Source organism: Microtus oregoni, unplaced genomic scaffold, assembly GCF_018167655.1.
Source record: "Microtus oregoni isolate MIOR12 unplaced genomic scaffold, Mior012 000028F_ref0000031, whole genome shotgun sequence".
Lineage (NCBI taxonomy): Eukaryota > Metazoa > Chordata > Mammalia > Rodentia > Cricetidae > Microtus > Microtus oregoni.
This window is the reverse complement of record NW_024543087.1, coordinates 5,032,827-5,143,077: the sequence shown is the minus strand read 5'-3', so window position 1 is coordinate 5,143,077 and position 110,251 is coordinate 5,032,827. Positions and strand designations below refer to the sequence as shown.

Here is a 110,251-nt window from a genome sequence, read left to right as displayed (position 1 = left end):
GTTAAAAATTGTGCAGCCAGCCAGGCAGTGGTGGCACTCAGGAGGCAGAGGCAGAGGATCTCTGTGAGTTCAAGGTCAGACTGGTCTACAAAGAGAGTTCCAGGAAAGCCAGGGATGCTACACAGAGAAATACAGTCTCAAATAAATAAACACATGCATACATAAAAATTTAAGTTAAAAAGAAGTGGGGGAGCTGACAGCGACAGGGAACGGCCATTTGGAAAACACTGAAGTAACATCCGGTAGGCAAGAGTCAACCAGGAATGCCAGACAAAGTATAAAAGTATTTATAGTCACAAGCTTTATACCCCCACAAAATATTAACTACAAAAAGAAAAGCAGTAACTTTATAGTAGAGAACCATAACAGAACTTCTGAAGCAAGGGATCAGTCAACATAATCAGCAGAGACGTGCTTACATTATGTTCCCCAGGGCTTCACAGTAAGAAGAGCTTGATATCAGCTCTAGGTTTTCTTCGCCTGAAAGTGTACAACCGAGACTTCATCCTGAAAAAATACAGAAAAGCTCAAGTTGAGAGACATTGTGCAAAATAGCTACCCATTACTTTGGTATAAGTGTTAAAGCCAAAGGAAACAAAGATCAAGTTGTACCAGGTCAGAGATCAAGGAAATGTGATAGCTGAAGACAATACGGGATTGTGGACTGAGTCCAGAAAGGCACAATACTGGAGGGAAAGAAGTTTCCTCTCGGTCATAGATTAGTCAACTGCATACTATCAAGGCTAATTCCTGGCTTTGATAATGTGTATAATTATGTGAGATATTTCCATTTAGAGAAGCCATAGGCAGATACAGGCAAACTTTCAGTACTGTTTATTTGCAATATGTCTATAATTCTGAGCTTACTTCAAAATAATACCTGAATAGCCATGTCTCTAGAACACACAGAAAGCTAGCTGGCATATAAGAAGATGTTCAACAGCACATTTATTAGGAACTGCAAATTAAGGTAAGGACTACTGTATACCTAACAGAATAGCCACATTCATGCCAAGAGGGTAGAGCAACAGGAATGTAAAAACAGGCCAGTTATTTTGAACAACAGTTGAGCAATTTACTTCAAAATTAAACATACTCTTAAGACCCAGCAATTATGCTCATTGGCCTTTTGTCAAATGGGCTGAAAGCTCACATCCACACAGAACCCTGAGCAAAGATGATTTCAGCAGCTTGTTCTTAACTGTCCAAACTTGGAAGCACAAATGATGTCCTTCAGTAAGTGGGTGGTAAGCTGTGGTAGACACTAAATTAAGCGTAAAAAAAATTAATTATAAAAGAAATGAAAGAACTTTAGATGATGTAACTAAAGCAAAAGAAGTCGATCTGAACACACTACGTGCTGTGTCATGCTAACTATACAAAGACCAATGGGTCATGCGGGGATGCAAATCAGTGGAAGACTGTCCAGCATGCATGAAGTGCTAGGTTCAACCCCTTCATTAGTAGCAGGAAAGGAACAAAAAACAATCCATCAGCAACAAAAACATTTGTTCCCAAGGGTCAGTGGGGAAAGAGATGAACAGGCTAGGCAGAACGTTTAGGGCCAGAAGACTATTCTATATAAAATTGGTTCTATCACTATACATTTGTCAAAACCACAGACCACACAACACCAAGAATAAATCTTACTGTAAATATGGGTTAAGGGTGATAACGCACATATGTAGTTTATTAACTGTATCAAAAGCATTATGCCAATGTGGAATGTAAGAGGCAGAGAAAGACTGTTCAGGTGTGTAGGAAACACACTCTACTTGATTTTGCTGTGAAACTCTAACCACTCTAAAACCGAAAAATTGAAGACTACTTTAAAACCCAGCATGGGACAGATGACCTGACCCAAAGGACAAAGCAGAACTAAATGTCCAAGCTGGGACACTCGCATCTGTTAGGACAGGTAAGCAGAAGTTCACCTTAGCCTGGTCCTGACATAAGCCCTTGCACGAACATGGTTGTATTTGAGAACCTGGCCCATACTCCATGTACAACACTCACAGTTCACTTCTTTACGTTGCTGATCTCTTAAGTAAGCCTTCCTCAGCATCAAGCTCCACAGCTCTCTCACAGAAATGCCCGGACCTACAGCAGTCCTGTTACAGATTTCGGCGACTTCCATGGGGAAGGATAACGATCAGATAAGCATGCAAAGAACAGGTGGATGACAAGACATTGAGGGGCCTGGAACCTTCCACAAAGCCACACCATTTCAGTAGCTAAGCACCATAGGGACAAGCTCTGCACAGCTATACACGTTCTGAAAGGAACCCTAATGGCTAGAATCTGGTGTCCTTCCCTGTCTAAAATCAAAGATTCAGGAAAAAAAAAAATCAAGACATAAAAGAGATCGTTAAAAACCCATCATGTCCAGTTCCTTGGGCACTCTTCATTCTTTCCATTTGGGGAATATGTTTCCCCAACTTCAGCACAACAGTTTTAAGCTGCTCTACTTTTTAAAAAAAAAAATTGTATGTTAGTATGCTCACCTTACTGTCTATATGCATCCTGGCTCCACGCCACTCCCATAAAAATGAAAAGCAGTGATTTCATGCCCTTGATCCCCAGAGCTCATTGCCAGCAACCATTTAAAAAATAAAAAGCATTCACACATAAGTAGGGACAATTTATTCTTTTATCTTTATTGATTAAAAATGAAGGAAACATGCAGTAAAATACAAAGTCAAGAGAAGAGGGGGAGGTAATATTTTACACCTTCCATCATGTAGCATATGTCATAAGGAGGAACTTACATTTACTGGTACATCATTATTCTATCCTCCAAATTATTTAACAGTCTCAACTGGCTCTAAGATTTGGTTCGCAAAAAGAAAAAAAAAAGCAAAGAACAACAACAACAAAAAAAAAAGATTCCTTTAATCATTTAGAAAGACCATACATTTCACAAACAGCATTGGCACATACTACCTTGTGCTATAGTTAGTCCCTGCTCCAGGGACAAGGGTATCTTGAGGACCTAGTGACAGAGGTCCCCTGAAGCACTGCTCCTGGGAAGGAGAGAGACGGCTCCCCAGTTCCACGCTGTCCCACCTCGGCAGTTTCCATTGACTGGTATCTCACATCACTGTAAGCCAGCAGAGGGATTCACCACACATCATGCAGAAGTAACACTGTCCTGGGTCTTGGTGCCTACTTCCTAATTTCCAGAAAAGCCAAGAATGAACTGAAAGAGAAAGCCCAGGCCACTTTTACTGTCATGCCTGCCTCCCACAACAGGGCAATGGTGAAGATGGTCTGGAGAGCGTCAACAGGAGAGGGCAGTTGCTTACTTCCAGTATGACACTGGATGGCCTCCAAGTCAAAAGCTACACAGAGTGAAGTTACACCTTCCTTCTTGAGCTCTTAAGTGAATTAAGACAGGTTGCTGAAACCAAAACAGGTTCTACAGAAAGCCATTAGTCTTGTACCAAAGATGACATTGTCTGTTTCCTATACCTAAACCCCATCTCCCTGTCCCTGCTTCCTCATAAACCTACCTCTATTAAGGACTGGGGGGGAGGGAGAGAGGGAGAGAGAGGGGGAAGAGGGAGAGGAGGAGGGAGAGAGAGGGGGAAGGAGGAGAGAGAGGAAGAAAAAAGGGGGGGGGTCGAAGGGACAGAGGGAGAGAGAACAGGATTTTTCCAGCTAGCTGGTCATTCTTTGTTCCTACCTCCTGAATCAGCAGGTTCCTCCTTTTACCAATCACTCTGCTGGGACCTTGGACTCTGGCATCTCATCTGTTCTCCTAACTCCCTTCTCAAACCCTTCTTCTCTTCCTCTCCAACATCCCTTTCCCAACATGCCTCTGCATTCATTAACAGGTGAAAAAGGTCCATGACTGAAACACAAGGCGACAAGAGTCAGACACGGGGAAACCTTTCAGCTGTGCTCCAAGGGAAAAACTTAGTAAGAGCTGCTTGCATGAGCGATGCTATGGTCTGACCCTCAGAACTAAGTGGGGCTGGGTGGGAACACATTAGGTACCTAATCTTGTTGATCAGAACAACAATGGCAGGTGCAAGGAATTCCACAAAAAGCAACTAACTACTCCCTTTCTAGGGCTCAAGGCCCATCTTCGTGTGTCTCTTTAAGGCCAGGCTGTCTATCCCATTCTTATACAAAATTTGGTTAGCTTGGTAGGCTTATTAGCAATTAGACAAATGCTATTAAACAGTAGGAAAAAAAGAAAAACTAACCCCATTGATTATTCACATATTGCATTGAGTGTATTTTTTTAAACTAAAGAATAATTTACATAATTTCTGTAGAAAATCAAATTAACACTGTGTACTCATAAAACCTAAAGGTCACGGCACGTGTGGTTTCATGTTCCATCTTGGGAATGAAGACCCCCTCCAAGGAGTCAGTGCAGGAGAGGAGCAGAAGGCAGGCCTCTAACCCAGGCTGAGTCTCCTTTATTGCTGTGAAAATCTCAGCTGTGTACACCCATTTCCTCATGACACAGAGGCCAAACAAATATTTCTTCACAGGAGGATCAAGGATCAGTTTTTCTTCAGTTTAATTTTTTAAAAATTGAAAACACTTTCCCAACGCTATGACTTATGAGTTCCTTTTCTTGTTCAAAAACTGCCTCTGGCAAGATAAGAGTTATAAGTCATTGCTTGATGTTTTCTGCAAAAACAACCCACAGCTCCACTTTGAAGGAGCAGATGGTGGAAGTCTGGCTGCTGTCGGATGTTTTGCACCAGCTGAAGTTAAGGCTAGCAACCCTTTCTGGAGGGAGCAATGAAGGGGTGCCTGAGAACAGCTTCAGCAAAACACGCAGAGAGACACCATGAACACAACAGACAAGAGTTTAGGCTGCCTCCATCTGAGGCTGTGCTTTTTCCTAACAAAGGTTGCTAGGATTCTCATCAGGTACAAAGAAAAAACACTAATTAAATTCTCTGGGCTCCAGCTGGAACAATCAACTTTTAATTGTTACTTCAGTGTTAAAGAGATATCCCAAGATGCTCAAATCCCGGCAGGTGTGGGAGAACAGGCAAGATGAGGATGCCCAATGCAGCTCCACTATCCACTTGGGCCATCGCTGTAGTAAGGCAAGAATGAACTGAGATTTCCATCCTGGGCCCTGAGGCACGCTGGCTGCTTCTCAGATGGAGGAAGAAAGGGGACATGAGCATCGCGTATCTACTAACGGAACTCTCTGAGGAGATGCTGGCCACTGGTAATCCAACTTTTCTTTTCTTAAGGGAAAGGGGGTGGGGAGGATGGCAAGAAGAACATAAATAAAAAACTCTAAAGCTCCAAGCCAGGAAGTTTGTTGCTGGGTTCTTTGGCAGTTGTAGGTCCAGGCCAACAGAAGCAACAGATATGCATGTGTGGCACCTCCTTAGGCCGACTCTTCCAGGACTGTAGTTTAGCTGATGCTGAGCTGGGCAAATCCTATTAGTTTGCCATCATCAGGAATATCTGAACCTTCAACACCGGATGCCTGAGAATCAAACAAAATGACAAGGTATGGCAATTTATAAATAAAATTTCAGGTAGCAATAAAAATTGATAAGGATTGCAGAAAGGAAGATAGTAGGTAAAAGGTCTCTGGGACATAGAGAATTACTTTCTTCAAGAAATGATAGGGGCTGTTGGGACAATTAGAGTCAAACAGCTTTATAATTTTCCTGGGAGAAGTTAAGAGGTCTGGGTTGTAGGCTTCTGAGAGGGAGAAAGTGAGGCCATTGAAATTCAGCCAGGGGTCTCGGAAAGAGTAAAAGAGAGATCAGCATTTTCTAAGTCCTGGCATTCAGGGACTAGAAGGGCTAGTCTGCAGAGGGGTAAGGGGGGTGAGTACCAGTTTGAAAGTGACAGATCGATTTGACTGAGGTTCTTCCACAATTTTCTGCAAATTAGCTGCCACTGTAATCATACAAACAAAGAAAATGAATGAGCAACTACATAAATACATTTTAAATAATATTTTAAAATCTTAAAATGGTGGTTAAGAATCTTCGATGTGCAATCAAAATGGAAGAAAAAGGCCAGTCATTATCCAAAACAAAGCTATTATTGAACTCCAGACTGAATAAATAAATTCTGAATCATTGTTAAATTAACTGTCTTTAACATGTATTAGCTACCCTTTTTCAGACAGTTTATTAAAAGGTATGCCTTATGTTAACAGACCAGAAAGTTTATGACTAGGAATCAACCAAGTATAGCCTGCGACCTGTTTTTGTTCTATCTATAAATCAGAATAATTTTCAAATGACAGACTGTAAAACCCAACTGGGAGACGTACAACTGTCTGTCACTCTAGCACTGTGTTCCATGTCTGCTCAGGTTACAGAGCAAGACCCTGTACCCTGGACAATGAAAAACCACACAGCTATACAAGGTTCACAAAGCCTAAACTACCCATTAGTTTGTGTTTCATAGCAAAATGCTGGCAGCCCGACTATCCTAGCAACTGTGGCCTGTCTTCACTTTGTATTTCTAGGATTCAATCTCTATCCTCCTCACTTCTGTGTCCTACAAAGATTAGTTATGCCAACATATCAGAAATGAAGAACCATTAACTTACAAACTTGTGAGTTTCCTGTCATTTCTACAAGTGTCCCAGAGACATCTACTGCTCTCGGAGGTCTGACATAGGACAGGTTTTTGCTTTTTTGCTCTGGTATGGAACTGTTCTTGATACTGTAATTTTAGTGAAGCCAAGACTATCTCAAGAAGCATCAGAGCTGCTCACTGGAAGCTGGGTTTCTAGGTACCATGTATACAAGATGACATGAGGGCTAAGGGCGGAAAATAATATGCTTACCTATTACTAAGTCCCTTCCATCGACGAGGCCAGCAGAAATGAGCTCCTGAGAGACACCTTCTGCTGTATCTGCAAGGACAAGGAACATGTGCTGTACTTCTCATGTATACGTCACTGTAACTTTCTTTTCCTTTCTTTTGTTTTGTTTTGGTTTTGGTTTTTTGAGACAGGGTTTCTCTGTAACTTTGACTCTGTCCTGGAACTAGCTCTTATAGACCAGGCTGGCCTCAAACTCACAGAGATCCTCCTGTCTCTACCTTCCAAGTGCTAGGATTAAAGGCATGTGCCACCAGTGCCCAGCGTCACTGTAACTCTCACGGGTCAGCACTAGCAGAATAAAAAAGGCAGGTGGGGGCTGTCCTTGACTCTCAAGTGAGAATTTACATAGGTTTGGCTAGGAAGCAGAATCCATATGAACTACACTACATGGCAAATATCAACTCAAGGAAGAGATGAATTTCTAAACTGTATAATGTAGAGCTCACACCCATATCAGAAAAGCACCTACAGTGATGACCAAACATCCTATGCTGAATATAACTCTGGACTTGAGCTTCAGAGTTTTCAGACATAAAATTCGGTGCCAGCAATATGGAAATTTATTCTCAAAACTTAAGAAAATACTTTAGAATCTTTTCTGATAATCATAAAAGTTTATTAAAATTATTATCAGTATTCTGGCCATTTGTTTTCTTACCTACTCATGCAAGGCAATACAATATAAGTGATAGGTATAACCAGAAACCAAGTAGATAAAAGCAAAGTATCTCAATGTAATTTCATCTTTAGGCTGGGCATGCTGGCGTGAACCTTTCATCACATCGCCCTGGAGGCAGAGGGAGGCAGATCTCTATGAATTCAAGGATACACTACACAATGAGGCCCTGTCTTAAATACGCAAACAAACCAACCAAATTCATCTTTAACTGATGAGATATTAAAATCTCGCTGAGGAACAAGAGAACCAATGCAGAATCAGTGCACAAATTTATACAATGACTAACAATTAAAATTCCTAGAACTATCCCTAAAACGTTAACACACACCCTCTATGTATTTGCACTCATTCTCCTTAAAGGAGGAACATTAACTGTGGAATCTAGCAATAGACATTTGCTGTCTGCTCCTCAACTCAGAAGCCTGAGTTAACAAGTCAAGAAAACAGAAGGCATGTTGCAGAGTGGAGTTCAGTTAGAAACATTATTGTGACAAGGTTCAGTTTCTGCATGGGGAAAGAGCCTGGAGCATGTCTCTTGTTCACTATCAGAGAGAAGAAGCATCAACAATGATAAGAAGAAGGACTCTGGACTCTCAAAGAAATTAAACTAAATGAACCTCCACGCCTCTTTCTAGCGATGAACAAGTTATTCTGCCTTCTTTTAACCCTGGAGTTCATCCTCTGTTAAATGGGAATCATTTTTCCTTAGGTGGCCGTCTTAAGAACTGAATGAAATAATGTTAAGGCCATGCATGACCAACAGTGATATTAACTAGTGGGTTTACATTCATTACTACACATCTTATTACAGTTAGTTTTCATGTGAAAGAACTAGTAAACCCATGGAGTTTTTCTTCATGCATATTTCCCAAAACCTAAACCAGAAAAATTTACCATCATTTAAAAGCAAATATAAATGACAAAAACTTTAGACCTAACTAGGTAGCAAATTATTAGTCATTGTAGTTCTTGACCATTTTTATTTAATAATACTCACCTCTCCCAGGAGTGAATTCAAATCGAATATCATTTAGTTCTTTTTTGGAATTTCTATGAAAGAAAACAGAATAAAGAAAATAAGAATTTCTGGATTTAGGCAGAATTTATTATAGTCTGCCAATATATATGTGTGTGTGTATACATGTATGCGTATATATGTATGTACTGTGAGAGCCAAAGTTACATTTTAAGTTTTAATTAATATGCCTAAGCGATCCATGAAACAAAAATGCCTCTGATCTGTAGGCCTTTTCCCAAGGACCAATAGTTCCTGAAATGCTGGAGGTATGTGGACAGAAACTATGTCAGGATATACCCTTGCCCCTGATTGGATATAAGTGAGAGGTATGAAGGCAGGAAGTATGTTAGAATGTATGCTTGCATGTGATTGGAACTCACCTCATGGGAAATGCAGTGAATTAAGGGTTCTGTCTTTTTAAGCCCCTGCAAAATGTGACTTGGGGCCATTTTCTGGGAAATCAGAGATGGACCGGGCCAGAGAGTCCCTCAACCTGGTCAGTATTTAATTAAAGCTTGTTTCAAATTTGACTCTAAATGCAGTAGTGGTCTTATTCTCAACCAGAGGGATTAATGGTATCTGTCTTTATATGCAAGCATGTATATATATGGATATATATATAGTATGTATTTATATGTGAATGAATATGTATATACAGAAAGATTATTCTGTTCCCATAGATCATACACCTTGTCCTGATTAGCTCTGAGCTAACACTTAGCAGTATCATCAAATTACCTTCTATACCTTTGAGTTTATTACCAACCTACTGATGAATAGAAGAATCTCTTATCTGAGGATACTCATGCCCATTCCGGCCCTTATTCCCCACTAAGATAATGCTATGGTCTGAATTAGACCCATAAAGATATTGTGTTGAAACATTAATCCCTAATGCAGTATTGAGAGGCTATGGGCTAATTTAAGGATAGATAGTTAGGTTTTTGTTTGTTTGGTTTGGTTTTTTCAAGACAGGGTTTCTTTGTATAGCTTTGGAACCTTTCCAGGAACTCCCACTCTGTAGACCAGGTTGGTCCCGAACTCACAGAGATCTGCCTGCCTCTGCCTCCTGAGTGCTGGGATTAAAGGCGTGCGCATTTGCTCGGCTCAGAGATAGTTTTTAAATAGGACCTGAGATGGTCAGGATTTGAACAGGCAGAGAGGGCAGGGGAAGGAATCGGGGCCATCCTGTAAGCAGTTAATATGACTCAGAAACTCATGTGACTGGTGAAACACAGATGTTAACATTCAATGTGCTGAGAACCGAAACTATCCAGGCTCCCTAGAAATCCTAGTTAAGGTAGAGAAATCAACACAATGTCTAACGGTACACATGACACATCTCTGCAATCCTATGCAGTTACTCTTAGTCCCAACTATTACAGCATCTACAGAGTACTCAGAAAGCAGCAAGTGCCTACTGACCTTAATCTCAGCACAAGACTGATAGGGACCTTGGTCTCCTGGGAGCGGTCTCCTGAAGACTGAGCCTGAAATGCATTGACAAAATAAAGTTACTGACAGGAATGTAAGCAAAGGGTCATCTATGACAGACACTAACTTTCTCTCTAGCCCAAATCCTTCTAGTCCCTAAGACATCCCCTGCTGTGGGAGGGCATCAACTCCAAAGGAGCAATAAAAGGCAACTGTCAGCCATGTCAAACACAATCAGAAAGTTATTCCCAAGGAAAAGCCTAAACTAGCTGCCCCCCAAGACTCAATTTAACCCAAGTCCCAGGGGTTTTGTGAATAAAGAAAATCTTTCTGAAAACCTTATACTACCCTTTGCTTGCTGGAGGACATACACTCTGTGTATGAAATTAACCCAATCTTTCTGTCAGTTTTCCTAAGACACCCGTATTTTCCCCACATGACAGACAAAGGAAGGGCAGTTCTCAGAGCAGTGGTCTCCAGAGACTGCCCATGAGATGGTGATATACTCAAACACAAAAGGGAACATCAGAACTCCCATGTCTTTTCTCACCTAGCATGGGGGGGGGGCAATTCTAATAATTAATAAAGGAACTGACACTGAAACTCTTACTTCAGCCAAGTGGCAATAAGACTCCATGATACAGAGTATCAGAAGTTTCCAGAGAGGAGCCATAGTTACACAGCATACAGGGATTCCCAGTGAAGCTGCTATCACCCAAACACTTCTGCTATACTGCAATTTAAGAACAACTCTGTGTACTTAATTAAATTTTTACCAATTTTAACAAAATCAACTCACAAAATAGACAAATACCTTAAATAGAATAATTCTGAAAACAGAGTCTGAAAAAGAAGTATTAATGAGTGTAAGTGAACAAAAAGGAAAGATGGCTAACTCTCAAAGATCATCAATGAAGAACGGACAATATTAGCCAAATTTTTATACTTTGTATGTTTTCATGATTAACTAACTTATTTTGCTGCTTAAAAACCTGTGTAATTCTTATAGAATTCTTCTATCTGTACCTGTAAAACTATTAAGACAGAATTCTCCCTTGTTCTAAACCAAAATAACAACCTCAGAGTTCACAGGCAGCACTGATTCTTTTTTTTTTCATTTGCCCACAAAGTGACAGACCATGAACGTACACCCCAGTATACCTGTGCTGTTTTTGCTGGCTCTGCAGGGGGCAGGAGAGAGACTTGATCAGGCTGTGTAGGCATCTGGCTAGCTGGCTGAGGTAGATGAGCAGAAATCTGTTCTGGAACTTGGAGTAAAGTACCCATGGGATCAGCTGCTGAGAAGAGCTGTGGCAAACACAGGCAGGACTGTTAAGTAGCAGAAAGTGGTCTACAACATCTGGTTGGGCTCATAGACCCACACCACACAGAGTCCTGTCTTCACACTGACTTATTACCATGTCTTTGCACCTTGTACTACATACAAGTCAGTATTGCTAAGCATTCTAAAATCTTTTTGGTTTGGGGTTTTTAGAAGAGGGTGTTTTATTGCTTTATTAAACAGGCTGGTCTGGAATTTGCTAAGGTCAAGGCTTCCCAACGCTGGAATTATAGATGTGTGCCATCACAGCTGGTCTAGCAATGGTCTGAAATATAACAGTAAAGCCTTTAGAAGATGAACCCTGTGGGAAGGGAGTGGGCTGTCTTAACGACAGTCTAGACTCTCTAGCTTCATCTCTTCTGCACGTTTCCACGTCTTGCAACCTGTCATGTCATGGTATAGTCTGAGCCTCACAAGAGGCCAAGCAGAGGCAGCCACCACAACTATAAAATTGTGATCCTAGCAAAGAAAAGAAAAAATGAGAGAAAAGACAACATCTTCCAGAAACGGTGCTGGGAAAGCTGGATCCCCATGTGCAGAAGAATGAAATGTGACCTGTATCTATCTCCCTGCACAAAAATTAGATGCAAGTGGATCAAAGACCTCGATTAAAAACCTGAAACATGGTTGGGCAGTAGTGGCGCACACCTTTAATCCCAGCACTCATGAGGCAGAGACAGGTGGATCTCAGTGAGTTCGAGGCCAGCCTGGTCTACAAGAGCTAGTTCTAGGACAGGCTCCAAAGCTACAGAGAAACCCTGTCCTGAAAAACCAAAAAGAAAAAAAAACAAAAAAAAAAACCACCAAACCGAACAAAGAAACAAACAAACAAAAAACCTGAAACACTAAAATTTCAAGAAGAAAATACAAGCCATACGCTATAAGAACTTTATGAGCAAGACTCCATTTGCCCAGGAAGCAAAGCCAACAGCTGACAACTAAGAACTATAACTTTTGTACAGCTGAGGACACAATCAACCATGTGAAGAAGTCCACAGAATGGGACTCTTTGACAGCTATATAACTGACAGAGGATTAATAACCACAATATACAACTCAAAAGACAAAGAATCAAGGAAACAAACGACCCAATTAAAAAAAGTAGTCTAAGGATCTAAATTGAGAACTTTCAACAAAAGAAATAAAAATGGCCTAAAAACACCTCAAAATGTGTTCACCATCCTAAGCAATTAGAGAAGCACAAATTAAAACACCCCAGCCAGAATGGCTTAGATCAACCAAACAACTGATAGGAAACATTGGCAAGGTCATGGAAAATGGTTGGTAGGAAACTAAAAGTAAATAAATCATGATTCAGCCATGCCACGCCTGAGATATGTCTGAAGGACTTGATAACCTACCCCACAGACACACAGAATGAAATGTGACCTGTATCTATCTCCCTGCAGAAAAATTAGATGCAAGTGGATCAAAGACCTTGATTAAAAACCTGAAACACGGCTGGGCGGTGGTGGCACATGTCTTTAATCCCAGCACTCATGAGGGAAAGGCAGTGTTCATGGCTGCTCTATTCACAATAGCCAGGAAATGAAAACAACTTACATGCACTGCAACAGATGAAAGGACAATAAAAATATGGATCATATACACCACAGGGAATTTATTCAGTTGTAAAGAAAATGAAATCATGAACTTCGGAGGTAAAAGGAGAGACCTAAAAAAGATTATACTGAGGAAAGCCAGACCCAGAAAAACAAATGCTTCATGTTCTCTCATCTGAGGATCCTAGCTCCAAATCCTCAGATAAGTATACAACACTGAATAACCACAGAAGCAAAGAGAGGACCACAGATGTGGGCAGGGGAGAGGAACAGCAGGAAACAGGTGCTAGGAGGTAGGAAAGGTACTAGCAGGGAGGGGTTCCCACTGAGAAAGGAAAAGAGTAATAAAGAAGAAGGAAGGACAAAAGAGAAAAACACCAGGGCTGTTTGACAAGGCCTCAAGGAATATTACTTTATATTTACCTAATATTATACACACACATATCAAAGGAAGGAGGTCAAGGCAATACAGGCTACACAATGAGATCTTGTCTGAGGGGCAGAGGAGGACAGAAAGCTTTGTAACTAACAGATTTGCTTCAATCTGTATGCTTCACATATTTAATACATTTTAAGTAGGTAATCTGGAGGGGAAACAGATCTTGACTATCAAGTAAGCTAAACATTTTAAATTAGCAACTGGGAAAAATATAAATGTAGCAGACAATTTTAATACTGAAAGAAAAGTCAACAGACAATGATAGAGGCCTACTTTTGACAGAAAATAATTGATAAATAGGTAGGCAAACAGACAGACACATACACACACATTCTCTCTCTCTCTCTCTCTCTCTCTCTCTCTAACATTGCATGTAAGTAAAATCAAGGAAATGGGCTGGAGAGATGACCCAGTGTTTGATAAGAAGGCTTGGTCCTCTTATAGAGGACCAGAGTTCTCAGTACCCACATCAGACAGGTAACACCTGCCTGTAATGTCAGCCCAAGGGATCTGATGCCATTCCCTGCCTTCAGTGAGCACCCACACACATGTGCCCCTACACACACAAAGATAGATAGATAGATAGATAGATAGATACATACATACATACATACATACATACAAAAATTAAAATTAAAGAACAAAACAAAACAAGGAGACCAGAAATGAAACTTTTATGCTCATTAATTGAATGGTAAAAAGCTGGCATTGGTTTTAGATTTTGACAGAAAATTGGTGTGGGAGGTCCTTCTATATTTGTGTTGCTTTCTTTGGTTGAATAAAGAAACTGCCTTGGCCTTGATAGGGCAGAACTCAGGTAGGCGGGGAAGACAGAACAGACAGAACAGAATTCTGGGAAGAAGAGCAGAGTCAGGCAAAGGCCTTGGCTCTCCTGCCCGAGACGGACATAGGTTAGAATCTTGCCAGTAAACCACAATCACGTGGTGATACACAGATTTAATAGAAATGGGTTAATTAAGATGTGAGAGTTAGCCAATAAGAGGCTAGAGATAATGGGCCAGGCAGTAATTAATACAATTTCTGTGTGATTATTTTGGGGGTTAAGCTAGCTGGGCAGGACGGATCAAGGAGCACCCGCTTCTTACAACAGAAAATAGAGCTTAAATTTTAGTTCCGAATAAGTTCATGTAACTATTAGTAGAATTTCAAAGTCAGCTTCCACATTATATGCAGATATGACTATTTAACTATAAAGACCAAAAGGACAGAGAAAAACAAAGAAGTAAAATAGGAAGAAATAGGTCTGCAGCCCAACCTCGTATGCACAGAGCCCTAGGTTTGAATACTAATAATACATAAAACCAAACACGGTGGAACAAGCCTATAATGCTCTCCCTGAAGAGGTCAGCCATGGCTTCTTAGTGAGTTAGAAGCCACACTGGGCTATATGAGATCCTGTCACCAAAACAAAGCAGGAATCATTAAGGTAATATGAAAAAAAACTGAAATCTCATTACACTGTTGGTAGTAATCTTTTAAAAAATGGCGGCACTACAGAAAAGAATACAGCTATTTATCACAAACCTAAACAGCACAGTGTCACAGACTTGTAATCCTAGTGCTTAGGATGCTGAGGCAGTAGGACTGTGAGTTTGAAGCAGGCCTGAACTACAAGGTAATACCTTGCCTCAAACCAAACAAGTTGAAAATATAAACAGAATTACCAAAATTCAGCAATTCCACTTTTAGCTGTATGGTTCAGAGAACTGAGAACAGCTATTACACACTCACGTTCGTTGCAGCATTTTCTCCAATTGCCAAAAGACAGCAGCACTTCAACTGTAGTTTGGCAGATAAACAAAGAAAATATACTACAACTACATATCATGTATGTAGGCTTAAAAATCAGGAAGACATTCTGAGATGCTACAACATGGACAAACCTTAAAGATACTGTGCGAGAAAAGAACAAATATTATGACTCTACTAACAGGAAATATGTAGAACAATCAAGTTCATAGAGAAAAAAAAATATAAAAGACATTGTCAGGAGCTAGAGGTGAGAGAAAATTTAATGAATAGAGTTTTAGCATGAAAAGGTGAAAAGTTCTTAGGACAGATGTGGCAAAGGTTGCAATGAAGAAAGAATGTACTCAATGTCACCAAACTGAAAATGACTGTAACTAAATTAAAAAAAAAAATGTAAACAGCATGAAAACATGGGTATAGAAGAACTCACATGGAGATGCTTTTAAGGAAAGAAAATGAGAAGGCTAAACAGAAAAACTCGGGATAATCTGTAAAATATATTCTCATTTAATTTTTGAGAAGCTAATCAATGCAAGTTAAATCAGAAGCAACAGCTCCAAACTTTCAGTAGCTGAAAGCAATTAAAGGTGTTTCTTCTATCCAGTTCAAATCTACCTGAGCAGCACAAGCTATTAAGCGTGGTATCACTGTTACACAGAAATAGTTAATAGTGGCAGGGGTTAAAAATAAGGACCTACAGAGTGACCCCTCCTTCTGCTTTGTAAGAGGGTAGGTGCAGGACAGGTCTCATGTGTTCCAGGCTAGCTGTGGACACATAATGTGGCCAAGAATAACCTCGAACTTTTTTGTTGTTGTGTTCAAGACAGGATTTCTCTGTGTAACAGTCCATATGTCCTGGAACATTCTCTATAGACCAGGTTGGCCTTGAACTCACAGAGATCCACCTACTTCTGCCTCCTGAGTGCTGGGGTTAAAGGCATATGCTACCACCACCTGGTTGATCTTGAATTTCTCACTCTCCTACCTGCTAAGAACTGGGATCCACACCAAGTTTTATGTTGCACCTTGATGGACCCCAAGGCTTCAGGTATGCTAGGGAAGCAATCTACCAACAAAGCCGTAACCTCAGAGCCCTGCTAACTTTCCACTGGCCAAAAGAACTAACAGGGGCGCACATAATCTCAGGTCTGGGACGAAGAGCAATGAGGAATAGGAACAGGCAGCAGATACTTGTCTGCTGGTAATTAAGATACACACTATAGTTCTGTAAACTTAAGTCATGTACTCAGTAGTGCATGGAATCTGTATACTGTGCACACAAATTAAGAGCAAATGTATGTTTTTAAATCACATACCGTACCCAAAATTGAAGGCGCTTCCAGAAGGAAAAGTATATACAACAGAACAGACCCATGAAATTACTTCTTTCAGATAGTAAGATAGAAAAGTCCACTTTACAGAACGCTGTTGGACTGAATTTCCTATCACACTGGTACAATTAGTACAAAAAGCAAAAAACAAAACAAAAAACCCCAGGGTTTACTTGCTTTAAAAAAAAAATCAAATGCAAGGACAACAATATGACAAGTTCCTAGACATATCGAAGCAAAACAACTGCCTTCCACTTCAAACAGTTCAAGCCTAAAAAAACAGTTCAGCAAGCAAGAAACAGTCTGAGCTTTAAGCAACATCAGATCTGGCTGCTATAATACCTCATTAACAATTAATTAAGCACAAAGCAATACACAGAGACAAAGACAGATGGAACGAACTTAACATTAAAACCAAAATAAAAAATCTGTTTTAACAAGGCTGTGACACCCCATGACTTACCTCAGAGTTTGACAGTGAGTCCTTCACCCGAGGAGACTGAAAGACAAGGGAGAAGACTTGTTAGCAAGTTCCAAGCTGAGTTATCTGCAGGCAGGTTCAAGAAACTGCAAATAACACCTATTATCGGTCGGCCATTCCATCCTGACCCACAAATTGACTCAAGGCCAAATTTTTTGAAAGAAAGAAAGCTGTTTGATATTAGTTTTTGTTCAAGCAGCCCATAATGAACACATCAATATACCTGCTGTATTACAAGTTAACAGTTTATGGAAGGCATGGGAGGGCTCATGCATATAATCCCAGCACTCAGGAGGCAGAGGCAGGATCTCTGTGAGTTCCAAGCCAACCAGGGATCCACAGTTGAGACATACACCCCATTACACACCCACTACAGCACTGGTCTCAAGCAAAATGGATGGAATACAACTGAGCCAAACAAAAAGAAAATTTAACAAGAACAGTTTTATAAGCAAACATCCATTCAGTGTATGTTCTCAGGTAGTAAAGATCATACTCAAAAGCAAGTTTCTTTCCATTAATCATAAATATATGACTAATGTCTATGTTAATGACTACATTAACAAACATAATCATAAACATACTATATACCTACGATCATAGGCCAAATCTAACAATCCTTTAGGCTAGTTATTTGACATATTTTCAAAGTCCTATTACAAATTTTCTTGTACATCTATATTCATAGCTATTATCCAGCTACATGTTTATTAACAGAAAACTGGTTAAAATAAATGTGGTAAATATACAATGGAATTTTATTCAGTCACAAAAAATACAAAAGCATGACATCTGTAGAAAAATGAGTGAAACTGGGAATCATTATGTAAGCAGACAAAGACAAATACATCATATGTGGTGCCTGGATTTAAACTTTCCTTTGTGTCTGCATGCTCAGTTAGTCTGCAAAGAGAGCTGCGAGAGCTGAAGATCTCATACAGGGCGTGGGGAGAAAACAATGAATGCACCTACAGGAGAACTGAACAGGGAGGTGAGAAGGGAGGAAAGAAATCAGCAAGACAGGAGCTGGAAACAGGAAGGGGAATGGAGGGAGGACAAGAGTATTATCAAAACAATAAGAACAAAGCTGGGTGTGGTGGCACACACGCCTGTTAATCCCAGCATTCGGGACCAGCCTTGTCTACAGAGTGAGTTCCAGGACAGGCTCCAAAGCTACAGAGAAACCCTGTCTCGAAAAACAAAAGAAACAGAAAGAAAAATAAGAACAAATAAACAGGAATGCCACAAAGAAACTCATTACTTCATATACTAATTTTTAAATTACTTTTTAAAAATTCTCTAAATAAATAAACATAAAAACAAAAAACTAAAACTAGAACTATCAATAGCCCAGACCTACCACACCTGTGCACGTGCATGATGGAATTTAAGCCAGACACACAGATACATGTATGCTTCCAGAGTTAAAGCTGTGGTACTTAAAATAGCCAAGACACAGAATGTTGGGGACTGCAGACCACCAGACCCTGAATTTCTTATAAACAACTTATTTTCCTCCGCTCTGAGCAGCCTGCAGCTGCTCGGAACAGGAGACCCTGATGGCAGGGGAGTGGGTTCTGATGAGTCTGCAGCTGAAAGATCCTGAGAGCTGCGGCGTGGCCAGAGCCCTATATAAGCTGCCCCTGAGCACAAAAGAACCACTTCATTTTCAGGAAATGGATGAAACTGCAGATACTGTTAATAAGCAAGACTCAGACAAATACATGACATTTATATGCTTTCTGTTATATGAAGACAAATACATATGACATGTATATGATCACACTTTCTGTTACATGAAGAATCCAGGTTGGAAGGGAGGAGATGGGGGGAGAAAACTAGAAGAGGGACACACATTACAGAGCCCAAGGAAGCAGATCAAGAGAAGTGGACCACATGTGACATGAACACAGGAGAAACTTCTGGAAGAAGATGATGGAGGACGACAGCAAGGAAGATAAGAACAAAATTTACTGGTAGATACATAGAAAGCACCACTAGAAACCTATTACAAGTTCACTCAAGTTTTCTAACTACAAAATCACAAAATGACTGCTGAGCAATAAGTAAAATTCACCTTGACTAGCACCTAATGAACGAGACAGGAAAGCCCTCTTAATGCCAGTGTGAACAGACAATGAAGCAGCCAGAACCAGTATGGACAGTAGACTTACCAAAGAGACATTACAAATGGTGTCTTGTGCCTATATTAATTACACTGTAAAACTAAGCAGCAACATAAAAAAATAACTAAGAAACAACATATAAATGCCTGATATTAAACACAGACAGTTATGGGCAGACATGAAAAACAAAGTAATAAACTACACCACTGTGATGCTTGACCTGAGACAGACTGCACAGAAAGACAGGATGTGCGGCAGATTTGAGAGAAATGGTTTCTATTGCTGTGAAGAGACACCATGGCAACTCTTATAAAGGAAAACATTCCACTGGGGCTGCTTGCTGGGGCTGGAACATGGCTCCTTCATTCAGTTACATCTTCATTAGCTTTCTGTTTTCCACCTTTACTACCTAAGCTTAGCTGTTCTGAAACAGGTCTGCAGACCAGGCTAGCCTCAAACTCAGAGATGTGCTAGTCTCTGCCCTCTGAGTGCTTGTATTAAAGGCATGCACCACCATACTCAGCTCTAAGTTTTTCTTTAATTCCTTCTCACAAATCAGAATTAAGTTGGTGAGATCTTGCCCTGAGGTAACAATTCCCATTAGTTCATTTCTTAATCTGTTTATCTCCTTGAACATAGGATTTAGCTCCATTCCACTTCCCGAAGTTCTTTTTATCCTCAAATTGTACACTGTATTATTACTTGCTTGGCTTGCTCCTTTTCATTATAAATCCTCATTAGAGTTTACACTAATAACTACATGACAGAGTTTATTATAGGTTGTTTTAAGATTTCCTCTGCCAATGGAATTAATCCAAATCTCTTCACCTTAACCTCTGTCAGACTCTTTGGACAAGGGCAAAAAGCAGTCACATTCTTCACCAATTAGCAAAAGAATCTCTAGGCTCCATACCAAAAATTTTCTCCTCCATTTGTGTCAGGCCCCCATAGTTCAAAATCACCCCCAGCAGCATTTAAAGCATCCCAATAATACCCTGCTCCCGGCACTAATTTCTTAGAACTTCTATTGCTATGAAGAGACACCATGACCATAGAAACTTTTATAAAAGAAAATATTAAATTAAACCGGGATTCCCTTACAGTTCCAAAGGTTTAGTCCATTATCTTCATAGCAGCATGCAGGCAGGCATGATACTGAGAGAAGGAGCTGAGAGCTCTACATCTTGATCCACAGGAAGCAAAAGCAACTGTCTCACTGGGCATGGCTTTTGCATATGAGAGACCTCAAAGCCTGCCTCCATAGTGACACACTTCCTCCAACAAGGCCACCAAGTAGCACTTCCAACAGTGCTACTCTCTATAGTGAAGCATTCAAACACCTGAGTGTATGGGGGCCATACTTATTCAAACCACCACAGTAATCTTGAAGGACAGCACAGAAACTATCCAAAATTAAGAGAAATAAATGTTTACCATTTGTATTTTTTGTAGGACTTCTCTAAGCTTGATGTTTAATAAATAATTGCCAATTTTCATTGGAAAGACCTTAAAAAACTTAGCTATACAAAAAAATATACTTAAAAATCTATCAGGTAAGTAAAAACTCAATGATGATAAATTAAGAGTCCTACTGATACTGGGCATGGTGCTGTAGAACTCTAAAAAACTCTAAAGCCATTTCTGACAACTCTGAGGTCAATTTTGGGGCCTCTCAGCAGTAGTGCTCCCCTCCCCCTCCCGCCTGGCCCGGGAACCAAGGACCTAACAGCTATACATGCACGTACTGAGATGTTGGAAACTTTCCATCTCCTGAACAGGGGCAAGATAACCCCTCTTGATTCAGTTACTGATGTTTTGACTAAGGCCCTGGAAAGGGGGCAAAGTGACCCTCAGATGTTCCGCCTTACCTCATCTGATCTGGCAACCACACTCCAACCAATTATTGGTAATAGCCCTTTTGAATAAGTCAATCATAATAGTTAAAGAACAACCCCCAGACACCCCCCCCCCTTGCTTCTGTGGCTTTTTCCTTTAAAAGTAGCCTATACCAGCCAGTCGGGGTCTTTCTGACTTTTCGAATACTGAAAGATCCTGTCATGAGAGAATTAATAAAATCCTCATGCTTTTATATCAGCTGTGGCGTGAGAGATGGTCTCTTGGGGCGACTCCTCCTCGGTGATTGTACTCTAGGGTCCAACAGTGGCACACATCTTTAATCCCAGCATTCGGGAGGCAGAGGCAGGAGGATCTCTGTAAGTTCAAGGCCTGCTCTTTATAGAGAGTGCCAAAACAGCCAGATCTCATCTCAAAATAAAATCAACAACTATAAAAATAGCCCTAAGAACTCCTATGAGAGTAGATCCCACTAGGCAAAGATATAAACAAGCCCATTATAACGCTCCCCCCCCTCAAAAAAAAGGTACTCAGCAGGTAAGGATATAGAGCCCTTAAATACTTGGCATTAATCGAGTCATGTGTCTTTGCATAATTTGGGGTTAAGAATGAAGAAGCAAAGGAAAAGGAAGGCCCTAAGACACACATACAAACACAGCAGCAAACAAGGGAAGAGATCCAGTGCACACCAACTAGAGCAGTGCACTGCTCCTCTCTACAGAAAGGGAACAGGCTTCAGGGACTTGGTCTGATGCTGCAAGGTCTTCTAGTTCACAGTTTTTCTGCAGTGTCTAGCCATGAGTACCATCCAGGGACTTCCCATAGCAAGACAGTTTTCACCTCTAGACATGGCCATTTTTATATATCCTACATGTCTTCACATTGAGAGATGCCTGTCAATTTGCTACACAGAATACCTGGAAAACTCGTCAGTAGCACTTTTCTTCTTTGCATTAGCTCATCGAGCTGTAACAAGAAGCACAGACAACTCCAGCAAAAGGGTCTATCCAGTCCAATAGAACTCACCCTGAGTTGGGAAATTGCTGCTCTTCCTTCCTCACTTTCCTCATCAAATTCGTCATCACTCCACTCCCAGCCTCCATCCTCTGTCTTATGCAGACGGCCGCTGGAGCCAGGTACTCTCCGAACCTGAGCAAAAGAAAGGCATGGGAATTATGGTACTGTTTTGGATAAATTGAACAGAAACCTCCATTCTATTTCCCATCCCTTCTATCACATAAATAGATCATTTAATAATGATCATTATTATCCTGGTAAGTCAGCCCATAGGAAGCCACACCCTCTAATCCTCAATCTGCTCTCTCCAGTACTTTAAATGCAACCGTCTTAACCAGTCTGTCTCAGTGATGCTAAAATGACTCTGCTCTCTGGAAGACACACTGGCTTGGAACACCATGTGGCTCAAGGTGGCCTCCATCACTTTCCTCTTCAGCTGGTGGGTGTGAGAGTCATGGTGTTTATCACTACAGCAGGCTTCCCCAATCTTTTTGCCTTGGTTATCCTGGGCTCCACAGTAATGTGCAGTAATCTATGAGCGGGGTACTCTGGCTCCTTCCATCTAGAAGCTTCTGACCATCACTTGAGGACACTTTATCTGAATTACTTCAGGGATGCTCTCTCCTGGGATTCTCCATTTCTGAAACCCGTCAGTGGGGACCTTTCCGAGCAGTCCTCTGCTTTCATTCACCTTTCTTATGTCTTTCTAGTTGACCCTCCTTCCTGAAACACTTTCCTACCTTTATCCTACAAAGTTTGTGCCCATTTTTTAAAATTACTGTGCTTTCAACTTACCCCAATGGATAATCTCTTTTTAAAATAACTTCACTGAGATAATTCACACACCATACAATCTATCCAATGAGAAAAGCTCTACTGACTGGTTTTTGGTTTATTTAGAATTTAAGTTTTACTACATTCAAATTGAGAACATTTTGATTGCCATTCTACATACACATCATAGCCACCAAACGTCACTACCCATTTCTCTCTACCTTCCCCCAGTCCTGGGAAATTAGCCTACTTCATGTCTCTGTGCACTCTTCAACAGTTCACATAAAATCATATACTACGTACTATTGAGGAACTAATTTCTTTAACTTACATGTCTTAAAGGTTTATTTTATGTTACAGCATGCTCCTCAACTTCCAACTGGGATTCATACTCTCTCTATATGTGTGTGTGTGTGTGTGTGTGTGTGTGTGGTGTGTATTCATACTATATATATATATATTAATTGACACACACACAGGCATGCGTGCATATGTGTGAAGTTGAAAATACATTTAATCCACCTACCCTAGCAAGCAGCACAGCTTACCAATGGTAAGCTCCAAGTAACGTAGCTGCCAGCCTCTCTAGGGAGCATGGACTGCATATTGCTGGCCCAGGAAATGTTTGTAGGGTGGTGATTGTTCATCTCCTTCCCTCCCTATTCTACTCTTCTTTGCTTCTAGTTTTTTAGATGAGGTATCACTACATTGTCTAGTCTAGTCTCAAACCTCTGGAGCTCAAGTGGTCACACTACCTCAAGCTTCAGGTTAGAAGCATGCTACTAACCCTGGCACCAAAGCAAGGCTGCTAGCAAATGCCTGCTGTTTTCTCACAAAATCATGAGCTGACCCACTAGCAGTAGAGCAGCATCTGTACTTCAGTCTTTATTAGCAAATAATGTTTCATTGCTATGGACACATTGGCTCATGAACATTTTGTACTTTGGGATTATTATGAATGCTGCACGTTTCTTGAACACGCTTCCAACATCCCCGAGTGTGCACAGGAGGTCACAGGGTGCCCTGTTCAGCCACTTCAGGAAGTGACAAGCAGTTTTCAAAGCAGCTGCATCATTTACATTCTAATCAGCAAGGTCAAAGGCTACAATTTCTACAGATCCTTACCAACAATTACCGTCTTGTTTATGGTGGACATATTACTGGGTATGAAAGATTAACTCCTTGTTACTTTAATTTCTTTGGCTACAAATGAGAGTGGGCATCTTTTTTGCAAACTTACTGGTCATTTGTGCATATTCTTTGGAACATTTTATAGTCCACCTTTTACTCATAATAAAAATTGGGTTTGTTTGTTACTTACTGAGTTGTAGGAATTCTCAATCTTTTTATTAGCATTTATTTAGAGAAAGAGTGTGTATGTTCACAGAGGTCAGTTCCCTCTTTCTTCTGGAAGAATTGGTTTCTCTCCTACAATGTGGTTTCTGGAAGTCTTCTTTACCTGCTGAGCCATCTTACCAGACCTGTCCTTTGGTTAGATAGCATTTTTGCTCTTTCTGCAAAATAAACTTCTCATCTTCCAGCATACAACATGGAATAAAAGGTAAATAGAATCTAATTTTCAACTAACCCTCCTGCTTTTAGACCAAATTTTATGGGTTTTGTTTTTTAAGTACTGTGGATTGAATTCAAGGCCTCAGACTTACTAGAAAAGTATTCTGCCATCAAATTATAGCTGTGACAGTGTATGTGTACATGCTTATGGAAGGTACATGTGAAATTATGAATATATGTATGTGTTCGTGAGCATGTAAGAACCCAAGATCATCATAAGGGGTTATCTTTCTTCAATTGTCCTTCCATTTACATTTTTAAGTTTATTTATTCTACTTTATGTATGTTTTTCTTGGATGTATGTGCACCATGTGCATACTATGGTGCCCATGGAGACCAAAAGAGAGCCTCAAAGTCCCCTAGGAATGGAACTGCAGATGGTTGTGAGTCACCATGTGAGTGCTGAGAATAGGATCCAAGACCTCTGCAAGAGCAACAAGTGCTCTTACCCAGGGTCCTCTCTCCAGCACCTCCCCTTTACTTTATAAGATAGGGTCCCTGAAAGAAGTTTGTCAATTTGCCCAGGCTGCTGAGTAACCAGTGAGCTTCAGGGATCCATCCATTTGTCTCCATGCTCTCACTCCCCAGGCAGAGTTACAGGCTGCTCTCTCTCCCATGTCTGGCTTTTTCTGCACGGTCTGGAGATGTGAACTCATGCTTTCATGCATATGCAGCAGGTACTTTACCCAGTGAGCCATTCCCCCATTCCCAACACTGCCCAGGCTAGCCTCATACTTACAATCCTTTTGTTTCAGCCTCCAAAATACTACAAGTGTTTTGTTACAGGGATATGCTATGAAACCTGTCCTGTGCGGTTCTTTGAGGCCCACTGATCTTAAAGAAATTGCACCACAGACACTGAACAATTTCAATTAGGATTTACTGCAATTACAAGCACAGAGATTTTAAACTGCATTCAAATTATTATTTCCGAATGTTACAGTGTACAAAGAACTAACCTAGGCCTACTAAAACAAAGCAGTGAACATAAGCTTTTGTTCTAGTAGTGTAGAAAGGCTGTCATCACATGTTAGATGGTGATGAGTTCTTCAAAGTAAAGCAGAACAGGAAGGAACAGAAAACTATGGGGTGGCCGGGAAGTATAGTTGAGGAAGTGCTACACTAATGCCTAAAGTGATCAGGACAATGAACAGTGCTCCCCCATGTGGTCAGCCATGCAAAGAACCTTCCCACTTCCCAGACATTCGACTTCAGTCATCTGTGATTAACTGTGCTCTAAAACCTCTGTGATTCTGATAAGTGACAGCAGTTGATAAATAAAGGGGGAAAAAATAAACCAGGAAAATGAATAGCAAGTGAAAATAGAAGGGAACCTTCCTAGAAGGGAAACGGTGTGATTTTAATATTGGAGAAGAAAAGGCTAGCTTCTTAGGAACAAAGTGTTCCAAGAAGAAAATGGAGACCTTTAGGCTAGTTTCCCTGCCTGCACTCCACTCACCTACCCCCTACCCCTAAACCCCGCCACACACACACACACACACACACAGGGCTTTCTCTGTGTAGCCCTGGCTGACCTGGAACTCAGAGAGATCCACCTGCCTCTGCCGCCTGAGTGCTTGGATTAAAGGCATGCACCACCACCGCCTGGCATATAACCTTTTTCCTTTAAAGCAAAACCTTCTGAATAATGGCAGACATCTCAAGTAGTAAACTGTAAGTTTCTATCAGAATGGTCCTAACCTCCCAGACAGGCCTCCTACTACCCCATCTACCAGAATGACCCTCATTTCCAGACAGGCCTTCTACTACCCCATCTACCAGAACGACCCTCATCTCCAGAGAGGCCTTCTACTATTCCACATGGAATAGATGACCCTATTCTTCTCCCTTTAGCCCATCATCAACCAAAATCCATGGGACAGCATTTCTTCACATGTGTTAAGTTTCTTTTTAAGGGGAGAGGAGTAAGAAAATGGGGGATTTTTTTCGTGGTGAGATGGCAAACATCAATTTTGCCCAAACTGGGACTTTAATAAGTTCTTAGAAACAACACACAGACGCGCGCGCGCGCGCACACACACACACACACACACACACACACACAGTGCTTTGCTATAACATGTCTAAAGCTAGGAGATAATATGACTTATACCCCAAGCTTGAAGTGCTATGCAAAGTCCCCACCTCACTCTGGACAGCTGGATACAGTCATCAACAGGGGTTAGAAATGACTCACAACTGCCATCCAGCCCCTTGTTTTCTAAGAGACAGTGAAGTAACACCTAAGCATGTAGCTGACAGGTATGTACTGACTGAGCACATAAAATGCTTTTAAAGGGCTAAAAATGAAGACTCCTCATTCCTATGAACAGAACAGCACCCACGCTAAAAATGCAAAACAAACAACAAAAAAGCCCTGTAAATCTATTCTAAGCAACCTAAGAAAACTGAATTAAACCCCCACACACCCACTCACCTTTTTAGATCTTTCAGAAATGGTAGGTGCTCTCTGTAGTATTTTTTCTTGAAGAAACTCTTTATTCTGGAAAATAAAAGTCAGTCTCAGAAACTCAATTATCAGAACTTTTTACTGAACCACACACTGACACAGAAATGTCAATCACAATATATGATAAAGAACTGTTCAGCTGGGCGATGGTGGCGCACGCCTTTAATCCCAGCACTCAGGAGGAAGAGGCAGCGGATCTCTGTGAGTTCGAGACCAGCCTGGTCTACAGAGCTAGTTCCAGGACAGACTCCAAAGCCACAGAGAAACCCTGTCTCGAAAAACAAAAAAAACAAAAAAACAAACAAAAAAAAAATAGAGAGAGAGAGAGAACTGTTCAGTGAAGAGATGAGGAGGCTCTCGTCTTTTCACTCTGAGAGCTTTTATACCCAATGTCCTTTGTTGACCCTGCATTTCCAAACACACTAATGCATTATGGTTGGGATATGGGGCATTTATCAGTTTAGGAACTAAGCCTTAAAAGGAGAGTTCAATTGTTCACAGATTGTTTTTATACAACAGGAAAGAAAACTGTTCATGTGTATGCAGATATACATGTGTGTGTATTATGCCCAGTATCCACCTTGTTTAGTGGTACACACCTTTAATTCCAGTACTTGGGAGGCAGAGGCAGGATGATCTCTGTGAGTTCAAGGCCAGCCTGGTGTGCAGAGCTAGTTCCAGAATAGTCAGAGATGCTACACAGAGAAATCCTGTCTTGAAAACCAAAAAAGGAAAGATAGGATCTCTCATTGAGACTTGAGGCTTACCAATTAGCCTAGTCTTACTTGCTAAAGAGCTCTAGAGATCTGCCTGTTGTTGTGGCATGAATTCTATACTATGAATATGCATTACTCTCCCTGGTTACTAAAATGCCTACTGGGCAGAAAGTTAGGCAGGAAAGCCAAACTGAGAATGACAAGAAGAAAGTAGGCAGAGTAAGGAGACACCAGTGTATAGCTGAGCAAGCAGGAGGTGTAGAAAAATGAGCCAGAATGCAGATTATTAGAAATGGATTGATTTAAATGTAAGAGCTAATAAGTAATAAGCCTGAGCTATCAACTAAACACAAGTGATATAAGCTTTTGTATGGTAATTTGAGACAAGACAACTCTGTCTACACACTGTCTCCACTTCCCCAATTCTAGAGGAATTATAAGCCAAGTCTCTACAAGTAGTTTCTGTTATGGGTCTGGGGATCAAGGATGCTTCTTCATGCGTATATGGAAAGCATTTCATTCCAGCTTCCCAAAGCAAGTTATCTTACTTACCAAAGACTGTATACATGATACCTTTAGTCATTATTTTGTCTATTTTACCTAATCTACTTATCTGTTATTTCTTCAAACGTAATCATCTTTAAAAAACGCAACTTATAAACAGTGGATAGACGATTATCATATGAATGCATATCCTCAAAAGCTGGACTGCCTACCTTTGCTTTCTGGAAAAACTTGTGCCTCAAAAGTTCTGCCGCTGTTGGCCTAAAGGAGAAAGGAGAGCTTTTAGTTTTCAAGCACAGTGTGAATTTCTATCTTCAAAAATGAGAACCTTTTTCCTGAGCAGCAACCTAAAAGTTCCTTAGTAGAGTTCACTTTCCTCACCTGCTGAAAAACAGAAAGTAGGATAACCCTGGTGCAGGACACTGAGTAGAACAAAGACTCAAACAGAAATGTGCTGATGACAACTGCAGAATCTCTGGAAAGTCGTCAGTAAAAACTGTTTCTAGAAAATAATTCTTAGGAACGTCCAATGTTTCCTACTTAACAAAATCATTTTCGGGGAGTTAGACAATAACTACAAGTTTTAGCAAAGCATAAAAATACATTTAAAGGGCTGGAGAGATGGCTCAGAGGTTAAGAGCACTGGCTGCACTTCCAAAGGTCCTGAGTTCAATTCCCAGCAACCACATGGTGGCTCACAACCATCCAAAATGAGATCTGGTGCCCTCTTCCAGCCTGTAGGACACAGAATGCTGTATACATAATAAATAAAACCTAAAAAAATGCATTTAAACTGGAAAAAGAAAAAACAAACATTTTTGTTCTTACTACATAGCAGCCCAACAGGTTTCAATTTAAGGCAACAATAGATTTTTTGACATTGCTCAATTTCCCTTTTAAAAAAAATAGGAAAAGTATTAAGTATATTTTTAAAATTTAACCCAAATTCAGTTGAGTTCAGTTATAGATAATCTTGCTTGGAATAAATTCTTCATTATCAACTTTACAAGCTTTTAAAAGAAGATCACTAAGAATAAAGAATTTGCTTTTCAAAGACCACACCTAACGTTACCACATACTTACCATGTAATGCTATACAATGCTTTTTTTTTAGAGATATCTATCCAAATGCTAAGAGCAGCTTTTGTTCTGTCTTATTTTACCCCACTGCTGAGGATGGAAGCTTGGACAAGATGTTGTACAACTCTGGCAAGCATTTACCTCTGAATACCTCAGGCTTACACACTGCTAGGTACCAGAACATTGGTGAGATGTTTTCAAATCCCCACACCAGGCTTTCTCTCACCATATAAAGCATATTTGGGAGCAAGACCAAGGTAGGGGTAGTTCTTAAACCTTCCTAGGTAGTTCCAAAGTAAATTTTAATCTTGAGAACCAAAGCCTCAGATTAATACAGACTGAGAACAAATGACAGATGCTATGTAAACTGAAATCACAGTGCCACTCTTCATCTGGGAAAGATTTCAATGTTTCAATGCCTTCTTTGCCAAGGACGGCATCTTAGTATTCATTTCTTTCTTGTAGGTCCATTTCCTTTTTCCTAAAGGACAACTTGTGGAAGAGTAAAATCAAAGGATGTGACTACAAGCCTCAATTATTACAAAAAAAAAACGAAATAAAAAACCCTTAATTTCATGCTCAGTCTTGAATAAGAGAACCTGACTAGCTGGGGAGCAGGTAGCTGTTCTCCCTTGATATTACTTCTCTGTTTTGGCCACATTCACATGACTGGAGGAGGGAGCCTGCAGTTCCTCAGTAGGGGATTACTGATATTGCATACATGGATACACAGTGGGGAGAAGACACACTGTTTGGAATTTGGAGCAAGTGGTTCTTTAGTATGAGTATTCAAGGCTTCAGAACTGGAAAGTCTGCAGTCTTGTCTTTCCATTGTTTTTTTAAGTCTCATGTAACCAAGGCTGTCCTCAAACTTGGCTGAATAGCCACAGATGACCGCTATATAACTTCTGCTCCTCCTCGTCCTACCCAAGTGCTAGGATGGTAAGTCTGTGCTAACACAGGCTTATTTCAGTTGTTATTTAAATATCACTTCTCCTCCATTCTCACCAGTGTCTCCTTGATAAGTCCACAAAGTGCATGCAAGTATTTGTGTAAATACAGACTGAACATCCCATTTATTACAGGTATGACTTTGCACAAAGCTAGTCAACCTCTGATTTTTGTTTCTTCATTTGTAAAATAGAGAAACAAAAAGTGCTGTTCTGGTAAGATTAATGTGAGAATCAAATGAGATGGAACTGGTGCTTTAAATGTTTATGACAGTGCCTGGTACTTAATCAATCAGTAGCTGTTTATTGTTTTCTTTCATTTCTTATGTTTAATGAGTTTATAAAGGGTTACGTTTTATGTTATTTGATCTTAAACAACATTTAATTCTAGTTTTCAAACTGGAATGCATTTTCTATACTTCCCAGAGATTTTTTTAGATAGACAGATAAATAGATAGACAGACAGACAGTTTTGACATAGCACACTATTCCTTCATATCCTTCACTAGCTCCTTAACCAAATCATTAACACTAGTACAATCTTTCTAACTAGAAGCTACAGATTTTATTTGGATTTCTTCAGTTTCCTATGGGGCCCTTTTGTGTCAAAGCACCTGTGGCATAGCCTGTCACATCTATTCTCCGTGTCTAATCAATGTGTTCAATTCAGTCATGTTTTTCAGTTTCTTCTTTGCTTAATACTTCTGACAAATAAGGTCAGAGAATCTATGGCATATTTCTCATTTTAAATGGCAATTATGAACTGGGTGAAGAAAGCGTCACAGGCAGCGCGCCTTTCTCAATGGGTCACTTCTGGAGGTTCGTTATGCTGTTACCTTGATTGCTTGGTGGATCTTTCTTCACACTTTATTCGGTTAGGAGCATATTACAGTCCAGCCCATACAAGAGGAATCTACTGTTTTATATTTTTAATTGAATCTTTCCATGCTGAAGTTCTAAAGAGTCATAGGCTTTTCCTATGATTTTGATTTATGATTTTAATAAATTTAAAGATTTATAATCTTTTCAGCTACCACTGCATGATCCAAACTTCCTGAAGAACTAATGCTACCGTGTCTGCCATGGTATAGTGTCACCATGTGTGCTTCGTTTGAATTCCATTGAGGGGAATGTTGCTCCCAGGAGTCATGAGATCCAGATTTGCAGGTTTTCTCTGAGTGCACTTCTAAGACCCCTGCAGCCACAAATGAAGCTGCCTGACAATGCTTAAGCCCTACGAGGTGTGGAGTATGCATTCAATGTGGAGAGGACAAATTTAGACTCTCAACCTGCAGAAAGAAAAGTCAAACAATGAGGAGAGATGCTGCTGCCTCTTGGTAATGACAAACAGTTTTCATTCTGTTTTTCATCTCATTAAAAAGGGAAGGAGGCTTCTTGTGTGTATATGGTGTACATACATAGAGGCAAGCACACGCATACGTGTGCACACACACATACAAATTAAAAATAATTTATAAAAAAGAAGGAGGAAAATGTTTTCTGATGGTACTGTCTCTAAATAGGAACTCAGCTGAAGATCTCCATCAGGTGGAATCAAAGTCCCAATTCCGAAAGCCAGCACCAAATTAAGAAATCCAACCTAGTAGGATCCTAGATTGAATAGTGTTCCACTGGTGGTGGCCACAAGATTAGTTCAGGATTCTTTGTAGTTTATGGATTCTTCACTATTTCTCGCATCTAAGAATCTTTATGTATGATGGATTTTTTTTTCTTTTTTTTTGGTTTTTCGAAACAGGGTTTCTCTGTAGCTTTGGTGCCCGTCCCGGAACTAGCTCTTGTAGACCAGGCTGGCCTTGAACTCCCAGAGATCCACCTGCCTCTGCCTCCCGAGTGCTGGGATTAAAGGCGTGCGCCACCACCGCCCGACTGTTTGATGGATTTTTATCTGTTGCTTCTATGTATTTGTAACAAAGGAATTTGTCCTTTTTGTCAGATAACTTGGTGGAAACAAAGGTATTCCCTATCAATTTTAGCCATTGCTGAGAAACAGAAACTTTGCTGCCTATTTTTCTTACCCTTTCCAATATTTCCAACAGTAAATTCTGAACCCCCATTACATATACTAGACACACTATCAAGGATGACAAAGACCTTTGTCAACCTTTAGAGAAAACGAAATTAAACAACTTTTAGTACTAAGAAACACAGTGGAATATACAGTAGTCTTGGGTATCCAAGGAGAACTGGTTCCAGAAAATTGTTTCCCTTTGCCAAAACTCTGATGCTCAATCCCTTGTATTTCAATGGAAGAGTATCTGCGTAGAACCCATGAAATCCTGGCACACTTTATGCCACCTCTAGCTCAACTACAGCAGCTGCTATCATGCCAATTCTGCTGCTCAGGGAATGAGGGCCAAGGAAAGGTTGATGGTGCTGAGTACTGATGTAATCTGATCAGAGTACTTGGATCCATGGGAGGATGTGGGAAGCTGATGTATACACACAAAACAGAAACCAAGACACAGTGGAGATGCAGCCCCAAATTACAAATGATGAGCTCAGATTCAAGTTCTACCTCTAAGATTAGAGGTCTGAGTGACCCTAAAAATAGAAGGTTCCACTCAGTGATCTCGCCTACAAACGCTGTTCAAGAGCAACATACACACTAAATACTGTTATTTAAGAACCTGCTGCTTACCACTGAATATGTCTACAGCTGACAAGGAAACTATTTGAAATTTTGTTTACCAATAAAGTCTTTCCAACATGGAATGTACAATTATTGAACTATAAATAAAATATAAATGTCATGAAATATAAATGTGTTCCGTTATAGTTCTTTTGTTATCAATTATAAAATGGCAGTTATATTATAAGTGCAAGCTGAGAAAAGAGAAGAGACCTGGGCAGTCGCACTCATCAACTAAGACCATGCAGCCCAATACAGACATGCCTATGCATGCTTCAGCAATGCCCGGGCATAAATTCCATTTACTTTCAATTTTTTTTTGAAAAAAAAAAAAAAAAACTTTTCCATTAACATGGCATTTTACTAATACAGAATTCATAATATATAATTTCATAGTTTTAAGATATATCTGGACAACTTGGATATACCATATAATTAAAAGAACACAGAAATCAACTTAGGCCCTTCCAATTTTGTAAATGGCCTTTATAAGTGTTTCCAAAGTTTGTATTTCATTCATTTTAAGAATACACATATAATCCCATATATACGCATATAAAATTTAGGACTTCCCACAGTGTTTATGTATCAAACAGACACATCACATTTATCTAATATTTTACCTTTTTTCTGGATCCTTTTGAAGGCACAGTGAAATCATTTTTCTAAATGATTTTCCGTATTTTTTCAGCATTTCTTTATCTTGAACGCCAGTTTCCAAAGAGGGAGGATCATTCTGGAGTGTCAGCATCAAAACCTAAAAGTTTTCAATACAGTAAAAACGTCTAAGGAGTTTTCAATATGGATAAAATTTCCCAACAGACAAGCATATTTTACTTTCCAGAAGTTGACATCTAGGGGCTGGAGATGGTTCAGCTGGTAGAGCGCTTACTGTTCATAAGAACATAAGCTCAACCCTGCAGTGTTCACATAAAAAAGCTGGGTGCTTTTCACGCCTACAGTCCCAGTTAGGGAGGGGAGGTCCCCTGGGGCTTGCTGGCCAGTCCAGCCATCCTGCCAAGATCCAGGTCCAGGGAGGAACAGAATACAAGGTAAAGAGTGGCTGAGGAGCAAACCTGTACTCTCAGAGTACGCACAAGGGTACACACACATACAGAAATTAACATCTAGGAGGGATTTTAAGGGTTAAGGACATAGCTCGAGGGATTATATGAATTATATATGTATTATATGTACTTGCTGACCAAGTGTGAGACCCTGAGCTCAACACCAAGTAGAACAAGAAATAGACTGGCTGTTTAGAACCCAAGGTTTTCAAGTGTACTGGACATTAGTTAAGAGCTCTAGATGATGGAATCCCAGCCAACCTGCCTGCCCACAAGTACCCACTATCAACATTGCCATTATATCCTTTAGTTAAAATCCTTTATTTCTTCATGTCTCCAGTCCTAATTCTTCTGCCAACCTACTGTAAAATAAAAACATAACAGCAAATACATGTGTGGTCTTATTAGCGCATCCACTACTTGGCCTGCTCTTCCTTGACTTTCCTAGTGTGGCCCCTTTTCTTCAAGAAACTTCTATTACAGAAATCACCAACTGTTCTTCAGTAACAAAGCTACAGACAATTAGTTCACATTCTTCCTGCCTCCCCTGCAGTCACTGACAGTCTTAGTTATTCTGTACCAGAGACTACGAAAGGCAGATGGGCAGAGAGATCAACAGACACGAAAATGCAGTTCTTGTGTTCACAGTACAGCAAGACGATTGTAATTCACCAGCTCCGTATATATTTTATGAAGAACGAAATAAAAAGAGTTCAAAGGCTCTGAACTCAAAGACAAAGGAGTTTGGAGAGGGAGAAGGCAACACATCATGAACATGTCTGTAACTTAACTGCATATCCAAAAAGGTTTATGCTGGATTTGATCCCTACACAACACAGAGTAAAAATGGCTATGTTGGTATTTTATTGGAAAGATTATATTTTGCTACAACACACATACAAAAATCTATGAAAATAAATAACTATGGGTATGACTGGCAAACATAAAAGGCTCAGAAAAAGGGTTTGGAGAGACAGCTAGCTCAGCAGTCAGGAGCGCTGACTGCTCTTTCAGAGGGCCAGGGTTCAATTCCCAGAACTGACATGGTGCCTCTAACTGTCTGTAACTTCAGTTCTAGGGAACCCAATGCCTTCACACAGAAACACATGCAGGCAAAACACCAAAGCACATTTAACAGGGGAAAAAAAGGCTCTGAAAAACGTTGGTGTACAAAAGAGTCCACACTAGCCCAGAATGGAGTATAGCAAAGGTTTATTTATCTAGGGGTAAACACACAGAAATAATAGCTATCCGCAGTCCTCTGTGTGCACTGGGAACTGGAACTGAATCCAGCAGCCAAGAGCCCCAACCCCACGCTTTATGTCTGCATTTATAATACATGAGACCATGTCCAAAGTGGGCCAGTATCTTAAAGGCTATTGGCTGAAGGAGTTCCCACAGCATCTCCCCATTTTGTCTAAATAAGAGAGATCTAAGACTAATACAAAACTATACACAATAAGAAAAAAATATCAAGTATTGTCCAGGGAAAAGAAGAGGCAAAAACATATATAAAAATTAGAATTACAACCAGCATGAACAACATCAAGCTAAAAACATATGCTAAATGTTTTAATAGTTATCCTACCCTAAGGAGTCTTATATGAAAAATGGCTTGGTAAGTCATGAGAGGAAAAGTAACTATGGAAGTAACTATAGTCTTCAGAAAAATAATTGAAACTTGAGCCTCACCTTCATTGGTGGATATTTATGATAAGGAGCTGCCCCTGTGGCAAGTTCAATCGCTGTGATTCCAAAACTCCAGATATCAGCTTTAAAATCATAGCCTCGAACCTGAAAGGGGGTGGGGAGGGCAGAGAGAGAGAGAAATATGTACTAATACTTTAACCAGACTAAAACACTTTCCCAAAGTTTCTAGTATGCCATGAAAAATTAAAGTGTTTATACACTTTGAAACTTTTTTTTTTTTGGGGGGGGGGTTGAGAGGTCTCCCTGTGCAGCCCAGGCTAGCCTTGATTTCCGACTCTCCTGCCTCAGCCTGAGTCCCGGGACTGTAGAGGTGCACTACCACAGCATGCCCATAGACTTGAAACCACAAAACATTAACTACAGTAATCACTTAAAAGGGTGTTATAGTTAATTATGAGCAGATACGAAAAATATTCATGGTAAAACACAAAAATATGAAACTAACATTAAGTATGATATAATCAGAAGGCATACTTGATTTATAAAACAAACAAAAACTAAACAAACAAAAAAGACAAAATTGGAACCAAAATTTTACACAATCCTGTCTTTTATTTTCCAAGTGTTCTATAATATTATTTTATCTTCTTTTCCCCTCCTTGCCTTTCATTCCCTTTCTTTCCTATCTCTCTCCTAATGGGGTTTTTCTTTTGTTTTGTTTTAAGACAAGATCTCATTAGTCAGGCCATCAATCTCCAGAGTGATGGGGTTAGAGTAATGTGCTACAATGCCCAGGTATTTTATCATTATTACTGCAATAAAAAAAGAAAAAATATTGTAAGGAGATTGTGGATTTTTTTTTTATGTCATTAGTATGAACAGGCTGCCAAACTTCTCATTTATATTGCCACCATCAAAACTTAAATTCAGTGGTCAATATGTGTGCGGTCTAATGATGCAAAGAAAGGCAAGCTCTCTCCATGGACAATATTCCCTATTTCAACATGCTTCTCTACCAAACAGATCAAGGGAAGCCCCTGCTTAACTGAGAAGAAGGTTTAGCCCCTGCCATATCCTCCTCCTGTCCCCAGTCTTTCTCCACAGCCTGTGTTTGTTCATTCTGTTCCTGCATACAATCTCTTACAACCCTGTGTGCCTGCAGTGCCCTTCTACTGGCTGGGTAGTAATACATCTATGACATTCATGAAAAGCTTCCATACAGCGTTAAAGTTACCTGTAGCTTTAAGAAGGCTGGTTTGCATATAATTTAGGAATCTTTTATAGGTGCTAGTACTGGTAAGAACATCAAGTGAATGAATGCACACACTCAAGAAGAGAAGAACCCAGAAAATGACCCTAGCAAACAATGCCATATTTTCTTTCAGACGTGTCCAGGAATAAAGCCCAGACTGGCCACAGCCTCATGATCCTCCAGTTTTAGCCTGCACTTGGATAACATGTGTACTCTAGATCCTACTGGGAGACTCAGGAGGACAGAGAGCCAGGCATGGCGGTGAATGCCTTTAGAGGCAGGAGGATCTCTGAGTTTGAGGTCAGCCTGATCCACAAAGCAAGTTCCAGGCCAGCCAGACTACACAGAGAAACCCTGACTTATACAAACAAAGGAGTAGATGGCCTAGAGGCCAGAGGAGCAGACTGACAAGCAGAAGAAAAATGAAGAAGTAAATAGTTACAGCAGAAAGAAAAGAGGCGTACTGAGAAATGAGCACTGGGTTTAGAGAGTCTGCTGTAATAAGCTGAGACAGATGACAAGAGACTGCGGTGGGCTGTCTGATGTACAAACGGGAAATGGAGAAGAGCCCTAGCAAGGAAACTATAAGCTAAACAACTAGCTCATTTGGTCTATACTATTATACATTTTTAAAAATTATTTTATTCCTTTATTACCTGAATTATCTTTGGTATTATCTTGAGTTTCTTGTGTCCTATGTAAAAATCTTTATTTTTTGCTTTGTACTGAGATACTACTATCTTTCCTTAGAGCTAGTTCTTAACCAATCAACAGAAACACACATTTCATGTAGCCAACCTTGTATATTGAATAAATATAAACACTATTGAGGCTTCCTAACCTGAACCATTTCAAAAAGACAGAACTCACAGTACCTGCTCCATAACTTCAGGTGCCATCCAGCAAGGGGTGCCAACAAATGTTTTCCTCACTTTATTTCTGGTAATATCACCACCAGTAGCTAAAAAAGCACTCACACCAAAATCTGGAACAGAACAGAAAGCATTTGTTATGGTTTAAAGAGGAAGTAGTTCCCACAGGTTCAGGAATTTAGGCTAGTTGTCAACTGATGGGCTTTGAGAAGTGGTAACTCCGAGAATTCTGTATAATCAATGGGTTGACTCCTGCAAAGTCAGAATATGACATTACTTGGAGAGATGGTGTGGACGATCCCTGAAGAGTCAGAACCCGACAACACTTGGGGAGGGGGTGTAGGGCTGGGCCTACTGGGATGGGGCCCTGCTCCAGAGAGATGACTGTGGCAGGACCCTTCTTGCTGCTCTGGCTTCCTGATAGTCAAAAACAGCTTCCTCCTCCCACATCCTCTCACCATGCTGCTCTTATGCCTTGCCTCAGGGTTAGGGTTAGGAATTCAATCAGCCCTGGACTGAAACTCAGGAAACCACCAAATTCAAATAAAACTCACAGATTCAAAGAAAATATTTGAAACCAAAACTGCAAAAGTATTACCATCCAGAAAACACAAAGAATACCTACATCTCAGAACTAAGGAGGCAGAAGCCAATACAGGCTACAGTGAGATTTACAAAAATTGTATTAAAAAAAAAAAAAACAGGCAAAGACTTCACCTAAGAAAAGCAAATGGACAATATGAACATGAAGAGACAATCAACATAGCTGACAACAGGCAAGTATAATCAAAACCAGGAGACAGACATTAGATGGTTAATAGAAAAATTAAAAAAACAAAACAAAACAAAAAAACCTAGGCATGGTTTTAATCCCATCAGGGAAAGCTGATCTCTGTGGTAGAAGAGTTCTGGGAGTTCCAGACTAGCCAGGGCTAGCTACATAGTAAAAATACCTTGTCAACAAAAATAAAAATAGAATATTAGTATTGTTATGGATATCAAGAAACTGAAATCTATATGGAATGGAGACAGGAATTAAAAAAGAGGACAATTATTATGTAAAACAGCCCGTTTAGCTGGGGGCTTCACCCCAGCCCCCTGACATCCATATATACAAGGGGTCTAAAATGTTTGGTGGAAGGTCAAGACCACTCCACAGGCTAATTACACTGCCCTCCCCACCCCAAGAATGAATACGTGATCTCCCCTTGATGGAGGAAGGTTATGGGTTAATTAATAAAGAAACTGCTTGGCCCTGATAGGTTAGAACATAGGTGGGTGGAGTGAAGAGAACAGAATGCTGGGAGGAAGAGGAAGTGAGCTCAGACGCCATGCTCCCCTCTCCCAGGCAGACGCAATGAAGCTCTGACGCAGGATGGACATAGGCTAGAATCTTCCCAGTAAGCGCACCTCGGTGCTACACACATTAATAGAAATGAGCCAGGCAGTGTTTAAATGAATACAGTTTGTGTTGTTATTTCGGGGTATAAGCTAGCCAGGCAGCCAGGAGCTGGGTTGTGGAATGCAGCCCGAAGCTCCTTCAACATCCCCTTTTTCCTTTTCGTGTTTTCCTGGGGGCTGCCCGGGGGCACTGGCATTCATTAAACCTGGACATCTTTTAATTTGGTCTGATCGGGATTATTGCATCAGCAGAGAGGTTTGTCAGTAGGAAAATACTTAACACCACCAATTCTACTTATGGACATATACCCAAAAGAAATAGGCCAGACATGTGCAGCACAGAATCAGGGAATCAGGAGTTCAAGCTAGACTGAGCTACATAAAACAAAAAGGGGCAGGGGGAATGTAAACAGGAGTTGAGATATTTATATACAGTTTATAGCAACATTATTCAAAATAGGCAATAAGACACAATTTGAATGTTCACTGACAAACCAATGCAAAAGCAAAATGTGATATATATGAATCTGTGGGCTATATTTTTGGGTACAAAACATTTCTTACAGCCACAGAACTGTACACTTAAGAATGGTTAGTAATGGTAAATTTTCTATTTCACAAAACAATAAAAAACTAAAACAAAGCTGTTTTAAGTTAGCTAGGGATACATTGTTAGTAAAGTTTGGAGACAAGATGGTATGGGAAAGGGTAGAAGGCAGCAGAACTCTTCTCAGTGGACAATCAGGCAAAGGCACTCATGTGCAGCCTATCACACCATTTTATAATTTCGTGCTTCTTAATGAAGTAGGTGGCCATGGTTGAATCAACTTTCACCATGCTGGTGTATAAATCACCCACAATTTATTTATACCATCTGCTAGTGAAGGGCATCAAGAACACCTAAAACTTGTAATGACTAAGATCACCATCACCCATGAAAGGACCAGTTTCTCTCATCTACACAACAGAAGCTATTGCTTAAAGTCTGCCTACACATCCTCCACTGTACTAAAATCACCATCCCAGTTCACACTCCTCCCACCACAGTGTAAGGGTTTCTGTTCCTGTTTCACACCCAACAACTGGTTTTGTCAGATGTTTTGGCCAAGTCAAACACTTGGAACTTAATAACCAATTTATGTTTGGATGCTCATTATGACTTTGCTATGCATTCTTCCATATTCACGTATTTTATGTGTTTGTGTGTGTGCGCACGCATGGTTGTATAGAGAAAGGAGACAAATGTTAGGTATAGTCCTCAACTGCTATCTTAATTGTGTGTGTGTGTGTGTCCATCTTAATTTTTGAGACAATCTCTCGCTGAGCCTAAAGCTCATGGTTTAGAATAGATGAACTAGGCAGTGAGCCCTGAAAGTATCTCAGATTCCAGACACATGCCACTTCAGTATACATTCTAAGATTATTCATGCTGCAATTATCCTACTCTATGTCTTGTCTTTAGTGAAAAGGTTCTTGTTACTCTTTTGTCAAAAAGAAAGTTAACATTAAAAGAATCAACTGTATGTTGGAGTTTTACTTGGCTTGGTTAAAACAGTCCCTTATTTAGGATATAAAGTTACTCGCCTAGATTATCTTTTAAAAACTGAAGATAATGTCTTGATTCATTTGACTATCACAGCAGTGTGAGACCGAACAAAAGAAAACTACTTGATCAGGACAGCCAACTCTGGGAGGAAATGAACTCCAACTTTATCCGCCTGCTCTAAAACTGCCTAACGATGCTCCCACTTCATGCATACTGCTCCCTAAAAGGCAGTGACTAAATGTCACTAAATGTTAGTCCCTTCCTATTGCTGTGATTTGAAAGAAAAAAACGTCACTTAAGAGGAAAGGGTTAATCGGCTTACAATTCGAGGTGGCAGGCAATGAAGCAGCTATCACACTACATCAGTCAAGACCAGAAAGACCTCATTTACAGAGGCACGCTGATGCTCAGCTGGCTCCCCCTCCATTCGGCCCAGCAGCTAGCACATGGGCCCATCCACCCACGTTCAGAATGAGTCACACTACTCCAATTAATCTAGTTAAGACAATCCCTCACACACATTCATAGACCAATCTAATATACACAATTACTCACTGAAACCTCTTCCCAAGCTCTAGGTTGAGTCAAGTTGACAATTCAAACCAACCACCACAACCCTGGATAAAGGCAGCTTTCTATCTCCTCTCAACAGAGGAGTTGTTCCTGAACACAGACCATTTCTAACTGCTTCTCTTTTTCAATGAAAGCAAAGAATGCTGTGAGAATCCCAATCCCTGTCAGAAGACCCTAATGAAGGTGAGGAGTGGGAAAACCAAAAGGAAAATATCTGAGTAGTGGACGCCACCTTGAGAGGGTACTTTAAGAAAGATGTCCTTGGAACAGAATGAAACAACAAGAAAACATAGAAGACAACCAAGGTGGTTCTGCTGGCTGTTACTTGAAATTAAAAAGAAATTCTGTGATCTGAAAGGTGGTGCATTGGGTAAAATCTTCTGCACACAAGCATGAAGACCTGAGTCTGGACCCCCAGCACCCACACAAATGCTAGGCAGGCATGGTAAACACTTATAGGAGTACTCAGGATGCAGGGGCAAAGGTCTCTGAGGCAAAGTAGCAACCAACGGGAAAACACACACATGCGCGCATGCTTGGCACACACACTGCACAAAAGGACAGCGAGTCTGGTGAGGTTTACCTGCGATCTGCACCGAGCCGTCCTCTCCTAGAAGAATGTTTCCAGCTTTCACATCTCTTCAAGGAAAGAGACACCATCAGACATTCACTTTTTAAATAGCACAATTTAAGCAACTGCTTATTTTATTCACAAAATATTAGCAATATTCAAATATTTTGTTTTATATTAAAGATTATTAAAGCCAAAAGTGATTTTTTTAAGTTTTAGCCATTTATACTTTAACCCAAACATTAAAAAGAAAACTATAATAAAGAACATAACTTTTTATAGTATCTAGAAAACCTTAGCTCGTTAGATATTCTTGAAAGTGGCCCTCATCTACGCTCACCCAATTCTTACTGCTGAAATGTAACTTCTATCTATACCGACTGCATGCTAAAGAACAGCAGCTCCTTCTCGTCCTCAGCCTCCATTCTCACTTCTGCCTCATCACATAATGAGTACATGGCTGGAAACAGACACTACTGTACACTTACACAACACAACACAACTACTCAAAACTGGGTCTACTCTCACTATTACCTACACTAACAACTCTAGTAAATCAGGAACACATGCTCATTATCTAAAAAACTAAACAATGCCAAGTGTATATAGTAGGACACAGCTTGAATTCCAGCACTTCAGACCCAGAGGCAGGTGGATTTGAGACTAGCCTGGTCTACATAGAGCATTCCAGACCAGCTAGACCCCATCTCAAAGAAAAACCAAAGCAAAATATTGATGTCGCAAAAAGGAACAGGCAGAGAAAGCAACTCAGCAAGGCAATTCTTTTTGTAAAAAGCAGTGCACCAAAACCCAAAACAGGCTAGCAAGTACATTCAGTCAAGATGCCTTCCATCTTTTATCCCTGACATAAGCGATGTGTATGGAGTTTTGTCTAAATGTATGCATGTGAACCATGTGTTTGCCCAGTACACAGGAAGGCTGGAAGAGGGTGATGGAACTAAAGTCAAAGATGGTTGTAATTCTCCATACAGGTGCTGGAAGCTGAACCTGTGTCCTCTACGAGTATAACCAGTGCTCTTGACCACTAAGCCGATTCTCCAGCCCTTCTTGTTTTTGTTTGGGTTTGAAGAGTTTTGCTGTCTAACCCAGGCTGGTCTTTATTTCATCATCCTGCTGCCTCAGCAACACAAGTATGTGGAATTAGAAATGTGCTTTAAATAGATTTTGAAGAGGGAAGAAAAAAGCTTCATATAATGTAACTTTTTTGCTTAAAAAACAGAATAGGTACTAGGCGTTGGTGGCACATGCCTTTAATCCAGACCAGCCTGGTCTACAAAGTGAATTCTAGGACAGTCAAGGCTACACAGAGAAAGCCTGTCTTGGAAAAATCAATAGGGAGAAAAACAGAATAGGCAATATTATATAGCTACACACACACATAAAATACTTCTCAAAGGAATCATAAGAAAATGGCAACAAGTTATATTCTTTGAACCAGATTACACTAACTAATCCCAGAGCATTGGAATTTTAAAAGCTTTATATAAAAATTGAAAAGAAAATACAGGAGTTCCCACACATTCATTATTAACATTTTACATCAGTGTGATACTTTTTTAAAATTAATGAACCCAGATTAAGACAACATCAGCTAAAGCTCATAGTGCTAGGTCTCAGGCAGTATATATGACCAGAAATAAACTCAAGCTGGACTACTGAAGAATTTCTGGTGGCTAGACAAAAGCCAGCAGTCCTGAGGAACTTATGAAATGGGTTCAGATCCACCAAAATGAGTCATTTTGCTTACCTCTGGCAGAAGGGATATATAAGGCTTTCCACTGACGTACACCTGTGGTTGCACATCAAAGCCCATTCTGGCCTCCAGACTCCCTCAGTCCCTTTTCACACATACTTTACACACATTTCAAAGTCCCCACACTAGCCCTTCTCCGGCCCTTTGCACCTCCCTGATTTCTTCTGCACTAAGCCAGTCCCCAGGTTGTTCCGGATCCCTGTACTCTCACAAGTGTCACTCCTGCTAGTCTCCCTTTCCTTAAGGATACTCCTGGCCGTTCCTTCTCTGTCTCTCTGGCTGTTCTCTGTTACCAACAATAACCAGTCCCCAGCCATGGAGTAGACATGAAGGTTTCTTTACTGCACCCTTCATGTCCACACCATCTAGTCAAGAGTCCCTTAGGTTTTATCCAACGTTCCTTTCTACCCCAGGATCCCACCCTGATGGAGGAAGGTCACTGGTTAAATAAAAAGAAACTGCTTGGCTCTCATTGGTTAGAAGATAGGTGGGAGGAGTAAACAGAACAGAACGCTGGGAGGAAGAGGAAGTGAGCTCAGACTCCACAGCTCTCCTCTTGGGAGCAGACGCCTGAGAGAGAGACGCCATGCCCCGCTCCCGGGCAGACACACGCCATGAAGCTCCGACCTAGGATGGACTAGGCTAGAATCTTTCCCGGTAAGACTGGTTCTCACAGATTATTAGAGATGGGTTGATCGGGATATCAGAATTAGCCAGTAAGGGCTATAGCTAAAGGGCCAAGCAGTGTTTAAATGAATACAGTTTGTGTGTTGTTATTTCGGGGCATAAGCTAGCCAGGCAGCTGGGGTGCCAGGGACGCACCCCCGCCACCCCTTATTACTACAAATTACTACTACCACCCTGTGCTGATATTTTGTTTGTGCTCTAACAAATAATGATTGTTTGGGGATCAGAGTATGAACTAAGCCATTAGTTAGCCATAGAGGACAGGCAGTGGTGGCACACACCTTTAGTCCCAGCACCTGGGAAGGGGAAACAGGAAATGATATGGCTAAGCGGAGAGGGGAGCTTGGCTCTGACTTGCTCCTTTGTCACTCTGATCTTTCAGCATTTACTCCGATACCTGACTCTGGGTTTTTATCATTAAGACCAATTAGAATTCGTGCTACTCCACCCAGGAAAGCAAATTATGTTTAGCTGCCAGGTCTCCTTAGGCTCTTGACAGTGACAGTTTCTGACTATCCTTGCTTTTAGTGACTTTGGCAGTTTGGAGGGTAACAGCCAAGTGTTCTCTATGATACACTTCTAATGGAATGACATTTTTCACATCATAGAAAAGCCATTCTCATCTTACCATATCAAAGGGAAATACACAGTGTCAACAGAGTCTACTGGAATAGAGAAGATTAGTTTTTTCCTATCTACCATTTTAAGCTGTTTGAACGCAAAAGTTATACATAGGCATTACCCATTTAAATAATGCTGCTTTTGTATTTCATAAGGCACTTTTACAACTGAATAGTTTCAGTTCTCTGAGAGGAGCAAACAGGTATCTCTCCCAACAGAGGGCCATTTTTCAACAAATTACATTCAGGAAGGAGGGAAAGATACACAAACAATGCCTGAATAGGCCCCAGAATGTCTCAAGGACAGTTCCTGCAACCCTCTTGAAACTTACCCAAGTATGTTCAAAGATAAAAGCCAATTAAAAGTATACTAATATAATTGAGGCTTGCTTAACCAATTATGTTTGAGATGACCTAACTGTTCTGGGGGAAGCTCTACCTCATTCCCTAGCATCCATACACTCAAAGAGTCCAGGATGTTCTGATGGAAGCTCCACCTCAATCTTCCTTCCCCATCTCTCTCTCCCCAAACCCTGTCTCATCTCAGTCCACCAAATATGGCTCCTCCCCCAGAGATGCTCAAGATCACTCCCACAGAGTATTTAAACTGCCTCCCAGAAAAGAGTTTGTTTGTTTTTTTAGCCTCTCTTCCCTTCTCAGGGGAGTAGGGGGGAGGAATAATCTGGTAATATTTTTTTCGAATTCGGTTTGATTTGGATTGCTGCACTGACAGAGAGGCTTATGGGGTGCAGAAACTTCTCACTAACGGTCCCTGAAATTTACCCAGCTATGCTTAAGAAGAGCCTGCACGCTCCTCTGGCGGGCGTTGCCATTCTGCACAGTGAACAGCCCCCATATGCTGGCTGTTTCTGCAGAAGAAGTGTTCTTCGCTCTTGCATACATCTTTCAGCATTTTCTCAGACCTAACAAATCCATCTTCCAGCAGAGTCTTATGTTAAGTGACTATTTTTCTTGATTAACTTTCCAGACAGTCAATCTCTGTTTCCCTTGCAAACTATAAGTACTCTCTGTAGAACAAGCTTCAGGTTTAAAAGCAAAGGAATAAAGTAATGCCATGGCTTCCTGAGTACTCTGAAACACTAGGCTGTCTTCACATGCAACAAGGCAAGGGACCTTTCAAGAAAAAAAATCAGCAACCAGGTATCCAGATACCAATATAGTTCTCAGGTTTAAAATAAGAAAAAAAAGGGAGGGGGGCTGGAGAGATGGCTCAGAGGATAAGAGCACTGATTGCTCTTCCAGAGGTCCTGAGTTCAATTCCCGGCAACCACATGGTGGCTCACAACCATCTGTAATGAGATCAGGTGCCCTCTTCTGGCCTGCAGGCACACATGGAAGCAATGTTGTATACATAATAAATAAATAAATCTTAAGAAAGAAAGAGAGAGAGAGAGAGAGAGAGGGAGGGAGGGAGGGAGGGGGAGGGAGGGAGGGAGGGAAGGAAAGGAAGGAAGGAAGGAAGGAAGGAAGGAAGGAAGAAAGAAAGAAAGAAAGCAAGCTTCTTTGTTTTTCAAGACAAGGTTTCTTTGTGTAGCCCTGGCTGTCCTGGAACTCGCTCTGTAAATTAAGCTGGCCTGGAACTCAGAGATCTGCCTGCCTCTGCCTCCTGCATGTTGGTAATAAAGATGTGAGCCGCCACTGGGCTTACTCTGTTCCAAACTATACCAAGCAATCCTGCAGCCCTAGGGGCTGCATGGCAGGCACACTGAATTGTTTTCACAGAATACTGCCATTTCTCTCATGCCACTGTTACCCAAAGTTACAAGTTCCTACTAAAACTTAAAGGAAATCAACAGACATACTTGGCTTTTTCCATAGTGAAGACCACAAGTCTATGGGAAACTTGAAAAGGGATTAATAAAAGCAATGAATCACAACCAAAGCTAGAAACATCCTACATTAGGCATCATAAAGACATCCAAAATTTCTGTTAAGCTAACCTCTTTGCAGGGAAAACTACTGGGGCATATTGAGAGAAAAGATAAAATCAGCAACATGTCCATCCGAATCAGAATCTCTGAAGTCAGCTCTAGTCAACTGCGGTGGTTTGAACAGGAATAGCCCCATAGACTCATGCATGTGAATGCTTGACCCATGGGGAGTGGATTATTCCGAGGTGTGGTCTTGCAGAGTAGGTGTGGCCTTATTAGTGGGAAGTGTCATTGTGGGATAGGCTTTGAGGTCTCAGATGATCAAACTACACAGAGAATCAACTTCACTTTTGCTGCCCATGGATCAAAATGCAGAACTCTATTTCTTCTCCAGCACCATGTCTGCCTGCATGCCCTCATGGGTTCCACCTGGCAATAATTGACTAAACCTCTGAAACGGTAAGTTAGCACCAATTAACTGTTTTCCTTTATTACAGCTGCCATGATCACGGTGTCTCTTCACAGCATTAGAAACCCTGCCACATCCCAGAACCAGTGACTCAGTCACAATAATGACCAATGCCATGCGTTTCTATCACAGGCACGGTCTGTATTTTCCCCATGAGCACGCTTCATATATCCCCTGGAAAGCCCGCCATCAAGGCCTGGTCTGCCTCTGCTCTCCAGCCCCACTCAGAGGCAGCCATTTTGTGCCCACTCCTTCCCCAATAAATGTCTTGCCTGACGTCTCTTGCATGGTATGATTTTTGTGGCATTTCTTAGCCCTGATCACCAAAATGCTCTTTCGCCACAAAACCCTTTCAGTCAGCCTGAACATGGAGTTACAAATCTTTGATCCTAGTCAACAGGACGCAGAGGCAGGTAGATCTCTATGAGTTCAAAAGCTACTCGAGGCCAGTCAGGGCTGCATACTGGCACCCTGTCTCAATGCAAAAAAAAACAAAAAACAAAAAAAAAAAAAAACACCTCAAAAGTCTAGCTGGGCAGACAGGGTAGGAACCCAAACAGAGACCTGCAGTGACAACTTCACTGGTCATACATGAGGAAACATCTACCTCTGCTTCCCAATTCAACCTTCTCCCAGACCTGATTAAGAAACTAGTGCAATTCAGAGTTGTTTATGGAAATCTTAACTCAGGCTGCTCTTAGAGCACTGGTTCTCAACCTTGGGTCGGTACTGCATGGGGGGAAGGGTGTCAAATGACCCTTTCACAAGGGTCTCTTTGATGGAGGAGGGTCATCTGTCTATTTATTTCTTTATTAAAAACTGCTTGGCCTGATGGGTCAGAACATAGGTGGGTGGAGAAGACAGAACAGAATGCTGGGAGGAAGAAGGCAGTGAGACAGACACTATAGCTCTCCTCTCCAAGATGGACGCAGGTTAAGATCCTTCCCGGTAAGCCACCACCTCGTGGTGCTACATACATTAATAGAAATGGGTTAATCAAGATCTGAGAATTAGCCAGTAAGAGGTAGAGCTAATGGGCCAAGCAATGTTTAAAAAAATACAGTTTCCGTGTAATTATTTCGGGTATAAAACTAGGGTGGCGGGACGCAACCCACCGCTCCTTCTACATCTCTTTTTAAAAAAAAAAATTATTTATTATGTATACAGTATTCTGTCTGCATGTATGCCTGCAGACCAGAGAGGGCACCAGACCTCATTACAGATGGTTGTGAGCTACCATGTGGTTGCTGGGAATTGAACTCAGGGACCTTTGGAAGAGCAAGCAATGCTCTTAACCGCTGAGCCATCTCTCTAGCCCCTCACAAGGGTCTCTTAAGATTACTGTAAAACACATATATTTACATTACACAATATTACATTATATAACAGTAGTAAAATTATAATTATGATGTACCAAGGAAAATAAGTAATAGTTGGGGTCACCACGACATGAGGAATCGTGTTAAAGAGTCACAGCATTAGGAAGGTTGAAAATCACTGACTTAGAATCACCTGGAGAGTCTTTAGGAATTCCAGTGCCAAGGCTTTATTCCAAACCAATTAACTGAATTTCTGACAGTAGACCCAGATAGCAATACTATTTAGAGTTTCTCATGTGATTCTGCTATATCTTAAAGAGTGAGACTCGGGGCTGGAGAAAAGGCTCAACTATTAATATTAAGAACACTTACTGACCTTCCAGAGGAAGCAACTTTAGTTCCTAGCACCAAACAAAATCAAGCAGCTCACATCACAATAGATGTAACTTCAGTTCCAGGGGCACCAATGCCCTCTTCTGGCTGTCTCACGCACATGGCAGATACTCACACAGATACAGATAAATGTAGTTATCAAAACTTTAAAACTTAAGTCTAAAGAAAGTATAAAGAAACAAAAAATAAACAAAAGAAAAATTAACAATCTTTAATTTGTAGTAAGTGTGGGAAAAATAATCATTCCAAACAATATGGAAAGCTATACACAGAAAGCAGGGGTATTTGTCAGCTTAGGAGAGAGAGGCCTTGTGTCAAAGACCTTTCCTAGTACACTCTAGGACATAGAAGTCTATTTGGGAAGACATAGGGAAAGGAAGAGACAGAAAGAAAAGCAGACTGAAAGAAAAACACAGAGACAGAGAGAAATTTCTTAGTACATTTAATCTCTACCTGCTGTGATTATCCTTCAAAGATGAAGCAAAGAAATTTAAGAAAATCTGTAATCAGCAAAGCTCTTTCAAGAAATGTTCAATGTGGGGCTGGAGAGATGGCTCAATGGTTAAGAGTATTGCCTGCTCTTCCAAAGGTCCTGAGTTCAATTCCCAGCAACCACATGGTGGCTCACAACCATCTGTAATGAGGTCTGGTGCCCTCTTCTGGCCTGCAGGCATACACGCAAAACAGAATATTGTATACATAATAAATAAATAAATAAATAAATAAATAAATAAATAAATAAATAATTTTTTGAGGAAAAAAAAAAGAATGTTCAATGTACTTCAGAAAACCCTAGAGGCTCACAAGCCAGCAGTGAATAAAAAAGAGGCCCTATTTAAAACATGGTAGCAGGCAAGGAGTGGTGACCCTAGGATGTCCACGGATCCCACAGATGTGCCGAACATAAACACACTTTTAAAAAATATTTTTCAGAGAGAAAACTGTATAGGTCAGAAAACTCAAAGCAACATTAAGAAAGAAGAGTGTCCGTACGGAGTTCACCACACAGAACTTTAGACAGCTCTGCTCTGCTTGACTGCGCATCTCCTCTGCTATATGTGTCATTCCGCTGACAGCTACCAGAAAGCAGGTTGGGGGTACACCTCCCACGGGTAACCTGCACCAACCTGCAGAATGCTAGCTAGGTTCGATCTCAGCACCAGAAAGAAAGGTTAAAAGTCATGAAATTTCTCAGAACTGTACTCAAAGTTAACCCACAAGCCACGGATAAACTTCTTTGTGGACCCATTTTCAAAGTTTAAACAAAAGCCTTAACTTAAGGAGTCTCATTTTCTTTACTTGCAAAGGTTAGTAAGAACAATATACCACTTAGCATGTAGCAATACATACTTTATTATTTAGGAACTAATTTAAAAATACAAAATATAACCCTGAGAATGTAGCTCAGTGGTAGGGCACTTGATACCCTACACATGGGCCCTAAGTTTGATTCCCAGAATAGTAAAAGTAAGGGGGGTGCTGTGTGTAAGGAACAAAGAGAGAGAACTTCTTTCCCTCACAGATTTTCCTTAGGAATATCTATGAAGGGTAGGGTAATTGTTAGGGTAATCTCACAAGAGAAATACACAAAATCTAAAAGTAAGGTTCATCTGCTAAATCTTAAAAATCACCCTCACTGATGGGCATTATTTGATGAAACAATCATTTCAGTGCTCTGGAAATTAACCTTAGAAACATTCTTGGAAAACTGAATCATATCAGATAAGAAAAGTGGGCCCTAGGTGTTCTGGTCCAGGGCAAACCCAGTTCCATCTATGTGGAGCTTCTACAGGGCACATGGATCACTGTGCACAAAATTTCCCAGAAAGAAGCTACACCCTGTACTCCAGTTTCCACAAGGCTGATTACCTGATTACAACATCAAAGACTTTGAAGAGAGAGGTCAGAATGTTGTAGTTCAGAACCTAATTAAAATTTATCTTTAGCCCCTTGTTATTCTGCCCCACCTCACCCACCTCCACTCAATCTCACGTGACATTCTTGTGACCATCAGCTGAGCCCTGTTGAAATGAATGACTTAGCAGACCACGAGCTCCCACCAACCAGAAGCCTCAGAGTCCATCCACCAATCCATCTTTGCTGTGATCACCTAGCTGATATTTCCAGTGTCTTGATTTATGACCTCCTTTGTTTCTATGAAATTGCTACCTCATTGGAACATGGAATTTGAAGTGGCCTATTTCTGTGTTCCCGGGCCATGGACACTACTTACATTTAGCTCCAGAATAAACAGTTTCTTAGCCTCTTTGGAGCAAGAACCACTTTGTGTGCTCTACATCACGTTGAGCAACACACCTCCAGCCAGAGATACTCAGCCCCATCTGACTGGAAGTGATGGGCAGCTCCTACACACAGTGACACTATTAACAGAAGCACCTTCTGAGAGGGCTGGCCATCAAGAAAGGATAAACACTGACTCTACCACCTGTGGTTGCATTCCAACTTAAAAAAAAAAAAGACACTGAAGACACACACTTGCTCACTGGACACAAAGTCGAGGCCTTGGCTGTGCTACACTCCTGCCAACTGGGAAGATGTACACAAAGAGCAACGGAGACTTGGTCAGAAAGTGCTGGCCTGCGCCACAGGCTCTGAAAAGATGCATTCTAGCATCCACAGGAAGCAGAGAAGCCCCAGAGGCTACTGCCACTTGCGTATGACCTCCAGTCATCCATCAGACTTCAAATAAAAAAAATGTAAGCACACCTGAAGAAAGGTAAAGAGAGAAGGAAGGGAGGTAAGTATAAGAGGGCAGGCAAGTGAAGGGGGAAATGAGGGAGAAAGGATGGATTACTGAATATTCTACCAGAAGGCTTCATTTTACTAGAAGCAGATTTTTGATGCCAGATCAATCTTTAAATTTCAAGACAGAACTATCAGTCTAAAGGAGAGACAAGAAAAATCAGCAGTGCCTTCAGAAATCTGAGAAAAAAGCATGTCAACTCATGCAGGGGCATAGAAGTTACACAGCTAACATTGCCTTAACACTGGCTCAGCAGTTAGGAGCATTGCCTGCTCTTCCAAACGTCCTGAGTTCAATTCCCAGCAACCACATGGTGGCTCACAACCATCTGTAAAGAGGTCTGTTGCCCTCTTCTGGCCTTCAGGCATACATGCAGACAAAATATTGTATACATAAAAAAATAAATAAATATTTAAAAAAACCAAAGAACTTTGCAGTAATTTAGAAAACTACTTAAGATATAAAATAAAATGAGAGCAATAGACAGTGTGGACATAGTGGCATATACCTATAATCCCAGGACTTGGAAGGGTGAGGCAAGAGGATTAGGAGTTAAAGGCAGCCTAGGCTTTTATTTGGTTTTTGTTGTTGCTGGGTTTTTTTTAATTTATTTTTTTAAGTTTATTTAATGTACATTGGTGTGAAGGTACCAGATCCCTGGAACTGGAGTTACAGACAGTTGTGAGTTGCCATGTGTGTACTGGGAATTGAACCCAGATCCTCTGGAAGAGCAACCAGTGCTCTTAACTGTTGAGCCATCTCTCCAGCCCCCATGTTAGCAAGACTTTTAAAAGTTGGTGTTTTGTTGTTTTGATTTTTAAAGGTTATAAATATATAGCTCTGTGGTAGAACATTGTCTAGCATGCACAAGAGTCTCAGTTCAATCCCTAGCACCCCAAAAATGAGAGACAAAATTATATAAGTAGCATTACCTTAAGTACTTTAGGAAACAGAAAAGAAAATGGAAGGAAATATTCCAAATATTACCAGTGATTATCTTCTCGGCAAAAATTAAACTGATCTGTGTTTTTATTTCCAATTTTACTAAAACACTTTCCTCATTTGTTTGCTGAAACAGAGCCTTATCATACAACCCTGGCTGTCCCCAAGTCTGCTATGGAACATCAAAACTGCCTCTGCCTCCTGAGAGTGGGTATTAAAGGTGTGCACCACCATGCAGGGCTTACATTTTGTTTTTTGTTTTATTAAATTTATTGCTTTTTTATTATTTATGTGTTGTATAATTCAAACTATAATCAGCAAAACAAACTGAAACTATTAATACATAAAGAACAGGGCTCAGAAATGAAACAAATTCATAAAGTAAAGATACTGTCTCTCAATGAGGCACAAGTACAGTCAACACACCCTGGGAAGGAGACCAGTGTGGCCCTGCACAAACCTGTGAATCTGCCCATTCTTATGCAGGTATTCCAATCCCTCCAGGACTTCTCGAAGGATTGTAGCAATGGTAGGCTCATCTAGGACTCCACTTTTATGCTCCCCTTTTGCCACAATATGCTTAATAATATCCAGAACAGAACCTGAAAACAGGAAACATAATCCAGTAAAAATTTTAACTCATCCCATATTCAGATCTAGTTTAGAATCAAAGCACATTAGAACATTTACATAAGTTATGTGAAAAAGAAAGGATAAAGCAGCAAATACAAGGAAATACAGATGCTTCAAATTCTAAATTGCAACCTAAAACAGAAAGTAATTAATATCCAAGTGGTGTGTTACACCAGTGTGTCCTTAAGCTCTCTCAGAACTTAGAAGGGTTAATGCAGGATTCTGATCAACTGTGAAGGAGACCGGGGAAACCACATCAGTCAATAACACTCTAATATAAGATACCACAAACCAAAGCAGTTTTCAACCCAGACTAGAGTGTGCAGTATTTTACAACTAAGAATGTAAAAATACAACTGAACTATGGGTCTAATCAATAAAGACATATGTGGAAAGTAAAAATCACATTTGTCACTGTGATGCTAGTCTTGGTTGTCAACTTGACTACATCTAGAATTAACTAAAATCAAAAAATGCAGGGGCACACCTGTAAGGGATTTTGCTTAATTTGAAGTAGGAAGAACTACTTCTATTCCAGCTCTTTTGAGTTCAGAAGACACATTCTAACCTCGATGGAGGAAGGTCACTTGGCCACACCTGCTGGAAATCTATTAAGGACAAGGAAGAAGGAAGTTTCACTTTGTCTGCTTGTACTTGCCACTGTTAGCAAATCCATTCCTTCACTAGCATCAAAGCCTACTTTGGGACTCTGGCATATACTGAGGACCAGCTGAGACATCCAGCTTTGTGGACTGAACAACTACTACTGTGTTCTAGGACTTTTTGTTCATAGGCAGCCATTGTTGGATTACCTAGACGACAGCCTGTTGCAGGAAGGGACACGCTTGTTCATCCCAGCTGCCAGGCTAGCTTAGCCCCAAAATAACCATACAGAAATTGTATTAAATAAAACACTGCTTGGCCCATTATCTATAGCCTATTATCGCCTAACTCTCACATCTTGATTTAACCCATTTCTATTAATCTGTATATTACCACAAGTTCATGGTCTACCAGGAAAGATTCAGCATGTCTGTCTCTGGTGGCTCCATGACGTCCCTCTCCTCCTCTGCCTCTCTTCCTCCCAGCATTCGGTTTTGTCTTCCCCGCCTACCTAAGTTCTGCCCTATCAACTAGGCCAAGGCAGTTTCTTTATTCATTAACCAATGAAAGCAACACAAAAACAGAAGGAACTCCTACACCAACAGCCTGTAACTCACTCTAATAAATCCCCTTTTTATATAGAGAGATTCATTCTCTAAGAGTCTGTTGCTCTAGATAACCCAGACTAATACAGTAATCAAGTTAACTTAAAGGCTAAAATTCTAGGATAACAAATACATAAATAAAACAGATAAGGCAAAGATAAACATGGTAATAACAGCAATTTCAGTTTTCCCTTAGCCCAGATGTCTCATCAATCCAGTTCCTCTCAGCAAGCAAGATGCTGCACCTACCAAACAAGGGGGCAGGAGGAATGAACTCTTATACATCAGTTAAAACCACAGAACACTGAAAATCAAAACTATTTGCACCCAAAAACTTTTGACAGAGACTCATAAAAATGCATGGAGCTGACTCCGCTGCCCTCTCTACACGCACTGTTTACCACTTACACTCTTTTTTCAAGAAAATAAAACCACTCAGTCCACTGAAAATACTGCATACTCTTAAATGACTCACTTAAGAAAGTTAATTCCAAAATCATAAGAAACGATAAGTCTAGGAGGCTGGAGGTACAGCTCAGAGGCAGAGTATCCTAGCCTCAATCCCCCCCCCCCAAAAAAAAAAAACCAGCACTGATGTGGGATTCCCCTCTATATGTTGTGAATACCATTGATTAATAAAGAAACTGCTTTGGACCTATAGCAGAGCAGAACTTAGCTAGGGAACACTAAACTGAATGCTGGGAGAAAGGAGGCGGAAGAGGGAGAAGCCATGTAGTCCTGCCAGAGACGCTGGAACTTTAGCCATAAGCCACTGCCACGTGGTGATAAGCAGATTAATACAAATGGGTTAAATTAATATGTAAGAGTTAGCCAATAAGAACCTAGAGCTAATGGGCCAAGCAGTGATTTAATTAATTCAGTTTCTGTGTGATTATTTCAGGGCTAAGAGGCCAAGAACTAACTAGCATCCTCCTTACAACACAATTCAACACAAGCTTCTTTGAGTTCTCACTTAAGAGCCAATGATTTAAATCAGGTGAGGTAGTGTGTGTGTGTGTGTGTGTGTGTGTGTGTGTGTGTAATACTAGCATTTGCAAAATGAAGGCAGAAGGATTGGGAGTTGAAGGTCATTCTCAATTACACAGAGCACTCAAGGCCAGCCTGGACTGCCATTAAACACAACCTCAAACCCTCCAAAATAATTTAAGGACTCAATAAGCTTGATCTAATAATAATAACGATAACAACAATAATAGAGCCCAAGTGCCTAAGAAAAGAACTGACAGCCATATCCTGTGTTACAGAACTGCTGGAAGGCTTTAAAGGCTCAAGAACAGTCCACAGACAACATTTGTGATAGAACAGCTTGTGCAGAATCAAGTCTGGCCCAGCAGTGGCAATTGACTAAGAAAGACTCCTTAAGCGTAAATAAGGAAAAACACAAGAGAGAACAGAAGATGGTAACGATATTCTCAGAAAGAAAGCACATACAGAAATCTGAACTTCACTGCCTACAGAAGAGATACAGAAGTGATTCCCCAACTGTCTTCAGAGGCAGAGACAGGTAATCACTGAGTTCGAGGTCTACACAGTAAGTTCCAGGCCAGAGCAACATAGTGTGAGCCAGCCTTGAAAGAAAAAATAAAATCAGGCTGGAGAGATGGCTCAGAGGTTAAGAGCACTGACTGCTCTTCCAGAGGTCCTGAGTTCAATTCCCAGCAACTACATGGTGGCTTACAGCCATCTATAATGAGACCTGGTGCCCCCTTCTGGCTTGAAGGCACACGTGGAAGGAATGCTATACACATAATAAATAAATATTTAAAAAAATAAAATAAAATAAAATCCCTACTTGGAGTTCCAGCACCAATACTATATAAGGAGAAGAGGAGGGGAGAGAGAAGAAAGGGATGAAGACAAGAGAACTGCCTGCACGGACGAGTCTCTTAACTCTCCCCCTAGAAGCCAGTCCACCACCACTCAGGAGATAGGCATTTTATTCCCTTGAGCTAAGGAGCTAGAGAGGTTCCAAACTCACACAATACTCACACACATTACAGAACTTTGCCTTCCTTGATACTGGGATTTACAAACTTGTAATCGAGGACTAGGGAGAAATTCAGTTCTGTTGAGTTTACCAGTCATATATAAAGCCCTGAAAAAAAGTGACTGAATCAATGAGACCACATGTTCACTCTTAGGAAAAAGGCCACAAGAACTATTTAGTGAGAAAATAAAATGCCATGTTTAAAGCTTTAAGAATTTTTAAAATTTTAAAAGACTGGAAATGGGGGAGAGGGATCTGATAGAACTTTAAATCAACAGAATTTGTTCATTTAACAAGTATGCCCACCCTGCACTTCTAGCACTCAAGGGCTCGGGCAGGACTGTCCTAAGGTCAAGGCCAGACTGAACTATACACTGAGTTCCAGCTCAACCCAGCCAATGAGATCCTTTCTCAAAACATCAAGCAACAAAAGAAAAATTAAATCCTATTATATTGACATCTAGAAATTATTACAAAATAAGATATAAGCCAAGAATGATGGCACATGCCTTTAATACCAGCACTTGGGAGGCAGGAAAGGGTATTTCAGCATACAACTTCCAAGTCACAGCCACAGCTGTGGAAGTCAGGGCAGGACTCAAACAGGAGAAAGCTGGAGGCAGGAGCTGATACAGAGGCCATGGAGGGTGTCTTCTCATAGTCTCCACAGGAGCAGCAGCACCCACAGTGAGCTGGACCCTATTACAGCAATCATTAATCAGGGAAATGCAGCACAGACTTGCCGACAGGGCAGTCCTATGGAAGCATTTTCTGGATTAACATTCCTTTTTACCAGATGAAAACTCACAAGCACATATACAACAGAGAGCTCAACCACTTGATTTACTCAACACTGTAGCATTTAATTCAGTGATAATGCTTCTCAAACACTGAAGTTACATAGAAATTTTCATGTCAACTAAAAGAAAGGTGAAGGTAAAACATGCTAAGCAGAAAGAAACTAATGATTATCACTGGACAGCCCAATTAACCCAATTTACTAAAGAAAAATAGGGATTTTGGAGACAGTTGTAGGAGTGTGTACTGTAGTATGTCCTTAACCACAGTCTGCAATAAATACTGTACAGGGAAAACTCAGTTTTTGAACTTTAAAATGCGAGCTAGCGGAGGGAGGGAGGGAGGGAAGGAGAGAGGGAGGGAGGGAGGGCGGGCTCATCTAGCAGGCATGAGGCTGGCTTTGATCCCCAGCACTGCATAAACCAATATGGTGATCCCTGCATCCCTAGTATTCAGGAGGTACAGACTAAATGAATAGGGTTCAAAGTCATCCTCAATACACAGAAAGTTTAGAAGAGGCCAGCCTTATACTATATGAAAATCTGTCTCCAAAAGAAATTTTTAAAGAAAAAAATAAATAAAACTCAAGCATTTTTTAGAATAAAGTAAATAAAATACTGATAAATAAGATTTTGGTACAAATTTTGTAACAAAGCAAAAAATTAAAAACCTAGTTCTTCTATTCCCCCAAAATAATCTCTGTGCCATCACAGTTTGAACACAGAATGATATATACCAAACAGCAGTGTGTTATAGAATAGTAGTCTAAAACGTGTTAGATTCGTTTATGCTGCATTTATTTAACTCTGTAAAGCTGTGTTACTTTGCCTGCCTCAAACACCTAATTGGTCTAATAAAGAGCAGAATGGCCAATAGCTACTAGGCAGGAGAAAGGATAGGCGTGGCTGGCATGGTGAGAGAAAAGAGGAAATCTAGAAGAGGAGGAGGAAGAGCAAGAAAAAGGAGAAGAGGATGCCAGGGGGCGGCCACACAGCCAGCCATAGAATGAGGAAAGAAAGGTACATAGAAAGGTGAAAGCCCACAGGCAAAAGGTACACGGGATAACCGAAGAAAAGCTGGCTAGAAATATGCTTCAGTTCCCAGCACCCACATGTTGGTTCACAACTGTCCTTAACTCCAGTTCCAGGGGCTCTAATGCCCTCTTCTGACTTCTGTGGGTACTGCATACTCATAGTATACAACACACACATAAATACATCTAATAAAAATAAAAAATTTAAAGATATTTAAAAAAAATAATTATATGGGCAAAGTAAAGCAACTGCTAATTTAAGAATCCTGTTAACTAATCAAATGAATTGATTTCTGTTACTTTCCTAACTTTGCTTTTATTTTAAAAATATGCTTACATAAAAATTTAGCTATTATTCATTCTCTTTTTCTTATAGGGTTGAGGACAGTCAGGGCCTTACCCATGCTAGAGAAGCATTCCAACACTGAACTATGTCCCCAAGCCTTAATGACTACTGCCACTACTAACATTTTTCTGAGCCATTGAGGTTTCAGAGGGCCCAAATTTTGTTTAGTTCATTATTCCATTATAAGCTAATAGATGCCAAAAAAAAAAAAACTAACTAAAAATTCACTACTACTGATTAAACATGCAAAGCTCATCACTACTAAATAGATTCTGCTGGGTCCTGCTTAGCTCAAGGAATTATCCATATTTTTCTCTCTTAGAACATGACAAAGATGAGAATGGTTCTAAAAAACATCTTGAAAGGTGGTTGGTGTTAGTGACTATCACAAGAAACAGGCCTTTAACTAAGCAATTCGTATCTCCAGTGTGTCACAATGGATTAACACAAAGGGGTGACTCTGGCTACACTGAAAGGAAGACTCCTATACAACTGAGCCCGCTCTCTGTGCACCTCCTACATGAGAGCACGGACGTGGATGCTTTTCTTGTGCAATCTTGTGTCACCACATCAACACCCTGGAACGCAGAAAGGCATTCTCATTCAGCAAGCAGGTACAGTTCAGAGTGGACACTCTTTCCTAGTGACATGCAATGACTAAAGAGAAAGGTGTATTTTATTCTAGTCTGTCTCTCTGAGGAAGCATTACTGCACACTAAATAAATGTGCATTGTTGGTGTACGAGGGTCATCTGTCTATGAGTTACTTTCATTGGTTAATAAAGAAACTGCCTTGGCCTTTGGATAGGCCGGCCCTTATGTGGGTGGAGTAGAAAGAACTGAATGCTGGGAGAAAGAAATCAGAGTCGGGCTGATGCCATGATTCTCCGGCCCAAGACGGATGTAGATTAGAATCTTGCTGGTAAGCCACAGTCTCGTGGTGCTACACAGATTATTAAAAATGGGTTAATCAAGATGTGAGAGTTAGCCAGTAAGAGGCTAGAACTAATGGTCCAGGCAGTGTTTAAATGAATAAAGTTTCCGTGTAATTATTTTGGGTAAAGCTAGCTGGCAGCCGGGAGCCAGGCGGCGGGAAGCAGCCTGCTGCTCCTTTTACACATTGTTCCTTCTCTTACTGTACACTATAAAATGGGCAATCACACTTCCTTACAAAAAGCAAATGCACACAGAAACCAAGCAACATAGAACAGGAAGGGTGAGTGACTCCATCACTAAGTCCTACCAATCTTGCTACACATTCAAACCGAAGCCTTACCAAAAAGGGAAGAGGAGATGTATCACTACATATAGCATGTGTCTTCAGATAACCATAAAATGTTCAATCAGCCAGACAGTTGTAATCCTAGGACTTGGGAGACAGAGGTAGGTGAATGTGAGTTCAAAGAGAGCCTGGTCTACAGAGCGAGTTTCAGGACAACCAGGGCCACACAGAGAAACCCTGTCTCGGAAAAAAAAAAAAAAAATTGAATCCACACATGCCAAATGTCCATGTATTTGTGTATATTATATATAGGTTACCTGAAAAAATATATAATTATTCTAATATTGAAATCAAAATATTCTGTGCAAGAGAAAACAGATTCAAGTATAATACTTAAAAGTCTTATAAATTTATATTATGTTCAAACAAGAAAAACTGATGTGAAATTAAGATTTACTTGTAACATATAATATTGCAAGTTCTAAAAGCACTGATGCCACGGCAATGGACAAGCCAAGTATCTAAGTTGTGCTTTATAATGCCAGTCTTCAGACTCATTAGAAGACTGGCTGACTCTAGATATGGGAAGAAAAAAATACAGCTGGGGAGACAGCTCAGTCAGTAAAAATCAAGCAGTAAGACCTGAGTTCAGTTCCCAGAAACCATTTGGGGGAAAAAAAGCTGTATGTGGTGACTTGGTCTTATGACCCCAGCACTGGACAGATGGATATAAACAGAACCCTGGGGTGTGCTGACCAGCCATCTTGGATTACTTGGCAAAGACCAAGACACTGAAAGACCCTGTCTCAAACCAAGGAAGGTGGAGAACATCTAAGGAATAAAAATTACAATTGTCTTCTTGCCTACACATGCACACAACTGCACACATATGAACAAAACACACAAAAACAAACATGCCTGTGCACATGCAAATGCACATTCGAACACACACGCAAAAATGCACACACACAGGAAAAAAAATCTAGAATCAAACAGCAAGGAACCAGCTATATACAGTCTAAACTGGCCCCTAAACCTGCAATCTCCCTGCCTTAGCTTCCTATGTGCTGGGATTATAGGGCTGGGTCATCATATTCAGCTCAACAATAAATTTTTTTAAATTAATTTAGATTTGTTTTATGTGTATGAGTACTTTGAACGCATATGTTTATATACGTGTGCCATGTATGTGCCCAGTACCCCCAGAAGTCAGAAAGCATCAGATTCTGGGGAACTGGTGTTACAGATGATTATAAGCCATTCTGTGGGTACAAAAAATGGAAATCAATCCAACAAATTTTCTTAACTTCTAAGTAATCTTTCTCCAGGCCAACAATCAATTTTGTTGTTTTTTGTTTGTTTTGTTTTGTTTTGGAGTGGGTTTTTCTTTTTTGTTTTTTGAGACAGGGTTTCTCTGTGTAGCCCGAGCTATCTTAGAACTAGCTCTGTAGACCAGGCTGGCCTCAAATTCACAAAGATCCATCTGCCTCTGCCTCCAGAGTGCTGTGATTAAAGGTGTGTGCCACCCTCACCCAGCTCAATCCTTTATGTGTATTTCAATGTGTATTTGTTAGTGGGGCAAGCACGAGTTCTCCAGCGCACATGTGCTCAGAAGACGGCCTTGGGGAGCAGTCCTCCTGTCCTACCGTCACATGGGTCCCAGAGTCGAACAGGCATGAGGCTTGCCCTTTACACAAAGTGGTTTTCTTTTTTGTTTGTTTGTTTTTGTCAGATGGGCCATCTCACCTGCCCTCAGACTTTTTAACGGAAACTACAATACAGATTGAAGAGCCCCAGTGGCAAGGTTCCTCTTATTTTATATTTAACAAAAGAAATGATGTCAGCCAGGGATATACAGAGAAATCCTGTCTCTAAAACCAAAACAAAAAAAGAAACAATGCAATAATAATAATAATAATAATAATAATAATAACTTTCTAATGAATTAACTCATTTAAACATGGACTGAATGCTAAATATATAAAATATAAGACCTATGGGGACCTCGATAATAGTGGCAAAGTTTCATCTCACAGATTCCCTGCTAGCTACAAGGGAAAATCCTTCTCATATAGAGAACTGGGCTGTCACAACCTTAGGCAAATAAAACAAACATTACTGTTAAAGATACATTCAGACGGATGTGATACAATATGGAATGTACAACGTCACAGACATAAAAATCTTAGCCTAAATTCCATCCAGTTGAATTTTCAATCTACTACTCAGGATGCTAGAAAACAGACATACAGATTAGGCATGACACCAAAAAGGAAGAATCAAATAAATCTAGTTAAACAGACAAAATCAAATGATGTCCTGGGAGGAAGGGAGGAAACTGTACTAAGATAACAGAGATGCTGGAACAGCCAAACAAAAGGTGTGAAGCCTAGCGCAGCTACACACTAGCATCTGTTTAGTTGAACTATAGTCTCAGTACCTTTAAATGTAAAATGTCAACAAAACCCTATCAGGGTAAGAAGAATTTTATTCATTTTTAGACAAGATCTCACTAAGTAACTCTGGCTGGCCTTGATCTCAGAGATCAGCTTGCGTCTGCTCCTGAGTGCTGGAAATTTTGCATTAAATTTTTAACCCATGGACTTAGCATTCCACTACAGTATACTCACCTCCACTTAGCAGCTTCATGACTAGCCACAGCTCATCTTTTACCACAAAAGACGTGTAGTAAGACACAATATTAGGATGATGGCACTGACTCATAGCTTGAATTTCTTTCTACAAAGAAGAAAATGCATGGTTACTAATTAAATTCCAGCTTAAAGAAACCCTATAAATTAGCCAATCCATATTTGGTATACCAGGACTATAGTACAATCTTATCTGGGGTTTCAAAGTACTAAATTCTTCATAAAGGCCTTCAGGCCAGGCTGGACACCTCTAATCCTGGCACTTGAGAGGAACGAAGACCAGGATACACAGGGGAGATCCCATCTAAAAAGGCTGAACCAGGAAATGATGGAGTGCCCCCTCAGTCAGCTTTGACTCTCCTCCTTCTAGACTCTGTATTAGGAATTTCTGAAAGAGAAAACATGCACTGTTTATCACAGCCTGGCCTGGTACCTCAGAAACCTCCAATGGGACACATACTTTTACTCCAAAAACTATCTTGGGAAGTCTGGCCCACAGAGAATAATTACTAATGAACAGAACGTAAGATCTTTTGTCTGTCTGTCTTGGGAGGGGGGATGTTTAGTCTTAGTAAAGTATCAGTTCGCTTAATTTTTCTGAAATGATTAACCATTTTCACACCAAAGAGAAGTAAGCTGAAATGTACAAAGTTATCAACTAAATCCAGAGTAGTGAAACCTGTGTCAAAGCCTAACTCTATCTCAGTTTATAAAATTTAAATTAACAAAGGATGATAAAATGTTTTGAAGAATCCTGAGTGATACCAGGGACCCTCTAGTCTTATTCTTATCCCTTCTGACCCCACTCCTAAGATGTAGTCTCACAAAACAACTTAATGCTTCTATCTCTGGACCTTGAACCCTACAGTTCCTCTGCACCACATGTGTCCCCATAGAATCTTAACTTAGCAATCTGATGGCAGTGTAAGTATTGAATGTTTTCCCAAAGCACCCAGGTTCCCCAAGGCTGCTGCTCCTCCTTTTTTTTCCTCTTTCTTCCTTCCTTCCTTTCTTTCTTTAATTAAAAAGGCAAAACAACTTTATTTTTCCAGATATGAGAGGCCTTAGGCTGGAAGTCCAAGAACCCCTTAACTTCCAAGCACCTGTGCACCTTCTCCCATTATGGCATGTAAATACTACACAGGACATATGAGCTTACTTGTCTGGCTCTGCTAGACTGAGGGCTACATGAAGGCCAGGACTTAGAACGGGTTCCCACATGTGATGGCACATGCAAGCAGTCCTAGCACCTGGGAGGGGAAGGCAAGAGGAATAAAGGTCTAAGGACACATTCAGCTATACAGAGGGTTTTCAAATTTTATTTATTTGTTTTCTGTGTCTGAGTGTTTTTCCTGCATGTATGTCTGTACGCCATGGATGTGCCTGTTGCCTATGGAGGTCAGGAGAGGTGTCAGACCCTGGAGCAGGAGTATGGATGATTGAGCACCATGTGAGTTGAGGGAGCTGAACCAGGGCCCTCTGCAAGAGCAGCCAGAGCTCTTAAACACTGAGCCATTCCTTTTAATCCCTAGTTTTTAAGGCCACCTTGGGCTACATAAACACTCTATCTCATAAAATAACAATTATTAAATTCTGTTTTCCCAGTCATCACGCAGCTGTAAACTTAGTAGTGGAGTTCTTGCCTAGCAAGTGTGAGGGTCTTAGTTCAATCTTGTGTGCGCACGTACACGCACACACATGCTTAAAACAGAACTTACGCTATTTTCTTCATTATTCTTATTTGGGGCATGTGTGCATCCGTACATCCATGAAGGTCAGAAGAGGGCAATAGATAACTTGGAGCTGTTAAAGTTACAGGCAGTTGTGAGTCACCTAAGTTGGCTCCTAAGAACTTAACTCAGGTCCTCTGCAAGGGCAACAAAAGCTCAGAACCACTAAGCCGCCTCTTTAGCTCCTAAACTTATTGCCTCATTATTTCCTGCACCCCCCAACACACACACACCTGTAAGCTCAATGGAAACTAAGAGTATTCTTTGCATCTACCAGTGTGGCTGGCACACGCACCCCTCTAGTAAGTATTTGTTGGATGAAGAGCTCCTAGTGTTTTACACAGCTTCTCCTTTATTCATACACACACACACACACACACACACACACACCCCTCTAGTAAGTATTTGTTGGATGAAGAGCTCCTAGTGTTTTACACAGCTTTTCATTTATTCATGCACATGCTTTATATCTTTGGTATAGAAAGTTTTTTAATTCCTTACAAATGATAAATGAAGTACTTGATAAATGCTAATTTTTCATCTTTTCTACTTAAGTGCAAATTTATTTACAGCAAAGACCTTGTTGTCCATTTTTTGCAAGCCCTAAAGTCACCAGCAGGGGCCTTTTCAAGGCTTCTTAACTTCTAAAAACTCAGGAAAAAAGAAAGAAAAGGAAGAAGAAACTTAAGTAAGCAGCTGCCTATTAGCAGCTACCCTGGACTGGAATAGAGAAGATATGAGCATACAAGGAGCAGGTGCATCAGCACACACAGGGCAAAGTAGCAATGATGTTAAATGTTACAAGAGTCAATAGGAAAAAATAGCTAAGACAGCAAGTGTGATCAAAGAAGTCTTTTTGGAGGAGATGTACTTCGTTTTAGCACTAGAGCTGTGAGGAAATAGAAGCAGTATGAGAGGAAGGCCAAGTGGCCTCCCACCTCAGTATTATGAAATTAAACCAGATCTGAGCCACATTCCAAGTCCCATAGAATATAAATATTCTAAATATGATAAATACGATAAAGTATGTGAGATATATTTAAGGCATAATTGTTACACTGCCCCAATGGCCTCACTGAATTCCTACACTGCCAAAAACTCTATTTCTGAGGACTAGACACTGGTAAGTGAAAAGCTGTTCTTCAGTTGGTTTTATCAAAGCTGGCTGAAACTCAGGTGGTTAACAGAAAGGCCACAAGATAACCTCTTACATCTGTATAATCCCATCTGACTGTTAAATGGCAACCCGCAGCCCAGCTCAGTGACAACCACTAGGAAAGAACAGGAAGGGGAAAAAAAAAAACAAAACACTTCCCTAGAAAATCTCCGTCCTTACCCAGAAAAGACCCATCTCTCCCTTTTCTTAGCTAACTTTCTTCTGTGTATTCTACAACTAGCTACAAGCTCCCAGTCCCCAACAACTGGAGCAGTTGATTTGCAAGTCTATCGCCTATTAAAGAGTCTTCTTAAGGTCCCATATCCTCAAGAGGAAAATGGAGCCCAGTTTGGGATACAAATTGGTAGCAAAGGAATTGGAAAGAGTGCTCATCAGGTAAGATGTATACTGACTGCCCTCGCAGAAGACCTGCGTCTGTTCCCAGTATCTACACTGGACAGCTCACAACTGCCTTAACTCCAGTTCTAGGGGAACTGATGCCTCTCCTCTGCAGGGACCCACATGCAACACATACCTACTCACACAGGAACACAAATACACACATAACTTAAAAATATTAACTTTTGTTGAACAAAGGTAGTGGTGCAGGCCTTTAATCCCAGCACTCAGGTAGCAGAGACAGGCAGATCTCTGTGAGTTCGAGGCCAGTCTGGTCTACAGAGCAAATTCCAGGACTGGCTCCTTAGCTACGGAGAAACCCTGTCTCAAAAATAAATAAATAAAATCTTTTTTAGAAATTGGTATCTGGCCTGGTATGATGGCACATGCCTTTAACCACAGCATCAAAAGGTAGGCACAGGGAAAGCTGTTGAGTCCAAGGCCAGCTTGGTTTACACAGAAACAGGTTCAGGCCAGTCAGAGCTACATGAATCCCTTGGCTGAAAAGCAAATAAGCAAATGGCAACACAGTGAATAAAGCTGTTTAGTTAAGAGGTCACACCTAGCACAGGTATTTAATAAGTGTCTATTATACCAACTATGTCCGACCCAACTGCTGACCATGATAAACCCTCTTAAAACTGAGAGTCTGGTAAAGAAGTTAAACAAATACCCTGACAAAACAATAATAAATCAGGAAAAGTTATTAGACATCAAAGGCGTCCACCAGAGAGACACAAAAACTAGAAGTGACAGTCAAAAAGGTTTTTGAAGATCAGTAAAATAAGTTCAACTGTTTAATCACCTGGAACCATATCATAAATAAAGGACTTTTTGAATATGTTAAAAATTTAGCTTTTATCCCAACAGCTAGGGAAAGACACAGGTTTAACTGTGGTCATTTTCACAAAGACTGGCTGCAGAATAAATGAAGACCAGAGGCAACTATTCTAGACTACTACTACCATCTGAATAAAAGACAATGGAGAAATGACAAATGTTCATTCTTAGGTGTGGCAATTGTACTATGGTTACATTCCTATTAGAGGAAGCTGAGAGAGCAGCAGGTCTCCTGCAATCTGAAAGTTTACATATGCAGACGGGCAGCAGCCGAGCGGCAGCACTTGTTTAGCATGTGTCAGGCCAAAGTTCCACTCCCAGTTTAGAGATGAAAAGTGAGGAGCCAAAGATTGGGAGGAACTGCAACTACAGGACTTGGTAACGGCACGAGAAAACAAACTGCAAAGCAGAGTGACAGCTGGGGTGAAGGCCTGGGACTAACTGTAGGCCTTACATGCTAGGCTTAAAGTTTTAGCCTGAGAAACTATTATTTCTAGAGTGTTCTAGCGGGAAACTAAAAGGATGATAAGGACTGAGTCTCCAGAAACAACTGTCCTCCCCTAAAGGGTGAGAATCTCCCCTGCGTAATACCTGCTCAGTTACGCGTCCCTCTTCCTGATACACACAAATGCTACACAAGAGTGGTGCATCCATTCTGACTCAAATGCCCCGGCAAACCCTAACACCTATGAAGTCATCCTTGGTAATGAAGCTGCTTCTTCAAAGTTCTTTATAATCAGTTAATGCCTTCTACCTTTTTCTTTCTTTCTTTTAGATGGGGTCTTGTTATGTAGATCATGCTGGCCTGGAACTTAGCCAGATCCACCTGCCTTTACCTCCTGAGTACTGATATCAAAGGCATGTACCACTACCCTGGCACAATTTTCTTATTTATTTCTTATTTATTTCCTGGCTAGGATTGAACTTAGAGCCTCACATGCTAGACAGACACTGTGACACTGTGTTGTGTCTCTAGCTCTTAAAATTGTTTCCTTTCCTTTGTGTGTGTGTGTGTGTGTGTGTGTGTGTGTAGCCCTGGCTGTCCTGGAACTCAACACTCTGTGGACCAGGCTGGTCTCAAACTCAAGAGATCTGCCTGGCTCTGCCTCCCAAGTGCTGGGACAAAGGCATGTACCACCACTGCCTGGTTAAATTTCTTTTTCAATGATGACTTTTCTTATGAATCTCACCTTGATTTCTACCATTTACTTGACAGTTTTTAATTATTCAAACATAGGCATGTTTCTTCCATTCATACAGTTCAATTAGTTCTTCATCCACACAGAATAAACCAGCATTGCCCTCATGGAGGCCTTATTCCAGTACTAAAATATTTTCCACTTATGATGTGAGATGTCCTTTTGTATATGTGTTGCTTTTATTGGTTGATAAAAAAAGCTGTTTCAGCCAGTAGCTAAGTGGAGTAAAGCCAGATGGGAAATCTGAACAGAGAGAGAGAGACAGAGAAAGAGACAGAGAGACAGAGACAGAGAGAGAGAACGGGTGGAGTCAAAGAGATGCCATCTAGATGCTGAAGGAGAAAGATGCCAGAACATTACTGGTAAGCCATAGCGTTGTGGCGATACATAGATTAATAAAAATGTGTTAATTTAAGATATAAGAGCTAGCTAGAAATATGCCTGAGCCATTGGCCAAACAGTGTTGTAATTAATAGCTTATTTAGGTCTGGGCAACGTGGAAATGAAAGCAGTCTCCATTTATACGCTTATGAAATCTTGAGACTTTTATTCTGTTGTCACCATTACCTTCTAAATGTGGGGATATAATATATACTTAAGTGTCGCGTCTAATGAACATCACACTGTGAGCTGTAAATTATTTATAGGTCCCCCTCAAAAAATACAAAGGTTGCACTTAAAAAGAAGTAGCCAGGCAAGGTGGCACACACCTTTAATCCCAGTACTTGTAAGGCAGAGGCAGGTGGATTTCTGTGAGTTTGAGGCCAGCTTGGCCAGGTCTATACAGTGAAACCCTGTTGCTGTGGGAGCTCCTTCCACTCCATCAGCCAATAGCCTTTAAGATGCCAGCCCACTTAGGCATGGTCTCTTATTGGTAAATTAGTGCGGGAGAATTGTCTGTATTCTGTCAATCATATTTTAAATAAACACTGATTGGGATTATTTTGTGACTTCCGCCTTCACCCTGTCTTCAAAAAAACTGAAAAAATAAAAAAATAAAAGAAGCAGACCTAAGTTGACTGCTAGAGCTTAGCTAAGGCTTGGTGACACAAACCTGTAACCCAGCGACACGAACCCATAACCAAGTGCTGAGAAGAGAGAGTGGATCTCTAAACCCCACATCCAATTAGCCTCCCCGCAACTGCAAGCCCTATGCCAGTGACAGAATCTTCTGCCTCAACAGCAATGTTTAGAGCACAAGTTGCTCTTTCAGAGGACCCAGGTTTGAGTCCCAGCACCTCTAGCCCCAGGGGATCCAATAACCTCTACTGGGCTCTGTATGCAGAACAGACATACACATACATGAAAAACTTGATCTTAATTTTAAAAGACTGGGATCTCTAATTCAAAAACAAAAAGCCACTGCTGACAACTCCAAAGGAATGATACCTGAGAATGACTTCTGACTTTCACACACATAAAGAAAATGTGAGGATCCATACAACTATGCCTTGCTTAAACCTTTTTTGTTTTGTTTTTTTGTTTTTCAAGACAGGTTTCTTGCATAGCTTTGGCTGTTCTAGAACTCACTCTGTAGACCAGGCTGGCCTCGAACTCACAGAGATCCATCTCCTTTTGTCTCCTGAGTGCTGGGACTAAAGGAGTGCGCCACCAATCGAGTGCAGGCGTAGACAGGAGGGGTAGCTGCTGGTATATGGGACATGGGAGATACATGGGTGTCATGAGATGATTAAAACAAAGAAAGTATGAACAAGTCATATGGAAACTTACCCTCTCATAACCAAGATCTAAAAACATTTTTAAAAGAAAAACTACTTGTTTTCAATGGAACCCATCATATCAAATAAAAAACAATCTAAAATTTTGAAAATAGAACTAATAAATGTGTTTTCAGAGTATGATGGTTTGAATAAGAATGGTCACAGCAGCCAGGACATGGTGGCACACGCCTTTAATCCCAGCACAGGCGGATCTCTGTGAGTTCGAGGCCAGTCTGGTCTACAGAGAGAGTTCCAGGACAGTCAGAGCTACACAGAGAACCCCTGTCTCTAAAATACAACCAAACAACAACAAAGAATGGCTCCCACAGACTCAATGGACTTGAAGGCTTGGTCCCAAGGGAGTGGCACTATTAAGAAGTGTGGCCTTGTAGGAGTAGGTGTGGCTCTTTCAGAGGAAGTGTGTTGCTAAGGGTGGACTTTTAGGTTTCAGAAGCTCAAGCCAGGTCCAAGGACTCACTCTCTTCTTTCTGTCTGCAGATCCAGATGAGGAACTGTCAGCTCTCTCTGTAGCACCACGTCTGCCTGCATGCTGCCGTGCTTCCCACCATACTTTACAACATAACAATAATGAACTAAACCTCTGAACCAGTAAACCAGCCCCAATTAAATGTTTTCCTTTGTAAGAGTTGCTGTGGTCATGGTGTCTCTTCACAGCAATGAAAACCCTACCTAAGATGGGACCAGCAGCTCATGTATCCTATCCACAGTAGCCTTAGCTTACAAAGTAGCTGAGTATGACCTTGAATTCCTAATCCTCAGCGCCTACCTCCTAAGCACTGAGAGTACAACTGTACCCAGCCCTGCCACATATGTCAAAAGAGCAAATGTAGATAGACGGTGGTATTCTTGTTTTTCATGTGTATATCAGTGCACCACATGTGAGCCTGGTGCCCTCAGAGGCCAAGAGAGCATCAGCTCCCCTGGAGCTGCAGTTCAGAGTTACAGAGGGTTGTGTGCTACTATGTCAGTTACTAAGAACTGAACCCAGGTCCTCTGGAACAGCAGTCAATGCTCCTAACTGCTAAGCCACCTCTCCCACAACCCAGCCCCCATCAGAATTCTTAAATTCTAGTTTTACTATGGGGGTTTGTTTTTATTTTAACAGAATTAACTCAAAATACACAGACTGCTCTTATCATCATTGCTGTCCCAAAGCTGGAATGGTGCTCTAAGGTACTAGTAGCAACATACCTCAAGATCTTGAAGTAGGAAAGCCTCTATTCCAAGTCTATGTTCTCACACCAGAGATTTCAGATCACAGCAACAACCCACTACTCTCACTTCCACGTATATGTTGTCAACTCCAGTTGACATGTACTTGTCTCATCTGCCTCTGGTTTAATACAAAATTCCACTATTATATTTTCTTTTATTTCAATTAGTCCCCAATATTCAGTATGGATAACACCAGTAACGCAATTCAACTTGGGACAGTGAAGTTCTACAGATGTATCTCAGCAGTTTACATCCTGTCTGGCAGGCAAGACCTGGGTTTACTCCCTGGTACCATAAATAAAATCAGGGAGGGTAGAATAACTTCTAGATAGGCAGGAAATCTCATCAGTCCTAATCCCTGCCTTGTCTTGTCATTGCTTGATTACATTTATTGAGAGAGAGAAAGAGAGAGAATATGAGTGCATGCATGCATACATCTGTGGATGATGCCATGGTGTGTATGCAGACATACCCCAGAGGACAATTTTTGGGAATTGGTTCTTTACTTTCACCTGTGGGTTCTAAGAATTAAACTCAGGTCATCAAGTTCAGCAGTAAATGCCTTTAAAGTCCATCCCTGACTTTTCTATCACTAGTTGTATATACCTTTTTAAAAAATATTCTTTTAGATTTATTTTATTCATGCCTATCTGTATGTATGAGCACCATGTGCATGCTTAGTGTTGGTGGAGTCAGAAGAAGACATGAACCCCCTACTGCTGGAGTTACCTATGGCTGTAAGTTGCCATGTGGGTTGGGTAGGTTCTATGGAAGAGCAACAAGTGATCTTAATTACTGAGCCAACTCTCCAGCTCCACTGTAGATAATCTTAAGAAAAAAATTATAAAAATATCAAGACATCAAGTATGGTAGCTTACAGCTTTAAAAAACTGTATTATTTAGGAAGGCCCCTAAAGAGGCTATTATATTTCCTATTTAAGCAAAATAAACAAACAAAATATAAACTCACTAGGATTTAAAACATGAACTGGAAATATAACTCAGTAGAGTAGCATTTACCTAGCATATATACAATCTTAGATTTGATTGCTAACTCTGCAAAAATGAAAAAAAAAAGTATTAAATGAGCCAGGCATGAAGGCACATGCCTTTTAATCCCAGTATTCAGGAGGTATAGGCAGGATTTCCTATAAATTCAAGGCCAGGCCAGTCTACATACAGGACAGCCGGAGTTATATAAAGAGACACCCTGTATCAAAAACCAAAAAATAAATAAATGTAGGAGAACACGAATAAAGTAATCCCATATTAGATCAGAACTAAGCATAATAAGGGGTTCTTTATTTAGGGGGGACTCACAGATCACAGTCCTCTGCAGGAATGGGGAACAGGAACCAAATCCAGAAGCCAGGCAAGAAAGGAGAGGGCAGGTGCACAAGCATGCACCTTTTTGGTACCCAAGGCCACGCCCAACCTGATCCAGCCTCTCAAAGTCCATTGGCTGAATGAGGTTCCTCTGCACTTCCCCTTTTTGCCTAAATAAGAGTATCAAACCCAATAGAACACTATATACGATAGGCGCACGCCTTTAATTCCAGCACTCGGGAGGCAGAGGCAGGCGGATCTCTGTGAGTTCGAGTCCAACCTGGTCTACAAAGGGAGTTCCAGGACAGGCTCCAAAGCTACAGAGAAACCCTGTCTCAAAAAACCAAAAAAAAAAAAAAACAGATATCAAGTATAAAAAATTAGAATTACACCAGCATAAACAATATTAAGCAAGAAACATATGTTAAATGTTTCAGTAATTTTTTTTTTTTATCCAAAGGAGTCTAAGTCTTGTATTAGAAATGGCTTGGCTGGCTAAATCATAAGAGTAAGGTTCCTAACTACGATTATCTAGTCTTCATCCATTGAAGACCTGAGAAGGGAGATAATCTTACCTGAGTAGGCAGGAAGTGCAATTAAGTAGCTTCCAAAATGAGCAGTAAATGACAGAGACAACTGGCTACCTGGGCAATCACCCAAATTCTCATTTGCAACTTTGGAGCAACCAACTTTGCCTAAGGCCTAGAGTAACTGACAGACCATTTTCAGAGGCAGAAAAATCTTTAAAACCATCTTATCCTTAGCAAGGTTTAGTAGTCTTTTTTATTGTATCCTGCCATTGGCTAAAGGAGGTTCCTCAGCAAATAACGCCATCTAATTTTTCTTGCTAAGTATTGACTACATAACTTTTTTTGGTATTTATTGATACATTTTGAGACAAAGTGTCTCTACATAATAGCCTTGGCCGTCCGGGTAACTCACTATATAGCCTATACAATGCTACATTCTTAAACTAGACTGCTAATCCAAAAATACAACAGAAACACAAAACAATCCCTATGGGGTTGTGTTCCTTTTGGGGCGGGGGAGAGGGGGAGCACAGAACATCTTTTATCACCACTGTTCCTCTCTAAGAATGATCCCCAGAACCTGCATAAAAGCCTGACACAGCACATGCTTGTAATCCCAGTTCTAGGAAGACAGAGACAGGAAGACCTCTGGGGCTTGACAGCTAGCTAATCAAGTCAAATTAGCAAGCTCCAGCTCAACTCAAAAAGGACGGTAGAAATCAACTGAGGAAGACACTCAACACTGAACTCTGGCCTACTTACGCACATGCAGACCCACAAACATGTACACATACACCAAAATAAACTCTAAAAATAATTTATTTTATTTATTTATTTTTTTTCCAAGACAAGGTTTCTCTGTAGCTTTGGAGCCTGTCCTGAAACTCACTTTGTAGACCAGGCTTGCCTTGAACTCATGGAGCTCCACCTGTCCCTGCCTCCCGAGTGCTAGGATTAAAGGCATGAGCAGCCACCACCACCCAGCCTAAAAATAAATTTAAAACCAGTATGGCATGATGGTACATGACTTTAATCCCAGCATTCAGGTGGCAGAAGCCGGTAGATATCTTCAAGTCTGAGGACAGCCTGATCTATGTAGAGCTCCAGGGCAGCCAGGGCTACATAGGTAGACCCTTTCTCCAAAAAATTCCAATAAAGAGGTCAAGGGCCCATTCCATCTATCTTACATAAAACAAACTGACGCTCCTCTGAGGCCAGTATCTCTTAAAAGGACCACAAATCCATGGTATTAAAGAAATGAGAACTAAATCATTATCACTACATCAGTAGGAACAATCATATAATACTAGAACACATGTCCAATAAACTATTTATAGTCAATGGATACTACACACATATTTACTGAACTACATGACCAAACTCAGAACGATACACAAGTCATTCAATGTAAAGAGCAAATACACAAAAAGAGCAAAAAAAAAAATCACAAAACTGCTAATAAATTTAAATATTCAATCTAAAAAAAAGTATGTATCAAATGCTACCTCAGAGTAGTATGATTGTAAATTTTAACTTACTTTGATTTTATAATTTTTATAATAATCCTTTATTAATGAAAATTAGTCATTTTTTTCAAAAAGAAACTAAAACATCCTTTAACATAAACTACAAAGAGCATGTCTCTCCAATCAAGAAATATGAGCTATGGGGCAGGAGAGATGGCCCAGCAGTTAAAAGTACTGGCTGTTCTTCCAGAGGACCCAAGTTCAATTCCTGGCACCCACATGGCAGCTCACAACTGTCTTTAACTCTGGTTCCAAGGAATCCAACACCCTCATACAGACATACATGTTGGCCAAACACCAATGCACATAAAAATAAATAATTCTTAAAGAGAAAGAGAAATATGAGCTGTGCATACCAGGAGTTCATCCATGCTAGTCTGACACTTCTCGAGGTTTATCCGTTTGATGGCCACTCTCTCCTTTTTGGGGGCACAGTAAGCAGCTTGGACCACGGCAGTTGCTCCACTCCCTGAAAACAAACACACGAACAATAACCACACATGTAAAGCATGGCCTTTCAAACCCCAAACACATAAACAATAAATACACATTTAAGCATGACATTTCAAATCCTCACTTTAAACAGTGAAGACTAAGCCTATCTTACGCCACAGTGGACAACAGAAGAGGAGAAACGCCGTCGAGAGCTGGTGAATACAACCTTGAGAACCTCAGGGCCGGCAAGATGGCTCAGTGGGTAAAGGTTTCACCTGCCACCAAGCCTGACAACCTGAGTTCAAACCCAAGGCCCACAAATGACTTCAAAAAGATGTCCTCTGACCTCCACACTCACACCACAGCATCTGTGCACCGCCACACACACACTAGATAAATGAAAATGTATCTTAGAATTAAATAAACCACCTTCAGCTATTTCATGTCTGTAGCCAAAAAATAACAGTGAAAAAAAATCAAAAATCGTTATGATTTAGTTCTAAAGTATGATAGCATAGGCCCATAATCTGTTCTCCAAATATAACTATATACCATAAAAACTGAAAAATAATCACCAACAGGCTTTGGAAGATATAAAAAGGAGGTAGAGCACTTAGAGACCTGGGGACCAGGAAAGCCTATGGTGAGCTCAAAGCATTTCCCTTTTCTCGCCCTGTTGGGGATATTACTTTAAGGTGTGTTGCTTTTGTTTATGCTGCATTTGTTTAACTCTGTGAAGCTGTAATACTTTGCCTGTATCAAATGCCTGACCGGCTAATAAAGATCTGAATGGCCAATAGCACAGCAGGAGAAAGGAAGGTGGGGCTAGCAGATGGAGAGAATATACTGAAGGAGAAAACTGGGAGAAGGGGTACAGAAAAGTAGGCCAAGAAGGACATCAGGGGCCAGCCACCCAGCTACACAGCAATCCATGGAGTAAGAGTAAGATTTAAAGAAGAGAACAGGAAAAATCAGAGGCCAAAGGGTAGACAGGACAATATAAGAAAAGCAGGCAAGAAACAAGACAAGCTAAAGTCAGACGTTTATAGAAAAGATTCTGTGGGATTCATTTGGGAGCTGGCTGGCGGGCCCCCAAAAGAGTCCAAAGAGCATAACACCATAATACTACATCTCTCCCATAGGTTTCAGGCTACACAACAGAGAGGCCTGCACTTCAGAGCCATCAAGATAGACAGATGCACGGACAAGTCAACAAACTAGAAAAGACTGCCCTCTGGCCGGGGGATGGTGGCGCACGCCTTTAATCCCAGCACTCGGGAGGCAGAGGCAGGCGGATCTCTGTGAGTTCGAGACCAGCCTGGTCTACAGAGCTAGTTCCAGGACAGGCTCCAAAGCCACAGAGAAACCCTGTCTCGAAAAACCAAAAAAAAAAAAAAAAAAAGACTGCCCTCTGGCTAAAGATCTGTGAAAAGGGCAGCTCAGCACAGACAGACCTAGAAGGTCAAAATATTCCCCAGTTCTCACCCAGGACAGGACTGGCCCAAAGCAACCCGGCACCAGCATGACCATGGTCCACAGTGTCAGCAGTTCAGCCCTGCCCACAACTATGGCAGTGTCAAGCCAACCAGCCTTTAGCAGTCCACAGGGCCAGCCAGGATAGGTCCTACACAGGAGCTAGAGCGGTGCCAGAGTAATATTACAAGAGCCCTGAAAACTGAACTGCCAAGGGTATTACAACTCCCAAAAGTAAGATAAAGTTATATACCAAACAAAAATAGAACAACTGCTTGTCAAAATGTAAGAGTAAAATAGAATTAAGAGTCTGCCAAAATAATAACCCAAATGTCCAAGATGACATCAAAATGTGTGACACTGGATGTGGTAGTACCCCACCCCTGTAAGCCCAGTCCCAAGTCACCTTTGACTACACGACAAGTTAGGGGTCAGCCTGAGAATGTCAGAAAGCTAACAAAAGATATATATTGTCAATGAAGAAACTACTGGGGGGAGGGAGGAGTGCTGAGCCTGTAAAGACACTTGCTACCGAGCCTGACCTGAGTTCCATCCACAGGACCCACATAAAGGAGGGAAGTGACTCCCAGAAACTGTCCTCTGACCTCTACATAGGTACAGCGTGGATATACACATACACACATGCTCACATGCACACACGCACGCACGCACATGTAACTTAGGAATATGTATAAGGGGCTGTGTTAGAGGCTGCTGAGCACTACTAGCTCCACCGACACAGCCTGTCCTCAGCCCCAGGTTCTTGCTTCTGTCAGTCTCGGTACTTGTCTGAAGGAGACGAACAGCAGTGGCTGTCACACTGTGGATTTATCTACAAAGGTTTGTTCGGCACACCAAAAACATCTTTTCTCTTGATGTGAAGAAAAAACAATAAAATGTGCACCCAGAAGTTATTTTTCAAGGACCAAATGAACTATACAAATAAAATATATACTGACTGAGAAAAGGCATTTGCTGGGAGCTCAGTGGTGTATAGATCACACAGAAAAAAATCTGTGAACTCAGAGACAAGATAAAGAGTTTATCCAAAGAGCAAAGAAAACACTCTGAGGACTAAGCCTTAGGAGCAGCAGGGTCAACAGTGAGCGATCTGTACTCCATGCAGTACATGAAATAATGCTCCCACCCCCAAGATCTAAGTGTTCTATCTCAAAAAACTTAAAGACATATTACCCTATATGGCAAAATAATAATAATAAATTTTAGAGTTGGAGAGATGGCTCACGGTTAAAGCACTTGCATCTCTTGTATCTTCCAACACACACCTGGTAGTTGGTATACAGCCACCTCTAACTCCAGTTCCAAGGGATCCAATGCCCTCTTCTGGCCTCCACAGGTACCAACCATGAATAGACATACATGTAGGAAAAACATCCACACATCAAATAAAAATACTTTTTTAGAAATGTTGAATGGAGCAACAGGCCACTTCCCTGCCACCCCAGCTCCTGGTCACCTGGCTAGCTTATGCCCCAAAATAATTACACGAAAAACTGTATTCTTTTAAAAACTGCTTAGCCCATTAGTTTTAACCTCTTATTGGCTAGCTCTTACATATTGACCTAACCCATTTCTAATATTCTGTGTAGCACCACGAGCTGGCTTACCAGGAAAGATTTTAACCTGCGTCTGTCTGGAGTGGGAGAATCATGGCAACTGCCTGACTCGGCTTCTTTCTCCCAGCATTCTGTTCTGTTTACTCCGCCTACCTAATTTTCTGTCGTATCAGGCCAAGCAGTTTTCTTTATTAGTTAACCAATGAAAGCAACAGATAAGATACAAGACCCACCTCCATCATAGAAATACTTGTTAAATACTGCCAACCTAAAGATCTGAAGCTAAGCAAGGTGGCTCATAACTGTGACGCCAGCATTCAAGGAGCAGAAGCAAAAGGTTCAGAGTCTAAGGACAGACTGGGCTGTAGAGTCAGTTCCAGGTCTCACTACATGAGACCCAGTCCCAAAATATAAAAAAGAAGGAAAGTACAAATCTTAGGATGGGAAGGTGATGTTGAATTATCTGGATGGGCTTGATGTAACTAAAAGGATCCATGTCAGTCAAAGAGGGAGGCAGCAGTTCCTCAGGAAGGATAATGGAAGCCAAGGCCGGAAGTGCTGTAGCCATGAGTCAAGAAATGAATACTGACACACACTACAGCATGAGTAAACCTAAAAAAAGAATAGGCTAAGAGAGGGAAGTCAAGTGTCTAAGACACGTATTACCAGACTTCCTCTATGTAAAATGTTCGGAATACGCAAATCCAGAGACAAAATAGTGGCTGTGAGGAGTTGGGAATGGCTACATCACAAGGTAGGCTCACTCTTTCCCTGAGTGACGGTTACAAAATATCCTACATGCAAGAATTTTAATCAAGCAAACATCCTAAAACGGTAACTTCTAGCCAAGTATAGTGGCACACACCTTTGATCCCAGAACACAGGAGGCAGAGGCAGAAAAATCTGTTAGGCCAGTCTGGTCTCAAGAGACCGATCAGCACAGCCAGGACTACAAAGAGAAACTGTCTCGAAAAACAGAATAAAACAAACAAGGAACACTACAACCGTTACCTCCTAATCCAAGAATTTTGAAAAGAGCATGGAGCAATGCTTCAAAAGCAGCCAAAACTCAGCCCCGATGCAGCAGTGAATGGGTAATCTAAAAAGCTTTTGTTGGTTGATGTCCCCTTCTGCCCTGCCCCTATTCCCAAAAAAACAAGGCTCAGGGCATTCTCAAGCCCTTTAAGGTGGTGGAAGTTGCCTCACTCCCGTTCTCTTCAGCCATCCAATCTCCCTCTCCTCTCTGGCCCAGCACGGGCCTTCCTGACTGCACTATTCTTAAACCGCATCTAGGTGGAACCCTCCCTCCACCAAGACTGAAGTGTGCACCTGTAAGTCACTCCTCAGACCTCCAGATTACAAGGCCTACTGCACACTGCATTGTGTCCATTTTTCATGGACCTAATGCAATTTAGCACCTTCATGCAAGTAAGGTGGGTGTCTTTCGATATATTAACCCGCACAATGTTCTCCTTTCAGTGCCTGACTCAAAATTCACCTATTTCCAAGAAATACTATTGAAAGGAATGAAATTTATACCACAATTCCACCAATGATAGAATAAATTTCCATTTCCCAACCATGTGCCTGACAGAGAAATACTCAATTAATGATTGCTATTACTCGCTTATTTACTCATTATGCAATTTTCAGTTATTTAACTATTCAAACACATGTGTTTATCAAGTATTATTTGCTCTAGGGTGAGCTTATTAAGATTCAAAAGTACTTTCCCAAAACACAGAAGGACAAATTACCCCTACCAGCACTCCACCCTTCATACATTTTACTGAAATTGCATGGGATCCACACCCCCAACGTCTTAATCACTTGTATGACTGTACACTAAACGTTCTCTTGTACAGTAAGCCCCAGATGGAAAAACATTAAACACTACAGGGAAAGTGCTCATTAATTCTCTCCCTCCTTCTCTAGCCTCTCATCTTCCTCTCAAACATAAAAGCAATTTCAAGAAAATGTTGGCAAGTGAGGAGGAAAAATGGTTTATGTATTGCGCAGTAACTGCACTTATCAACACAGTTCTCGGCAGACTGCTGGGCTCAAAACCCAAATGTCTGCACTATTGTGAGGCAAAGGCACCCACTCCCTTATAACAAGCATTTACTTTCAGTAACTTCGACTTTAATAAGATTGCCAATCAACCTGTAAAATGGTTTGGGGAGACAGCTCCATCCATAAAGTGCTTGCCACACAAGCGTGAGACCCTGAGACCAGAGACCCAGAACCCAGGTAAGCTTGGCATGGCAGCACATGCCTGTGGTCACAGTGCTGAGGAAACAGGAGGCAGGAGGGTCCCTTGGAACCCACCGGACCATTGTCTCATTGGAATAGTGAGCCCCAGGTCCACTAAGTGACAGGGTCTCAAATACAAGAACAACTTAGAAGTCACCCTACACAGACAACTGCCATCCTGTTCTGACATCAGTCCTCAGCCCCTACACCCTACCCTAACAGTCACATCTGCCTTGGCAATACATCTGCAAGTTCCATGGCCTTGACCATGGTCCAGATGTATTAGCCAAAATAATTAAAGTAAACTAATAACTAATAAAAAATAAGTAAAAAAAAAATATTATGTGTGAGTTCAAGGCCAGCCTGGTGTACAAGGCTAGTTCCAGGACAGCCAGGACTACAGAGAAACCTTGTCTTGAAAAACTTTAAAAAAAAAATGTGATATTATAACTGAAATAATTACTATGCTCTGCCAGAAATAAACATTTAAAGGCCAATTTTACCCCACATTAACTTAAATGTATAATATAGTCTTTGTGGGCTTTATCTTTTAAAATACTGCACCCTGATCTTGGTCTCCAGAGGCTTTTCAGAGGCACAAGCTTGGTCTGCCCATTAATGGAAAAAAGTGTTAAGTGATTTAATCAGTATGGTTGTCAGTAATTGTTCCAGTGATCATTTCATTACAGGTCTACAATCAGAATGTGCATCAGGATAAAACAGGAACATCATTGAGTTCCAGACCAACCCAGGCTCAGGGAGTTCAAGGTTAACAAAGGTTATAGTGTAAAACCCCATCTCAGAAACAAAACAAAACCCTAAATATCTAAAGTGGGGAGGGGTGTCAGGAAAAAGCATTGAACAAAATGCTAAATAAAAGGATACATATTTTCTACAAGTACAAGAAACAAGTAGCTAACACAGAGCCTGATGTGATGGCCTGGCGTGCAAACATGGGGCTGACCAAGTCCACTTAAAAGACTGAGAGAGCTTGGGAAGTTATTCTAGATAGAAAAGAATAGAGTTAAGCACGTCTTCTTGATAGCAGCACTTTCTCGGGCGGGCTCTGCTTGCTAGAGGCAAGCGCTCTCATTTAAAAGAGGCTTCTTGACTCAGCTTTAGCTGCAAAACCTTGCAGCTCTTTTAAGCAGTCCTGCCACGAAAAATTTAAATAGTGTTGATGAAAGGCTGACTGCAAGCTTTTTGATGGTGGCAGGGACCTTGAAACGCCATAGAGTTGTGGCAATAAATATGGCTCTGGCCAGTACTTCTGCCATGAGGCTGGACTCTCAGAAAAAAAGCTAAGGAATGGGCTGGATCCAGCCATCAAAGCCACGGCTTTAATCCTGGCCATATCGCTTAGCAAATTAAAGACTCATATGGTCAGGAAAAGAGAGATATACAGTAAAGATAGATGCAAAGACAAAGAAAACCTCTAAATGGTTTACTGTGTGTTTAAAAATATATGTAGGCAAAAAATAAAAATAAAAATATATGTAGGCTTAGAAGAAAAAAAAAAGAGGATAAAGTCCCTTTAAAAAAAAAAAAGAAAAAAGAGAGTAGTTGGGTATGGTGGCACACACCTTTAGTCCCAGCACTTGGGAGGCAGAGGCAGGTGGATCTCTGTGAGTTCAAGGACAGCCTGGTCTACAGAGTGAATTTCAGGACAACCAAAGATACACAGAGAAACCCTGTCTCAAAAAGCCAAAACTTAAAAATAAAAATAAAAGGAATAGAGGTTAAAATAAAGCCACGTAAAGATGAAAAACACAAGGGAATCTGGATTCTGTATGTTATTGTGTTGTCTTTAAACTGTTTGATGGCTGAGGAAGGAGCAAAAGCTGCTAAAAGACATTTGATTATAAATGCTGCTGGATTAATCCAATATATGAATATATATATATTGAAAATGTATTGACTTCAAAATTGAAGTCAAAAGATATGTTACTTTGGAGAAGAGGTTTTGCTTTTGTTTCCACAGGAAATGAGGGACTGTGGATTCATTCTACGTTGAGAAAAATCAGGTTTGACCAAGGAAGACCCTGAGAAATCTCCAATAAGAGGAATGGCCCAGATGTCTGGGTTCTACATCCAAAGGCTGCTGTCTGAGATGATCAAGCCTCACGAGATACTCCAGTCAGGACTTGATCATAATTCTAAATTTTCTCTAGGTCCCCATAAGATTATCAGTGCCCCCAATTAGCAGGAAGTAGCCTGGAAAACAATGTCCACATTCCCAAAAAATGGATTATGGATGTTTGCCTTTGTTTAGAATATTCATTACAAGTTGCTATGGATAATGGTCAGTAGAAAAGCAAAACAAAGGAGATTTGATTCAGAGTTCTTGTTTAAAAAAAGAGGGATGGGGAGTTACTGTGGGACAATGGTCTGTACCCTGTCACTTGTATTTTAAATAAACACTGATTGGCCAGTAGCCAGGCAGGAAGTATAAGGGGAGCGACCAGGCAGGAAGTAGAGGCAGGTCAAAAAGAATTTTGGAAAGAGGGAAGTTTCAGTCTGCAGTCGTTACCCAGACAGAGAGGAAGCCAGACACAAAGCAAGCAGTGGTGTACACCTTTGATCCCAGTACTCAGGAGGCAGAGGCAGGCAGATCTCTGTATGCTCCATTTCAGCCGGGTCTACAGAGCTAGTTCTAGGACAGCCAGGGCTACACAGAGAAACCCTTTCAAATACAGATAGATTAGATAGATGAACAGACGGATGATAGAGATAGATGGATGGATGGATGGATGGTAAGATAATGGATGGATGGATGGATGGATAGATGGATAATAGATGACGGATGGATAGATAGATGAATGATAGATGATGGATGGATGGATAGATAGCAGAAAAACAAACGAACGAAAAAGGTCCCCTTTTGTGATGTACAAACTGATTCGCTCTGTAGACCTATAGACCAGGCTGGCCTTGAACTCAGAAAGCCGCCTGCCTTTGCCTCTTGAGTGTTGTTGTCTATAGGTTTTAATGAGGAGGTATGACATTATTTCTCTCAACTTACATGATATATGTTTTATTCATAAGAAGAAAAGATTTCCATTATATTGGAATGAAATAATTCTAGAGTGCTGGGTTTTCTTAGCTTGGGTTTCTATTGCTAAGAAAGACTCCATGGCCAGGGCAACTGTGATAAAGAAAACATTTAATTGGGGTGGATCATTTACAGTTTCAGAGGTTCATCCATTATCATCATGCTGGCATGCAGACAGATAGAGTTGAGAGTGCTACATCCTGCAGACAACAGGAAGTCAACTATCTGAATCTGGCCCCACAGTGACACACTTTCTCCAACCAAGTCCAAGGCCCTGGCTTAGGGGAGGGGAGATCTGAGGACATACATGAAGGTAGAATGCTTGTCTAGGATAAATATGGCACTAGGTTCAATTCCCAGGACAGCACAGACAACATCTAAGAGTAGTTGCTAGGAGGGCTGAGATGGAAAAATCTTGAGTTCAAAGCCAGGCTGGGAAACATCAAATGATCCTACCTCAAAAAATAAATATAAAGTGTCAATAGGAAAATATATATATATTTTTATTTATTTTACTGGAATGTTCCTGCATTGTTAGTAGGATTACAAAATGGCACAGCCACTTCAGAAAATCTGGAGATCTCCTCAAAATGTTAGGTTCCATAAGACCGCCCATCCCAACAAACAAGACTTACTCTACATTTCAGAAGACTGAGCTGTCATCTTCAGCTATCTGAAGCCACAGGACACACCTGGTTTCCATACCTTCCTCAGCGGAAACAATTATCAGATGTACTTGTGTTGCCTTCTCTTTAGTGGTTTGTCTTTATTTGCCCATTTGTCTAATAAAATATAAAATGAAATAAAACTATCGCAACAGACTACCACTGAAGTACTCAGCAATTAGCTTTTTAAAAGGCTGAACATCTTTTATGAAGCCCTTGAGTACAGGGTTAGGCAAAGTGACAATGACTTAGACTCGCTTCTACATACAAAACCAAACAGAAAACTCAACCCTCTGCTGCTCTCAGTGAGAAGCCACTATATGAGTCCTGGAAACATAACTGAAGGAAGCTGACTGTGGGGAGAAGAATTTTCAAATCACAAAGACACAATGATTCTCCTACAAAGTCGCTGTGCCTAATTAAACAATCTCACATCTATATTATGTGCTACTAGTGATCAAGTTAATTTTCCAAGAATATTCTCTAGTGGTATTATTCTATTCTATCTCTGGATAATTTAAACTAACTGTAAACAAAACCTGAAATGTTAGCCTGAACTATGTTAATGTTATGTCTACATAAGCAAAACATGATGGTGCTGAAAAGCCCAGCTACAGCTGCCCCTGATGGAGAATGCCTTCCAACCCTCACGGAAGACGCCTGCAACCAGGGAATAATACTGAACTCTACAATGATTTTTTTTTTCACAATTATGATAAAGTTTAATCTCAAAATTACGCACAATAAGAAGCAAAAAAGCGACAATTTCAAACAATAATTACAATTATATATAATTTCCTGATTCACAATTTTATAGATGCATGATCCATTCTCATCACATACCTTAGCAACCCCAATTACCATAGGTTTGTTTGAAACAGTCTCTTACAGCCTAGGCTAGCTTTGAACTCTCTGTAAGAGGATGACCATGAACTCCTAATCCTCCTGCCTCTATCTCTCCAGTATATATGATTACAGACAGGAGTTACCATGCTCAGCTGATTTTTTTTTTCATTTAAATATTAAGACCTTTCACCTTGGAGCTGGGTGTACACCCCACCTCTAATTATAGCCTTTGAAGGGCAGGAGAATCTGAATTCAAGGTCAGCCTATCATTCATATATGCATATGTGTGTATGAATGCAAAAATAAAAAAACAAAAGCTACAAATGCACCTTGTATGTTTTGTTGTCAAGGAAATCCTCTATGGCTTCTCTTTGTCACGTATGTGAGAACTGCCAGCACCTCTATGTCTTGCATTGGGGCCATCACTAAGGGCTAGCTAACACCAACTGAGACCAATACACATGGTTTAGTCAGGGAACACCTGCTGACAGAGACGGCAGCATGGACATCCTGGACTCCATGTCCAGCAGTGAGAACTGTAGCCAGTCTCACTGTGTTACTCAAAAGAGTCACAATTTAAAGCTCGGGATCTATTTCTGGAATTTTCCATTTAAAATTTTCAGATCTCAGTTAGGTGTGGTGGCACTTGATCACAACACCTGGGAGAAAGAGGCTGAGTGATCTCTGTGAGTTCGAAGCCAACCTGTTCTTTCTGCAAAGCAAGTTCCAGGACAGCCAGAGCTAAAAAAAAAAAAAAAAAAAAAAACCTGTCTCAAAAACAAACAGGATCTCTGTGAGTTCGAGACCAGCCTGGTCTACAAGAGCTAGTTCCAGGACAGGCTCCAAAACCACAGAGAAACCCTTTCTCGAAAAACAAACAAATAAACAAAAAAACAACAAACAAATAAATAAAAATTTCAGGTCTCAGGTGATAATAGGTAACTAAAAACCTGAGAAATAAAAGGCATAGATATGGAATTACTAGAGATGGCTCAATGGTTAAGAGTCACTGCCTGCTCTTCCATAGGTCCTGAGTTCAATTCCCAGCAACCACATGGTGGCTCACAACCATCTGTAGTGAGAGCTGGTGCCCTCTTGAGGAAGAGACCACATCAGTCATCCTCATCAACCTAGATCATGAAAGTCAATATGCACAAGTTCAACAGAACCGCCATATTCGGGCTGCCCACGCACGTGTCAGCACTGCCAGGGCACACATTTCACTCTACATACAACGGAACGGTTTAAACTTAGTTCTTATTTCCTCAACACACAACTTAGTTAATGAACTAACAATGAAATAGCAAATCGAAACATCAGTCATAATTGTTCATCTAGAATTATCTTTTTATTACATTTAGTATGTGTACACAGATCACATCTTAGTGTGCATGTAGAAGTCAAAGGACAACTTAGAAGAGTTAGTTCTCTGCCTTCATCGAGTAGATTTTGGGGCTCGAACTCAGACTGCGTGGATAAAAATGTCTGAAAAGAACTACGTCTGCAAAGAGGAGGGGCAGATAAGGCTGGGAAGCATAGTGGTGGTTTAATGAGAACGGCTCCACAGGCCTATGTATTTGAAAACTTGGTGCCCAGTTGGTGGAATTGTTTGGGAAGGATTAGGAGGTATGGCCTTGTTAGAGGAGGTGTGCCACTGGGTGTGGGATTTGATAGCATCTCAGCTTGGTAGTTGTCAAGATGCAAACTCTCAGCCGGGCGGTGGTGGCGCACGCCTTTAATCCCAGCACTCGGGAGGCAGAGGCAGGCGGATCTCTGTGAATTCGAGACCAGCCTGGTCTACAAGAGCTAGTGCCAGGACAGCCTACAAAGCCACAGAGAAACCCTGTCTCGAAAAAACCAAAAAAAAAAAAAAAAAGATGCAAACTCTCAGCTACTGAAATCAGCACCATGCCTGCCTGCTGCCAAACTCCCTGCCATGATGGTTATGGCTCTAATCCTCTGGAACTGTGAGCCCCCAAATTAAATGCCTTTTTGTTTGTTTTTGTTTCCAGAATTACGATTTCTCTGTGTGGCCCTGGCTATCCTGGAACTCGCTCTGTAGACCAGGTTGGCCTCAAACTCACAGAGATCCACCCTCCTCTGCCTCCCAAGTGTGTGCACCACCACAGCCCAGCTTAAATGCTTCCTTTTGTAAGCTGCATTGGTTATCGTCTTTTGTCACAGCAAAATGTAATTTCATATATATGAAAAATGCCATAAAAAACCTAGTCACAGCCAGGAAGTGGTAGCACCTGCCTTTAATCCACTATTCAGGAAGCATAGGCAGGAGGATCTCTGTGAATTTGAGGCCAGTCTGGTCTACAGAGTAAATTTCAAGACAGTCAGAGCTACACAGAAAAATCCTGACTCAAAAAACATAAGAGATACATGGTCTAGAGATTGTAAGGTATTTCTTAGTGAGGCTTTGCATTTACTAAAGAAACAAGCTAAGTCAGACTGTTATCACAAAAGGTAAGGTCTTTGTTATGATTTTTATTGCTGTGAAGAGACACCATGACCACAGCAACTCCTATAAAGGAAAACAGTTAATTTGGGCTGATTTATCGTTCAGCAGTTTAGTCCATTATTGTCATGGCGGGAAGAAGCATGGCCTCATGCGGGCAGACGTGGTACTGAGAGGCAGCTAAGAATTCTACATCTGAATTCACAGGCAACAAGAAGAGACTGTTATACACTAACCAACTTTGAACTTTTTTAGACCTCAAAGTCCACTCCCTAGTGACTCACTTCCTCCAAAGAAGCCACACCTACTACAGCAAGGCCACACCTAACAGTGCCACTCCCTATGTGCCTATTCAAACCACCACTACGACAAAGACACCAGGCAGTGACAGAGCACACCTTTAATCCCAGCACTTGAGATGCTAAGGCAGACCAGCCTACTTTACTAAGTGAGTTCCAGGACAGCAAAGGTAACATATTAAAACCCTAACTCAAAATAAAATAAAATAAAATGACAAAGGCAATCAATCACCTGACTATGCAAAGTATTAAAATTTACACTTTTTAAAGCTTCCTAAAAATAAGGCCTGCTGTCAGTCTTGTTGAAAATTATGGCCCCAAGAACAAATGAAATGACTGTAAGAATAATGTCATCAAATCAAGTTAGCCTCTGCACGCAAGATGAAAATAAAGACATTCCGCCATATGCATTGAGTCATTATTCAAACAGCCCCTGGCTTTCCAATGAACGAGCCATTATAGGCTTTCTTCTTCATTCTAGTGATCTCCCATTAAAGGGGACCGTAACTCCCTCTTCCTAATGTTCCAGACAAAAATCTAGGAGTCACTTTACCTCCCCTTTCTCATGCATCCAATGCGCTAGCCTCGATATATATTATGTCCTGAACCTGACCACTCTCCTCACCTCCACGGACACTTCTCTACCTTAGACAACTTTTCTTTCGAAAGAAAGAACCTTACCAAAACCTCATACATAGAGGTGAGGGTGGCAACAGGCGCCGTTAATCCCAGCACTCAGGAGGCAGAGGCAGGAGGATCTCTGTGAGTTTGAGGTCAGACTGGTCTACAGAGTGAATTCTAGGATAGCCATGCAGCCAGCGCTGTTACACTGAGAAGCTTCATCTCAAAACAAAACAAACAACAAAAAGAGACTCTGTCTCTAAAAACAAACCACGGAAACTTCATAGAGCAGCCTGAGTTTACAAATGCCAGGCAATGTTCAAAGCTAAACCAATGTTCAAAGCCCTGAGATAACTTTCCACCTTTCTCACAGCAAAAGTGAAGCTCAGGCTTACAAGACAGCTCAATGGGTGGAGTGCCTTGTCTCCAAACCTGACAACTGGAGTTTACTCTCTAGGACACAAAGTGGATTTCTCAGTGAGTGTTCTGTCACTGTGATAAACACCATGACCAAGGCAACTATGAAACAAAGTGTTGAATTGGTTTACAGAGGGTTGCAGAGGGTTAGAAGAGTCCATAACAGCCGAGTGAAGGAACAGCTAGGAGCTCACATCTTATCCACAGCCAAGGGGCAGCAAGAGAGAGTAGGAATCCTCAGGAGTGTTTTAAAACCTCAAAGCATGCTCCTGGTGACACAGCTCCTCCAGTAAGGCTACACCTAATCCTTCCTAAACAGTTCCACCAACCAGGGACCAAGTATTCAAATATATGAACCTACGGGGGCCTTTCTCATTCAAACCAGCACAGTGGGATAAGAACTAATTTACACAACCTGTGCTCTGACATCTATATGCATGCCTATGCCCACACAAATAAATAATGTTAAGTTCCCTGAAGGACTTAAATTCTGACCAAGGCCAAGGCCTTGCATCCCTACCACACTGTCTTTTGAAGCTCTTCACCTCTTCAGTGTTATTTCACTGCCTTGCTCTCTGCTCTTGCCACCACACCTACTCCTTCTCAGTTCCTCTTGGATCAAACTCTCTATGATAAGCACACAATTACTGCTACACCTCCTTCAGGCCGTCCCTCAATGTCGCTCGCACAGGTGAGGCTTTCCAACTGCACACCACGTCTATCTCTGCCAACCTACAATCCTTCCCCTCTTCACCTATGCAGAACCATGGACTCCAGGACAGGAAGGACTTCTGAATTCGCTTCCCTGCTTCACTTCTGCACCTAGACCCGGATATAACAGGTGCACAATAAATACTTGAATGAATTAATCAAATAGTGGAATATTCTTCAAGGAAAAGAAATTCCTTGCTTAAGACAGAACACAAAAATAACCCATTCTTTGTATATTACTTCACCATTGTTATCATGAATGGTGACATTAACTGACAATTTAGTATGCTGAGCAAACTCTTAAATATCTGTTTTTCACCTAATCATTACAATAACCCAATAATTAGCTGGTCTCACAAAAAAATGCAAATAAAACAGTGCAAGCAAAGTTAGGACTCAGGTCAGGAGCTGGAGAGATGGTTCAGTGGTTAGGAGCACTGACTGCTTTTCCAGAGGACCCAGGTTCAACTCCCAGCACCCACAAGGCATAAACTATAACTCCAAGATCTGACACCCTCACACAGACATACATGCAGGCAAAACACCAATGCACATAAAATAAATAAAATTATAATCGTTTGTATCTTTATCAAGAGAACCTTGGGTATGAGTCACCTAGTTTTGACAAAACAAAGCAGCAGCTTTATTCACAACTTTCTACTCTATTGAAGTAATAATGTAAGACCCAGCTAAAAAGCTTCAATCACCAGTCTCCCTTGTGATGCCCAAGTTACATAGTTCAAACCAATAAATAAAAAGAAGTCAATGATTAAGGCATCCAGGAAGAAAAAGTCCCTTAAAAGGGTACTAACTCAGCTGCCATCTCTTTGTCTTTCTGCCCCATTCTTCTGGACCAGATGTGAGCATGAAGCTGGAGGTGAAACAAATACCACACCGTCATGAATATGGGCATCACAGGCTAGCTAGTGATGGTATGAAACCAAGGGCCTCAGACGTCTGAACTGCTAGCCCCCTCATCTTCTATAGAGGAGAAGTACTGTATTAAGCCACTGTTACTTGTTTGATATTACATACGACAAATGCAATTTCTGAATTAGTCCTATGAAGCTGAGGATCTATGACGGCCTCATTGAAAATGTCACTCGGCTCTCCTAACTATGCAGAAAACACATCACTACAGGCAGAACTCAAGTCTTTCACGATTATGGAGGGATGGTTGAGAATCTACATCTGAAATCATGATTTTAAAAATTCAAATGTGTAGCTAATAAAAACTGATAAATATTAAAATGATGAGGATAAAGTAAAGAATAAAGCTATCGAATTGCCTTTGTCAAAGAAGGGTGAGTATCAACCAAAATCCAGTCTCAAAACTAGTCTAAAGTGTTCCAATTTTAAACTTAGTCTGAAGTAACCAGTCACACTGAGACTTTCAGATGACAATAAAAGCCACATGGAACAGCCCTTCCTTGCCAAGGTCATTGTCTCTGTCACCATAATGTAGCTTTACAATACCACAGTGGCAGAGTCTTATACAGATATATTACCATGTCTAATCCACCAAAACTTGAATGAAACCTGGAAGGGAGGGGGCATGCAGAGATGTTCCAGTAAGCTTATAACAGACATGGGCAGAACACTGTATAGATAATAAATCAATATTTTTTAAAAGAGATTTCAATTCAAATCATGAGGCTGAATTGAAAAATGGCTCAGGGGTAAAATGACTAACAACATGGAGACCTGAGTTCAGATACTAGTCCTGTGTAAACACTGAGTAACCAGCAGAGGATGGAGTGCAGGGATGCAGAGACAAGACAAAATGGGGACACACAGAAGACACCCATGTCCACTTCTGGCCTCCACACAAGGGGTACACATAAAACATACACACACATGTACATAGACCACCAAGACTCTCCCACACACAAATAAATTTTTTAAAGATTTCAAATCACATAGAATTTCATGTTTTATAGCAGTATCAGAATCTGAGAAAAATAAGGCAAAGGGGCCAGGCATGGTGGTGCAAGCCTTTTAACACAGCACTGGGAGGCAAAGGCAAGTGGATTTCTGTAAGTTTGCAGCTAGCCTGGTCTAGTAAGTTCCAGGATAGACAAGACTATGCAGAGACCCTGTCACAGAAAAAGACAAATAGAAAGAAAGAAAACAGATAATAACAAGTACTTTAGGGTGCATTTAATACAAGCTGAACAGGGGCTGGAGAGATGGCTCAATAGTTAGGAGAACTGGCTGCTCTTCAAGAGGACCCAGGTTCAATTCCCAGCACCCATAAGGCAGCTCACAACTATTTATAACTCCAGTTCCAGAGAATCTGATATCCTCACACAGACATACATGCAGACAAAACACCAACATTTATTTAAAACAAAAACAAAAAAGGGGGGGCTAAAGAGATGGCTCAGAGTTTAAGAGCACTGGCTGCTCTTTCAGAGGTCTATGTTCAATTCCCAGAAAGCACATGGTGGCTCGCAACCATCTGTAATGAGATCTGGTGCCCTCTTCTGGCCAGTAACTACATACAGGCAGAACACTGTATACATAATATATAAATCTTTTTTTTTTTTCTTTTTTGGTTTTTCGAGACAGGGTTTCTCTGTGGCTTTGGAGCCTGTCCTGGAGCCAGTCCTGTAGACCAGGCTGGTCTCGAACTCACAGAGATCCGCCTGCCTCTGCCTCCCGAGTGCTGGGATTAAAGGCATGAGCCACCACCGCCCGGCCCATAATATATAAATCTTAAAAAAAAAAACTGCACAAAATGTGGCCACAATTGCAAAGCTATTGAGTGGTAAAGACAAGGTTAGACAGTCTACCCCCAAATCCTTCTTTAAAACTCTCCACGCATATCAAATATAGTATGACCATGCTGAAATTCTTTTTTTAAACATTCTATTTTTATTTGTGTGCACACACACAGAGAGACCAGAATAAGGTGTCAGATCCCCTGTAGCTGGAGTTACAGGTAGTTGTGAGCTACCAAACATGGGTTCTGGGACATGAACCCTGGTCCTCTGGAATAACAGCACGTGCTCTGAACCGCGTAGCCATCCTCCAGCTGTAATATGCTAAAAATTTCTAATGTAAGACTAGACTAGACATGAGTTCAGTTACTAAAAGGATGAATGATTAACTGTGAGGGAATCAACTCCTTCAGCAAATAGGAAACATTAAAACTTGTCAAAACGTCTTTACAATGATAAAGTTCTTTAAAAGGAAGTCTTCTGAATTCCAACTCGTATGTTTAACATGTTCCCAGGGCAGGGTTTTTGCTGTTTTACCATAAAGGAGAACAAGGGGCCGGTGGATTGCTCAAAGGGTAGAGAGGCCTGAGGACCTGAATCCAATCCCTAGAACACAGGAGAAGCAGAGAAGACTCAAGAAAGCTCTTCTCTCCTCTTCTATGTCTTAACGTCTTTAAATAAAACCAGGTTTTTACCTTATCTCTCACCGTATAAAAACCTCAAAATGTATCCGAGATTTAATATAACAGCTACAGTTACAATGTTTAAAGAAAATAGAAAAAAAAAACTCTATAATGTTGGGTAAAGATGTCCTAGGTATATATACACCAAAGGCAAAAACCAATATAAAAAGAAATCCACTAAAATGTGAAAGTTTAGCCAGGTGTGGTGGCTCAAGCCTACGAATCAAAATCCCCAGGAGGCAGAGGCAGAAGGATTACCTCAAGTTCAGGCCAGCCAGAACAACATAGCTAGACCCTGTCTCAACCCTATCTCAAAATAAATTAATAAAAAAAAAATTAAGCAAAATTTCTAGAGCCAAGCAGTGGCACACCTTTAACTCCAACACACTTGGGAGGCAGAGGCAGTAAGATCTCTGTGAGTTCGAGGACAGCCTGGTCTATATGGGGAGTTCCAGGCCAAAGCTGTCTGGTGATAACTTGTCTTAGGAAAAAAAGAAAGAGAGGAAGGGAGAGAGACAGGGAGGGGGGCCAGTCTGGGCTCCTGAGGAGAGCCTTGCCTCAAAAAAAGGTCCAAAGAACACCCCAAGAGTGAGAATTAAAGATATCCGTGTGGACATCTAATAAGCAAACATCAACAGACCTCCACCAGCATCGGTCCTCAGAGAGATACAGCAGACACCGCTTCCCATCCACTAGAACGGATGGAGTTCAGCAGCCAGCACACGTTTAACACGTGTGAGGCTCTGGACTTGCTCCCTTCAACACACATAAACATTCACATAAACAAAAAAAGACAAATTGCATACTGCTAAGTTATAGAGAAATGGGAATTCTCCCACAGTAGAATATAAAATGGTATGAGTACTTTGCAGAACCATTTGGCAATTTATGGAGAGAAGTTAAACTTACTATTATGGCCTTGCAGTTCTACTCCTGAGCTTGTGCAAGAAAAATAAAACATTCCCAAGAAGACTTAATGTAAATACTAATAGCTTTATTCCAAACAGCCAAGGAGCAGAAATAATCCAACATTCATCAACTGGTGTCCAATGAGAAGGAACTGTTACTTGGTGCTACGGGACAGCAAAGTGCCCAAAGTAAGAGATGACAAAGATCAAGGACTACACACTAGATGATGAGTCTCCTATTAAATGTCCAGAGGGCAAACCCACACAGACAGAAAGCAAAGTTCTGGTTGCCTGGGGCTGGGGTGGAACAGGGAGTTACTGCAAATGGATGTGAGGCATCATTTTGGAATGAGAGAAATGCTCTAAAGCTGGGCTGTGGTGGCGACCAAACTCACTAAACTCGCAAACTCACTAAAGTATTACTGAACTGGACACTTTGATCAGGCTGATTTTAAGGGATGTAAATTATACTTTCACAAACGTTTTTAGGAAAGTAAAAATAGTGTGCTATGTGACAGAAGCCAAACAGCAAAGGTCACATTATTATATGATCCCATTTAAATGAAAAATCCATAAACAACAAACCTATAGACAAAAATAAATTTGTGGTTGCCTGGGACTGGGGGCAGGAAGTACTAAGTAATCTCACAGGGATAATGGGAATGTCTAAAACTGGATGATGGATAAAGTAAGTTTACCCCCACCAAAAAAAAAAAAAATCACTAAATGTTGTAATGACTGAAACTCATGGTATTAAACCATACTTAATACAGTTTATTTTTATTTTTTATCTAAGAGTGTGTGTGTGTGTGTGTGTGTGTATTCGAATGGTATGTATGTGCGGGTGGATGCCTGAGACCAGAAGAGGTCATCAGATCTTCTGAAGCTTCCATTACAGGTAGCTGTGAGCACCTGACACAGGTGCCAGGATCCAAGCTCAGGTCCTCAGGAGAACAGTAGGTGTTCTTAACCACTAAGCCATTCGTCTCTCCAGCCATCAATGACCAAATCACACTGGTATTCTTAACCTTCTGACGAAGCTTGGACCACTCTGTGGCCGGAGTGAAAATCAACTCTTAGAAAACTAAGGCTCCCTTCCTATCACCCACTCAGACATTCTGTTCTATAGTTCTGACTATACAGAATTAATGTCACTAAATCTCCACAGCCCTTGTAACTCTGAAAGTTTGCAGCTCAACTGCAAATGCATCAAGAATGATCACAACCGCCCCTACAGTTAGGCTGTGGAAATTAGGAAGGATGTACACTCCACCAGAAAGAAAAGCAATGCTATTCTTCCAGAACAATAATAGGGACTCTTTATTTTTCTGACATCATTCTGGAATCTCCCAGTTAAATATTGGAGATTCCTTCAATATGAAATTTAAAGTCCCAAGCAACTGAGATGTAGCAGCTAGCTCAAGCAGTACATGTTAAAGACCTAACATGCAGCAAGGACAGAGCTATGAAATGACCTAAAGATCAGACATACTTTACGTTTTATTACACTTCTATGGGGAGAGCGGTGGCAGACGATCAGGCTTGGCAGGAGTGCCCTTTACCTATTGAACCATATTATTAGGCAGCTGATGTTTTTTAGCTAAAACTTGGCCCACGTTGTTGGAAAACAGGGGACCAATAAAGTATAAAAATGAAATTTAGAGAAATGAAGGCAACAGGATAAAGAATTCAAGACCAGCCTCAGCTATATGGCAAATTTGCGGTCAGGCTGAGCTACCTGAGAGCTCCCCTTAAAAGGAGAGTGGGGCGGAGAACTGGGGAGATAGTTTAATGTAAAGGGCCTGCTGAGTTTCGATCCCCAGCACCCAGATCAGTAAAGAGCCTGTAATCCCGCGCTGGAGGCAGAGACAGGAGGTCTCTGGAGTCTCACTAACCAGTCAGTCAAATGGTGCATTCTAGGTCAACTAATGAGACTCATCAAAAAATACAGTGGAGCACAAACAAGAAAGTCTATCCTCTACTGCCCGCCCGCAGGTGCACACACACAGAAATTTGGTGGGTAGCCTCCCCTCCTCCCCCAGAACAGAGTTTCTCTGTGTATCAGCTCTGGCTGTCCTGGAACTCACTCTGTCGACCAGGCTGGCCTCTAACTCAGAAAGAGCCTCTTGCCTCTGCCTCCCAAGTACTGGGATGGGCATGTGCCACCACCGCATGGCAGGTTGTTTCTTTTTCTTTCTTTCTTTTTTTTAAACACAAGCAGTGCAATAAAAAACGTGCACCTTTAAGGACGCTATGGGATCTTCCGGCTGGTCTCTGTTATAGAACTACTTCTAAGGCAAGACGCTGGCCGCGTAGACAATCTTTCACACTCAGAGGTCTGCTCACGTCAGCTGATTGAGCCTTTGTTTAACTAAATCCAACCCCTTCTGATGTCTATGGTCATTGTGTCTGTCATTACAGTGCTACAAATCTTCCCCTAATCCCAGGCCCCTAAACATCTCCTCAAGCACTATGCGCCTCTGCGAACGAAAATCCTTGGTTGTTGACAGTCAACCAGCATTCTCAGACCTATTCAGGTACACTCAACACACGGTAACGAGAGTTAGGGATCACTCCATGGTTCGACCAAGGACATATAAAACTCCCAGATCCTTAGCGTGGCCTCAAAGGTCCCTGAGATCCAAGTGTGCCCTCTTTCTGGTCCTAAAACTTAGCAAGCACTTTCTCTCTCCTCGGGATCTTCCTATCCTCACCCCTCAATTGGGGAACGGGAGCGAGCTTCCCTCAACTCACTTAAAGACTCAACAAGTCTTCACCTCAGAAAAACAATTTTCCTTGAAATCAGCTGCCTGGTCCAAGCCATTCCTTATTATAACTCCTCTCGCCCGTTTCCTCCCTGCAAGGCCGGTTACAGCTTTTCTACTTAGTTAATGCCAAGGAGCCCACTGTAAGGAGCCAAAGCCGGGTCTAAGCAGCTCAGCACCGGTACCTGCAGCCTCCCTCAGCCCCACCCCTGCAGCCGAGCACTTCGGGTACACTTGAAGGAGCCGCCTCGCGGAGGCAGGAATGGACTCAAGTGCCCACAGCCCACAAGCACGGGGACACACAGCTCTCGACCAGGCCTGCCGCCCATCCACACGCCTTTCTGCACAGGACATGTCTGTCCCAGGTACGCCTCTCTCCGCGGAGGGAGCCCCACCCCAGGCGCATGCCTCGCACCGATGCCCCGCAAGGCTTGGGCCCTCAGCTCTCACCGATCACCTCCTGCAGCTCGTAGTCGTCCCTGTTGATGGACCAGGGCAGGGCGCTCGAGTCTTCAGACATGACGGCCGCTAGCAGCGCCTGGCTCGGCGCTCCCTCACGCACGGGGCTCTCGGGGTCAACTCGCCGCACGCCTCCCTCACGCCCAGCCGCCGCCCCCCACCAGCCGCCTGGCCCAGCCTTGGGGCGCACGACGCCGGGGCGCGCGGGTCGAGCGCGGCCCCGAGGCGGGGACGCGCGGCTGCGGCCGACGTCGTCTCCTGCGGCTCCGCGTCCCGCGGTCCCTAGCCCGGCCCACGAGCCGGCCTCAGCCTCCGCCGCACCGCGACACGAGCTTCTCCCCGGCCCTGCCCCTCCGTCCCGCCCTCCACCCGAACCCCAAGCACGGGCCAAACTTTCCCTTCTCCCTCCACCTGCCGGCACGCTGCGCGCTGACGTCACCACGCTGGGGAAGCCTCAGCCCGAACAGCCGCCATCTTAGGTGTGGCGGTGCAAGCGGCGAGCTAGGGAGGAGCCGGAGAAGGGGAAGTCGACAGTCGGAGGGAAGAAATGCTCATGGAGTTCTCTGAGGGCGTCCGAAAGCCAAGAGACAGCCAACAGCCTCGGAACGGGGAACCACACTAAGCATGGCGGCCACTGAGCGCCCAGCGTAGGGGGCGGGGCTTCCTGTAGCGGCTGAGGGACGTTGCGGTCTTCACGTCTCATTTATTGGTTGGTTTGAGGAAGCGTGAAAAGGGCAACTGGTGGGAGCGGACATCAGTCATACGTTAGTCCCGCCTTTAGGCGCTTGCCTTCGCTGTTCTGCCGCAGCGCTAAGACCTTTCAGGACTCTGGTCTCTGGGTGACGTCACGGCGTCGCCGTCACACCCTCGCAACGTGCAAACCGTTCCCCAGGGTGTGGAAAGCCCAGGGGAGCGGCGGGGTGGGGTTCGGGGGGACCACAGCCAACTAGGATAAAAGGTCTTGCGCTCTCCACCCCCCCCCCCCCCCGTGGAACCGGAAGCTCGGCCCGTGATGACATTTTTTTTCCTAAGGCGGAAGTTCTCTGCGCCGCCTCCATGATTCGGGCGGGAGTGAGTTGTGTCTTTTCTCAGCTTGGAGTGCGAAGAGCCAATGAGCACCTGCCTCGGGGACCTTGGCTGGTTGACTCTGCCCAGACACCGCCTTTACTGTGCAGGGAGATTTTTGTCACCCGCCTTGGGGTCATTTCAAGGGCCCTGTCTGTGGTCATCCTCACCGTCCGTTTTCTCGGCCTTAGGGTAAAATGGGGGAGACGGGGGACATAAAAAGATAAACCTGGGTAGGAACGGGTTTTCAGCCGAATACCTCAGTGCGGGCCCTGCCGAGCTCTCCAGAAGGAAGTCACTGAGCACAGTGGTTTATGGGACTTGTAGACCATCTCAGGAACAGAGGCATTTGGGCCAGCCCATGCAGGACTAAGGTGATTTCAACACACAGAATGTTTCAGTCCTAACGAAGGTGCAAAGTCTGGCTATGGGATTTGTCTCAGGCATTGCGGGTGGCTTATTTACCGCATGTGATAACTTTTACTGGAAAAAGAGTGAAAAATAGCATGAAGAGGAAGTGGGGAGGATTAGAATTCTCAAGGTTTGTACCAATAGAAAGATCAGCAAACCAAAAATCATCTGAAATTGTTGGGCTTTGTGGACCACGGACAGACTTTACATCTTTCTTTCATTACCTCAAAATGGAATAGAGTTAATCCAGGGTGCCTCCTCTCCTGTCTTTTTTTCCCTCCCAACAAGAAAAGGAACTACCAGGCTCGTGGTGAAATTTCAAGATACTGGGTCTAAATTATCATTAGATGTCATCACTATACATTCATTAATGTACTAAACATTAATGAATTAATTCACTAAACATTCTTGTTTACTTCCTCACACTTGAGCGTTAGTGGATTAATGGAGCTGGAACCTGCTCTAAAGATCTGAACATTTTATTTCCCCTCTCCCTGACTTTCTCTCTGTGGCCTAACAGAGGTTAGTTACACCACCATGATTCTAATGAGCAGGGAAGCAAGGAATTGAGGATTTTGAGGCCACAAGCCCAAGTTCCAGCCTCTTTTTCAGACTCTAGAGTATCTTCCATGTGATACTGTCTTAACGGCGATCAGAATGTACTTAGTTCCTTTTCTTTTTCTTTTTTCTTTTTTGGTGGAGTTTTTGTAGTGAACAGTAGACAACTTAAGGAAACTAATAGATAAGCAGTTATAAATCATAAGGTACCATACAGGAAAGGTGGACTATGATAAACAGCAAATAATTAGGGAGCCCAGCTATAAACTGTGCTTTAAATAAGGTAGTTTTAAGTCTTATGAAACTATTAATAAAATTATGGTTGGATTCCACTTATGCTTGTTGTTCCCCTGGTAATCATTTTCGGGAAGAGAGGAAGGGAAACGGAGAGTGGTTCTGGAGTCCTGCCCCTTCTATCACAGATCCCCATCTGCTTTCCTGAGAATGTGGCATATTTTCCTTGGGAGGAGAACCTTGTTTTCCCACATTCTAGGTTAGTTTAGACCTCTTCCTCCCAAATCAGGCTCTGAGACGGAATTTGAAAAGTTTGTTGAGGGGGGTGACCTCAAGAGGCAGACTAAAGAATGGAAGAGTCAAGAAAAGGGATGGGTGCCGGGCGATGGTGGCGCACGTCTTTAATCCCAGCACTCGGGAGGCAGAGGCAGGCGGATCTCTGTGAGTTCGAGACCAGCCTGGTCTACAAGAGCTAGTTCCAGGACAGGCTCCAAAACCACAGAGAAACCCTGTCTCGAAAAACCAAAAAAAAAAAAAAAAAAAAAAGAAAAGGGATGGGTGATCATTGAAGAGTGCACCAGTGAAGGCTTAGTGGGGGGGGGGGGGGGGGGATGGGCTTAATTCTGCTGAGTGCACCTAAGAAACTACAAAACACAGCAGGGAGTGGGGGTGCACTCCTTTAATCCCAGCACTTGGGAGGCAGACCAGGCTGATCTCTGTGAATTTGAGGCCAGCCTGGTTCTAGGACAACCAGGGCTACAAGTACAAGAGAAACTCTGTCTTGGAAAAAGAAAGGAAGGAAGGAAAGAAGGAGGAAGAGGAGGAAAGAAACTACAGAACAGATCGCAGAATTGTTCTATTAAGAGACTAGAAACAAGGAAGGGGCTAAGAATATGTCTCATTCATACAGTTCTTACTAGCCTAGCATTCATAAAGACCAGTCCTTAAGAGCAGAAGGGAGGAGGAGGAAGAAAGGAGAAATATTAACCAGGAACTTATTACAGTGTTAGCTCTCCCATACCCTTCCCCAGCTCAGTGCCTGGAGGAGCATGCTTGTAGGGTGGAGAGAGCACACACAGTCACAGATGTAGAGAGCACACACAGTCACAGATGTAGAGAGCACACACAGTCACAGATGTAGAGAGAGCACAGTCACAGATGTAGAGAGAGCACACAGTCACAGATGTAGAGAGCACACACAGTCACAGATGTAGAGAGAGCACACAGTCACAGATGTAGAGAGCACACACAGTCACAGATGTAGAGAGAGCACAGTCACAGATGTAGAGAGTACACAGTCACAGATGTAGAGAGAGCACACACAGTCACAGATGTAGAGAGCACACACAGTCACAGATGTAGAGAGAGCACAGTCACAGATGTAGAGAGAGCACAGTCACAGATGTAGAGAGAGCACAGTCACAGATGTAGAGAGCACACACAGTCACAGATGTAGAGAGAGCACACACAGTTACAGATGTAGAGAGCACACACAGTCACAGATGTAGAGAGCACACAGTCACAGATGTAGAGAGAGCACACACAGTCACAGATGTAGAGAGAGCACACACAGTCACAGATGTAGAGAGAGCACACACAGTCACAGATGTAGAGAGAGCACACAGTCACAGATGTAGAGAGAGCACAGTCACAGATGTAGAGAGAGCACAGTCACAGATGTAGAGAGAGCACAGTCACAGATGTAGAGAGAGCACAGTCACAGATGTAGAGAGAGCACGCACAGTCACAGATGTAGAGAGTACACAGTCACAGATGTAGAGAGAGCACAGTCACAGATGTAGAGAGAGCACACACAGCCACAGATGTGTCTCGTGTACCAAGACTCTCAGAAGGCGAATATTGCAACAGGCCCAAGAATATGACCGATCTATACAAAGCCTCTACTTCAGTGCATCACTGGATTGAGAAACCAGGTGTGAAAGCATATTCATGCTTTCTCACTTAGGCCACTGCCTGGCTTGAGTTTTGCCATTAGCAGCTTTAGGATAAAGAGGGAAAGACCAGTGATGTCTTGGGTGATCATTAGCAGATAATTATGCAGTTGTAGTAATTCACATTTTATAGGCTTTTTAAATAAAAGAAATAACTTTTGAAGTCTAGAAATTAGTGGGTACCCCCTGTGAGGAACCTGAATTTTTTTTCTTCTTCCTTCGAAGAACGAGAGATTGGACTAGGACTTCACACTAAGCAAGAGCTGAGGCACTGAGCTACAGCCCTTTAGACTGTGTGAAGATATGTCACTGTGATTGGTTTAATAAAAAATGAAACGGCCAATAGCTAGGCAGGAGGTCTAGGCAGGCCTGCTAGACAGAGAGCTATGGGAAGAAGAGAGGGGGAGTCATTAGCCAGCCACAGAGGCAGCAGGATGGGCAGTACAGAGTAAAGGTAACTGAGCCACATAAAAGAACATAAACAAAAATATGGGTTATTCTACGTCTGAAGAACTAGTTAGAGGGCTGGAGAGATGGCTCAACAGTTAAGAGCACTGGCTGCTCCTCCAGAGGTCCTGAGTTCAATTCCCAGCAACCATGTGGTGATTCAGAACCATCTATAGTGAGATTGATGCCCTCTTCTGGTATAAAGTTGTACATGGAGACAGCACTCATATACATAATAATAATAAGAGCTAGTTAGGCACAAGCCTAAACTAGAGCTAAACTTTCATAATTAATAAGTTCTTGTGTCATGATTTAGGTGCTGGCGGTCCAAAAAAAAATAAATAAATAAAAGCCTGTCACACAGCTCTACTCTTCTGAATATATTTTTAAGAGCACAATTTTTATGAATCTGTCATGAGCTGTTTCTTTTTCCCTCAATTGTTATCAGGCCCCGGGCCAATTATAAACTGATAGAGTCTATCCCTCCCATGGAGCCCTTTTTATATGTCACATGAAATATAATGTCATTTCTTCTTCCAGGGAGGGACAATAACCTTGTCGTGGGTCTGAGGCTCCAAAACAACCCAAGCCAACACAAGAGGTCACACAAATCAGGACCTACTACTGAGCGGCACGGCAGAAACTGACGATTCAGGGACAATGGGACTGACTTCATCCCAGTGTTCACTGCAGCAGTATTTAAGCACAAACCCCACAAACATCCATGTCAACTTACAGTTAGATTTTTCTGCCAATCAGGATTCAAAGACTCAACCAGTACACAATGTAAGCTTTTCAGTCCTCCCAAATGGATCCATTTGTTCTTTCTGTTATTAGGCACGGCCACAATGTCTCCGAGAACTGAAGATGCACGATAGATGATTTCTGCTGTTTAAGGAGGATGCTGGTCAGCTATTGGAAAGTCCCAAGCTCCCCCAGGGGCTGGGAACAGGAATTTTATTTCACCCTACAGGTAAAATAGAGCCTGAAATCAAAATGGCAGTACTTAGGACAAGGTGCTTTTGCCTGTTCCCAGCAACCACACATAGGTGTGTTTTCTGCTCTGTGTTTGGAATAATACCCTGCAGAGGCACATGGAAGGTCAGAGGGTAGACTAACTAACTACGTGGACTGTGACTGTAGAGGAATGGACTTAAGCCAGGACTCTGAAGCCTTAAGAAACTGCCATCTTGGTGATTCAGGGCATGCATGTCCAATGTGACAGATGCTTAGGCACACGAGGTGGATGTAAAGTGGTTATAGGAGAGAAATGGTCAGCCCGTGCCCAAAGTGGCTTCTCAGTGTCAGACTGGACTCTGAGCGTCAGGTTCCTCCAGGCTTGTCCCACAGCAGCTTAATGAGTCCAGGCCAAGTGAGCACAGGGTGGGGCTACTTAGCTGAGTGGCAGGTCGCTGGGTGCGGTCAACATTTCAACCAGTACATTACAGATTTGCTAAGTCTTAAGGCCTACTTAGTTTAGTCCTCCCTTGATGCCCTCCCACTTTCAGGAATTCATCTAACTTTTCCTTAACCTGTACTCATTCTTCTCAACACCAAATAAATATAAAAACCACTTCAAAATTGTACGTGGTGACAGAGTCTTATAATCCCAGAACTTGGGAAATGAAGGCACGAATGCAAGGCCACCCTTAGCTGTGTAAGAGAACGCATGTTCAGCCTGAGCTCATGAGACCATCTCAATAGATAAGAAAACAAACCTGGACTCATGAGACCATCTCAATAGATAAGGAAACAAACCTGGGCTCATGAGACCATCTCAGTAGATAAGAAAACAAACCTGGACTCATGAGACCATCTCAGTAGATAAGAAGACAAACCTGGACTCCATGAGACCATCTCAGTAGATAAGAAAACAAACCTGGGCTCATGAGACCATCTCAGTAGATAAGAAGACAAACCTGGGCTCATGAAACCATCTCAACAGATAATGAAACAAACTCACTGGGATGCTAATTGTAGCATCTTTCCCATAGCCTCTGCTTCTGTTCCTGCCTCTAACTTTCTGTCTTGAATTCCTGCCTTGGCTTCCCTGCATAATAGATTTTGTGCTCTGTAAACCAAAGAAACCTTCTCGTCCCCAATTTGCTTTCTGTCTATTTTTTAATCACGGCAATATATTGTAAATTCCAGGACAGCCTGAACCGCATGAGACACTGACTTTAACTGTGTGTGTGTGTGTGTGTGTGTGTGTGTGTGTGTGTGTATACACATGTGTGTGACTAGAATATTTCACCTTTCTTCAGATAAACAATTTTAAAGGAAAGACTATTAAATGCTGGTCAAAATTAAGGACAACAAAAACTCTCATCATCAGCTAACTGAAATGTGAGTTATGGAAGATCTTTGGAAACCAGTTTGATAGGACCTGGTAAAGTGAAAACCATGCTTCTGCTATAACCCCAAAACTCCACAAGTCTACAGCCAGGATAAATTCTTGTGCATGTATTTTAAAGCAACATATTACATCAGCATTTTAAAGAATGGGGAAGTAAAGGCAACAGCACAAGCAAAATGTGAAAATGTTAAGTTAGTAGGTATTGCTTAGCTGTAGAAATATACTACAGCAATATAAAAATAGCTTAAAGGGCCGGGCGGTGGTGGCACATGCCTTTAATCCCTGCACTCAGGCGGCAGAGGCAGGCGGATCTCTGTGAGCTGAGGCCAGCTTGGTCTACAGAGTGAATTCCAGGACAGGCTCCAAAGCTACAGCAAAACCCTGTCTTGAAAAACAAAACAAAACAAAAAAGGCCAGCCTAGTCTCCAGGATGTGCTCCAAAGCTACAGAGAAACCTTGTCTCGAAAAACCAAAAAAGAAAAAGAAAGAAAAAAAAACTAACAGAAATCAAGGCACAGTGGCACAACCCTCTGATCCATGCACTGGGGAGGTAGTGGCAGAGCAGTCGGAAGTTTCAAGTTCTTGGTTACGTAGCAAGTTCAAAGCTAAGACTTTGTCTTAAACAAAATGCAGCTGTGTGGTAGTGTACACCTTTAGTCCCAGCACTCAGGTGGCAGATACAGATGGGTGTCCTCAAGGCCAGCCTGGTCTACAGGGCAACTTCCAGGATGGTCAGAGCTACACAGAGAAACCCTGTCTTGAAGAGTAAAGATCGCTGGGATCCATGGGAGACCTCCTTCTGCTCCTTACCCAGCTCTTCCTCTCTTCAAAGTCTTCACATTCTCTCATCCCTCTAACGGGAAGTTATAAAGGGATCTTTATAGATTCTTCAGACTCACTTCAGGGCTCAAGTCCTACAACTTCATCTCATAAAAACATTGTCCTTGAAATCACCCAGACTCTTCCAAAACATTCCTTATCAGAAGATCTTACTCATTTCCTTCCTACAACCTACAAAATCTGTACTTTTTCATTCCTTCTCTTTAAAGATGTAGTTACTGGACATGAACATGTGCGTGCCTGATGCCCACAGAGGCCATCAGACGACATCGAATCCCCTGAAACTGGGGTTATGGATGGTTGGGCCACCAAGTCTGTGCTGGAAATCAGACCTGATCCTCCGTAAGAAAGGTAAGTGCTCTACACACAGAGCCGTCTTCCCAGCCCCTTCTCCATTACTTCTGACTACTTAATGCCTACCTCTGTGATGAGAGAGATCTTGGGATGCCACCATGGTCCCTTTCCCTGGCATTATGACCTCCTTGTAAATGGACCTATCAGCAAATACTAGCACGTCTGAGGATGGGGCCAACTATGTCTCCAGGTAACTTCATCCATCTTCCTCTCCTGATGACAGAGTCTTCCACAAAAAATGCCATTGGATGAGCATTTCTGCGGGACACGGTGAACAATCTCTGCAGACCTTTCCTCCTTGGCCTCCTTGTCATCATCAGCCTTTAAGTCTGTGCTTTCCAAACTCCTGGTCAGCTGATGTACCCTTTTATCAGTACCTATGAGTCAAGTCAGATCTGGACCTCTAACAGACCCGCAGCAATGCTGTCCACTGGAGTCCCCCATCCACCACTGGCTCCTGAAGCCACGCCACAGTAGGGTGGGTACAACAGCTGTCACTTTGGGGGCACTGGGCAGATTGCATGAAACCTGTGCCTGCTTTTCCTCTTATTAACTGATAAAGTGTGTGCCTTTAAAGGCATAGGTGGAGACAGGCAGCAAGACTGTGGGTTAGAACAGTTCATCATGCCTTTGAATAAGCTCAACATATAACACGTCCATTGCACAATGAAAGCTTGAGGTACCAGTCCAACTTGATGGGACAGTGTCCCAGGTAACACCCAGGACTGGTGTGAGATTGACTGACCTGCCCACCACCTGTACCTCTAGCATGATCTTTTGTTTCTTTGATGGCATTGTTTGCTGTGGATTGCCAGCTTCTTCCTTCCTAACAGAACATATGTGATCAATTCTGGAATCCCATCTTAAGGTCATTCCCAATACCAATTACTGAATCAGGTACCAGTGAGAATAAATGACACCATCCGTTGTGGAATATTACTTTAACTATGTAAATATTGTTACTTTGGTTTATGCTACCTTTGTTTAAAAATGTAAGGATGTGTTACATTTCTTTCACCTTGCCTACCTAAGGCACCTGATTGGTCTAATAAAAAGCTGAAGAGCCAGTAGCTAGGCAGGAGAGGGATAGGCAGGGTTGGCGGGCAGAGAGAATAAGTAGGAAAAGAAATCTAGGTTCAAGAGAAGGAGAAAAGAACAAGGGAGAAGCCGGGCGGTGGTGGCGCATGCCTTTAATCCCAGCACTCGGGAGGCAGAGGCAGGCGGATCTCTGTGAGTTCGAGGCCAGCCTGGTCTACAAGAGCTAGTTCCAGGACAGGCTCCAAAACCACAGAGAAACTCTGTCTTGAAAAACCAAAAAAAGAAAAAAGAAAGAAATAAGCCTAAGCTAAGGGCAAGCATTCATCACTAATAATAAGTCTCTGTTGAGAATTAGGTCGGTACAATAAATAACCAGGCCAGCTCAAGAATAACAATTATATTTTAATGGCTATAAGGGGAAACTCATGCTACAAGAGTGGGAGGTCCAACTTCCTATCTGTCCAGTGGGTGCCACCGGGAGAGAGAGAGAGAGAAAGAGAAAGAGAGAGAGAGAGAGAGAGAGAGAGAGAGAGAGCTCATCTGGGTCCTCCCAGTTTTTCTTTCTGGGCTCCCAGGTAGCCACGCCTTAACTAGATGTGATTGGTTGACAGAGCTTTCCCATCATCTCCTTTTGTCTCAACAAGATCGATCCAAACCCAATACAACTATATACAAATAAAAACAGATACCAAATATAAAATTACAAACAATAAACAATATTAAGCAAGGAATGCATAAAAAGTTTTACTAAATATTCTATTTCAAGGAATCTAACTATTGCATTAAAATTAAGCTTGGCTAAATCATGAGGAAGGTAACTACAATTATCTAATCTTCAACTCCATCGAAAATCTAAGAAGGGAAACAGTATTACTTGAGTAAACAGGAAGTGCAATTGAGAAACTTCCAAAATGTGCAACAAATGACAGAGACAACTGGCTACCTGGGGAATCACTCAAAGTCTCATTTGCAATGTTAAAACAACCAACTTTGGCTAAGGCCTAACATAACTGACATACCATTTTTAAAGGCAAGAAACTTTTCAAAACTATCTTACCCTGTCTTGGCAGGATATGACAGTCCTGTTTTATCCATTCATGGATACTTTGTATCTCTGACAGTGGTTGAGGTATTGGCATTTCTTTGCCCAAAGGCCAGTTCTGCCAAGAAAAAAGGCTCCAGGTGGTGTGTCTTTGGTGCTCAACATTCTCTCGGGAATAGATAGGTGTTGCCAGGAGCAACTGTGTCTCACTACCAAGGAACTCTAAGTTAGATTAAAGGCCATTTTCTACAGCTTTTTGAAGAGGTTGAAGGTTATCTATCTATACTAAATATAATCTCCTATGTATCTAAAGAATCTGATTAGTCTAATTATAAATATGACAAACATAGATGACTATTGATCTATAATTCTCAATACCTATCTAACTTAAAGACTAAGACAATAAACAACTGTGCAATAAATGAGGACAATGACCTACAAATGTACACAATATATAAGTATCTTGATCAGAGGTAGTAATGTACACTGCAATATGGTAAGTATATATATCAATACATAAACAATGTTTTAAACAAAGGTATAAGCATACATGCATACAATATTCAATATAATTTAACTTTGTATCAATATACAAGGATCTATACCAATATAATTGTCTAAAAACAATAACTCACAAATACCAATCTATTATCCCATCATCCAATTATCCCATTTTTTTACTCTTTTGGCTTTTTGGAAGGCAAACCACCGAGTTCCCACATGAAGGCTTGTTCTTAGTTTTCTGGCTTTTTTAAAAAATATTTATTTATTATGTATACAATATTCTGTCTGTGTGTATGCCTGCTGGCCAGAAGAGGGCACCAGACCTCATTACAGATGGTTGTGAGCCACCATGTGGTTGCTGGGAATTGAACTCAGGACCTTTGGAAGAGCAGGCAATGCTCTTATCCTCTGAGCCATCTCTCCAGCCCCCTCCCCTTTTTTTAAAAAGATCCCTGAGCCTATAAAATTCCTCCTCCATCCCTCAACTGTATATTAGTTATAATCAAACCCTAAATGATGTCTCTAAGCCTGAGGGCAAACTTTGCTGGGAGAGGGGACATTGTCCTCTAAAATTGCTTCCAGCTGTCATGGGGGCGACGTTCTTCCTAGGGGATCCTGTGAAAGTAAATGATAGTTAAATTCCAAGATTAATGTCTGGTAAAATTGCAAATAGTCTCTTAGTATTTTGTGGAGGTCTGGCCAGAATGTTGTAAAAGATGTGCACCATTTCAGCTAGCTAAGTTGGAACCATCTTGTGCAGCTGGTACCAAAAACAGATCTTGTAGTAGCGCTATCAGTATCATGACGTCATATCAACCAGGTGGAGTTGTTGTTATGGGGCCCCATCTTCTTCCTGGAAACTTCAAAGATTACTGCAGGGAAATTTATTGTTCAATATGGAAGAAAGGCAAAGAAGTTTTTTGGGGTTTTTTTTTGTTAGTTTAAATAGAATTTCATTGAGGATTTTTAATAAATATAGTAGGGGACTATGATAGAAGTTAATTTAGTGGAATAATTAACATAGGTAAATGTAGGATGAAAGGTTTCCCCTGCCTCTGATAAGCAGAGGTTGCAGAGATAAAAAATAAAAAAGGAAATATCACACAACTAGCTTCTTTTGAGGAGCCATATAGACTATGGCTTAGGTTAATGATAAAGAAAAACAACTGAGTCCCTGAAGCCTAGCTAGTTTAAATTCTTTTTTTTAATTTATTTATTTATTAAATATTTCTGTCTCTTCCCCGCCACCGCCTCCCATTTCCCTCCCCCTCCCTCAATTAAGTCCCCCCCCCCTCAGCCCGAAAAGCAATCAGGGTTCCCTGTCCTGTGGGAAGTCCAAGGAACCCCTACCTCCATCCAGGTCTAGTAAGTTGAGCATCCAAACTGCCTAGGCTCCCACAAAGCCAGTGCGTGCAGTAGGATCAGAAACCCATTGCCATTGTTCTTGAGTTCTCAGTAGTCCTCATTGTCTGCCATGTTCAGAGAGTCCGGTTTTATCCCAGGCTTTTCCAGACCCAGGCCAGCTGGCCTTGGTGAGTTCCCAGTAGAACATCCCCATTGTCTCAGTGTGTGGGTGCACCCCTTGCGGTCCTGAGTTCCTTGCTCGTGCTCTCTCTCCTTCTGCTCCTGATTTGGACCTTGAGATTTATATCCGGTGCTCCAATGTGGGTCTCTGTCTCCTTTCATCGCCTGCTGAAGGTTAATATTCAGGAGGATGCCTATATGTTTTTCTTTGGATTCTCCTTATTTAGTTTCTCTAAGATCACTAATTATAGGCTCAATGTCCTTGGTTTATGGCTAGAAACCAAATATGAGTGAGTACATCCCATGTTCCTCTTTTTGGGTCTGGTTTACCTCACTCAGGATAGTGTTTTCTATTTCCATCCATTTGCATGCAAAATTCAAGAAGCCCTTGTTTTTTACTGCTGAGTAGTACTCTAATATGTATATATTCCATACTTTCTTCATCCATTCTTCCATTGAAGGGCATCTAGGTTGTTTCCAGGTTCTGGCTATCACAAACAATGCTGCTATGAACATCGTAGAGCATATACTTTTGTTGTATGATAAGGCCTCTGTTGGGTATATTCCCAAGAGTGGTATTGCTGGGTCCAGGAATAGGTTGATCCCGAATTTCCTGAGAAACCGCCACACTGCTTTCCAAAGTGGTTGCACAAGTTTGCATTCCCACCAGCAATGGATGAGTGTACCCCTTTCTCCACAACCTCTCCAGCAAAGGCTATCATTGGTGTTTTTTATTTTAGCCATTCTGACAGGTGTAAGATGGTATCTTAAAGTTGTCTTGATTTGCATTTCCCTGATCGCTAAGGGAGTTGAGCATGACCTTAAGTGTCTTTTGGCCATTTGAACTTCTTCTGTTGAGAATTCTCTGTTCAGCTCAGTGCCCCATTTTATAATTGGGTTGATTAGCCTTTTACAGTCTAGTTTCTTGAGATCTTTATATATTTTGGAGATCAGACCTTTGTCAGTTGCGGGGTTGGTGAAGATCTTCTCCCAGTCAGTGGGTTGCCTTTGTGTCTTAGCGACAGTGTCCTTTGCTTTACAGAAGCTTCTCAGTCTCAGGAGTTCCCATTTATTCAATGAGGTCCTTAATGTCTGTGCTGCTGGGGTTATACGTAGGAAGTGGTCTCCTGTGCCCATGTGTTGTAGAGTACTTCCCACTTTCTCTTCTATCAGGTTCAGTGTGTTCTGACTGATATTGAGGTTTTTAATCCATTTGGACTTGAGTTTTGTGCATGGTGATAGATACGGATCTATTTTCATTCTTCTACAGGTTGACATCCAGTTTTGCCAGCACAATTTGTTGAAGATGCTCTCTTTTTTCCATTGTATACTTTTAGCTCCTTTATCAAAAATCAGGTGTTCATAGGTTTGTGGGTTAATGTCAGGGTCTTCTATTCGATTCCATTGGTCGACTTCTCTGTTTTTATGCCAATACCAAGCTGTTTTCAATACTGTAGCTCTGTAGTAGAGTTTGAAGTCAGGGATGGTAATGCCTCCAGATGATCCTTTATTGTATAAGATTGTTTTGGCTATCCTGGGTTTTTTGTTTTTCCATATAAAGTTGATTATTGTCTTCTCCAGATCTGTGAAGAATTTTGATGGGATTTTGATGGGGATT

At 41.5% G+C, this 110,251-nt stretch overlaps 1 protein-coding gene across 2 annotated transcripts; it reads right to left on the bottom strand.

Moving 5' to 3' along the window:
- Window positions 1-2,638: 2,638 nt before the first annotated feature.
- Oxsr1 (oxidative stress responsive kinase 1) lies at window positions 2,639-96,899 on the bottom strand. 2 transcript variants are annotated; one of them, XM_041677125.1, is made up of 18 exons: window positions 96,300-96,899; window positions 74,314-74,426; window positions 62,274-62,382; window positions 52,857-52,998; window positions 41,549-41,604; window positions 37,449-37,558; window positions 35,364-35,465; window positions 33,228-33,361; window positions 28,137-28,185; window positions 26,672-26,737; window positions 21,898-22,020; window positions 16,874-16,909; window positions 11,128-11,274; window positions 9,958-10,022; window positions 8,512-8,564; window positions 6,797-6,865; window positions 5,828-5,892; window positions 2,639-5,470 (listed from the first exon to the last, which is right to left on the bottom strand). In XM_041677125.1, exons 1-18 carry the CDS (start codon window positions 96,367-96,369, stop codon window positions 5,396-5,398), a joined length of 1,584 nt encoding a protein of 527 aa, XP_041533059.1. In that variant the 5' UTR covers window positions 96,370-96,899; the 3' UTR covers window positions 2,639-5,395. The 2 variants fall into 2 exon arrangements, with proteins under 2 accessions (XP_041533059.1, XP_041533060.1); XM_041677126.1 differs by lacking the exon at window positions 96,300-96,899 and adding an exon at window positions 83,383-83,513.
- Window positions 96,900-110,251: the final 13,352 nt, after the last annotated feature.

What these genes read in the sequence shown, in the direction of transcription:
- Oxsr1 (XM_041677125.1), bottom strand. Translation starts at nt 96,369, where the DNA reads ATGTCTGAAGACTCGAGCGCCCTGCCCTGGTCCATCAACAGGGACGAC. An exon ending in ATAAATATCCACCAATGAAG is followed by an intron (nt 33,362 to 35,363) that starts GTGAGGCTCAAG and finishes GAAAACTTTTAG; the next exon opens with GTTTTGATGCTGACACTCCA. An exon ending in AGTTTTTCCAGAAAGCAAAG is followed by an intron (nt 26,738 to 28,136) that starts GTAGGCAGTCCA and finishes TTTATTTTCCAG; the next exon opens with AATAAAGAGTTTCTTCAAGA.